The 106490-nt window shown below is 38.6% G+C and overlaps 1 protein-coding gene across 3 annotated transcripts; it reads left to right on the forward strand.

The window, feature by feature from the left end:
• Nucleotides 1-2796: 2796 nt before the first annotated feature.
• On the forward strand, nt 2797-80348 carry ADGRL4 (adhesion G protein-coupled receptor L4). 3 transcript variants are annotated; one of them, XM_082766399.1, is made up of 16 exons: nt 2798-3506; nt 5066-5215; nt 40957-41109; nt 47476-47631; nt 48157-48227; nt 50080-50253; nt 50343-50526; nt 52844-52960; nt 54122-54315; nt 55626-55796; nt 57346-57549; nt 59081-59301; nt 59401-59467; nt 76196-76287; nt 77915-78083; nt 78616-80348. In XM_082766399.1, the coding sequence occupies exons 1-16, from the start codon at nt 3485-3487 to the stop codon at nt 78676-78678; spliced, it is 2208 nt and encodes a 735-aa protein (XP_082622525.1). In that variant the 5' UTR covers nt 2798-3484; the 3' UTR covers nt 78679-80348. The 3 variants fall into 3 exon arrangements, with proteins under 3 accessions (XP_082622526.1, XP_082622525.1, XP_082622527.1); XM_082766400.1 differs by lacking the exon at nt 47476-47631 and having other exon boundaries at nt 2797-3506; XM_082766401.1 differs by lacking the exons at nt 2798-3506; nt 47476-47631; nt 48157-48227 and having other exon boundaries at nt 5076-5215.
• The last annotated feature ends 26142 nt before the right edge of the window (nt 80349-106490 follow it).

Consider the following 106490-nt stretch of genomic DNA (forward strand, 5'->3'; position numbering starts at 1 on the left):
TTCAGTAATGAAAGGAGTTGCTCTATCTTTATCTTTTGTGACTAGGTTCTTGGAAGTGTTAACTTCCCTTCCTCATTAGCTGTGGGTGTTAGTTCCATAGCATTGTCTGCATAATCAGCATCCCAATTACCTTTAAAATCATTGAGAATACATTTCTACAGGATACAAAGCTAGCAAAATATCCAGTAATTTCTATGAGTGGGCTGATGTCTTCCTACCAGTTCACCAGTAAAAACCCAAATTGAGAAATCTACAGACAGACATAAGATATTGCAATCACAATGATCAGTAATCAAAAACGTGTGATTTGAAGTCAAGCATGTTAACGTGTGCATATTCACTTATTTATGCCCTCCTAACTCAGCCTTACAAAGACAAATTAGCCCATTTATAAAACGAATTGCACATTTAAGTATAGGATCAGGTCTCTGTTTCCACTGTGTAATAATGGAAAGGCGTTTTTTGGAGTGTTTCCACAAACCATTTATTTTTAATGCTTCTTTATTTTAAAGCAAACCGGGATGGATTCTTCTGTACTGATATTCAACATTCCTGTATACATTTTATTTAGTTTTGACATATTCTTCAGTTTTCCAGGAATATGCATGTTTGTGCATGTTTCTTCTCTCTGCCTGTAAAGACAGACACCCATCAATACTTCACTTCTGTCACATCTCAATATTTTTTTCTGAGCATATTTTGAAAAGTTTGACAGCACAAATTTGAAAGTGTCTGCTTTCTCATGTGTTCACCTGCTTGTTTAACTCCTTATCCCTATATGCCAGTAGATAGTATCAGTAAATCCTCCTGGTTTAATCTCCAAAATGTCTCAGAAATCTTCCCTTTCCTCTTCTTCTCCTCATAAAATCTTTGTCAAGTCCATCCTTCTCCACATCCATGCCTATTGCGACCTTGCTGTCTTCAGACTCTAACTGACACTCACATTAGCCAGTTTTTAAAGTAGTCTCATGCAAAAGTAATCCATTGCTCTCAGTGTTGAGATCTCATTAAGATATTCCTAAATCCCCCTTCTTTACTGTCTCCCTATTGCCTTCCAAATCTGATCAAAGCTCCTTTTATCACCCAAAGTTCCTCTTGACCTAACCTTCTTTGTTGTGTCCTTCTTGTGCTGTTCTTCCTCATCTTTCTTCTTTACTTGCTTCCTCCTCACCCATTGCCAGTTATAATGTAAACTGTTTGACAATTAGACCTGTGCACCTTCTTTCACTTTGTCCACTGTACCTGACAGTAGAGTTATTCAGCAATGCTGTTGCAGGTGGAAAGGGTCCTGACAAAAGGTTTGTACCTTGGACTATGAAAAAAGCAAGTTAGCATATACTTTTCTTGTAAAAATTAAAGATGTTTGCCTTCTTATACAGAGGTTTTGGTTTTATCTGTCATCTACAATTTCTCCTATATGCCTAAGCCTTGAATCATAATATGAATTAAAATTCTTACTATAAATTTACTAACGCTATGATTCAAGAAACTGCTTTCCAACCTGTCTCTCTGAATACCCCTTGCAGAAAGGAGAAACTGAAACATTTGTCTCCGACTTTCCAAAAATGTGTTTTCAATGCTTAAGGTCTGAATTTTAGGTTGTAACGTATTGCTGTCTGTCTTACTCTTAAACATCTTGATTAGCTTGATTTGAGGGAATAAAAAGACACAGGACAAATAGATGTAATTGCAGTATTATAGGCTTTCCACACCAGACCTTTATGAGTCAACTGCAATTTGGCACCAGGATCTGCAAGTTAGTGCAGACAAGCCAAGCTCTCGATACAGCATGAAGGACAGGACAAGCAGATCAAAGCTTCTGTTGATTCATCTGACTTTCTGTTCCTCTGTGTCTTTGCACATTAGATTATGGGAAAGCTTAACAAGCTTCTTCCTTTCTTCCCCTTTAAGTCCTCCCCCCTACACACAAAGTCAAACAAGAGAAAAACAGCCTTCCTACACCCTGGACCCTTTGTTCATTATTCTGTGGTTCATCGAAAATTAACATCCGGTTACTGGAGCTTCCTCTCTCTTTGCCAAGGTGCTACATAAGTACTTTGTGCCAGCTAGACACCTACGTGCTGTTTCTACATGCCTCACTCCTCCCTGGCCTGAGCAGATGTTAACCCATTCAACTCTAGCCAGCAAAAATAATGACGCAGGAAAATAATAGTGAGCAAACAATTCATAACAGAGCTAGAAAAAAATGTTGCCAGATCCACATCCATGAATATTTTTTATAAGCAAGCTGATGCCTCCCCATCTGCTGCCTACCAAAATCTCAACTTGAAAAATTCATAGTCAGACGTGAGATATTTTAACCACAATTATGTTCTACAGCTTCATCCATTTTGTTTACTTAGAGAGATTCTCCAGTCTTCCAGGAGCATGTCTGTTCGTTCGTTTCCCTTTGCTTTGAATCTATGAAGACTGACATACATCAATTCTAAAGCTTTACAGCGTTTCAGTGCATAAGTTGTCATCCCCAGGAAGCTGGGAAATGATGGCATGCACATCATCCAAAACTACATTAGTATCGTTGTATCAAGTATCATTGATTAGGATGCTATAATTGCTTTCATGTTTAACAAAAAGACATGCCAAATGCTTTACCAAATTTGCTATATTTTTATACAACACCCCACTCCAGTTCCATGAATCTGCAGAAACTTTTTCTTCCTCCGCTCCTGAGATTCCCGGCCATACAATTGCTTTCCTGCCTCTTTCCTCCCTGCCAATATCTCTTTGTTTTCCTCACAAAGCAGAGTTCAGTGGATTTCCTGTACCTCCTTACAGGCCATTACCCTTAAAGCAACATTTCTTGGCTGCAGAAAGGATCTATCTCAAAACTGAAGAAAGCTCTAGGAAAATCACAGTCAGGCAGGATTGCCTAAAAAAAAAGGGTCTTGGGGCTTACCAGGAAAAGGTGGAAGGAAGCATGTAGCCCCTTACCTCTGAGTTTGTAAACCCTAGCTAGTTACTAATCTCTTCCACATCTTCCTCACCCTCCCTGATTTGTTTCACCATCCTTCTATTGCTCCTTCACTCGTTCTGCCAGGAGGCTACCGTTCATCCCTTCCATTCTCTTCCTCCCTCTATCCTGAGAACTCTCCCAAAAACTTCCTCTAATCCATGCTCCTCTAACTCATTCACTCCTGCATCTTTTCTGACACCTCCTGTGAGACCCAGACTGCTGCTTCTTTTACTTTCTCATTTACTCCTTTCTCATTTATTCCCTACTGGTCAGAACACCAGGTTCTCAGCCCCTCCCAGCCCTCCATGTCCTGCTTGTGAGTCTCAGTATCTTTTGGGAACGCGAAGCTCAGGATAAAGGGCAGTGTCAGGGCAGCACTTGCACAAAGACATCATTTTCCTAATAGGCATGTGTGCATATTTTGCACATGGTGGTACATTTTAAGGCAGAGAGTTTTTTTCTGTGACACGGGGGCTCTGCACCAGGCGCCACGCAGCAACGGCAACACCAATGAAACTGCTTCCATTCCTAGGTAGGTGAAATCTCCTTCCCAAGGGACTGAGTGGCAAGTGGGAAGGGAGTGGGGTCTTGCAGGACAATCTATGGGGACAGCTGTGCTGGGGCTGGAGAGAAATGAGTGTGTTGGAGGTAATGGAAGGCTGCTTGTACAAGGACTCAAGGTCCACAGAGCTGTGACTTGTGCTGGTTGCTACAGGCTTCCGTAATCCCACTGTTATGGTTGTCCGAAAACCAAATCCCACAAATGCCAGTCTTTGTCTCATTGTTGGTTTTATTCTGTAAAAACAGAAATATTGTGGGTTTCAGTGTTTTTTGTTTGGCTGGTTTGTTGGTTTTGGTTTTATCTTAAATCCCTCTCTCACTCTCTGCTTGGGAGATTTTTAGATTTCACTTGTTATGAACACTAAAATGGCAACAGAATCCTACAGGTTTCTGTTTTAATCTTTGAGAGATTGTCTCCTCTTTCAAAAACAGAGAAGATGAAACTTAGTGATACATAAATTGATTTGGATTATATATAGTTGTTAAAAAAATGTGTGTGACTTTTAATCTTTTGAAATTTTCATGAAATTTTAATTTGTTCAAGAAAACAACACCTCAATGAGATTTCCTGAAGCAATGAAACCTATAACTGTAACACTAGGCTAGCAAATATCCAAAATAATATTTGGGTAGGGAAAAGCAGAACTGCAGGGGAAGACAGCATCTAAAATGGGCTTCATGTTCTGCAACTTTCATTATGTCTAGCTAACCATTTATAAAGAGCAAATTCAGAAACTTACTTTCCCTTCTGAGTTAACTGCCTCATTTCTAACCCATTATGGGGTGTGTATAATTATTCAGTGAGCTGTTAGTTTTCTCACAGGGAGAGGTTCCTTTCTTTTCTTTGTGTTGGAAACTATATGCATTCATACAATGAGAAAGTAGTTATATCATGTGGGAATTGTTCAGCGGATAGAAAAAAGAAGGCAGTACCTTTATAACATAGAAATGGTATTTTAAGAGACTACTTTTAAATAATTTGGAGACATTTTTAAACCCTAATGCCACAATGTTGTAAACACTGTGACATGTCAATTTAATCTCTCAGACCATGCATGTGTGTAAGCAACATATGTATGGAAATGCTTATAAAAGTTAAATGATCTTGGGAACCCTCTGTGATATTTTCACTTGATATGTGTAGGGCAGTTTGTATTACACTCCATATATAATTCAGAGTACAAATAAATGTCCGTGCTTTAGTGGAAAGTAATAAAAATATTTGAAAGCCTTTCAAACATTTTCCTCAGATCACTGAGTAACTTCTACATTGTTTACCAATTTAATACTAGCTGAACATATACGCAAGTTCTTATTCTCCCATGTCTGCTGTTGCTAGCCCGAGTAGTTTCACTAGAGACCACTGCTGTTGATGGCCATATCCCCATCCTGCAATACAGCTGACTCTGTGATGACATTACGTTTATAGAAATATCCCAATTTCATGGAAACCTTTTGCACAGATTTGATTTTAGAGGTCAGTATGAAGCTTTCAAATAAAGAAACAAATATGGTTTTCCTTTGTTCCAGTTCTGGTTTCCAGTCTGCTGGACTATGGCTACACTACTGCAAGCTGCAACATGACATGCCACAAAGATGCACGTTGTGAAGTTCAGGGTGGGACACAAGGTTGCTTTTGCGCCCAAGGATATACAGGAAATGGCATAACCTTCTGTTACGGTAAATAGATTTTGCCTATATGTATTTCTGTGATGTGCTTGCTTGAAAAGAATACTCAAGAGCCCATTAACTCAAGGATTAAACTTCATGGTACAACACCTTATGATAGCATGCTGTCAATGCCAAAAATTAAGGTTTTTGCAGTTTCTGAGAAATTCTACAGAAATTCTACAGCCTCAAGCTACTATTTTAACATGGCATAACATGCATCTCAGTTGTATACGACCTGTTTTCCAGCTTCAGTCTTGGTGCATTATGGTTCCATAGAGATGCTGATGTATCTTCTCTGATTTAGTTTCAGCAATTGCCCTTGTGACTTCAGACTTCTAAGGCTTGGGGTTGACACAACTGCTATTTTATAACCTGCACATCTCATCCATATACACACAGTAGTAGCTCACTCTTCCCAGCTGCTAATCATGATTAAAAAACTACTGTTCCTGAGCTATGATAGAAGACTGAGGAGGTGTGTGCACCATGGGGAAATGCCCACATGTGAAGCTAATATTCATTTTTCCACTTCGGCTGCTAGCAAGGGAAAAATGCCAGAAATCCTCCAGAGGGGTCTGCTTCTGGATGTGTTTGTCTTCCATCCAAATAAAATTATATTTTCCCCTTCTTCATTTTTGAGTTGTCCTCTATTATGTGTAGCTCTAATACTTATTTCCACTGCTAAATGAATATTGTCAGTTTTTAGTGTCCTGAGAAATAGTTATGAATATTAACCAGCCATTTAGTTAGTTTTTGTGTTTCATGCATCTTGGGAGATTAAGCAGTAATGGGCACTTCAGTTTAGTATGAGCAGAGACAAGCTCCCCACCTTTAGTTTTTTGTTTGTTTGTTTGTTTGTTGTATGGATCATTCACTATGGTATATTTGGAAGCCTGTTTATTGGAAAATTTAGAATGCAAAGACATCCTCATAAGAAAGCTGACTAGCTTTTTATAAACTTGGAATATTTAGACAGAAGTTTTGCAGTCTAAAATAAAAAACAATAAGGAATCACAAAATTGTAGAATAATTTAGTTTGAAAGAGACCTCTAGAAGTCATCTGGTCCACTTCTCATTCAAAACAGAACCAACTTGGGGTTTCTTGGGGCTTCAGCCAAGTTTTGAGCATCTCCAAGGATGAAGATTGCACACATCTCTGGACTGGCTGTTCTACTGGCTGACTACCATAACTTTGAAAACATTTAACCGATCCTAGCTGGAGTCTTTCTTGTTGTAACTTCTGCTCTCAAATGCATTCATCCCTTACTAAATTTCCAAGAATAGCTTAGCTTCATCTTCTCTATGAACTCCGTGACCGCCCCCCTTTAGGTACCTGTAGATGGCAATAAGATTTCTCCTTTTCCTGTTCTTAAGTCTGAACAAACCCTGTTTTCCTAGCTGCTTCTTTGCATCACATGCCATGTAGTCAATAAACATATTTCTTTAATACAATGCTAAACTTGCCATAAATATAGGTCAGTCTTGTATACACCACATTGTCAGTAATTTTCTAGAAAGTTGTGATTATGCGTCATCAACTTAAGTTACAAAAAACGTAACTGTTGTCCCTCATTGATATTATTAAACTCATAAATTATGTATGTCAAGTATGGCATTCTTAAATCTACACATGTAAGGATGTATTTATCTTGCCTTCCATGTTATTTGTCCTCATCCAGTATCTTTTTTTTACTTTCATTTTCTCTTTTATTTTCTTGGGGAAATATACATTAAAAATCAGAAGGACACTTATTGGTCATTTAAACAAAATTCAGTATGGTGAAATAGAAGTGTCAGTCACTCACAAAACTTGTAAATCGTCTAATTGTTTATTAAAAATAGTACTAAATGTTTGGAAACTTAATCTTTTTATCAAATTTTCCAATATCTGTCCAAGCAAACCAGTTACTAGATTTGTATGTGCTGCTTTGCAGTTAAGAGTCAATGGTTTGAAGCAAGCCTCAGGTCAGGAGACCAACATTTTCTCTGGTAAAATAGCTCAACAACCACGAAAGTCACTTACCCTCAAGCTAAGTAGCAAAGCTTGTATCAGAAAAGTATGGCTGTTGTCCCTGAAAGAGAGCCTACATTTCTCTAGGGCAGCATATTATAGAGTGCGTTATTAATATTGTGCAGTAGTCCTATAATAGCATAAACAAGTAACCTGAATTTTAATTGGATAGGCTCTAAAAAGGATTAGAAATATAGGCTAAACCCTATCATAAACAGTTTAAAGCTATGAAAATGTAAAGCAAAGCCTCAGTCATTTAATGATGTATTAGATCTTGCTGTTCTGTATAGGGAATGCTGCAGGTGTATCTGCTCTTCTACAGATAGCTACCCATTTTTCTTCAGTTAATAATCTTAGGCTTTTACAATGATAGTCGAGTCACCTTCAAAGGAGATCATCAATTATGTGCTAATACAGGCATTTTCTAAAGAGTATATATGTTGTGTTATATTTGCGTGTTTGCCCTTTTTGTTATTTAGATGAGTTGTGAGAGTCATAATTACTGTCATCAACATTAATAATTCTGCATAGTGCAGAACCATCTTCAGTGCATTTACCTGGTAGGCAGTTAAACTGCAGCACTGGTTGTTCTGAGGTTTTCTTCTGAAACCAGTAACTCAAATTCCTTCTACTTGTAAAAACGTTGAACAAGAAAAACATACTAGTTTTCAGTTTAGTTCTATTAAGCTTATATAGCTGGAAAAGTGTCCCTTTTTATTTACAGAGACATTCTCAATGTATTTAGAGGATTCACTATTTTTTCTCTACTTTCACTTGCTTGTAACACCTCTTAAATACTTGTAAAAGTTATTTGTTTGCTAGCTCTGTCTTTTCAATGTGATACACTTAGACATTTTCCCTTGTGTTTACTGTGCTGCAAAAGGCAATAATGCCCTGTTACATTTATTTTCTAGCACCATTATTGATGAATCATGAATCACTGATGTCAGCATACCTTAGGAATGGGGTTTGTTAGTTTTTACTTTGCTCCCTTTGCCAGCTGGATAAGTGACTGTAGAGAGCTCAAGATTATTGGATTTGCTGTGTATAGATAAAGACATATAGATATGAATTTAATTTCCTGGTGTCAAAGTCATGGCTTTTAAAATAATTATCCTCTTACAATCTTTCCCATAAGATTTCAACCACTTTAAATTAGGTCATGTTTTGGACTTTGGCATACTTTGGCCAATCTAACAAAAAGCTAATTCTCTTCATAATCTCATTGTCCTCACTAAGAATATGTGCAGGAATGCACATAGTCAGGAGAATAACTGATTGTAGGATCTGGCCTCTTTTATATATTGGAATTATAACTTGCATCGCCATAAATTCCTTCTGTAGAATATCTTCTAGAAAAAGATAAATGAGTCACCTTGTCAAGCCTTACACCTCTGAGGTATGAAATAATATCCCATTCTTCTTTTGTATTTATATTTCTTGTTTTATATAATATAAAATGAGAGAGAATGGCCTCTGAAAACTGTTTTATTTTTAGGACTCTTTTTGGGCAGATGTGTACTCTGAATGTAATGTATGAGGCTTTAGCTTTACATTATCATATATGTAAATGAAGTTTCATAGCTAAAGCTCTTGGGGGGAAAAAAAAAAAGTATATATGTGTATATATAAAAATAAGACTGATTTATAGATAAATTAACTTCTTTTTGTCAAAAAAAAAAAAAAGGCCGTGGGTTTTGTACAGACAAATAGCATATATTTTCCACTTTTGTAATCTATTTCTTTATGTGAAAAATCAGCCATATAAACTATGTGCTGCTTATAATCCCAGTTTTCTTCTCAAAAAAAAAAAAAAAAATCAGATCCTTTAGAGAAGATTGGGGTGGAAGTAGTGGAAGTAAGACTTCAAAGAAGCTAATATTTTATTTTTAAAACAGAGGGAAAAATGAGTTGGCATCATTGATGCTTTCCCAAGCAGCTCTGCTGTTTCAATACTGGCTGCTTCTTGATTGCTGACTGCCAATTTGCTGCTTTGCTGGCACACTGTAGGAAATTAAAGTAAACAGTGTGATCACAGTGTTTACTTTAACTTTGTAAAATACAGAAGGAAAATGAAGCAGTGTTGTTTGTTCCAGGAGGGTAGGCAGGCAAGCAGGAAAAACCTTAACAAAATATCCCTTCCAGATATCCCTGCACATATTCCCTTATAAAAGTCACTTGCAAATTATACTGCAAAAATTAATCAGTCTTGCTTGTAAAATAGTTACAGCTCTTCCTGAAATAGTGAGCAGGGACTTAGGCTATCAGGGCGACTTTGCACTGTAACAGGACGCTGACGTTCTTTCTGAAGTCCAGTACAGTAGGATTTATCATTTTCCAGAGGCAAAAAATACATCAGTGAAAAGTGGTATTTTATATCAAAATATGGAATCCCTCTGAGAACACAGAGCAATTTATGTAAACTCAGCTGAATCAAAATGAAAGCCTACTCAAAATCTGAACATAAATATATTTTCTTATTTTACTGACGGTCATACTACCAACTCTCTGGCTTTTGCCAGCTCTTAGAAGGAGCTTTCCTGTGAGATTCCAACTTCTTGCTATAAGGTGATGTTGATGTGTCCCACAGTCAACTTCTATTGTATTCACTGAATTTGTTTTGATAAACCAGTGTCACCATTGTCATTCTATAGTACTCAATATAGCACAAAATATCAAGTAGTCTATAGTTTTATGGAAACTATATAGAGTTTGGAAATTTTACCTTTCAAATTAATTAGACCCTGTAAAAAACACTGTGTACAATCATTTCATTATATTCAGAAGTGTCTTTCGGTAGCAGATGATCTGATACAAATGCTGGTTCACCAGAGGAGAGTTTTCTGTTGTTACCAGCAGGCATACATCACTGGATGTCACTTCTTTGTTTACCAAATAGTCTGAAATCACTGATACGGAAGATCCAACCCACATACCTCCTAAATTCATTTCAGTGCTATCAGTTACCACAAGCTATAAAAAGGCAAATTGCAGCTGCTCTAGCATAACACAGCAGGAGAGAAATATGCCTTAGCCAAACACAAATGATGGCGCTCAACACAGTGGGTGACAGCTTGGAAAACTTGGGATATGCTACACAGCAAAGCAAAGCAGACCCCTGATTTTTTATACATTCCTCATAGCTTCTGGGCTTGTCTCACTTTTCATTACCCCTTCTCCTTTTTGCCCCTCTGTCTTCTAGACTGCTGTTCTACAGCCAAATTCTGCCATATCTTTTCCAGTTTCAGGGTGGTGCATGGTAAAACCAGAATTTGGGCTGTATGAAAGGGCAGAGGTCATCTTCATATTCAGAATTCATACTCTGTGTTTAGGTGTCTGACTTTTTTGGTGGTCCCAAGAACTGTTACAAGGCCCCATCGTGTTTGTTGTATATGTAGTTATTATATTTTTAATTAAGTCCATACATTCAGTGTTTCTCTTTGGGAAACAATAAATTTACTTCTTATCTACATCTGCATTGGTCATAACACAGGCGAACGTTTTTCACCTTTTCCTGAAACACAGGGACTGACTGCTGAGCTGTACATTGTTACCCAGCTGAGGTATCTTGCTCAACATTCATTATTAACCCTGTAGGCAGATTATGAAATAGGAAAACCTGGGCAAATTAGCCTGGAGGATTTTTTTATTCTCTATCCTGTGCATAATGGTCTACTTGCCTGGGAACAGCTGGACTTGCTAGGTTAATGTTTGGACTTGATGATCTTGGAGGTCTTTTCCAACCTAAGTGATTCTGTGACTCTAAGTTAGCATAGCAGGTTCTTGGCCATTTGGGGACCTACAGTTTTGGTGGCACTTCTTGTTTTGTGGATACTTTCTTTGTGTATGACTTTTGGCTGTTCATGCATAAGTTACACTTTTGTGTAATTTTTGGTAAGGGTTTGATAGCTGTGGTGTGTGTAGGTTGCTGGGGACTAACCAGCAGTTGCATGATTGCCTTCCAGTTGCAAAGGACTGACATATGTTTATCTTCCTTAAAATAGACATACTCTTTGCTAAAAGTGTTAATCAAAACAGTATTTGTACAGTTGACTTTACTTTTTATAACTAACTGAAATTGCTTATTGTAACAAGCTACTATTGAAAGTATATTTTACATGAAGCTTTTAAGAGTAGATCAGGAGTTTGAAAGGGAAGAGGGCATTACAGCAGTGCCTGGCTATGCATAAGAACATCAGTCAGATGGAAAGCGATGCAGGATATTTGAAGTACCAAAATGTTCATGCTGAATAAGACACAGTGGAGGCTATCCTACTCCAATTGTCTTACCTCCTAAAATGGCTGAGTCCATAAAAAGTCCATAAACATTTTATGCATTCAAAGTGCCAAATTCAGTTAGCTCACTTGTATGAAAAAATATCTTACAGTTTCTCACTTGAATGAGATAGAGAGAAATCTTCAGAGGGATAGCCCTGCTTCCTACTGGCAGAAAATACTGTATTCCTGGGCCAGAGATAGAGCTCACTATAATCATTTGTAAAATTGACCCTGACTTTAATAAGGCTTGGATCAAGCCCGTATTAGACTTGTAACATTCACAGATCAAAACAAAACAAAACAAAATGTTCCATGTTTTCTGTTTACTTTTTTTTTTTTTTTTTTTTGAAATGCTACTTTGAGCATGGCTAAAACATAGTAACGGATTACTAAACTAAACTTCCTCTTGTTATATCTTTAATCGTATCCAGTCTCTTTTTTAAATTAGTCCTGTTTGCAACTAAAAGGTTTTTTTTTGAATGTGTGTAGATGATGTGGTAGTAGAAAAATAGTTCTCTCTCAAAAATGTACCCAAACTTTTAAGCTGATCAGCTGCACATGGATAGTTTCTTATTTGTTTAATTCAAAATGTGCTTTAACCCTTGCCAAATAATGCTGACTTCCTTTCTTGAGAAAATAGTCTTTTCATCCTGATTTATAGTCCAAGGAATCAATCAATATGGTCCACGTTTAAAGGATGTAGGAAAAATTCATTTAAAGAACTTAAAACTTATAATCTCAAAGTCTGCTCACTTTGTGCCTACCAGAGACATAACTGACTTTCTATATCTCTAGCATCTACAATGCTACAATCCAAAAACATCCAGCAATAACAATACATTCTTCTTACTCACTGGTCCAAAGTAAAGGGATGGAAGATATTTCCAGAACTTCTGGATATACTTACATGTATATGACATGTACACAAATGTATACACACTGATCTATGTATATGTGAATAAAAAGCATATAGTAGAGTTCACTACACCTATCAGATTCTGCATCTGCCTTTGGGGCTATGAATTTAGTGTAAGTCACCTAACAAAGTATCATAAAGAATTACACACCTAAGAGAGAATGATGTCATCTTTATGTAGCTACACTGATACCCATATAATATCCCACCAGTCTGGCATACTCTTTTGTCTCTGTTGAATAAATCATAGTTTAATAATGGAAAAGTGTTCTCCATAGGATTGTTGTTGCTTTTCCCCCCCACCCCCTCCCCACCCCTTCCAACATAAACTGGCCAGGAGTGGTGAAGTTGTCTGTAACCTCATTTGAAATGTGTAATTTATCTAGGATGATATGCTGGTGCACAATTTTTCTGTGTATGACTGTGAAAAATTGCCGGCTGAGCTGTTGGCAGACAGAATATCACACCCTGCTCAACCCTGTACGTATAAAAGAGTTTAAGAAGGTAATTGACACTTTGGGCCTCTATTTGCCAAAGAAAGAGATAATGACGTTCTCCAAGAAGATTAGAATCTAACCAAACATTGTGTTCTAAATATAGAGCACAAAGCCAGGTGATGTTTGTGAAAATGCTGCTTGGCTGCAGGAGGAGGAGGGTGCTGAAGGACTACAATTTTGCACTGTATATATTTTAGGTACACAGATTTAATTTAGAGATTATGGCTTGAAAATGAAATTTACAGTATGTGTGTTTTGGGGTGATAAGAAATTGATTTTGTGACCTTGGTACACACTAATTGAAATATCTGGCACTGTGTTTTGCTGAGGTTAAAGGAAACCATATATGCCTGGAACTGTATTCTTCTTTCACCTTGAACTGTGCAGTTAATCACAACCATAATCACTGGCAGGAAGGAAGCTGCTGTTTAGCTGTTCTACAAGGAAGCTGAACAATCTCTGTTCTTTGTCTAATGGATAGGTTGTTGTGTGATTACTTCAGGCTAGGTTTAAGAGATTCAGATAACTTCAAAATGGAGACTTCTGGTGACATTAACCATTCAGTGAGCACCCGGGGCCACAGCTTCACCCAGTGCGGGGTAGAGGATGGCACGAGCAGGCAGGTCTTCACAGCTCTGTGGAGCTGCCAACCACCACTCTTATGGCTGTTTGCTGGGGCTAAGACAGCTCTGTCCTGTGCTCTCTGCCAGTGTGCACCAGGTGGTCCAGGGAAAAGCTTCCCCAAGCTGTATCAGAGAACAGTACATGAACTGTTCTGGCCTTGGACTGGTATTCCTGGGCATCCTAATGCCAGTTCTAGCATTAATAGGTCTTCTTTATTCAGCTGGGTTTCTGTCTTAGTTTAGATTTATACAACTGTGACAGTCTAGAGTTTTCTATAAAGTAGTGTGGCAGGGTGCCCCATTATTTTGCTTATTATTTAATGTTACACATTTGTTAGGTTGGCACAAGATCATGTTTTTCGAAAAGGAAAATGAAAGCTTCTGAAAAGCCTTGACAATAAATGGTTATTTGTTCAAAAACAGCCAAGTCCAATCTTTGTTTATGTTAGTTGGCTTCATGTAATGGTGTTGCAATAAAGAAAAATAGCTCTTCAGGATATGCATTGGCTTTTATGTTTTATTTGTAATGAAAGCTATGCACATAGGCAGCAATCTACATAAGTTACATTGAGGGAGAACATAAGCATAGATGGTGACTTGCGTGTTTATATATTTAGTATTTATTTGTGGCAGAGCATCTGGATCTCAGTTTTAAAGAATGTGAAATCAGGCTGAGGTACTGCAGTTTTCATTCCCAGAAAGTTACCAAAAGAAGACTAAGAGAAAAGGTGAATTTATCACCCACCCGGAGACTGCTGCTGCTCCTTCTCTCCTGCCCTATCACTGCAGAGGATCTGCAGGTCCATTCCCCTGACCTTATATTCTCCTATTCGATCCCAGCTTAGGAGAAAGTCCATGGTCTCCAAAGCTTATTATACTGTAATCCTCACTGCCCTCTTAACATAATGACAATTTTTGTGTATACCTAAAGTTCAAATGGGCTGAGGGTAGCACAGTTCCATTTCACTGATTGCATCAGGATGTCATGGGAGCCAGGAGCTAGTGCCACAGTGATATCTACACTGCATGAAGATCTTCATCACTGTCTCTGTAACTTCAGAGGTCCTAAAAAAATGCCAGAGAAATTTTCCACTACAGTTCAGCTACCAGGTATATTGGTGTGAACTGAAAATTCAGTTAAGCTCTGTGGACCTAAATAGGAGCTCTGAGCTGCTCAAGCCTTGTATTAGTTCTTTGTGGTTATGGAACAAGAGTAGGTGGAAAGTCATATTACAGTGGAGGCTTTGCCTCACTTTTTGTCTTGAATAAATCATTTTGGTGGATAGCATTGATCCTGAGGAACCTCTGCCTTTTTAAAATCAGCTTGGAAAAAGTTCAGAAGGGAGATCAGTGGAAGCTGGAGGTACTCAGGCAAACAGTTCAGCCCTTTGTACCTATCCAAAATGTTTCATTATTCAGAGATATGATGAAGCATGCATCAATTCATAAATATGACCCACTGTGCAAAGTAAAAATGTCGATATTTCTGTCCCATTGTGCAAGGGATACCTGGTGCATACAGAAAGAATTTCATCTCTTTAACAACCACAGAGAAAATAGGAAAGGCAAATAACCTTCAAAAGAGTATTGACTTGAAAGCAGGGGTAGGTAGAAGTTTCTAAAACTTAACACAGCTTTTGAGCTGGGGTAATCAAAATAGAAATGACATTGGGTAACAGATTTAAATGGCGCAGAGCTGCAGTTTGGCTGCTTTTTTAGAGTAGTGATGCAAGTTGTGGTACATTGATTCCACCATACTCAGCTCTGTGGCTAAAATCTAGGAGCTTCTACATGAAACTGTTGTTAGAAGATAAGGTCACTTTAGGCATGCATCACACAGTACCACAGCTGTCACAGGAGAAGCTAGATATCATGGCCTAGGTGTGCTGGGACAGAGTAGTGGGCTACCCACTGTTGAGCTCAGTTTATATCATTTTGCACATGAGGTCTGAGAATTAGATGAATGTCAAAGGGGAGGCTGAGATAATATTTACACAGCTGTGGGCTGCAAAGAAAAGAACTGTTAACTGAACTTTTTGTACATCATCTTGAATAAACAGGTAGTATGTTAATACCACCAAATGCTGGGGAGGGATGTGCTAAAAGGTCTCTGGGCTGTGTTCTCTGTTCTCAGAGAAAGTTATTGCAGCTTTTATCAGCTGTAAAGTGCTCTTGAATTATTGCTTAAGATTTGGCCTTAGAATTATCTAAATTCTAAAAACTTTTAAACTAACAATGGCACATTACCCCCAGGCAATGCCATGCAGACAGCAGCATTCACATTGGAGCTCAATATTCAAACTAGTGATGGGGCTGTGCTGTAATACGGATATCTGGTTTTGCATACCGCAGCAGAAACCCAAGTGCTGGACTACTGCTGCTTCTGCTGGCATCGTAGTAAAAATAGTCTCTTGAAATACCTGCTGCCTCTGTTCTCATTGCAACAAGCAATGTCAAGAGCACAGATGAGTATAATGATATGCTTTATTATAGTTTTCTGTAGAAAGGGTGATGTTGATGACTTTCCTCTGATAGAGAGGGGACTTGCAATTGACTTTTGCAAGCCACAAAAGTTGTAGGACACAAAGCCACAGTTAGGGGTGGATTTTCCAAGAAATATTTGTTGAGCACTTTTGAGCTGTCAGGCTCTATCCTAGGTGCCTAAAGGAGGACTGAGTTGTTTCAATCTTGTTATAATCTCAGTTGTGGGTGATGAACAATTGAAAATCTGTCTGTGAAATGCCTTTTTTTTTTTTTTTACTATCATCTGTTGGCAGTTTGGCCTTTTGATTAGCTTTATTTTTAACTGTAAAGACCCTTTACTTAGGTGGGGAAACCCTTTACTTAGGTGGGGAACTCTGAATGAGCTGGCACTGCTGGTGGTAGTAGCTCCTTGCCATTGGAGATTCAGTAATTAAAGAAGTAGATAATATCCTCCTCACTGAGGAGATTTAGAAAATCATAAGGACTTTGCGTTATTACAGTGTTTAACATCAGCAAATGGAGGAAAAAAAAAATAAAAACATGATGGCAATTTTCATTAACTGCAATGCATGTGGAGGGCTCTTTTTCTTTCTTTGAACAGCCAAACACTAAACAATTCCTAAATCCCTCCTTGTTACTTATGTTTTCTTTTTGGTGGTTAAAAACTCCATAAAGCAGAAATTGAAGACTTGTTATTAAAATACTTGCTGACAGCTCCATTCAAAACATTCTTTCAAATAGTGCTATCACATCATGAGTCATCCACTATTCTGATATAGTTGCTTTAACAAGTACCTTCCTTCGTGGTTAAGGCCCATCTCTTTTCATTGGAAAATTCTTCCTTTAGACACGTATTGAATTACAGCTGTAAATATGTCTTTCTCTGGTATTGCACCGTTTGGGCTACAGAACACATGTAACCCACCCCCCACTGAAGGAAGGAAGGAAGGAAGGAAGGAAGGAAGGAAGGAAGGAAGGAAGGAAGGAAGGAAGGAAGGAAGGAAGGAAGGAAGGAAGGAAGGAAGGAAGGAAGGAAGGGAGGGAGGGAGGGAGGGAGGAAGGGAGGGAGGGAGGGAGGGAGGGAGGGAGGGAGGGAGGGAGGGAGGGAAGGAGGGAGGGAGGGAGGGAGGGAGGGAGGGAGGGAGGGAAAGAGATGGCCATTGGTCATGGCACAAGAAAACAAGAAAGAAACACTAACCTTTTTACCTTCTTACCAGGAGGATCTGGGTACAAATGCCTTGTGCCATTAGCATAAGTCAGAGTTCCTGGCTCAGTGCAATGACCTTGCATCCCTCTGCAAATAACACGTTTCTGCCGCTGAGCTGGCGTGCAGCCCCAGTACTTGTAGGCACTTCTGTGCACGGGCTCTCCTAGGGCCAGGTCTTCACCTGGCGTACAGCAGCACAGCTCTGCTGATGACAGCAGAGTTAAGCAGCTCCCACCACCTGAAGACTGAACCCAGGAACATCCCAGGGATTAAGTGGTCCCTGGTGAAACAGGGTGAGTTTCACTCTCTGAGCTTGAAGTTGGAATTATTTACAGTCACTTTAACGGGACAACAGCTGCTCTTTACCTAGAGATGTGCCAACAGCACTGAAAGAATTTGGATCTAAATTGCAGATGGATGGATTTCAATTTGATTCAAGTAGCTGGACTGCACGATGCTGTACTGTAAGCTCTCAAAGTCAGAGCTTGAGAGAAAAATCATTAAGTTGGAAGCTGATACTCTGAAAGACTTTTATAAAGCAATATATTTTCATAGCAGACACAGATCAATTTAAAAGTAGTAATCAAGGGCCATGTGCTACGTGTTCATGGACAGAAAATGTGGAGAATTCAGCCAGAGCCAGACACTTAAAATTCAGAGCATTCAGACTAGCATTGAGGATATTGCCTCTACGGAAAATAGTATGGTACAGAATTTAAGTATTGTGAATTTTTTAGATAATCACAATGCTGTACAGAGATAAAGAAGCTGCCAGATCACTGCCAGAAACAACCTCAACACAAGTTTTCTAGGCAAATTTGGGTTTATCTTCTGTACAAATTTTGGTGGAAGGAAAAGTCTCTACAAATATCCCACAAATAACATGTGCTGAAGTCGTGAGACAAAAGGGAAAAATATAATTCAATAGAATTTAGTATAATTCAGTATCTTTGATAGGCATTCTTTAAATTCAATGTAACTATACCTGTTATCATCAAATAAGATTCAGGCACGGGGATTATTCCCTTGCCAATCATAAGAATTTTATGAGATGTAACAATCCCTTCAAAAATAGCGCATCCACACAGTACTGTTTTATGTCATGCAAATGATAGCATTGTATAAACTCAAAATTTATATTTACTTGGATACTGCTACAACTAAAATCCTCCTGGATATTTTTAACCTTGCTCCCTTAGTAGTCTCTTTGGAAATACTTTTATGAAAGCATAGTGGCCACTGGCAGTGATAGATGATCCAAAAGGCTGAATCATTTCATCTTTCGCAGCAGTCATTGAGAGACTCTGCACAGTACCATGCTAAGTGCCTGAAATCAGATCTTCAAGCATTCAGGATTCATACTTGGATCCAGCCTTGGTTTTCAGTGCCTAGCTGAAGTCATCCTATGTCATAACTTGGAACAACTTGAAGACATCCATGTGTGAATCACTAACACTCTCACAGGTTGCTGGTTCTCCAGTTTTCCATATCAGTCCTTACCAGCCAGGGGGGAAGGTAGAGAGTAATAAAATCTTTAATGGGAGGCTTTATTTTAGCTGATATGATGAGGTTTTCTGCAGGAGTGACATTGAAATGTGGTCCTCCTCAGTACCCTTTAACTTTGTTGTCTTCCACTGAATCAGACAAGCAAATAAACAAACCAACCAAAAATAAATAAATAAATAATAAAAAGTTGAAAGTTTTCTTTAAATAACCTCATTTGGAAAGTTACACTGTGTACACTTTGAATTCACATTTACTAATGAATCTACATGGTAGCATAATTTTTCTTTGGATTGAATAATGAGAAAATGTGACCTTGAGCTTGCATTTCACTAGCCATCACAGTCAATACATTAAGATGTAAAATGGTAGGAAGCTATGTCTCAACATTTTCAGGTCCTTTGGAAAATTTTGTGTGCTAATAATTATATGTTTGCTGTTTTTATTGTTACTTCTCTGGTCCAGCCTTTGATAGACCAGATGCAAATTAATTTTGTCTGGTTTGTCTGTGGGCTCCTGCTAATATCAGTTGCAACAGAAAGCCCTTCATCACATATTTGTATAAGTAAATCTGGTCACTGACTCTTCCCATTTCCATCCTCTCTGCCTTCCCTCTATATAATATCTCTGTACTGATTATTGTTAACAACATCTAGTAATTTAGCATCATCTGTGAATTTAATTCTCAGGCTGTTCATCTCTTTTTCCAGAGCATTAATAAATATGTAAAATAAAACTGGGCTTAACACCAATTCCTGTGGCAACCCAACTGGATACCTCTTCACAGCTCACTGCAGGGCTGTTTGTCATGACTCATTATCCTTTGTTTACATTCCTTCAGCCAGTTTTCAATCCACATGACAGCACTCTTATCCAAGACATTATAAATTATTTTTCTAATAAGATTTTGTGAGTCACTATATCAAATGCTACAGCCCAGATATATTGCAGCCACCCTGTTCCTTCCATATACTAACCCAGAAAATGGTGGAGAAGCAATTACATTTGTCTGGCATGATCTGTCTTTGAAAATACAAACAATTTATTGGTCATGGTTCCCCTGTTGTTCTAGACGATTCTTATGCTCATAATATTTATTCCATTATTTTAAAGGAGAGTGATAACAATTGTACCAGGAGATAGTGGCAGGTTCACTCTGCCTCCCTTTCTCCTTTTCTTTAAAATCTTTCAGGAACTGCTGAGATTCACAGCTAGGAGTTTAAGGCAAAAGGGGAAATATATCCCAAATGCAATGGGGAGTCACACATGAGGAGTATTGCCAGACAGGTGTCTGAGAGCAGATTACAGCTGCTCCCATCTCTGTAGATGAGACATTAGTGAGGAAGGACAGAAAGACTGCAAGGAGGGAGGAGAGGATTGCCATAAATATCTGAAGAGAAGAAAGAAGCAGGGGAAGTCAGAGGGACTCTCAGAACTGGGAGTTGAGTTGATGGGGGAATCCTGGAGCTATCAGCTCTAGCGGAGGATCCCTAATCTGTCATAAATTCAGTAATTTTGTCTGTTCCTCTTCATCTGAGAGCTATGCCTTGCTCTGTTCCCTAGTAATCCTTGTGATTCTGTTTGCTTGATTGCATGCTACTTGGGCTTTTGGAAAATAATTAAAAAAATAACCCAGTTCTTCCATATGAATTCAGATAAAAGCATTTTATTTGTGCACTGTGTATTTTGTATTGCAGCCTATCTCTTCTCATTACATCTAGGCTATGTGGAATATTAGGGACAGGAACTTTGCTTTTGTAACCCCCGTGTTTGGGGTCTGAAATACATGGGCAGACTGCACTGGCTTTACCAAGAGCTGTTCTTGCCTGCAGTGTGGGATCACACCGAGGATCAAATCCTTTGTGGAAGGATTACATTTTCTGCCAAATATGTGACATGGTTCAGTTTCAAGCACATACAGAATAAATCTATGACAAGACAGACATTTAACAGTGGCTTAGTATCTAGGACTTTCATGGGAGACAGCTCTCAGTATCTGATCTAGTAAGATCTAGTAAGGTCAATGTGGGATCCACCCACATTTAAAAAAAAAAAAAAAAAAAAGTGGGGATGGTGTCTAATGAAGTTTTAGGACAAATTTATATATACTGCACTAGTATGGATTAGTACAGCTAAATTATATGGGGAGATAACACCTGGGAAGCCACTTTTAAGGAAACTGGTTTTCTTTTCTACCAGATCTTGTCACTCCTCTGCAAATCTTCCCTATCTTCTTTGTGTCTCACCCACGCTTATCCTTGGACTTTAAAATGCATTCATCAGAGATAACAGGCTTCATTTTATATATAGATAAGGATTATCCCATGAAAACAATGCTACTGAAAACATGTGATGGCTGACTTGTAAGGAGTGTGTGGACACTTTGTACATATTTTGAAATTTTTGGTCCAGCTCCTGGAAACAAACAACATGAACTCACTCAGGAGATTCCTGTTTCTTGCTGTGCTGAATGCCATATGCTCCGATAGCTCCAGAAAGCCAAACTTCCTGTGCTGGGGACAATCAGAGAGACAAATGCTGTCACTTCCACCCTGGAAACTAACTGCCAATGAAGTTAGTTCATTAGGAGTGAATGAAGTTAGTTCTCAGACTGCTCACTTAGGAAAGTATGGGTAATAATGTAATTGGATTTCTCCTTATACAACTTTGTAAAAACAGAAGAAATGTGGGGAAAATTAAAAAAAATAATAATAATAAATAAAAAATAAAAATAAAAAAAAAAAGAACATGATAAGTAAGTTTTAAAACAGATAAGACAGCCTAAAGACTTTGTAACCACCTTCCTCCTCTGTAATTAAAGAATGTTTAAAATAGAATAACTTGGGCTACATCATCATGACTATATGATCCCAGGATCCAACCCATACTTCAGGATTGAACCAACTGGAATAACGCTCTCATGAATAAAATAATGCAGGATAAAGTGTTGTTTATGATTTCTTTTCTCAGCAGATTAGCTACGTACCTCTTGTAATACAGGCTGGCTCTGTGGAATATCAAGCACGGCAAGAGACCTGTTAGAAGAAGAATTATATTATCCAGCCAAAGCAATATCAGAAATGTCTCAGAGTCTACACTATTTTAATGTTGATTTAAAATCATATATTCATATTACCTTTTTATGTCTAGTATAGCACTGTGATGGAGCCTTTCTTTTGCCAAAGTTGCATTATCCCATTTCTCTGAGTTAGGTAAACTGTAATGTGTCTGCTTTACAGATGGGTAAACTTAGCATAAAGAGTGGGAAGCCATCGTTTTCGGTCAAGAACACCTAAACGTAAGCATTTTCATCTATATTGGCCATCCATAGTGGTACTGACTCTGGAAATGAGCCTCTTTCCATTCATTTCTATGACAGATTATTTTACTTTAAACAATTCTTGGATAAAATACATTAGGCTTCCCTAGGGCAGGAACCTGAAATCAAGACTCCCACATGAAGATCCTTCCTGCCCAGCTGGAGAAATGTGCTCGTGGGCTCAGGATGATTGAATTGCCTTTTTCCAAGTGGCATAACTTCATCAGGAGAGATGGGTTGCATTTCTGCTTAGGTACTGCCTGTAGATAGGCAACTGGGGTGCTTTTCATGACAAGGGGAGAGCAGAATTATTTAGAACTACCTCAAACTCCAACATGCTAAAACTGCTTATGAAGAAGACATTGCCACTGCCTCCTTCTCTTTCTCTTTCTCCTTTTCTTCTTCCTGTCTTTGAATAAAAGTAGCTGCAGCTGTGCTGAGTGCAGAGCAGATCTCTCAGTGTGTTAGGTATATTATGTTTATAGGACCCTGTGCCAGTTTATAGCTGGCAGAGCCACAGGCTCTGACACAGGCTTTTACAAAAATCCTTTTGTCAAGTTGGGACTAAGGAAGAGTCTGTATAGCAAGGTATTAAATGAGTATCCCTGTCAGCAGCCAGTCCTTTCTAGCCTGCATTTTGATCAATGTTGTATAAATCATAGTATAGTCTAAATTACAGGTATATAAATTATAACTTGTAGCATGGAATATTGGACCTGCTGTTGTTTTTAGCCTGCATACTGTGGCATAGCCAACATACTGTTTCTATCATTTTAATAACCTTTACGGAGCAGGTGGCTGTTGCAGTTAATGCTGCTATCATTTTTCTTTTTTCATGTGATTTGCTGTGATGACAGTTCCATCATTTCATTTTGAGTATTTAAAGCTATTAGGAAGCATTTTTAGACAATCATCTTGTATAGGCATTTTCAAGCATGCCTAAAGCATATAGGGAGTCACTCCCTTTTACACTGCATATTTCTAAATAAGCATATAATATGTTTCATGTTAATCTGTGGAAAAATTATGGAAAAGATCACCAGCTGGGATAAACTGCCTAATTTATAGTTATGTCCTTATATTCCAGATGGGGATCAAGTCCAACATCTTACAATTGCAAAGATTTCAAAGATGTGAAACATTTCGAAGAACATTGCTATATATATTTTGCATTTCAAAGATAAAATACAGAAACCAGTATGTCATCAAACCATTTAATTTTCTTCCAAGTTTGAGAGTAAATTGACAGGAGATCAGCAATTGGCAGGAGAACAGATGAAACATATTGAAAGAGCCAATTTGCTAGTATCAAGGGAGGCAGATGTGTCAGTTTTACATCTGCTGAAGCAGAGTCCTTGTTGCTGTTTTTTCCCCTCCTCTTTTTAAAACATATTTCATTACCTAAAGGTTTAATTATTAGATAATTGAATAATCCTTTAGAAGCGACCAAGGAGCACTCTGTTCATTGAAGAGCCCCTTACATCACTGTGCTCTGATTTTGGCAGTCACAGTTTGTTTGTGGAAGTTTCTGCTTTTTCACCAAAACTTGTCACACCAGACACACACCAGATTTCAATTGCAGCTGAATAGTTTCCTGGGACCCAATACTCCAAATGCCAATTTACTACCTCTTTCTTGAACTAGCTATTAAAAGAGAAGGAAAGTGGAAACAGAGCTGAGTTTTCCATTGATAGCCTACTTTGGGATGTAGGCAGAATTAACAGTGGAAGACTTAAGGAAGGAGGAGAAAAAAAATAAAAATAAAAAACACAGACTAGGGTAACTGCTTCTATGGTTTTCAACTCAGCCAGCAAGCTGGACCCATATGTAGTTACCTTCTTCCTGTGAAGCAGGTAGGCAGAAATGAGCTCATCATGCCAATGGGTGTTAGTCAGAACTGTAAGTCTGAGGTATTATAGCAGCTGTAGTTTGAGGGAACATACACAGATAATGAAATGAGTAATTCTGTGCCCTCGACTTTCATGGTTAGTAGTTGCCAGTGTCTATTCTCCTTTTCATTAGTTCAATGTGTTAGATTCTTATGAGAAGGATTTAAAAATACATCAACAAAATGAGGTAGCAGAGCTCTGTAATTCTTGATATTTTATTAACTTCCAAGAGTCTGATATGTGATGCATCCAGGATGTGTAAGTAAATTAGAAAACCAAAGAACTTTATGTGAGAAGTTGTAGTACCTCTGGATTTTCAGAGTCTTTGTTGACAAATGTTGTCTCTGTGAATCAATTCTCTCATATGCATGTACCCTGAAAACTAAGGAACTGGAAACAAACAAACAAAAATAACACTTTTTTTTTTTTTTTCTTTTTTGGTAAGGAAAACAGACTTTCTCTGTTGCTAGGAGTTTAATAGATGTTTTCTCTTTTGCTTTTTTTCTTCTTGTATGAGGTTTGAGTATTAATATAGTTAATGTGACTTCAGGAGTTAAAGCCTTAAGAAAAAAACAGAAGCATTGTAGAAGTGTTCACTTCATATACTGAAGGCTTATTTGAAGCACTGAGCACTGTAGCCTTGAGGTACTCATTTATGCTTACAAATAACAACTATGCTCAAAATGTACTATTACAGCCTTTGAATGGCCACAATTTTTACCTTAAGTTCCACATTAGACAGTTTTTTCCAAAGCAGAAAAATAAATATATACTTAGGGAAGGTCTTGGTGGTCTTAGGAGAAGTGCACTACTCACTCACTGCAAGGAGGGCTGTTGACTGTGGGCTGGGGTACCACCGGGTGATCACCAGTTCTTAGCAATGGGAACAGCAGCACAGGTTTTAGAAATGAGTGCATGCAATGTGTCATTTTTCCAGGGTATTAAATGCTTGAGAGGTGGGCCCATGTGAGCTTTGTGAAGTTCAACAAGGCCAAGCACAAGGTCCTGTATCTGGGCCAGGGCAATCCCAAGCAGAAATACACACTGTGTGAAGACTGGATTCAAAGCTTCCCTGAGGAGAAGGACCTGGAGTGTTGGTTGATGAGAAGTTTGACATGAGCCAGCAATGTGTGCTTGCAGCCCTGAAAGTCAACCATGTCCTCGGCTGCATCTAAAGAAGTATGGCCAGCAGATTGTGGGAGGTGATTCTCCATGTCTGCTCTGCTCTCATGGGACTCCACCTGGAGTACTGCATTCTTTGGGGCCCCCAGCACAACAAGGACATGGACATGTTAGAATGAGTCCAGGGGAGGGCTGCAAAGATAATCAAAGGTCTGAAGCATCTCACATGTGAAGACAGGCTGAAGGAGTTGGGGTTGTTCATTTTCCAGAGCTACTGGACTTGTCACCCATCAAAATGCCTTGTGGTTTTTCAAAGGTGTATAGAATGTGTACAATTACAAAGCTCAACAATCAAAGAAGCCTGTACTTGGCAGCACAATGTATACTTGCCTATTTTGCCCTTTATCATCGGGGCAACCTCTTGCTGACCAGCCACCAAAGATGAGACGTCCTGCTAGGCTGATGACCTCTAATTGTTCCCCATTACCATCTCAACATTGTCTCTCAGAAGAAATCAGTGTACTAGAGCACGGCTGAGATAAAAGGCGTGGACAGTATTCATCATGCAGTTCACTGGAGTCCACAGCCTCTCCCTGTGCTTAGTATAGATGGGAAGTGTTCAGTAGCAGCTGGCAAATGTTGAATTATTAAATTGTGTCTACAACACTTTATATAATTATTGCCCAAATGATAGAACAGTGAGATAAGCTTGATGTCGACAAGCAGACTTATCCACCTTCAGAGTTTGGTTAACAGACTTGCTGTTTTGGAATTCAAGAAAAGTCTACTCTGTCAGGAAGGATTTAAATAGAAAGGTAAATGGGTTTGCATATTGCTCTGCATGACAGGGTTTTTGTTAGCCTTCAAGGTCTGTATGATCTAACCAAGCATGTGGAAGTAAGATACATATTTCTGAGTGCTGTAATAGTTGTAGTTATTGTAGGGAATTGTTAAATATAAGCAGTTATGCTAAAATGTTATTTTAATCCACAGAATATTTAGTAGATTAAAATAATAATACTGTGTGTAGAGGCAGGAAACCTGGAATGGCTGTAATCATTTTGGGGTGGCTTCTCAATTGGTTGTCCAATCAGGGAATTCACTGTCTGATCTTCTTATCCTTGAGGAAGCAAATGTAGACAAGAGAGATGGCTTCACAATTATGTCTTGACAAGAAATAACTGCATCAGAAAGTCTGTTTGCTTTCCCCAATCTCTTTCTGAGAAAATGCAATTAGTACATTGCTTGCTTCTTTCCACAAGATGTTTGTAGGCAGTGTTATTGTGAAGGAACACAAGCTGCCACTGCAGCCGTTTTTAAACATGCAGTTGAAACAGACAGCTCTGCTATGGTGACAGAAAACATCAAAGCAACAAAACACAGTATTTTATCTGATGGGGGTAACAATATCTCAGCTAATAAAATGGCTGTCATCCCTGTCCATTGTATAGATAAGGAAGCTGAGGATGTTTGGTTGCTCTTTGTTGGCACGCCAAGTCACAATTATCTTATGACAGCGCTTTTATGGGATATGATTGATGAAGCATTTTGAGGGGGAAAGAGCTTCAATAAGCGAATTTCACTAGATTTCATTATGACATTGCTTGCACAATGGTTGGCAAAAACAAAAATGTTTTAAGCAAAACTAAGAAAACATGGCCTTGTTTAATCTGCCAGGGATGTCCTTGCCACGTTCACTTATTTGTATTGTATATTGGATGTAAACAGCTCTAATTCTGAATTTCTTGTGTTGACCTTTTCTGGCATTAAGATCAAAGTACTTTCTGCAATAAGGATAAGTCTTTAAAGGCTTCAGTGGCCTGTCAGAGGAGGGTATGTTTAAACAGAAAATAACACAACAGTGCACTCTTTGGCTAAAACAGGCACCAAATGAAGTTCTAAAGTTCATTGCTCCTCAAGAAAACCATCATTATCTTGCAGTTTAGCCTAAAAGTGGGCCAGCTTTAAAAATGTTTTCTTCTTCTCTGGACCTTAACTCACAGGGTGATTTTGCCACTTGCCTCTAACAGATGTAACACAGATGTCCAGTTGAGAGGAAAGGGTTGCCCTCTCCTTATTTTAATCCCTGGGTGGATATGAAGACAGCTAAAGCATTCCTCTGAGCAATAGCCTGTAAAATAGTTTTTCCAAACCATGATATTATCCTTTCCTTGATGCTGTATGCTGCTGTCTTATACCCAACATGCCTTTTTTCCCTGGCTCCAGCTGTCCCCTATCCCAGATCTTTCAGCGGGTCTCCAGAGGAGGTCCTGGAGGTTGACTTTACAGTGCCTGATTTGGAGCCAAGGCAGCTGGAGTAAGAATTTAACTCTAATCCAGTATTTTGATATTTCACAGCTTGACCATATGAAAATAAATCATTTAAACACTACTTTTCTCTGTGTATAGTATGCATTTACATTTGGAATGTAAACCTACCCCACTTTACAGAATAAATTATAGTAAGCATTAAACATTTCTCTAATATGAAGTTCACAACAAATCTGAGCACAGAAAAATCTTTCCCATCAAACTGTTGTGGAATCTCCAGTATCCTGACTGAACTGGGACTTTTGGAGCAAAACTAAGGATATCCTATAGAACTTTCTGTGCTGGTACATACAGAGACAGGAGCAGAGGACAAAAGGACATGACATTTTTAATGAACAAAACATTTGATACGTGATGTAATTGTTTATTTTTAATTCAGGGAAACTATCTTTGCTACCGTTTTTGCTGAACCAACCAGTTTCTTATTCAATGTTTCTTGGAAGAGAAACTTACAGTGCTTTTCTGAATATTTAATAAATGGCCCAGTTATCAGGATGTACCGAACATGCTACGTACATCTAACCCAATGTTTCTGGAAGTTTAGTGTATTTGATAATTAAGATGTTTATCAGTGTTTTAACTTAAATATAGGTGCTTACTTTTCAAGCTTTATTTTAATAAATGAAGGATAAATACTTTATTCTTGAGTGATTTGCAGGGGAAACAAGTCACTGCCATTTCCAGCTGAGAACTTTGCTCATGAGTAGCAATTTAATATACTGGTAGTGAGGCTTTCTGTGGTGCCTCCCTCTCTGACAGGTCCCCAGTGTGGTAGTCTGTAGAGATCTGTGTGTTTTACACTGCTTTATTCACTATGTTATAGTAATCCTCTTTTCCTGTGGCTTCTGTCTTCTTAGTATGTAAATTATACCCCTCATTTTAATTAGTGGCAGCACTGTTTTCTCTGTATTTTGTAACTGGGACTTTGTCTCCCAGAGTCTGCTGAAATGACACAATGCAGAACTGGTTAAGCCAGGTCACGTAGCAGCAAGCTGTGTTGCTGTGCAGCATGGTGCTACATGCAGGCTAAAAAAAAAAAAAAAAAAAAAAATCGTTTAAATAGAGAGCAGCACTAATGTAGCACCTATGCTTGCAGTCCGGCCTAATTCTGAGCTCCATGCAGCTTTCCTGTGTGGTGCACAGGCCACAAGTTCACCAGTATGGTACACAGGATCCAGTTAACCAAAGATACACAGCTTTTATACAATACATATATACCCTCCCAGCTGTCAGTACTCCCAGGCAAATGCACTCAATACAACCTGCCATGTGAAGTGTTATTATGGTAGGTAAACTTGAACTGTTTTCACTTCTGTCTTGTGCCTCATTTCAGTGTTATTGCCTGTTAAAAGTACCACTTCTGTCCAACCTGAGGACTTTTTTCTTTACTTTTTATTTTAATAGAAGGAACTCCTATATTTTTTGCCTGCTAAATGTTTCACATCTTTGGTCTAAGAATGTCCTTATTTGCTGTGTGTACATATATTCAAGAGAAAATAAAGTTATGTAGACGATGTCAATCATAAACAAAATATTTCAAACTAGTACATAATAACTGTTGAAAAACAGAGCTGTTGGTGTAACCACCAAGGGAAAGTCACCTTAGTTTGAGTCAGGATCCTATAGTCCTCTCACAGTCAAAATTCATTAAGGGATCTCAGTGCATTAGCTTGTTATGCCATTTGAATTTTCTGGATTGTGAGCATTAGAAAGAAAGCTCTAAAAAGAACTATTAAGACTATGTGTCATGAGGAGACCACAGGCTCCATCACTCTAAAGCTGTAAGGTTCAGTAAGAAGGTCTGTAAGAAGAAATTCAAGCTTTGTGACATTAAGTTTAGGAAGATGTTGCTCCACAAAGGAAGCATCATACTTTTCAAATAAATTTCAGTTAGATATTTGATTATTATATGGGAATTTTTTTGTGACTATACAAAAATTTCCAACCCTTGAGACTGAGCAGTACAATAGACCTGGTTGTTGTATTTTCTAACCTATAATTCCACTTGCATTATTATATTTAGCCCTATTTGACAATAGAAGACAAGAAATGAAAGCTATATATTTTTATAGTGAATTTTGTTATCCACAATGAACTGCTGGGGTCAGTCTGTCAGAATATGACTGCCAGTAGTTAAGACATTCTCACTATGGAGTTAAACGCTTAAAGCATTGACAGTAGCAGGAAATACTTCAGTGGTTATTGTTGAAACTATTAGTCGAACTGAAGTAATGCTGGCATGTTTTCCCTTTGGGTAGAATTCCTCAGTCTAATTGTCTCCTCCTTGCCAGACCATATTTGATATCTTCAAGTTTGGAGACTGGATGTTTTCCAGTAATTAATGTTTTTTTTTCTCAGTTATAGTTTAAAATTATTTCTTTTTGTGGATTAGTCTATTATCCAGTAGTGAAGCTATTGAATTGCAGAGCATTTAAATGGGATAAATTATGGAGATAATATTAAAAATTAAAAAATGAAAAGAAAAAAAAAAAACAGCTTCACCAGATCATGTGAAAGGTATGTGAGGCATTTTAGAGGATGCTTAGTTCACGTATAAATTTTGACAAGAATTAACAGGATATTAAAATACAGGGGGAGGGGAAGGAAGAGGGAGGCCATTGTCTGCTGTAGGGGTTATTTTCTTTTAATTACACAACACTGGTATTAACTTAAAGCAATATAGGTCTGTGCATCTCATAGACTAACGTTAGGTCACCTCCTGAATAGTACCAGCAATCAAATTTCATCAAGCTACTCTTGTCTTGAGCACTGTAACTTAGGTTTGACAAAAGTACATCATGAACTCAATGTCTCTGATGCCCAGACTAGACTCTATGTAAAGTACTTTGTCCACTCAGAGCATAATTAGCCTGTGGTTTCAGAAATCAATGAACACTGTTCCACAATGGGAGTGTTGGGGGGGGGGGAACTTGTAGTCACTGTTCTATGGCCTTCCTTACCATTTGAGCTATTACTTCTTTCTTTCAAAGCAATTTTACCACATCTTTTATTATATTTTGTTTTTTAAATCCGAAGTGGACAGTGATACAGATCTAAAAGCAAGAAGCATTTTTAATACTGTTTCCAATATGTTACAGCAAAATAATTTTCAAAGAACAAAATTTGTTGAAGATAATGGGGTAGAATCGCACCTGTACTTTATCACACATCACCTTATTTGTGAGTGAACAGAACATCACACTCATGTTTTGCTGAGGTGTGAGAGCTCTTTCCATAACCAGGCTTGACCTCAAGCTCCCTGATGTCAGAGGAGTGGCTCCCATTAACCTACATCTTTGCTTTTATAGAAGCAGAGTCTTGGGGGGAAAACCTGTAAAGAGCAGAAGTAAAGAATGAAAACCACATTGCTCTTCCCATCATCATAATTTTTTTAAGTAGCAGAATCAAAATCATGTGGGATTTCCAGATAAACACCTATGAACCCAGTTTTCCTTTCTACATATGGATCTGTTCTTGTTGCCCAAATAGACTTCCTACTAAAGCTCTTAAATCATGCTACTCCATGACTTAGCAAAACCATTTTGGTAGAGTTCACATTTCCTTTGCCATTCCAAAAATACTACTAAAGTGGTGAATGTAAGCTAACAGAGTTTATCTCCCCAAGACCAAGAAAAAAGTGTGGCCATGTGAGTCATGAAAACTTGCGTTCATCCTGACTTCCAGCCTTATGTTTCACTTGTTGTTAGATGGGGTGCTGTTGAAGAAGCCAGAGATCAAGACCTCTGAGTGATGGCCTGTGTGTAACTGGCAACATCCATCACAGAGTCATTGGGGATTAGATACGGAAAGAGTAATGCTAACATGGTTATACTGCCTGTTTAGATGCATTTAGCATCTGTTAGATACAGTTCAATGGATACCAAGATTTGGTGTGTGATGGTGTTCAACTGCTTTGCAGCTACTGGGGAACTATTTCTTCCAAAAGATGCCAGTTCAAAGTTTCTGTTGTGAAATGGAAAAGAAAGTTTGGATTTAGACCAATACCAAAATGTGTCATAGTGAGCTTATGTATTTTGGTCCAAAAAGTTCTGCACTTGGAGTTTTATGAAGTGAGTGTAAAAAATATCAAGAGCCAGGTACGCTACAAAGTGAACAACAAATTTGAGCCTTATTTCCCTGAGTGTAATTAGGCAGTGGCTACTGCAGTAGAGTGGTATAGGTGAGGATATGAGTATGCAGCAGTACTCAGCATTTATTTATATAAACTATGGAAAGTGTTAAGCAATGTAATCAAGATTTCAGCCTAACGTTCTGATGCATGTATTTTCATAATACTGGTACTGAATCAACACCATGGAAAATGTAATGGAAAGTCTGCAAGAAATTACAATGCATGTAATATCTAGCTATATGTTTGATATTATTATTTTTAATAAAATCTGATTCCATTTTCAGTGCTGAAACAGAACTTTTTCTTGGGCTGCATATTCAGTTCTACAGGGGCATGGTTATCTACCGATGAATCCCTGTCAATAGGGAACTGCTGTTCTGCTCAATCTGTTTTAAGCAAAACTATTCTCTGATTGTACATACGCTGTTTTACTTTCCAGTTAAAAGATGAGTTTTAGTGAAAACAAGTGAGTTAGGAAAAAAAAAAAAAAAAAAGAGAGAGAGAGAGAATGACATAATATAGTAACTGGGAAGTTTCTAAAATCCTTCTGTTGGTAGCACCAAGGAAAAACACTGACGCCTGCACACTGTTGGCAATTCTAATCCAGCATATTTGCATTTAGCTGCACTTCACCTTTTTTTTAATTCAGTGTTTCTGATGGAGGCAAATCAAGAAACTGATCATGTGTCTCAGTTACATTCTGTGTAATCCTGAAGAAGTAGGTTTGACACAGGGTGCCTGCCAGGGTGTTGAGGTTGGGTTCTGGTAATTAGATCTGTGTAGGGTGAGGATAGGAAGAGCAATGTGGTTTTCATTCTTTACTTCTGCTCTTTACAGGTTTTCCCCCCAAGACTCTGCTTCTATAAAAGCAAAGATGTAGGTTAATGGGAGCCACTCCTCTGACATCAGGGAGCTTGAGGTCAAGCCTGGTTATGGAAAGAGCTCTCACACCTCAGCAAAACATGAGTGTGATGTTCTGTTCACTCACAAATAAGCACAGAAACAACCCTGCAGTTTCAAAGTCCACTACAAGGAGGAGTGATGGAGCAGGTGAGCTGACAAACAGCTTTCTTCAGAATTGGGTGGAGATGAACCTGAACTCACCCTTTAATTCAAATAGCCATCTCTCCACAACTGGATTTTAATTTCTGGCTCCCAAGTCTATAATATAAACCACCCCCATATGAAATTACCATCAGTGATTTGCATAATTTCCAATTAAAAGTACCCTTAAGCACATATCTATCTGGATATTTCCTCTATAAATCTTTACAGAGCTCCATATACTTTCCCTTCCATGTCTACCACCACATCCTGTCTGGGTAGTGGACTTGCATGCTTCACTGTATCACTGGTATTAAGTATTTGAAACTACTCTTCGTGCTCGGTGGAGGGCTCCCTGAGCAGAGTGGTGACAGTCCTCTGTGGACATCTGGGCACAGCTGGAACCCAGTGTTGCTGCCGCAATGTGGTGTTTTGGAAGACCCCGGAAATATTCCAGTTTTGTCTGACAAAAAACAGTATTATTTCTGATCAAAGCCTGTACTGCTAGCTTGTAGGGTGTTTGATAAAGCTCATTAGATAGTGCTTAATGTTCCTCTGCCTCATTCAAGCTGCATTATCACTAACTTACCCCCTTTTTCACATGTTGCTTTACACGTACCATAATGGCACAACAGTGGTTTGCATATGTAAGCTGTAATGTGGTGATGCATTTCCTGGCTGTGTTGTTCAGAATCTGGATAATTATCTTCCCTTTTTGCTCTGGAATTTGGAAAAGTGCTGCCTGGAAACATTTCCCCTTTATCAAATTGTTTGCTAAGCTGTTTTTCCTCATGCTTATCTTTCGCTTGAGACCAAAATGTTTAGATTTGAGTGGTGACATCTCACTTGTACACATCCTGTTGGATAGAAGCCTTGGGTTGTTTGAGTTCACAGTATAGCTAACCAGGACTTGCATATGACTGGTACTGAAGATGGGATTATTGTTTTATCCTACTTGGTGTCTATAACCCTGTTTTTCAGTGAATTAATCTGGTTGTCACTCCTTATATCCCAAACTAGGCTGAGAACTCCAGCACTTCATCCCTATTGTGGACACTGTCCCATTTACCTGTGACTCCTTGCTGTCTCTGACATTCCCTCACCACCGTCTCTTCTCGTCTTTAGCTGTGCATTTTATCATCTCATCAGCCCCAGTGCTGAGCTGGTGAATTGATGTCAAGGGGAAGGCAGGAGGGGAACCGGAGTGCTGCATGTGCAAGGAGTTTGTGGTGTGCTTCCTTGAAGAGTGAGTGGCCACTCCTTGTACCTCGTGCCTGTACTGGGATGTTGTGGGTTGTACTCTGCACCCATACCCCTGACAGGTGCCCTAGCACCCTGCCCACCCCGTTAGCAGGGTGAACCAGACCAGCTCCAAATTTTAGCTGTAATAGAAAGTGTGCATCTTCATAGGACTCACAGCCCTTCCCTTCTTGATCTTGTCAGGAAAGGGGTGCCATCCAGACACCAAATAACAAATCTGGGGTTTGTACACCCAACCTGAAGCTAACCACTTGCAGCAGTACAACTCTGAATCTTCATTAGTCGCTGCGGCTCTGAGGTCTCCTATGGGAAGAGTGGTGGGTCACGTTGCTGCTGTCCGCAAGGCACATGCCTGAAGACTCCTGCTCTCCAAAGGAGGAGGGGAGACAGTGCTGGGAAAAGGGTTTGACAGGGCCTCTCAAGAGCTATTTATCCCCATTTTCCCTTTGTTTCACTGATTTGAGCACCCTGTTCCTTTTTGTTCTCAAAATCCTACAGATGCTTGTATGGATATGTTTTTTTTTCCAGTCAATGACTAGCATTTCTAAAGACTTTTTTTTTCCTCCTCTTGTTCTTTACATATGAGTGATCACAAATTATAGATTTTTTTTTTTTCTCCTCTTTTTTGATAGTTCACAAGCATTGAAAAAGCAGGTTGTTCTGTGTGGCTAAACAAGTGACAATCTCATCACTGGCACTTACCCAATAATAGTTTTTCATGTTTAATTTGTAATGTCTGAAAATACTAGCAAGAGATGAAGGAAGCAGCTTAAATAATATATTTACCTTGTCCCTTCTTTAAAACTCAACACAAGTGTATTTTGGTATGTAGGAACATGTCTTTGCTCCTTTTAGACTGTTTTGACCCATTCCTTAAAATGGGGCCATAAGATTTTATTTTTATTATTTATTTTTTTTTTTTACTTTTTTTGTGAGGACTTGTAGTTCATCCAGACACACAAAAACTCTTTATCTGAAATCACCTCTATATATACACATAGTCTGTGAAGAGTGTGAAAGAAAGTGTGTTTGCTGATCCAAGGACTTCTAGGAGTACCAGCTAGCTGCAGAGCCATCAAGTTCAAACCAGTCAAAAACTCCTATCAAGCTATTCAAATGTCCCAAGAAGGCATTGTGAAGGGCTCTTACAAGGAGGTAGAGAGCTATGAAATTCAAGCAAGATGGAGTTTTCTGTGGCAAGATTTCCTGTTCAGCAACTGCATGGTCCCCTGCCCCGGGGTAGGACAAAGATGAATCGGGCCCATTATGAAAGCAATTCATATTTAAATGAGATTTTCAGCCCAGTTCTGCAGTCTCAAGTGGTTTTTCTAAGCATCTGCTCTTTCATGCTGATTTAGACCAAACTTGAATGCTGAATCTTTGGAGAATCATAAACAAATTGTGTTAAATTACCATTAATGGAAACACATCACAAGGAAGGCAAGGCAAGGCTGTTAATGGTATTGCTGTTCTTAACTCAGGCTGTGATGGCTGTAGACACACAGTCCTGCAGCACAGAAGTAATGTATGTAAGATCACCCACTGTTCTGAGACCTCCAGACAAGCTAAGCACAGCAGGGTGAGTAGCACTGGAATTTGTTTTACAGGAAGCCTTTCATTTCCTTGCTTTTGAGGGGTTAAGTGAGGCACTTCAAGTACTGTTTTCCCATGAGGGTTACACTAGGGAAGGGTAGTTTTAGTTTCCCCCAGGGGCTCCATAGCAGCTTTGGCAGCAGAGGCTGCTGTCGAAAGAGAACAGCCGAATGCAATGAATCAATGTATTCCCCAGCTGCTCCAGCTACATTTTCTTCCTACCCAGGGCTGTCCACTTTTCAGACTACTATATGCAGTACTGGTCCCCAGCCCTGTGCTGCCACTCCCAAGCTTGATGGACAGGTATCCCTGAAAGGCCTCTCACCCTGTTTTTAAAAGGTCTGGATTGGAGCAAAATTAGATGTTTTAATTGCTTATTTTTACATCACCTGGGGAATGCAAAGAATAGAGCAGCTTGTGAATGTATTATAGTATACTGTAATGGCCTTGGTATGAGCTGTTTATGGTCCTTAGTAACATCAAGTGTTCATTAAACTTTTGAAAATCACTCCTATGCTTGTTCAGGCATGGCTTTAGGAAACTCAGGATGCCAAACAAACTCAAGCTCTGGTCAGGAGTCTTTAATTCATTTAAATATTTCTTCAAAATGTCAAGAGTTCACCTGGAACAGCCAAGCTTCTGCTGCCTCAGGAAACACGTTCACTTTCTGGCCTTGCTATTGTAGTGGGTATACGTGGCAAGGTTTTGGTAGCAGAGGGCCATAGGGGTGGTTTCTGTGAGAAGGATCTAGAAGCTGCCCCATGTTTGGTAAGGGCCCCACTGCTGACCAGAGCTGAGCCAATAAACGATGTTGTTTTGTGCCTCTGTGAGAGCATATTTAAGACAGGGAAAAATATGCTGCACCACACAGCAGCTGGGAGAGTGAGAAGAGTGAGGAACAGCCTTGCAGGCACCAAGGTCAGTGAAGAAGGAGGGGGAGAGGCGCTCCAGGCGTCAGAGCAGAAGTCCCCTGTGGCCTATGGTGAGGACCATGGTGAAGCAGGATGTCCCCCTGCAGCCCATGGAGTACCACGGTGGAGCAGGTTTCCATGATGCAGCCCGTGGAGGAGACCACGGTGGAGCAGGTGGCCCTGCACCGACGGAGGCTGCCACCTGTGGAAGACCACTGCTGGGGCAGATTCCGGGCCGGACCTGTAGCCCGTGGAGAGGAGACCACACAGGAGCAGGTGACCTGGCAGGAGCTGCTGCCCGTGGGGGAGCCAGGTTGGAGCAGTTTTCTCCTGAGGGATGGACCCCGTGGTACGGACCCATATCTGGAGCAGTTCTGGAAGAGCTGCTGCCTGTGGGAAGCCCACGCTGGATCAGTTCAGCAGGGACTGCATCCCGTGGGAGGGACCCCACAGCACAGGGGATGAGAGTGACCAAGAAGGAGTGGCAGAGAAGAAGTGCTGTAGACTGACCATAACCCCCATTCCCCCGTTCCCCTGTGCCGCTCAGGGGGAGGAGGTGGAAGAGGGTGGATGGGGGGGAAGGTGCTTTTGGTCTCTTTCCTTTGTTTCTCACTTCTCTAGCTTGTTAGTAATAAGCAATTAATCTTACTATCTTCTTATGCTGAGTCTGTTTTGCCCGTTACAATAATTACTGCGTGATCTTCTTGTCTTTATCTATTTGAGCCCTTTTCATTGTATTTTTTCCCCATTCCTCTTTGAGGAGGGGGAGTGAGAGAGTGGCTGTGGTGGAGCTCGGCTGCTCACTCGAGCGGAACCACCACGGCTATCCACGTTACAGCCTGCAAATCACCTTGTCACCAGCACTGATTACCCTGCATTGGGAACCAGGAATATGGCCTCTGCCAGAGAAGTAGTGCAGGACAGAGAGCCCTGAGAGCTCAACCTGTAGCCTAGCCAAGGCCCTAGTAGAATGCTTTGGGAGATGTAGGTCTAACTTTGATCTAAGATTTCTGAGAATTCCAGCTCCTGCAGAAGAGCCAGGAGCATTGATGTCAAGGGTTGTGCAGCTGCAGAGCTGGCTTTTCAATGTGATGGACTCCAAAGCTGCCTGCCATGAATGCTGGCACAAATACTACGTAGATATTATCTATTTGTCTATATAGAGAACTGGAAGATATTTGGTCATCATTGCCATTGTAAAATATTTTGTGTAAAGTCAGGTGGATTATTTAAAAACATCTGGTCAAACTGCATATGAAACTTGTTTCTTTTGGAAACCTTTCCCTTACTTGCCTTTCTCATTAGCCCAGTACTTTTCCACAGTGAGCACCACTTTGGGCCAAGTTACATCAGTGACTTTTATACCATTAATTTTGATGGAAGCAGGATGTGGTCCAGTAAATTATCCCCCAGCACAGTCTGCTCAGTATAACATTAGACCATTGGAATAGTGAAAAGAAAGTTCCTTCTGAATTTAACTCCTTAAAATATCCATTCTTGTGCTTGAAGTTTAAGTTAGTATTCTTCTCAGATGTTTTTGAGGTTTCTTAAATTGTCTGATAATAAACAAGAACACACGTCTTTAACAGTATGTACAGCTGGCTTCTGGGAATCATACCGTAGTAAAGATGTGCTGGACTTCATTTTCTATTATTTAAACATCTTATTTTCCACTTCTGAAAATGGAATAAAATTGCTGCTGTTTCTAAATGTGCCCAAATTTTCAGTCATTTTATACATCCCCATATTTCTTAATTATACCTTATTGCATTTGTCTACATATTCTAAATGTGACAGTTCATGGTATGATTTCTAATTGTTGTTCCTCCACAATGAGTATATTTAGTATGAAAAGGGGATAAATCCCTTAGCATGACAAGAAACTGTGATCCATGGTCATTAATAAGAGTACTACAGAATAAACTATCAAGCTCCTCCTCAAGTCTAAATCCTGCCAATTCTATGGTTTAAAGCCACTGAAGCAGGTAAAGAGGTGCTGAAATTTTACCTTGTGCAGACTCCATCCATCCTGTTTTATCTGGTACATGTGTATGACTGGTATTTCCTTTGCTATTCCACCTCTTATATAAACTATTTAGGATTAAAAGATCATTTATAAAATACCCCAAATTATTGTTTTGTGGAACAGACTAATCAAGTATCCTGCTATTTGGTACTGATAACATGCATGTAGACAAGCTGGTCTTCTAAGTTAGCTGTAGAAGATACTTGTCTTCTCCTAGGAAAATAAGAAAAACCTTTTCCTTAAGGTTCTCTCAATAAGCCTTGTAAGACAATTTAGTCACCAATAAAATTCTTACAGGTATTCTTAATTTTAGAGAAAAAAATACCAATAATCCAGTAATTAATTAGGCAGAATTGTGAAGATTTTATTGATGATGACTGCATGAGTCATTTGATATTGTCTGTAAGTTCTTTGGGACACCTGGAAAGGTAATAGTGATGGGCTGAGGACCTTCATTCTTATATTTGAGCTCCTAGGAAACAAATCCAAAAGAAGAGTTCTTGAATGTATCCTGTAGCTTTTATCTCCTCAGCTCTATAGTTTTCCTGCTTTGAATGAAGCCACTGATCACTGTCCTTCCACTACTTGTCTTCCATGACTCCTATCGCAAGAGCTTTGCAAAGCCAGCAGGTATTGCTCTCTATGAACTTCCCAACATCATATGCCAGACTGGACTTATCGTATTCCCATGCTCAGTTTCTGAACTTAGATTAGTACCACTTTTTTCTTCCCTGTCTTACTTTCATTTAAAGAAATTTGGATTTACCTTGGCATTCTCTAAAATCCAAATTATATACCTTCTCTGCTGCATTCTTAGGAATATCAAAGCTGTAAAATAAATATTGATGGTATGTGTTGGCAGAGTGTTTTTTATACTTAGTGGATTTCTCATTAAATTACATGTATATTCAATTTTAGTTATAATGAGTATAATCTATTTAATATTGTTGACCCAAATTCTCCTGAGGAATGCTAACATTGTGAATTGATATTTGAGTCAACAGTATAACATTCAAAATCATGTCAGACTTCAGTTCAGAAAAATGTCCTGTCCCAGGGTTACTCTGTGGGTTGAGACTAAGTTACATTGCAGGAATGTATTCCTGTAATGCTTTACAGTGTTTGATGTACTTTAATCTTACACCTTCCCTAACTTACAGGACACTATACTTATCTGTATCCTATCTCTGCAAACACCTTATAAGAACACTGGCCATCAGGAAGCAGAAGGCACCTTCCTGAAACTCATCCTTGGGTGTCTTTTCTGAAGTCATATTTCTCCCTGTCATGCTCCTTAATCGTTCTTCTTCTGCAATAAATTGTTATTTCTCTCCCTGTTAGAATTCTTTCCTGTCCTTCATCATGTTACAAGTACCTTTTGCTTGAGAACAGGAACAAAATCCCAGCAGAGTTCAGCAAACCTTTAACTCTTCCCTTTTCAGGATGCAGAAAATAGAGAACTCAGTGTCTTCTTGTTTGGGAGAGTTTGGTTTGTTTGCTTGCCTCAGAGTTTTGGGGGTGCTTTGGGAGAAACAGGCGATTTGAATGATGACATTATTGGTATTGAGTGTTATTCCTAGTTTGATAGCGTTTCTGGAGAAAGAAGCTTTTGAAATTTTCTCAAGTTTAGTCTGAAAATTATTTAATAGACAACAGGGACCTTGGAAAATTCTGGAGAGGAAACAGTTTTTATTGAGTCATTGCAGAAGATCAACTGTATGGTATAAAATATGTTTTTATGATTTCATTTGACCTTTGATCAAGCTAGTGGATCCCCATGTTCACAAAGATTGCATATGCAGAGACTCTGCAGAGGGGAAGTAGCCTTAAAACTCATGCATATGGCTCCTTTTTTCATGTATCATTACAGACCTGGGACTAGCCCTGTAAAATAGATCACGTAATTCTGTATGTACAAAATTGATGATTTACACAGTACTCACTAAGATGTAAAGACCAAGCCATGAATCGTGCTCATCCATTTAAGATCTTTGGGATACCTAAATATATATATATATATATGAAGACTCAAGTCAGTAAGACAAATTTTAAGTAAGACAAATAATAAGTTTATTGTCTGGGATTGCTGAGAAATACCACAGAAAGTCTTCATGAAGTAACTGTCAAGTAAGCTACATTGATCCTGCTTTACTGTTAGGGAGTGAAGTGGGTTACTTCTTGATGTCCTTTTGATATCTGTTTTCTATGACTCTGAATTCCCAGATGCATCCTTAGTGTGATTTCCTACCTCTACATTTGTGAAGGCCATGCAGGTACCAAAAATGTTATCAAAATCAACCATGGCAGAATATGCATTTGCAATAATCCTTCATTCCAACTGAATATCCAATTAAGACATTCATTTCAGTATCCCGTCAGTTTTCTCATTTGTTGGCTCATGCAGGATGAAGGCAGAGAAGAGCTGCTGAACACCTGCTTACTTCCTTGGCAACGGGAAACCTGTACAGACAAACACCAAGAGTGCCAGCTCAGCATTCAAAACTTATATAAATAAAATTCTGGAGGCCAAATTAAGCGTTTACTTGGCTGTTTTCTTCAATCAGTAAATGCAAATATATTTCTCTGTAATTTATGTCTTGACAGATGATAATGAATGTGAAAATGCTACTCAGCCTTGTGGAGAACATGCCAATTGCACAAACACTGTGGGAAGTTATTTCTGCATGTGTGCACCTGGTTTCAGATCTAGCAATGGTCAACAAACTTTTGTACCTAATGATGGAACCTCCTGTGTGGGTAAGTTATTAATGTCTACCAGCTAGCTTTACATTGTCACTCTTCTCTTATTGCTTCTGTTAATTATAGAAAACTAGCAAAATACATTCAGATTTATGAAGTTTGGAGTCTGAATGTAAAATTCCCACAATTTAGACTGGTACAAATTTAAAATTCCAATTTTCAGGCACACTGATAACACAACAGCTGTGACTGTTTTCAGTAACACTTCAGACTTGACTCCACGTGAAATATTTTTAATACACTTGTCATAGTTTTAGAGAATGGATATATAATTAAGTTAACATAGAAATCCCCCATCCCCACCCATTTAAGCCATAGTTTCACTGATAGGTGGTCATATTCTTTAAAAAAAAAAAAAAAAAAAAAAGCAGAGTGACAAAGTATTCTTCATTCAAGTCACTCTCACTCTGGACCAACAAAACTCCCTATACATGTGACCTGCTTGCTCCCAATATTTTTTTGTTTGGGTCTTTTTTGGATATTTTCAGTAATTTTTCCAGTCTGACCAAAAGCAGTAAATAAATAAATAAATAAATCAGTAGTACTCCTTCCTCTTGTCCCATCCATCCATCAGCTTTTGTTTCTATAACAGTTGGATGGATCATGTTCAAGATTAAAGAGGAAGAAAAGTTCTCTGGAAAAATGTTATTTGTGAACATCTATGCAATCCTTTAGGATTTCCTTTGAATGGAAGAACTGTAACTATTTCTCTTTTTTTTCAAACTCCTGGTAATTTTCTCTATATGTTGCAACAGTCCTCAGGGAATGGGAAAATGGGAAATAAATCTATTGCCCTTTACACCTTTATGCTGACTGTCTCTCATTCGAGATATGTCTCCTGTGAGCCTGTGAGCGCTGACAACCTCTCTTCTTCTTACTGTTTTTAATATCAGCAGAATGGCTGCATATTAAGCCAGAAAGTGATCTAATCAACATTTCTGGCCCATTGCTCACATCCGTCTAAAAGAGCTCTGCTTTACCCAGTCGCTATGAATCGTTCATAAATTAGCTGAGATTGAGACTGTTAGCACATCGAGCTGTAAATATTCTCATGGTTTCTGGCCCACGCTTTGATTTTTACCAGTTATGACATTTCCTCAGCCTCAGAAGTTTTCAAAGTTATTTCTCTGACTGTTCTTGTGTTACATTAGCTTTTTACCATTAACTTGATTTTTCCTTTTTTTCTCCCCCTCTTTCCTTTACCAGACAGACTGATATTTTTAGACTGAGGGTTAATTTACCACATTTCTTCTGTGTTTTTTTGTTTTGTTTTTTTTTTTTTTTGCAAATTTATATGGGAGGAGCTGAGAGCTTCCAAAATTCACACTGAAATAAAAAATTACCTGTGGGTACCTTTTCTTATTAAAAGAGTGTACCAATTACTTTACCAAGCAGTAAGTCCTAAAGACAACCTTTTGATCCACAATTAAGTTTCCACTTTATCAGTCAGGAAAACCGTAATAAGATATTTAGTACCCAATGGATCTGCTGCTACAGGTAGTAGATATGACTTGCAGCTGCAAGAAGTGTATTCAGGCTGTTCTGAACACAGCTGAAGCAGATACCAAGGTTATAATTCTGACCACAGTACAAGTAACGCAGTACAAAGAAAACAACAAAGGTACCAGGTATCCATCCCACTCAAGTATTTTTAGATTCTTCAAAGTTTTAAGTTTTCTTTTTAATATTTGTGTGTGTGTGTGTGTGTACATACAGAGATATAGAATGTATATAGCAGTAACTTTAAAAATACAGTGATTCAATTTTGGAGAAAGCACCATTACGCAATCTATTTGTTTATAAACAAATGACATCAAGCCTGTCTGGAATTCCTAGTGGTACAAATGTGGTATATCATTTTGTGAGTCCATTTCAAAATCTGTGTGCATACGCATGTTCATTCCTCTACTCTTTGGTCATTATTACTAATCTTCCAACTACAAAGTGACAATAATCTCAAGGTAGCGGTTCAAAAGAGAATTTTGGGAAGTGTCAGTTCACCAGAACGTTAGGTTTTGCATTGAGCATCAGCCAGTATTTCAATATGTTATCAGGCAGAACTGGTAAAGAGATGACAATGAAAGACGTAGATAGAGGAGGAACTGGAGAGTAGGAAGGGAGTGAGAGGGGAAAAAAAGGAGAAAGGAAATGAAGGGCTGGGGAGGTGGGGAGAAATGCAGATATATGATATTGCTGAAGATGACATTTTTCTGCTGTCTTAAATATGAGCTATTAAAATCTATTTGCTGTGTAAAATCCATGTTTTTTCTTAGACTTCACATTTTATTGAATGTTCAGCTGCAGTTAAAAAAAAGTGAAATATAAACCTACTTTTTTCACCTCAGTCATCAGAATAAAAATATGAAAATTGCCATCTTTAAAATGAACATTACATCCATGCCACTCTGCCTTTTCCAGGAACGTGCTATTAGTTTTCTTCAGCTTTTTATCAGCTTCTTCTGAGAGTACTGGGAAGGCAGCCATTCTCTATCACATCTTTTTCTGTGACAAGAGAGTTGTACAGTGGATAGGATATAGCATTACGCCACACTGCCAAGTTTTCTTTTACTTGTGCTGTTCTTAGGCTTTTTCATTTCTACTTTGTGTATGCTGCTACCGTCCACAGTATGGAGACATGGGGAGGGACATTTAGTGCTTTGCAACCAGACTTTTCAGTCGCTTGCAAGCTACTAATAAGCAGAAGGTATAATGTAGACATCAAGCTGTCTTGACTGACTGGTGAAGAATCAAAGCGATGTAGGTACAGTCCAGTAATTGGCAAGACTGAACATAATAACTGTTCTCAGTACTTTTAATTTAATTGGAATTTCCTTGCCTGCTGCAGTAAATGAGGAGTGACAAAGCCCAGAAATAAAATAAAAGGCTATAAATCTATTTTCACACTAGCCTAAGTGGTGTTGGTGATATCATTTTCTGATCAGAGCTATTATAAAAGCTTCAAAGTTCAGTTCCAGGATTTGTTTTGAATATTTACTAAAAGGCCAGGGCTTTGTGCAGAGCTATGGAAAATGCTCTTCTGTTTCAAAAGCTGCTATTCTTCAACCTTTGCTCAGGAATGTTGTCTGTGAAGACTGCTCGCACAAGCCTTGGCAGCCCAGTCCTGCTCCCATAGTAAATCAAGGAGGATGGTTTAAGATCCTAGCCTGAAAGCTCCAGTGAAATTGAATTGCTGAAAGCACTGACAAGCTGTTGTCCATGTGTGGTCCAACAATTGCATATTTCTTTAAAAAGGCATAGCTACAAAATATAAAGAAACAAAAAACTACAGCTACTGCACGGAATATTTCAAAGCAGGGACTTAAAAGCAGCATTCTTGCAACTGTCACAAATCATTGGCTGCCCCTGAAAATCTTATTGATTTAGAACGAATATGAAGCTGATTAGTGCCTTGCAAGATCAGGCATATTGCCTTTTAATTTTGTCATCCAGAAGATTTTTTCTCTGGGAAATAGTAATTTAGATAGGCAGGATATGGACTCATTCCATATGGACAACTCAACTGCAGAAAGTCTATTTGCATATACTCGACAGGGTGTCTCTATCTGACTTTAAATAGCCATCCTGTTGCTAGAGATGTGCCTTGGTGCTTGAGTTTCTCCTGTTATTTTGGATAATCCTGCTTTCTCATTAAAATCTCCATTACGCTTAATATGTGAAATAATTACAAAAATAAGGGTAATTTGTATGAATGCCCAATAATGACAAATAAATGATTTATCAAACTAAGCTCATGAAAAGCAAATTATCATTATAATTTTGAAATACTTGGAACATTAAATCACACAGAAACCTGATACCTAGCAATGGCAATCTGGAAAGTATCCAAATATTTGTATATTTGGAAGTCATTTTAAGTTTCAGCAAAGCTTGTTTTCATTTGCTGATGTTTTAGAACTGCGTTACATATGTACTGAATATTCTGTTCAGACCTATTGGTCTTCCTTCACGTAGCTGACAAGGCCAGAGAAATCTTAACATAAAGCTGATGTATTTCCTTGTTATGCAAACTGGTATCGTCATGTTTTTCACCCTTGGCACTTCAATTCACTCAAAGTTTGTCTGCTTCACACTGAGTCATGCAACAGGGCACTGAGAGGCAATTGTTTCAAAAGGAGCTTTATAATTTATTGATGTGAGAGGTTATTTAAATGCCAGGAGCAAGAACTGTAGCCTTTATCTTTAAATGGCAGCATTTAATTATGAGGTAGCCTGTGTCATAATTTTTTCCCCCTTTTCTTCACTTTTGCCAGATTCATTGAGGTATAACATGGTTAGCCCTGTGACTATGAGTACTGAGGCCACAGGAACCGTCCAGATATGTATAATAAAAAACTCAGCTCCTTGAAGTGAAACATAAGCAGCTGGGGTCATGGAAACAACTTATTATCCTAGTGCAGATAGTAATAATGTAGACTCATTCTGTAAGCTTCGTTCTTATGCCCACCCACTCAAGTACGCATTCCTTCGTGACTCTCCCAGAAGAGCAGAGGTGGTTTGCTGGGGAGGGAAATGTTCTTCCAGCCCTACCATGTTTCAATCTTCATTGCCCTTCCAGCTGCATCATGCTGGCATCTCAACAGCTTTTCAAGGGAAGCTTCTGAACCCCTGGTTGAAAATGCAGCATTTCAGGTGCAAAGGGGAGCTACCGTTTAGTGAGGAAAATAGAGATGTGAAAGTGAGGTGGGACCTCAGGCCATCTCCTTGAACCCCAGGGAGACATATATGGTTAAAAGCAGAAGACAGGGAGCTGGAAAAGTAAGCACAAAACAACAGGTTGTTGGGATATTCCACTAAAAGTTCAAACATAGTTTGCAGTTACCTCATATTAGGGGGGGGGAAATTAATCTGATTGTTTCTGGAGGCTCTCTTGCCATTAGTAAGAAATGTTATACAAACTTACCAAAAATGTTGTCCAAAAAAGCAGATGGCCCCCAGGTACCCTTCAGACATCTTTCTTCATTCCCTGGATACATCCATGGGCATGCAGTACATTTTTCTAGTCTCCCACAATTTCTGTTTCTCTAGCAACCTTATTTCACGTACATTATTGCTCTTTTTGTTTTGAAACATTTTGAACATTCATTTTGAAAACCACCGGCAATCTTGTACCAAGAGTATGAAAATAGTTCCTGTATGCAAATGGTGCGTTTCCAGCCCCCTGTATCTTCTGTTTTTTTGATCTTAAAAGCCATCTGGCTGCATAAAGGCCTCCTGTCAATTCATGTAGCTATTATCCTCCAATAATCAGCTTATCAGTTCTCCTTTTTTTTCCACCAATTTCTTACCCAAGATCATTGTCAATCCAGATCTTAATGTGGTTTGTCTTCCTCTCCAGTTCATCTGTTTGCCTCTCTACTTCTACCTTGTCTTGGTTCAGTTCTCAGCCTATTTTCCTCCCGGTCTGCTCCTTAAAATGTGTTCATCTGTCACTTCATTTTTCCACTCTTTTTGTCAGATATACCTGTCCCAACACTGTTCACTTTTTTCTCCTTTCCAGCACAGCATTTCACAGCCCATTACTTCACTCATCAGAATTATATGGTGCTGTTCCCAGTTTACTTTCTCCAGTGAATCCATTGAGTTATTTGATCTCTGTCATCAGCCAACCAAATAATGCAAAATAATCCCTACTGCAGCCAGTTAGTGCCCAGCCCTTCTAAACTGTTTGTGGATTCCCTTACCAGAATTCATGAGGTTTGCTCTTGGATGGTGCCTCACACAGTTAGTGAACATGTCTAGCAGCAAATTATTTAGAAGGGCAAAAGCCATTTTAGGCATATGCAATTAAATTAAATTAAAATTAAATGAAATTAAAAAAAAAAAAAGACATGGCAAGTGCTTTAAAGGGCACAGAGCTTAAATCTTAGATTAACGAGATGTATAGAGTGATCTTTTGTAGCATCTTTTTAAAGCTGTGACTTAAAAGAAAAGAGAACTGTTTTCTTTCTCTTCACTAGCTGAATAGTAAGGCTGAGAAAATCTATTTAGTCTAATCTCTGGAAAATGGATTTCAGATGATTTGCATCATGCCGAGCATTTTGTTATGATAGAATTAACATTTAAACTTACAGTTTTAAAATATGAACAATACAGTATTTTATAGTAATAAATGTGGTAGTATAAAAATATGATCAATTATGATTTATCCTTCTAATCTGTAAGTATTATAATTGGCAGGTGTTTTGCCATTAAGTTTTCCTTTTTAGTTTTTGCTTTTTTTTTTTCTTCCATGAAATTTTATTATGAAACCACTTGCAGTATGTAGGGCTATTATCAACAAAGCAGCAAGGTGTTAGTCTGTAAATACTTAATAAAAAAATCAATTTCTTATGATATTTGCAGATATAGATGAGTGCAGCAATGAAGGAACTGTTGCCTGTGGAGCTCATGCAAAATGTGAAAATGTGGATGGAGGGTTTAACTGCTCCTGTAAGGAAGGTTATCAACCATCCACAGGAAAATTGCAGTTTAAGCCAAGTGATGGCACTTCCTGCCAAGGTACATGATATTATAAAGGTTTATGTGTTATTATAGAGCTACATCTTCTGAGAAACCCACCAGTGTCTCTTTATCTTCTGTTAGATTAATCAGTGAGACACAAAAAAGAGGCAAGGCAGTCACATCTACATTTCCTGAGAATAGAATCATTTTATAAATGTATTTTTGTTAAACAGAGTGGTGAAATCCATTTGGAATAATGGATATCTCCTCACAGTCATCAAACCTGTATTCCTCTGTAAACCTGAGCTCTCTCTCATTTGTGGAAGTCCCAAAGAAAGGGGCCAAACTCTCCACCAGAGCAAAACAAAAGCTCAGGTTCCATCCCCATGTTCCTTTCTGTTGAACAAGTAGCACATGTGGCCAAGGCCAAGTCTTAGTGGTTAAATTTGAGAAAGGAGAGTATGTGCATGGATTCAGAATGCTGGTGGTTTGGGGAGTTGCTGAGACAACAGTTCTTACGATGAGTATATATTGAATATTAATTAAACTGCAATATATAATTAGTTTCTTTTTAACTTACAGAAAACCCGAAGGCCAAGTGTGAGTTATACAAAGATTGTATATCTGAACATATTAATAGAACCTTAGCTGGAGTAAGTAACATTGGTTTATAGATTAATTTGCAAATCCTTTAATTGTTTCTGTTTGAAACTGTTATTTCAATTATAGTAGTTCTTAAGGAGCATTTAACGAATGCTTGAAGCATACAATTGAACTTAAGCATGTTTACAGAAGTATTTTTAATAATTTCAAATTATTTGAACTGGGTTCCATGTTCAAATCATGGTAGTAACTTGCTCAGAATCTGTGTGTTCAGTTTCAAACAGAGTCATGATGCATGAAAAATTCAGAAGTGTGGTAATCACTCGACTCTTTCTGTAGTTTCTGAAGTTACACATTGCTGCATGTACTGATGTGCAATTATTTGCTTGTTCAGAGTGAAAGGCAGCAAGATAGCTTACAAAAGCAATGTCAACAAGTGACAAAATAGAATAACATTCTGGTATGCTACTATATTTCCTTCTCAAAGCATAGTATGTAAAGTGGCACAGACTTTATAGACTCAAAGACTCAGGATTCTAGATTCTTTCAACAGAAACTGAGATTTCCTGATGCAAATAAAATAAATAAATAAATAAATAAATAAAATAGTATTTATTAGTCTACAACTACAACTAAAGTAATGTCTAATTTAAAATGATAAATGAAACATAAGCATAAATAAATTAAAACCAATTGCATAGGTTTGCATTTTATATTAGGCTGTTTGCCCAAGTTACCAGATTCAGAAAGATATTAAATTAAAAGCTTTTATTCGCCTATGTTTTCTTAAAATGTGTGTTAACCAACGATATAGTACATCATATTAATATGCATACTATATTTACTTGAAAAGACATGGTGAATGCCAACATCAGGATCATTAGAGTAAGACTTTTTTTAATGTGTGGTCAAACTGAAGTCAAATCAATGCAATAACTCAAAATACCTCAGTTTTATGTAAATAACTCTTCCAGATTTTACCCTGTTTTTTAGCCTGTGTTCTAGTTCTACTCAGATGCAACCGAAGACAAAGCAAAACCCACAAAAGCTACTCAGTAGCAGAGACTAGGTCTTAGCAAATCCTATGTTGAGAGTGTTTTTGGATCAATAACATCTCATTAGATTTCAGTATCAGGAAGTATGAATTCTTTTCTTGTTCATCTATGACACTGGAAACTGGAGTCTCAATCTACATCTCACCCTCTTTAGCCTATTACTTTTTAAACTAATCGTTTTATGTAAGTACATTTAGTAGCTCATAAATTTTAAATGGTGAGGGTGAAACAGGCAGTAGGGTTCTACTGAACTCAATGCTTTATGATCTGCATTTGAAAAAAAAAATGAAAAACAAAAAAAAATACAAACACTGCCCATCTGCTCCCAGCTCTTCAACTAAATTTTAATAGAAAAGAGTCAACTGAGTTATCATATCATTGACATTTAATTATTTTTGCATAACAGTTACTAGTCCGTTTTGGAGCATTATGCTAAATAAAACTGAGCTGCTGTAGTGATAAAAAGAAAAAAAAAAAAAAAAAGTGTAACGATAGCACACAAGTTCTTTTTTTTTTTTTTTTTACCATAGTTGCTTGTTAGGGTTATACTAGACATGTCTCTCTTTTTTCTTCTTCTTTTCCTTTTCCTTTTTTTTTTTCTTTTCCTTTTTCTTTTTCTTCCTTTTTCCTTTTCTTTTTCTTTTTTTTTCTTTTTTTTTCTTTTTCTTTTTCATTTTCTTTTTCTTTTTCAAATTTGTTAAACTCTTTTTTTAAATAGTGTTGGTTTTTTATGCACAATGCCTTCTGTTATTTTTAATTTTCAGAAATCAGTTATTTGTACAGGGCTTACTTTCACACACAGAGGCTTTACCTGTTTTATTAACATGTACGTTCCTGTATTTTTCAGATTAGTCATTTAAAAACACCCCTGGAAATGCTTCAAGAAATTAATAAGAATACTTTGGGACCACTGTTACCTGTAGATGTGATTTCATATGTTGAAGCATTATTTTATTCATCGCTGAATACCATGCATTACTCAGTTCCTGACAATGAAGTACTTCGTAATACAACCATTACTGTGAGTGGATCAAGCCTTAAAGATGTGCTTTTCTTTCCTTTACAAGTAGTGTATGACTCTTACACTTAAAAATATTATTTTATTTACAGGTTTTGGTTAACACTGTGAATAATTTTTTACAAAAAGACAAAATCACAGTCTGGGAAGCCCTTCCTGTAGATAACCAAAGACAGAGCCTGACTAAGCTTCTGCATACTGCAGAACAAGCAGCACTTCTCATGTCACAGAACTTCAAAAAGACAACACAGCTAGATGCTAATACAAGTGACATAGGTAAGATAAAGAAAATTAATCTAAGGTATACTTTAGATGTGAATTACACTGAGGAGTTTTTCAGCACAATTATAAGATTAGAAATGGTGTTATGTGAAACACACAGGTGTTAATTTGTATAAATTTCATAACTAACACCTGACTTTCAGTTATAGGTATCATAATTTTCAAAGATTGAACATTTAAGCCCAGAAAAAAAAAAAAAAAAACCTTGAGAGGCTGTGGGAAGTTGTCCTTTCAGATCGTCTTTCAATCTCTCATTATAGTCACACTGTTGTAAGTATGGATTCATCTTACATGCACAAAAGTATCCTGAACATAATATTCAGAGAAACTGCAGCAGAAGCTGGAATTGCTCTTTTAAAGCTTTTTGTCTCTTTTTGGTTCATTGAAAGAATTTTAAATAAACTTGGAATAAGAATGTGAGTCAGATCTTTTGTGGCCTTGTTTTCAAAGAAATTTCTAATTGTAAGAGAAATTTCAGAGGACAAGAATTGGGTATATTATACCTTAATATAATATATATATCTTGGGTTTATTTTATCTAACGGGTATATTATATCTACAATATCTTATCTGCACCATTTTGCTCTCTCCCTGTATGCTAATTTCTTCACACCAAATCTTACCAGTTTTCCTAGGATCCAGAATAAGGGTAATACCAGTCACTTTTGAAAACCATACTCTAAAAAAATGTTGTCAATTTCTTTGCCTATGATTACTCATTCAATTTTGTTTTTCTGAATGTGCCCAAACTGGATCTGACCTGATTTCATATTTTAGAATCAGTATAGTCCTTCACTGTCTCTTACTGGCTTGCCATATCATAAAATCATTTGAAGGGAAAGATCTGTCCTTTGTTCTAAGGCAGATCAAGACAACTGTTCTTCTCTCACCTTTCTGAAATTAAATTAGCGAAAATGATCCAGAAAAAAAAAAAATAGGGAGTGATTTGTTCTGTGGAATAAACTCTGTAGAAACAGAATTGTTTAAGTTCAGAATAGTTCTGGGTTTGCACTGCTGCAGATCCAGAACGGTGCCAGGAGCTCTTCTCGTCCTCTTCCACCCTGGCTGGAGGCACAGGCTCTCATGACCATGAGAGGTTCATGAAGGTGGAGAGGAGAGAGAAGTCAGGTTCCACTTCTAGTGGTAGCATAGATGGCACTTAGACCAAGGTGACAAAAATAAATAAATACATAAAGAAGAAGAAAATAAAAAAATAATAATGAGAACGGGAAAGAATCTCCAAGTCAAATTCTTGATCATTTTCTGGCTTATCTTGTTCCAAGAAATTCTATGAGCTCTTTTCCAAATTAGTCCCAAACACTAAAATTTTTTGCTATTGATTCTCAGCATTAATATGTTTTCTGTGGGGCTCATATATGTCCCACACATCTCTTTTGGGACAAGACTACAATGTTACCTCTCTCTCTCTCTCTGTCTCTCTCTCTCTCCATTACTTTTTATGGTGCAAGCACTTGAACTACAAGCTTTTCAAAACTCTAGCTGCAAAAAAAAATATTTCTTATGTCCTCGCAAACATTTTCTGACAGCTGGTCTATCGAATAGTTCATATTACTTTTGTGTGCTGTGCTATAAGCAATGCAGATGGTCTAGCTTAGTGATAGTCCTCCATCAGTCAAGTTTTAGATTTGTTTATTGTTATTTAATTTTGTTTTTTTAAAAAGACCTGATTGCCTTTTTTTTTTTGTTCCTGTCCTGGGTGATTGAAACTCAGCACTATAATGAACCAAGTAAAGAGCTAGATGTCTTCTAATGTAGTTTTTGTCCTGAGGGGTGATGCTTGTTTGTTTGCTTTTTGACAAGACATATCATTATTTCATGGTGCAATGTGCATTTGGTATCATGGATAGATAACTATAAAATATATACATTTCAAAAATTGGCTTTTATCAAAAGTTACTATTCAGTAGAGAATTTTATGCTTTGCTTTTTATAATTGTGATTTGTGGTCCCTTTCAGAAATGCATTTTTAATAAAGCAATAGTTCTTCCTAAAGTAACTTACATTATTCTTTCCAGTGCCTAATTTAATGCAAGGTAAATAAAAGACTATATTTATCATGGAAAGAGTAAAAAGTATGAGACCAAAATGTATGCATGGAAATCACAAAATCTAGAGGTTTAAGCAAACATGCTATATTAATAGCATTTTTCTTGAAAAGTTTGGCACCATGATATATTCTTAAAATTCACAGTAATTATACAATGCAATAGCACATTTATTAACCCAACTGTAAATTATCTTAGACCATAATGTAGCTGTGATTTGTACAGGTTTTTTTTTTCTTTTGCAGCACTCAAGGTTTTCACTTTTGACTCACACCACATGAAACACATTCACCCTCATGTATACACGGGGGGAGATTATGTAAAAATCTCCCCAAAAAAGAGAGAGGAATCTCATCCTAATGGTAAGAAACAAAGATTAGAGAGCTGTGAGGGGGGAGAGGGGGGGTAATAAATGTCTTGGATAGATTGTACCTACTACCCAAATGTGCAGTTTACCAAGACTGAGAAGCAGCCCTGTTGATTACAGTCAAGGCATTTTTATCACCATCTCACCTACCCCTTGTTTATCTCAACATTGCTATTTCTACTGTTATTTCCAGTGACACAATGAGTATCTCACAGGGATGACCCATTAGTTTTATAACTGGATATTGGTACCAGGGTTCTGAATTTTATCCTTTTCTTACCCAGGGATCTACTGTCTAACTTTGGACCAGCCCCTTCAACTCCCTGTGTCACGCCAAAAATTGGACCATCTTCTTTATTTAGAGAGTAGCTCATTAATGCAAGAATGTGTTCCCCAGTATTAAAACCAAGAGGCTCAGATCTTGGCTTGGACCTCCAAGTACTGCAGAAATGGCTTATAGCTCATGATAGCCTATCACTAAAATAAAATGAATGTGTTTAAAAAGCTTCAGAATGAATGCACCTAAACCAATAAACACATAAACACCATATATATATATATATATATATATACACACACTTATATACACATATATATATTTTAACTCTTAATCTTCCAGATAATCCAAGCTTCTCTACCTATCAGCACCTAAAATTAAGGTTTATCTTGGTACAGGGAAGAGAAGCATGACATTTTCTCTGATCAGTATTGCACCCTAAAATAATTTTGCTTTCTGTTTCCTTGTGTCATCTTCTAGCTTGACTGTAATGGAAGTCAAAGCAAGCCATGTGCTTCAGAGGAGTCCAGGTCTGAGCCATTTTGGTTCATGAGACCTGATACCACGTGCGCATCGAATTGTTGTACAGCAGCAAGCATATATATTACTCGAGAAAAAAAAAAATGCATATATATCTAATTAGAATTTCCAGCATGAACACACATTTTTAATTCTAATGGTAGTTGCATTGTTTTAAATAAAGCTATATTTCATTCTCTAAAACATTTTTATAAGTATTCTACAAAGATTCCATCTGTTTTGCATATTTTATGCAATAGCAGTAATAATGTCTATTGTTTATTGTTTCCTTAATGTCTTCAATTTTGTTCTTCTATAAAAAACCCACAAACTACTAAACATGGTCTGTTTGATTTATAGGCACTGTTGCAGTTGTCTTTCTGCGGTATAGCAATATTGGTTCTTTGCTTTCATCGCCTAAAAACCGCTCCTTGAAAGATAGTTCAGAACAGAGGCAGACAGTAAGCTCATCAGTTATAGCTGTTGCAATTAGCTCAAATCCACCTACACTCTATGAGCTCGAGAAAATAACATTTACCTTAAAGTATGCCAAGGTAAGTTTTTGTTTGGTTGGTTGTTTTTTATCAACTTCAAAACAAAACAACAGATAATTGTTGTGTGTTATGTAACCATACCTGCAGTGTATGATATATTGAGACATAATTCTGTCATTTGCTCTTGTGAGTTTAATCATATTAGAGAAATAATGATAATCTCAAATGCAGCATCCTAAGTGCAATATACTAAATACTATACTGCTGGAAGGTTCTATTAGACTAAAGCAAGGAGAACAATACCATCTTTGCTGGACTGCAGTATGAATAAAATGGAGTTGCCTGAAGCAGAGAATATTACAGGTTCCTCATTATTTAGGTCTTTTTTTTTTTTTTTTCCCCCTGAAAGTTTATCAGATAATTAAACATAATTGGGGAAAAAAAAAAAAAAAAAAAAAAGGAAAGAAGGAATGTTTCAAAACTAATTCAAAAAGCTATCTTGCACCTAGGAGGTAATAGCAAAACCAATAGTATAGCACCGTTGCAACTTCTGAAATCTGAATACATTATTCTAAAACTGGAAGTTTTACTTCCAGTATACAAAGATTTTGCAGGCTTTACTTGTATGTGAAGAACATTCTTACATGGAATGAAGATCTATCTCATACATAACAAGAAAGTGACTCTATGCGGGGAGGTGGACAGAAGGACAAAGTGTTAACCTTGATTGCCCAGCTTTTAGAGTTACTTGCCTTGTAATATTTGAGATAGTGATCACATTTCTATAAATGTGCATATATTTATATAGCATCTGTTACAGTGGGGACCTGATCTTTTATTAGTGTTAGTATGCACTATCAGTAATAAATAATATTAATGATCTTATTCATCCCTGTCATCACACCTGATACACCAGGTGTGATGTGAGCCTGGCTTTCTCCCAGATTCCTTTGTAAAATGCACAGAATAAGTCTCAATTTTTGAACTGCTCATTTGGAAGGGGCTACAAACAGGACAAGCATTGTGGCTGTAACCTTGCAGTTTAGTCCATGTTCAGCAGGTGCAGGAGTATACATGTATATAGTTTTCAGTAGGTAAAAATTCCAGCACCTTGGTAAGTGCCAGAATGGTTCAGTAATCTGATTAGCCTGCATGTTTGGTGGGATGTTAGCTGTGTGAATAAAATGCTTCCTTTCTGAGCCATATTTTAATTGCTTGGAATAGGCCGTCCTGAATGTGCTTTTTGTTTCCCAACCTTCCAATAGCAACATGCAATTTTTAATGAATTGTGCTGGGTAATGTAAGAAAGGTCTCTTGATGGGAAATATCCTGCCTTTTGCCATCAGTAAAACATCTTGTTTCTGTTCCAGACTGCAGATAAAGATATTAAATGTGCGTTTTGGAACTACTCAGCAGACACAATGAATGGCAACTGGGCTACAGAAGGCTGTGAGCTGACACATTCCAACTCCACTCATATCTCATGCAAATGTAATCATCTGACTCATTTTGCTGTTTTGATGTCCTCAGGTGGCTCTGTTGTAAGTGCTATTTTAATTTAGTGTTTTACCCGAAACTTTCTTCCATCTTCATTCATTATTTTTTATTGCAGTGCAATTTATGTACTCTTTCCCCTTTAGATTGTTTTTGTTTGTTTGTTTCTTTGTTTTTTGTTCAACAAACACACAATTTATTGTGCACAGGGCAAACAAAATTCCTCCCACATGTGTTTGAATTTCCGTACGTCCTCTCTGCAGGATTATAGAGCAGTGATGCAGAAATGGATCTTGTTCCAAATACACAGTCTGTTGTGCTTATTTTTGGTGCATTGCTTTTAATTTTAAATCCCACTTTAAGACTATCTTGGGATTTAACTGGCATTCATTGGTGGTCAGTAACCATATGGTCCACAATTTCTCTCGCACAAAACTTTGCCACCCATTTGTCTAACCTTGGCATCTATAAACTCCTTTAAATGCTCTCCGGAGAGTTTGCAATAGCATTATCAGAAGAGCATAATCAACAGTAAAAAGAATGAATTTTATGACCATTAAACATGGGCACTCATGACTAACAATTTGTGAGAATGAGTACTCAGTTTCTGACCATTGTACTTTAAGAGGCCCCATAGATTTCCAAGGTGTATGTGGGGATCTGCAGGAGCTTAGGTCCTGCCTCAGGAGGCAGCTTTATAAGTTATCAGAACTGACTGCAAGCAGAATATTAGCATGAATGCACTGTATTGAGACAGTTCTCTCATGCTGTGAATTTCATGCTGATAGAGGCTGTTTCCTGCTTTCTAAATAGCATCCTAAGTCTTCAGTTCAAATTTAAGACCTTTTCAGGTACTTATATAGTTATTTGGAAAAGGAAGGATGGGAGGAGGATAATCTCTGGTCCTTTATTTAGGAAAAAAAATACTTAGATATATTTTGGGATGGCTGAATGCTATCCTTATGCTGATGAACAGTCATGTATTTCAGAGATTCTTTGTGCAAATACCAAGCAGCAAATGTAACTGTGTTTCTATACAGAAAATACATCCAATATTAAAATAGCCTGTGTTTGTTTATAGAACATTCATGTTACATATCTTCAAACAAGCATTTGTTTGAAGTGATTGTTATTTCGGAGTCTTGTTTTGATCATGTTGTAAATTCAGTAAGACGATTATTCAATTTTGTTTATCTAAGTCACTGCTGTGATAAGTCTTTTTATATTAGAAAATGTTCATGTCATATTAATATATGTCCTACTGCCAGCATGTTTGTCATTCACTAAAATGATCTGATTTTAAAATCATATTAGGAGATACTGATGTTAATAAGGTTTTGGTAGAAAATATCAGAAAATGCAAGAACAGTAACGTCTATAGTTCATTACTAATTTGCCCTACAGTAATATCTACCTCACAAAAAAAAAATAAAAAAATTAGATTATCCAAAATGTGCATTTACGATGAAGCTCTACAAACATTTTTGATTAATATTTTGTGCAAAAAGAAGAAAAAAATCTGTATTATAGAATATGGTCTTTCTTGAGAATGTACAAAGCTATTCTTTTAAATATTATATTATAATTTTCCCCCAGGGTGTTACAAATTATAACATTCTTACAAGAATCACTCAGCTAGGAATAATTATTTCATTGATTTGCCTCTCCATGTGCATTTTTACATTCTGGTTCTTCAGTGAAATTCAAAGCACTAGAACAACAATTCACAAAAACCTCTGCTGCAGCCTCTTCCTGGCGGAACTTATTTTTCTGATTGGAATTAATATGAACAATAATAAGGTGGGTATTTTTCACTCATTGTGGCTTGACTTAATGCTGGAAAGTAAATATACTGTATGAGATACCATCTTCCACCTATTTCCAGTTCCTTCTAGTATCAATATGAATATTCTAGTGACACTGGCTTCTTAAGTCTAGTAACAGGAAATATAAAACAGTCACCTGAGCATGCTGTTATCTGGAGTAGAGCTGTCATCTGAGCTGATGTAAATTGACTTTGCTCCATGGGTTTCATTTAAACTTTGTCACTTTAACCGAGACTGTGGACTCAATGTGTTTGGCATTTTCCCATCTGTTTAAGTGCTGTATAAACCAATGATAGTGGCTGTCTGGATGATAGTTTTCCCTAAAAGCCAGGCCAGAGCTGCAGTCTCAAGGTAGACTTTGAAACATTGCACTGTTGGATGAGGAACTTTTGCTTTCTAAATGTAAGGTTGAATCGTTGTCACTTTACATACAAGTAGAATTTTTAATTCTTCCATCTCAGATTAGTTTTAGGAAATTTAATTATACATAAGTTATCAAAAAATAATAAAAATGAATAAAAATGAAAATAAAAAACTTGTGAAGCCTATTTGTGTTACTGTCAAAATCATCAAAATAAGCTTTGTCTAGATCAGCAAAGCATGTAGACTACTAAGGTGTAACTGTGGAATCAACCTTGTGTGGTGGTTTTACTCAGGTGGGCAGCTGAGCTCCACCACAACTGCTCTCTCACTCCCCCTCTCCTCAAAAAGGGGGAGAAAATACAACACAGAGAACTCGAGGTTTGAGATGAGAAAGGTTTAATTAAAGGGAAAGGGAATGGGGAGAAGAAAAGAAACAAAAGAAACAATAAGTCCGCGCGGAAGCACAGAGAGAGGGAAAAAAAAATTATTCTCTACTTCCCATCAACGAGCGATGTTGGGCCACATCCTGGGAAGCAGGGCCTCAAACCGTGTAGTGGTTGTTCAGGAGGAACAGCCCCCTCCCCCACGAGAGCCCCCCTTTTTATTGCTGAGTGTGACATCAGGTGTTACGGAATATCCCTTTGGTTGGTTTAGGTCAGCTGCCCCGGCAATGTCCCCTCCCCATCACTTGCCCACCCCCAGCCTGCTGGCTCTTGGGGGCTTGGAAGGAGTCCTGATGCTGTGCCAGCACTGTGCAGCAATAGACAACACTGGAGTGATATCAGTGCTGTTCCAGCTATGAGTGCAGAGCACAGCACCGTGTGGGCTGCTGCAGGGAAAAGGTGACTCCAGCTCAGACAGACCCAACACACCTTGTCAGTTTATTTACACAGTTTTTCTGGGGAGGCATTCTTCCATTTTAAAAGTTGAATGTTATCCTCTTATTTTAGTATTTACTACAGTAAAAACACTAACGAACAAGTGTTCTTGAGGGTACAGGTCAAGATTCTTGTCAATCAGCTTTACATCTGTGTTGTTGGGCCACCACTTGAGCATTGCTACGTTGCTGTGCTTATGCTGTAATATTAAGAGAGACATACTAATAGAATTATGACTCTTGCTTTCTCTGGTTGAATTTCTAGCTCTTCTGTTCAATTACTGCTGGATTACTCCATTATTTCCTTCTAGCTGCTTTTGCATGGATGTGCATTGAAGGCATTCACCTCTACCTTATAGTTGTGGGAGTCATCTACAACAAGGGTTTCTTGCACAAGAATTTTTATGTTTTTGGCTATGTCAGTCCAGCTGTGGTTGTTGGGATCTCTGCTGCACTGGGATACAAGTACTATGGCACCACAGAAGTGTAAGTTGCTGTTTTTGATTTCAAATCAGCGTACGTGAGAAGGCAATAGTCACAACAGCCTTGCACATTTCAAGATGCTTTGTGCTGTTTATTTTTCAGATGTTGGCTCAGCACAAAGAATAACTTTATATGGAGTTTTATAGGACCAGCATGTCTAATAATTCTTGTAAGTATAATTTTCATTTTTTATTGTAGTACATAAAACCAATAATAAAAGGTGTTTAATAATCACCCACCCATTGCCAGCATAGCTGTGAGTGCTAATTATAGGGCAGAATTGGCTAATTTAGACCCTTTTATAGTGTCTCTAAATTGTTTATATGCTGTACATCTTAAATACTTCACTAGCCTGAAAAAATGAATGTTTGACAAAAAAAAAAAAAAAAAAAAAAAAGCTTAATATAAGATCAGAGCTTTTTTTCCTCACTTGCTTTCTCTTTTTTTCAGTCTAGTGGTTTGAGAAAAGCATTTCTAGTTTTTAAGTAGTATCTTTGTATGTCATTGGCATCTCAGCGTGGCTCGGCAGGAGGTGTACACAGACACTGTACTAGCAGACAGATAATCTGGTTTTTCAAATGTTGTATGACTTAATCTCTTATCAGTGATCGGTCATCTTTGTAAGATTAGACTGTCATCTTTATGGTTTTATCACTCGCATGTACCCTGTCATCATCAAAGCTATTTTAAACTAAATTGCGACGTCAGAGAAAAGAACCCACTATTTCACATGGGCAGACAAGTCAAGTATTGATAGCCCTATTTCAGCTGTGAAGAAGGTCTTTTTAATTCTTATTGGAAGTGGTTTCAAACCTGCAAATTTGGCAGGTATTATATGTTCCATTCTGAATCAAGACATTTTTGGTGCCTCAAGAGCATTTCTAAGTGCTATAAAGTTTAACAAACCATTCGAACTGTAATGGGGCATTATTTTGTATGACTAGGTTGACAGTGATTGGGCAATAGCTGGAGCTAACAGAAGGAGAAGGTACAATGGTGAAGCCTTATAAAATCTATGGTCAAGTCAATAATAACCCTTCCTTTTTAAGCTGATGGTGATAAATGTGAGGATTTGTATAAGGAAGAAGTGACAGGGCCCAAAACACACAAGATGATAGTAAAACAGTTTTATTTCGGTGCATTAGATGTTTCAAAGATAAATAAAGTATCAGGTATAACTCTGGTCCAATTTCATCCCAAGCTTCTACTGTAGGCTGGGGGTAGGCTGGGAGCAACCTGCCAGATGCAACCAGAAGGTGATGATTCCCCACTTCACCCTGCTGGTGAGCACAGCAGAATTACAGAGAGGCAAGGTGCTGCAACCTCCCTCCGCTTTGTGCTTCTGGGGTCAGATGGCACTGACAGGTTAATATGGGGAAAGACCAGCATTTTCTGAAAATTCTTACAGTTCTTAAGTTTAAGTTGGCAATTTCCTTTTACATCTTTGGACCTTATCTCTTTCTTCCATGAAGTCAGCTTGCAGGGTTGAGATGTTTTCTTGTTGCTTTCCTTCCTATACCTCATCTGGCTTCAGGTGAAGATTTATGATCACTGACACATAACTGCACTGCTAGTGCAAGAAAGCTATGCTATCAAATCATTAAAAATGGCCAAAATGTATGCATCTGCAACCTTGTTTTCAGCTCCAGATGAGCTGTGTGTGCTATGGGACCCTAGGTACACAGTACAGAGGCAGAGCAGGTCTGTGTTGGCTCTGAGATAAGTCTAGCTGGCTGCAGAGGCACATCCTGCAAGCTGGGCTTTGAGGTCCATAGCCTTTCTCTGAGGCTACAGACAACTTAACTTCTGTTATGAAGTAACAGAAGTAGGTACAGGTCCTATGTACAGATGAACTCTTCCTATGGAAGAGAATAGCAGACAACTGGTGTCTTTTTCTTTTTCTGGTTTCCTTGCCTAAGTTAAGCCACATAAAGGGGCTGTAGCTGGACTGGGAACAGCCCTTCAGTTGTTTTTCTATGTTTGGCTTTGTTATGGAAGCATTTTGTGAATACTTGTTTTCATAGTATTACTTCTCTTCATAACCATATACATGTGCATTACTACACTGGGGAGGAAACACACCACATTTTCAGTGAGCTGCTTAGCCTGCTGTGTGGTTGTTTTTTTCTGAGGGAGATTTGAGTACTTGTTTTTAAGGGGCAATAGCAACTGGAAGCTTGATCTGCAAGAGGGAAGTTTTCAAAGAGGGCAGAGAGCTACCTCAGTCCTATCCAAGTTATTCTCTGTGGAAAATACAGAAAACCTTATGAAAATAGATATTAACTTTAGAAGATGAAGTTGGTGTTAAATGTCTGCTCTATGGAATGCGCGCTGGTGACACTATTTCTGTTTCCATTGTCCAGCCTTCCTGTTGAGTGCACTGCATGTGCGCTGTGACAAAGACTAAACTCTTTCCAAGGTAGTGTCAGTCAGGAAGGCCTTTTAATTACAGACGCCTATCTTTCTAAGATTCCCAACTTGTCCATAGCTAATTAAAGAGAAAGAAGGGAAAAAAAAAATAGAAAAAAAAATAGAAAAAAAAGACTAATTAAGACTAATTCCTTTGGAAAGGAATGTTATTTTTATTCTGTGATAACCAGATAGAGGACCTCAAGTAGAAAACCATGAACTCCAGCAGCTTCAAGTTCACCTTTATTTCTGAGATTCATCTGCTAATGGCATTGATTCTACAGGTTTTCCAAGACAGCCTGGAGAGTTTGGATAGAAAAACTGGAGAGCCACTCACGGCAAAGCTGATTCTTGCACAAAAAAACATTAAAATCATTGTCAGCACAAAAGCCCACATACTCAAATGGTGCTTTCAGTTTCTGTGATTGGGGCCCCAGGAGATTTGTGGTTTGGATTGTACTGGAATATGCTGTTGAAACAGCATGTAAATGATGAAGAACAGAACTGGTTCTGAACCAGTGGATTCTCTGTCTCCAGGCACGTTGTTTCAAATACATGCTTGGGCTTTAAATCTGCAGTAATAATAGCAAAGCATAAGGAGCTCAAGTGTTTATCAGGAGTACAAACTAAGTTCTCCTCTGATTGCTAAGCAGTAAGACTACTTTTGAAGGTGTTTGCTTATTAATATTATGGTCCTATTAGAATTCTTAAGTGTAAAGCAATGGCCTTATTGGTCCCATCTAAAAATTATTATTAGGTTGGTGACTGTACATGAAAAAGAGTGGGTCAGAAACTCTTTAGCAAAGAAAGGGCATTTTAAACCTTTGTAAAGCAAGCTGCAAGCTGAAGATAATTTCCACAACTTATTTATTTCTCCTAATACTTGTAATCTTTAGAACCACATCCATTTTAGCTAAAACTATGCAATAGATTAGATCAAAGCATACAAGTGTGGTGAAATTATTTATAACAAGTATTTAAAATTTTAATAGAAAAGTGAATTTATCACAAGCTTTAAGGGACAAACACACACCAAAACCTATGCCTGATTGAGGCAAATATAAATATAAGCTCCAGAGATAAAAGGTAGGAAAGAGAAAAAAAAATCCCTAGAACATTTTCTTTTCTTTTGCAGTACACTCTTAAAATAATAATCTCCCTGCAATAGGAAATGTCTAGAATGGAAATAACCATTTTTTTTGCAGGGTAATGCAGCTGCAGTTTTGATGAGCATGTAATGTAAGCCAAAAAGAGACTCCTTCCCATTGTACAGGCCTTCTGCAAGGCTTTTCCCACCTCTCATGACTGCATACACTGCATTGAGTGCAAGCAGACACATGTAAGGGCTTTCATCCACATCACTGACATTTGTAGGAACTTTGTCTTTCAAACACCTTGGATATGTACCTCCATTCATAACTACTGTGAGGAACAGCTATATGGTAGATGTCCAACCAGTGGCAGAAATTATGCTGTTTGGAAAGGCTGGACAAAGACTATTAAGCTGTACTTACCCAAAGTCTATGAGTGTTGTGGTTCTGCTCAAGTGGGCAGCTGAGCTCCACCACAGCCGCTCTCTCACTCCCCCTCCTCAAAGAGGAACGGGGAGAAAATACGATGAAAAAGGCTCAAAGGTTGAGACAAGAAGATCATGCAGTAATTATTGTAACGGGCAGAAAACAGACTCTGCATAGGGAGATAGTAAGATTAATTGCTTATTACTAACAAGCAAGAGAAGTGAGAAAAAAAGGAAGAAACCAAAAGCACCTTCCCCCCATTCACCCTCTTCCACTTCCTCCCCCTGAGCGGCACAGAGGAATGAGGGTTACGGTCAGTCTACAGCGCTTCTTCTCTGCCGCTCCTTCTTGGTCGCTCTCGTCCCTCCCACGGGATGCAGTCCTTGATGAACTGATCCGGCGTGGGCTTCCCACAGGCAGCAGCTCTTCCAGAACTGCTCCAGATATGGGTCCGTACCACGGGGTCCATCCCTCAGGAGAAAACTGCTCCAACCTGGCTCCCCCACAGGCAGCAGCTCCTGCCAGGTCACCTGCTCCTGCGTGGTCTCCTCTCCACAGGCTACAGGTCCGGCCCGGAATCTGCCCCAGCAGGGGTCTTCCACAGGCAGCAGCCTCCATCAGTGCAGGGCCACCTGCTCCACCGTGGTCTCCTCCACGGGCTGCATCATGGAAACCTGCTCCACCGTGGTACTCCATGGGCTGCAGGGGGACATCCTGCTTCACCATGGTCCTCACCACAGGCCACAGGGGACTTCTGCTCTGGCGCCTGGAGCGCCTCTCCCCCTCCTTCTTCACTGACCTTGGTGCCTGCAAGGCTGTTCCTCACTCTTCTCACTCTCCCAGCTGCTGTGTGGTGCAGCATATTTTTCCCTGTCTTAAATATGCTCTCACAGAGGCACAAAACAACATCGCTTATTGGCTCAGCTCTGGTCAGCAGTGGGGCCCTTCCCAAACATGGGGCAGCTTCTAGATCCTTCTCACAGAAACCACCCCTATGGCCCCCTGCTACCAAAACCTTGCCATGTAAACCCACTACAATGAGCCATTAACAGGAAAATTTGGAAGAGAATCACTGCTACTCTATCTGTAATGATAGAGGACCCTTTTAATATGCCTCTTTCTGACAACATTATCTCAAAAACTGTTTTGTTGAGCTTTGTGCAAAAATTTCAAAGGGACACATGATAACTTGATATTCACTTTTGCAGTATTGACAGAGATGTGCAGGCTTGACTGTTCCACCCACTATCACTGCCACAATAAATTGTCATACCCCTGTGAGGAACCATGACTCAGAAGTTTGACATGTAACATTAACAGGTGTAATTTGCCATTTAACAGTATAAATCTATCAGTATAGATTTTTTTTTTTGTTGAGACCACCTCTGTAATGACAAAATACAGACTTGTTCTTTGAGGTTGGAACATCCAAAATTGCACACCATCCAAATAATCCTGTATGTAGCTTTTATCCAAACATCCTAGCACTGTGCAGGATGGCTTATAAATGGACTCTGCAATTCGCAGAGCATTCTTGTAAACTTGACTTGGAACATACAAGCCAAGAGTATTTGTTGGGAGAGGTGTCCTCAGAAAAGCCAGGTTCTTTTTATTAAGCATTCCTATATGCAATAAATGTAATGAATAATCAACTTTCAAGCAAAAATATTCTAAGAATTGCAGTGATTGATTAACCAGACTGTTCTGAACTTCCCACCTATAAATGAATGGGTAAATGAATAAAATATACAGATTGCAGTTGCAAAATATAAAAAAGAAGTGACATATGAGTGATGAAAGCAGGTTAACAGTAGAGTAATGCTTTTCATTAAGGAACTGCCTGCATATTCATTAGAGCTAGTCAATTACTTAAAAAATACATTCATCAGATAATTTATTTGATTAATTTTACCATTATTTGTAAAATAATTTATTCAACACCAACAAAAAAAAAAAGGTAAAATTAATGGAATAGTGCATTCATCAAATCTTATTGGGCAGCTCTAATACTTATTCAGTTCTGTACATTTAGGTTGATTCAGGATTAGCAATACTGCTGCAATCAATGCAGAAAAATTTCCTGGCAAATCCATTAGTCTGCTGTTTTCCCATATAATCACAATTTTCATGTACTTAATACTCTAATCTAGGCCATTCAAAATGAACATCTTTCTTGTAGAGAAGTAAATATTCAAAGAGTTTGTTTTGTTTTCTCACACTTCAATATTTAGCATGATCTGACAGTCCATTGCTCCCTTTTAAATTAATTAATTAATTTAAAAAAAAAAAAAAAAAAAACAGCCCCCCAAAGCCAATAATCCCACATGAATGCAATCAGGTACTGTCTCCTTAGGCTTCTTCACATTATTCATAGAATCATAGAATCATAGAATATCCTGAGTTGGAAGGGACCCTTAAGGATCATCAAGTCCAACTCTCGACACCGCACTGGTCTACCCAAAAGTTCAGACCATGTGCCTAAGTTCACAGTCCAATCTCTTCTTAAATTCAGACAGGCTCGGTGCAGTGACCACTTCCCTGGGGAGCCTGTTCCAGTGTGCAACCACCCTCTCTGTGAAGAACCCCCTCCTGACGTCCAGCCTAAATTTCCCCTGCCTCAGCTTAACCCCGTTCCCGCTGGTCCTGTCACTAGTGTTAATGGAGAAAAGGTCTCCTGCCTCTTGACAACCCCTTACGAGGAAGTTGTAGACTGCGATGAGGTCTCCCCTCAGCCTCCTCTTCTCCAGGCTGAACAGGCCCAGTGACCTCAGCCGTTCCTCGTACGTCTTCCCCTCAAGGCCTTTCACCATCTTCGTAGCCCTCCTCTGGACACTTTCCAACAGTTTCATGTCCTTTTTATACTGTGGTGCCCAGAACTGCACACAGTACTCGAGGTGAGGCCGCACCAGCGCAGAGTAGAGCGGGACAATCACCTCCCTTGACCTACTAGCGATGCCGTTCTTGATGCACCCCAGGATACGATTGGCCCTCCTGGCTGCCAGGGCACACTGCTGGCTCATATTCAACTTGCTGTCTATCACGACCCCCAGATCCCTCTCTTCTAGGCTGCTCTCCAGCGTCTCATCGCCCAGTCTGTACATGCAGCCAGGGTTTCCCCGTCCCAGGTGCAGGACCCGGCACTTGCTCTTATTGAACTTCATGCGGTTGGTGATCGCCCAGCTCTCCAACCTGTCCAGATCCCTCTGCAAGGCCTTTACGCCCTCATTTGAGTCCACAACTCCTCCAAGTTTGGTGTCATCAGCAAACTTGCTCAAAATACCCTCTATTCCTACATCCAGATCATTTATAAAAATATTGAAAAGTACCGGTCCTAAAATGGAGCCTTGAGGGACCCCACTGGTGACCGCCCGCCAGCCTGACGCAGCTCCATTTACCATAACCCTTTGGGCCCTGCCCGTTAGCCAATTGCTCACCCATTATTCCTGTTCTCAGTGAAGCAGGTCATGTTCATTACTCTTGATATGTCTTGATATTCTAAGGACTACTATGGAAAAAGTTGTTTGACCTCTGGCCTCTGTTATAATAAATCATACCACCATCTCATACTTTTTACTGAATATTTATTATTTGGGAAATTCTGTATAGCCTGTTTTTTTTGTTGTTGTTGTTGTTTTCTTTTCTGTTTTATTTTTATTAATACTAATATTAATATTTGTTTGTTTTGTTTTGTTTTTCCTAAGGGTTACTTGTAACAAATGCCTCATTATGTTTCTGAGCTAGATGAGGAAAATATATTCTGTACTGTTTAGTGTATGAGTTTTAGAAAATAGCTATTTTAAACACTTTTTATATCTACTCTTGTTCCTCAGTCTGCCTTTTTAGTGAAAATAAATTTCCTACTGGGACTAGCAATGGCTTTATTATTCTTTATGAAAAAATAATAGTCCTTTTTCATTAGCCCCTCTGTGGCTTCAGTTAAAGGTGTCTCCATGGCATTTCTTATGACATTGTGGATAAAGTGGAAATAATTAATTACACAGTGGCATTAGAGACTGAGTCTGCAACTTTGCTTGAAACAAATTATTTCAAACCGCAATGTTGTTCAGCAAACAGCAATACCTGCTAAACAGTCACTGAGTCTGAAAGTACTGGTCCTGTTCTGTTGACAGGATCAGCTTTAGTCTCTAAACCACAGTCTCCACACTGCCATACCAATGGATGCAGTTTGTCAGCAAGGCCAGGACCTTCAGAGGAAAGAGGTTTTTCCTTCTTTCCCTTTGACCTTCAAAACCATCATTAAAGTCCCTGATCTAAGGTCCCTGGAAATACCTGAAAAAAGTCTGTGAGCATTAGTCCACAAAATGAAAATTGCTTTCTCTTATGTCATTACGTAGGAACAAACTCATCCCACTATTTTAATGTATCCATGTATCTTCAGCCTCAGTGGATTTTTGCAAGAATGCCACAATTTTCTGAACTGTCATATGTTGTTGTTGTTGTTGTTGTTGTTGTTATTATTATTATTATTATTATTATTATTATTATTATTATTATGTTCCTTAATATGCTTTCAGTGATTCTTTGTTGCCTTGATATAAATACAATTACCATAAATCATACACTTACCCTAAATTTTTCATTGAGAGGACTCAAAATTTGCTATAGATAATTAACAGACTGATGTTTTCTGTACTTACTTAATAATTACATACTGACTATATCCACACTGCATATTTTCTCACTCAAATCACATTTTCTTTCACTCTTCTACTGCCCCTTTGGTTCATCATTTGCAGGCATTTAGAAAAGTAAATTCATATTCACAGTAGTAATTTCATCTGAATATTCATTTTGGAAGAAAGTGGTCATTGAAAGAGCTTTTTGTGACTTTGAGTACAACCATAAGCCACAGCAGGCAATTTTGTGACCATATCCACAACAGAATCATAAATACTTCTAAAAGGCAAAGGGCCAACTCCTTCTCAGGATCTGGTTGGCTGTGGAAGGCATGGACAGCTTTCTGCCCACTATTCATAGCTCAAAAATGGCAAAAGTAGCCTGTTGTCAGACCCAATATCTCAGTCACACTCCTCTTGCTGTATACATTCTGGTAGCTCTTCCATTCACTGGAGCTGCTTGTGCTAAAAGATAAAATACAACTATTTCAGTCCTTTTCAACTCTAAAAAACGCTTCTGCAGTGCTCCTGCATAAGGCTTCAGATAGAGTGTAAGACAGGTTTACATTTGTACATGGGAGAGGTCTAAGATGTAGTCTGAATCTTTGATGCACCTGGAATGAGTGCATCAAACAGCCTGATTTATTTAATTACCAACTCCCAAGTAAGTACACCTTCTCAGTGTTTCTTGGAAAAGGAGAAAAGCATATCTAATTATAATTATACTGAGAGCAAGACAGATCCCTGTCCTACCACTGTATCTACTTGGGCTAACATTTATGGCCAAGGTCAGACACAGTTCTCTGTTGGCTCATCTCTCCTGCTCTTGGCTGCAGAACTGAGGTTAAATTAAAATATTTAGGTCGGTATGTGTTTAGCTTTGCAATCCAATAAGAAAAAGTACAGAATCCAGAAGACTGGGAGAAGCTGTTTACTCTGATGAAAAATATAAACTCCCATCTACTTATTTATTTATTTAGAGCTTTCTATAAGTGTTCTAAAAATATAAAGAAAACTACTTAGTTATTAAATTGAGTCTAAATCTACAGCTTGAGGTATGTAAAAGAACAACTTTGAAATATTCATGTATTCATATATAAAGAGTAAGTCTATGTGAAAACTATGTATTTTCTGAGACAGGGTCTGAAATAAACGAATTTAGCTGTGTTTTCACTTTTAAACAAGTGAAAGTATTAAAATCTTAGAATCATAAAAATCTAATCCTGCATTGCTGAAAATATTTCCCCAAAATACAGCCTGGAGGGGTTTTGTTAATGTTTTTGTTACATTTTCTATTCCCAAATAAGGCTGCTGTTGTATACCTAAAGCATTCGAGAAGGTATATTCACTGGGGACATGATAATGAGATAAATCAGTGAGGAGACAAACCCAGACTGTTTGACTGCCAGCTTGTGTCCAATTTTATGCAATTAATATGGCATACATTTTCATTTTGAAGCTTAAGCTGTTGTATTGTTAATAGCTTAATTCTGTTCTCCCCTGACTGAAATAACGATGACCCACTGAATGTTGTCATTTTATCCAGCCATTAGCCAGACAGACAGAGAGACAGAAATGTATTGCTCTCTGTGGCAGAATTCAGAGCATCACAAGCTCATTAATTCAAACACTCATAATGAGGGTCATTGTAAAGACTGATACAGATACAGCTGCTCTGAACTTCAGACATTTTTTGAAAGAGACAAATTCAATATGATATATGTAAAAAATTCAAGTATATGCCTAAGAGAGCAGCAGGAGAAATTTTCTCATTCTTTTTTTGTGAGATCTGACATCAGCATATAGATGGTTTCATCAATTATTGAGACAGGGACTAAGAAAGGAAAAGGGAATGATTTGGGGGCTTCATTTTTTGAAGTTTGAATGTAAAGTGCTCAGACTGAATCAGAACTAGTATATCTGAATCTTTAGAATTAGCTGCCTCTTTCTTATACTGGCCTTTCTTTGTAACACTGGAGAGCCTTAAAAGGCTGCTGTTTAAAGTGTTTTAATAACTTTTGAAAGGCTGGAGTGCATCTTTTACACAAGAATATTGTACATGAAATTACATGAAATTCCTTGGTCTCGTATTAAACAATTACTCCATTGTTAAAACAAGAATTGTCTTTAGATAGTCCTGGCTGGGAAACTGCAGGCTGAGGGAGATCCAGGTCTCCCTGCTCCAGCAAATATTTAATTATTTATATGGCATGGAATGGATCCAGCAGGGCTAATGGAGTGATAGTGGTGAATAGCTGGTACAGAGGCTATAGGAATGAAGGATCATATTGTAGTCTGAATATTAAGTACAACAGAAAATTGTGCCCATGTCTCCTACATCCTGGATAAATGTCCTATCCACAGGAATTTTTCGTTGTTCAGAAGTGACTGTCCTTTCTGGTTTAAATCAGAAAAGCTATGCTGGTCAGAAAGCCTATTCTGGTGAAAATGTAATCTAAACCAATAAATATCTTACTGCTGATGAACTGACATTTTTCAACAAAAAACTGTTGGACAAAATTTTCTTGAATACCTCATCCTGATCTATTTCAGTTTGCAAGATGTCCAGGTGCTAAGTGAGCTACCTCCATTAAAGATGCACCATTTCCCTCTGAGCACTCAAGTGCTCTTTAGTTCTTTAGTCTTGCTGAAAAAAAAAAAAAAAAAAAAAAAAAAAAGAGAGAGAGAGAGAGAAGAAGGAAGGAAGGGAAAAAAAAATTCTCTGTTGCAAAACTTGACAGCTGTCAGCTACCTTGATGGGGCAAAATGATGATATATCACTTCACTCAGTATCTTACAATTTAATTGTAATTAATTATGAAAGAAACTACAACTCTTCAACATGAGTGCAAATATTTTTATTTGCAGGCAGATGTTTTGCATGCTTTATTAAATTTTGTGTATCTCATACCATTCAGTGCTCAACTAAAAATAGCTATCATTCCGTACCTACACAGAAAGTGTTTCATGCAGTGTGAAACACTAACATCATATTTATTTGAGGATAGAACATTATGCTACTCTTCCAGTATGTAAAATATGTACATTTAACAGTGGAATTAAGGATCTATTTTAAATATAGCAGTTGCTAAGCAATGTGCTATTAGCAGAACTCCAACAGCTTGGAACATTTAACATTTTAGGACCTATGTGCTCATTTTTATATTATGACTTAGTTTGCAAAATACAGTTTGTAATCAACGGGGAAGTTTGTAATTTGCTCAGACAATAGACAAGATTGTTTCTCAGTGCTTTTCTGGATCCTCATCTTTGGAAAGAGACCCTAATAAATATTATGTTTTGGTATCTATAAAACTCTAGTATTTCCTTCTGCAAATTGTAGATGGGTGAAATTCTAGTGTGGTGGTCCCAGAACTGTAGAAGCCAAAGCAGCAGCATCTTTCTCTACCTGTGCCCACTGTTGAGCAGTTTTCCTTCATTACAGAAGCTTAGGCAGAAGTTCTCTGTCCAATTAGCTGTGGTAATATCCAGACAGAGGCAGGAAGGCATCAGCAAAGAAATGTACAGAGCTATCCTATCTCTGGGTAGAGGTAGCTAACATCACACAGATTTTTTCATCCTATCCTAAAATATATGTGGCTGATTGATTGAACAGAGCTGCCCAGACTAATTCCTTTGGCAAAACCTCCTTGCTGTTGACAAGGTTATTAGGAAAGCACTGGGAAATTTCTTTGAATTTGCAATTGCTTTTTCTGTCCTGTGAATTTCTTTACAAAAGGAAATTATCCAGACTGATGCTGTCTGACTTGTGGCTGTGAGTCAGATCAGATCTTAGGACCTGTACCACTTCAGACAGCTGTGCACTCTTCCTTACATGCCTGCTTTGTGGTACCCACCACCACCACAGTACTGAATATGCAAACAGAACCATGCAGAACCCCAAAACACTACTGCACGAAAATTTAACTGTTTTGATCTACACCAGTGTGCATCCATGGTAAATGCAAATGCTAGTGAAACCCATGACAGTGCTTGCTGTTGCCTACAGATCCCTTGGGACTACCACTCTCTGTGAACTGTAGAGGAAAAGGCTTGACAACATGGGAGGCAATGAGAGTTTTGCCATTAAACAGTTTCATCATTTGTGAAATGGGGCCAGAAGTCCCTCCAAAGTCTTAAATCTTCACGATCCCTCACAAAGATTATCTGAAAAGAGGTGTACTGAGTACTTACCATCCTCCATTTAAACATGGTCACAGGCATACAAGAAACCCTAGCTTGTCCAGATGTGTGGGGCTCTGGAAATTATTCTGGGTGAAATAGATACATAAATGTTGTTGCCCATATGTACAAAATCCTGATTCCATGGGATCCTAAGAATTGCCCCATTCAATGTCTATTTCACATAAACATATTTTAAGTTTCCTACCATTTGCTCATAAATGTACCACAACATTTCTAGAATTTAAGAAAGCTAAAAACGCTTTACAAATATCTTTAAGGAGAAATGATTCCCTCAAGATGTTTAGAATGGAGGTTGCTCCTATATCAACCCTTGTCTTTGATTAACCACTTAGAAAAAAAGGAATAGATTAATTATTGAAATTAGTCTTGTAGTGCACCTGAGCACTGAGTGAAATCTGATTTCCATCGATATCTCAGGGAGAAGAGGAGCAAGGGGAGGGCTGAGGATGCTCAGCACCCCACAGGACTGGGCTTGCAATGACCAAGTCTGAGATTTGTGAAATAATAAGGACTGGATGCAGTGTTTACTCATTAGCAGTTTGAGGTGGTTTGTTAAAAAAAAAAAAAAAAAAAAAAAAAAAAAGAATTCAGTTCTGGGCTTGGAGTCACTGCAATCCCCTTTTAGTCTATTACACTTGCCCAGGAGTCCCTCTCAGGACATGCAGCAGTCTCTCTGACTGCTCAGCCATGTAATAACTCTGAAAACAAAGGCACGAGAATTTGCCCTGTCATGCTGTAACATCGTTATTCACTTGATACAACTGTGGCCATGCTGCAACACTTCACACTTTGGGTTTGCCCAAAGCTGCAGAGTGGCTCTGCTCATTATGCAGGTAACTTCTCCCCAAAGTCAGCCTGTGGCAGCAGCAGTCCCCAGGCTGGCCCTTGCCAGGCCCGTGCAATGCTTGCCCTAGTTCGGTGTCACAGCTGCCTGCACACGTTGCGACATTCCAGCCTGCTGCTTCTGGGCCTGCCATTTTATTCCCAGTCACCGTGCCTGTCACCTCAAGGCAGCCTTAATTATAATGTCATCAAAGTCTTAGGCAACAGCACCTGAAGATTGTGCTTTAACTGCAAAAAGTGAACATGCACAATTGCAACCGAAGTAAGCAAAAAGCATGATATTTGGCTAAAAGTAGCAGCTGGAGGCTTTTTTAGATGCATCAGTGTCTCTCATCCTCACTTTATTCCAGACAGAAAATTTGGAGATCCAGGATTTCTTGGGCCTATTTGTATTTCGGATGCCCTTTGTAGCCATCTACTTCCATTTATTTTCACTTGAAGGTCACTTTTCAATATAAATGCAATATGTCTTAAGCGGTCATATCTTGGGTCAGACATTTGGGGTGTTTCAACTTCCTGGCCCAGCTGTTGAATGGGTCTTTGAGGATATCAGTTATATGAAGGCCATTTCCCTTTTAGCACTATTCAGTCCAACCATCCAATTTTTGAGGTTACTGGTTTGCTCATGGTAAAGAGCATGCAGGGTCTCAGGCTGAAGCAGAGCATGTTGAACTTCTTGACTTCTTGGCTTCTAGTCTTCTCCAAAGACTAGACCTAACACATTATTAACATTTTTTTTTTTTTCTGATAGCTTTACCCATGATTTCATGTTATTCTTTCCCCTAAGTGTTGCTGGATTTTTTGCACTTCAGGACTGTTACAACAACTTTATTGTTACCTAACCGAGGTCCTCCAAAGGACAAAATGCAGTGCCAGAGGGCTCTAATTTAGGTTGAAAATAAAAGGGGAAAAAAAAAAAAAAAAAAAAAAAAGTTGTCTAAAAGCTACCGTTTTGAGACACTGATCATTGTATAAAACAGTCTATGCACTTTGCTATAGATATTTTTTATTAATGGAGTGCTTCTAAATGGGGCAAAAACCTACTTAAGGCTTTAATAAATCTTGGAAATGAGTGGGTATTTCAGAAGTTAAGCTCACCTTCATTACCCTGTAACACTACCTCCTGTGAGGCTACCTGAGACTTATTGCACCATGACTGCGTTCTGGCAGCTGACTCCGAGAACCGGTGTTAACCTCTTTCGTTCCCCTGAAATGTACAGATTATTCCCATCAGAATGAATTGATGAATGAAAAGATCATAGTTAATGGGTATTACTTCAATGCAGAGGGCAAAATCCTATTATCCTGTGCAACAGACAGTGTAAATAGTATTTGTGTAAAGGAGCCCCACTGGGATAAAGAGAAATGGAGTCCTCTACTGCAAGGCCCTACATCTGCCCCTTGCCAGCCCAGTCCTCACTCAGAAAAATCTCTCCGGTTCTGCAGCTGTTTTCTGTGGCCAAAGGATAATGGACTTTGGCCCACAGAGCTTCATAAAGAGCCTATTAACAGCAATAGGAAGGCTCTCATTGACATTAGTGATCTCGGTGACGGGCCGGCAGGGAGGAAGGTTGGCTATGTGGTTCATGCTGCGGTCTTGCTGACAGCTTCTGAAGAAGTAGCAGGGTGTATTCTCTGTGCCCATGGTGCTTTGATCACATTTCACCCTACCTTTTCCAGATTATTTTAATATGTACATTAGCTGGGTTACACAGATTATAATGTGCGCACCATGTTATTTAATATATTGTTCACCAACAAATATAAGATAAAAAGTAAGTCTGTATGTAATTACCCACAACTGCTGACTGACTTATAATTAACTTTGAAAACTTGCTGGTTTAGGAGATATTATAGATTACAATTTTAAATACAAGGAGCTTCAGAATAGCTCTCACGATCAGTGCAAGTACAAGGTATTCAGTGAAGGATTAATTCCCTAAACTGCTAATCAGCTCTATCTCCTGTCTTATCAAATTGTAAATACATTATGCCATATTAAAGTATGAGCATGCAGCTAATTAAAGCAGAGCCTGAATTGAATATCAGATACTCCCCCTCAACACAACAAAAGCGTTCTAAGGACATACATAACAAGTGTTAACAAAAGAAAGTGATTCTTTTTAAAGAGATGCTGTGCTCCTATAGCAGGCTTTTGTTTTCATTTTGGTGGTGCTTTTTTTTTTTTTTCTTTTTTTTTTTTTAATAATAAAAAAGAAGGAGGGAGGAAAACCACACAGTCTTTCTGAAGAAACAAGTTGGGGAAGGTATTAATTCTATTCATTCTATGGATGTAAACCCACAGGAACCAACCAAGGAATTACAACCAAGGATCTACAAATAGTATCTGGATGACATCCAGATAAAATTTGGTTCAATTATTAACATTGTAAATAGGTTTTAATGTTAAATGCTGTGAACCAAAATAAGTTTGTTTTTGTTTTTGTTTTTTTAAGCAAGAGAGCAAACCCATTCACATTGTTAAAGGAATGCAGTAGAAATTTAAGTGAATGACCAATGAATCCTATCCAAGCAAAGGTTCAGAACCATAATTGAGCATCATTTACGAAACTGCTTTCTTAGTTGCTTTTTTGCGTTTCAAACTCAAATAAAACAATGCCATTATAAAGGAGGCAGAAAACAAGCACACATACACACATCAATATTATTCATGAAGGAAACAAACATAAAATGGAGGAGAGAATACTGAGCAAAGAATATTTAACCAAAATTAGTTTCTTTTTTTTTTTTTGGTGTAACCTCAAAGTTTTTTGTGTCACTTAAAAATTTTCAGACCCAAAAAATCTCCAAACTTATGATGTTATTAATGTGATTCAGAAACAAAAGATATGCATTTTGTCAAATCTAAACAGTACAATGGAAAGGGGGCGGGGGGCTCTTTTATTTTTTTCTCATTTTTTCTCATTATTTCTTCTCATTTCTTCTCTTTGCTTAAACATCTCTACTTACAAAAAAAAAAATCTCAGCAGGAAATCAAAGAACTTTACCAATAAAATCAATAAACATTTGCAGACTGCTGGTAGTGATACTGTTGAGATAAGGTAGAGTTACAGCCCTGTTTGATCAATCTTTATTAAAGGGCTCATATTTTTTTAATAGACGTGGATCAGAAAAGGATTTTTTTCCCTTCTGGCACTGAATTCTCTAGGTTTCATGTATACAGAAACTATATCTGACTTGTTTCATTTAAATGTGTAACAGTTACTGAAATTCAAAAGCACCCTGGTTTGAACTAAAAAAAGTTCTTTTCTTTCCTCCCCCCAGGTTAATTTGCTGGCTTTCGGAGTGATTATTTATAAAGTATTTCGACACACTGCAATGTTAAAGCCAGAAGTTAGTTGTTATGAAAATATAAGGTAAGTTTACCATTTAATACAAATTCTACCTTCTGTAAGTTTAAATATAGATGGAGACAAAAGTAAGGATTCAAAAATTACAATTTAATTTTCTGGAAGACTTGTGGGGAAAAAAAAAAAAAAAGACACCTTTTTTTTTCTTTCTGTTATTCCCTCATAGATTTAAAGGTAGATTTTGCAATCTTTATTCCTTCTGAGCAGTGCTTCATGCTGTAACACTGGGCTTGTGGGAGATGTTTGAGGAACACAATGAGTGGCCTGTGTCAACTGAAGGGTAAAGGCTGATGGAAAGGTTAAAGTAATAATTTCCTTTTTTTTTTTTTTTTTTCTTAAATACTTCCTACAGCCTCTGTAAAAGTCAAAACAGATTTCAAAATTTATGCTTGAATTGGGACCAAAATATTTGCCTTGAAGTAAGAAGGCATGTAAAAATCCAGTGATAACAGAATCAGGGCGTTCATATTTTTTGTAAAAAAAAAAAAAAAAATCTACAATAGGACATTATGCTTCTACGGTGTTGGGGTGTGTGTGGGTGTTTCTCTCCAGGATTTTTACTTTGCATGCTGCTATGATTTTTCCATCAACTCACTCTCTTTAAAACTGATTTATAGGGACCTTGAAAACCATTTGTGCAGGAAAAGCTGAAGTGTACTACAGGGAACATTGAAAACAACTTACTGTTTGTGTTGCTTAGGAACGCTTCTGCAGTCTCAATGCATTGCACTAGATTTATAGTTAGGATTTAGCAATTGTTTGATTGATTACTTTCTCTTATTCCTCACCCTTCGTAGCTTCATGTTGTGAGCTGGTTTTAATGAAGTTGAAAATTATTCATTTTCAGAGGAACGGGGGTAAAAATGTCTGTTGTTCAAAGGAAGTCCTGCGATGACTGAGCTGAGAAAGAATAAGAAAGTAATCAGTGGTTTCATTTCCAAGACAACATGCTGCAATTTGCACAAGTCTGTGAGCTGGGCTCTACAGCATGTTGGAAAAAAACAAACAAACAAACAAAAAAAACATAGCCAATCAGCTCCTATAATTTTAAAGTATCAATACACTGACCCAGGAAACATTTGAGAGTATTTGTGTTCTAAAAACAAAAAATATATTTTTAAAAAGAGAAAAATGGAAAGAAAGTCTAGTTTTACAACTTGCACTGTCTTCTGCAGTGAACCTGAGAGGCAGCCTGGGAACCCTTTGATGTCACGCAATTGTACTGACCTAAGAGCATTCTGTACATTTTTCTGGGTTATTTTTTGAGGACGATGAGAGGGGGGAGGAAAAGTGGGGTAATGCTTCATAACAGACATATGTTTTTCCTTGGGGAATTACACTAACAGTAGATTTAAATAAAATCATATGGTGCTGCAGTACACCAGAGAAAACATATTGGAAGATTAAAGAAGCCAGTGTGTTAAGGGCCTCCAGTTTTACTCTTTTACTCTTCTGCAGTGATTGTGTGAGCTTATTCATGGCACAGTTCTACAGCACACCCTAAAGAGCAGCCCATGCATTTGCACTTAGGCCGTGGCAGCTGAAACCAATTGTCTAGGCATTATTCCCCTTTTCAAGCAGGGAAGTGGGGGAAACAGCATGTGCCTGCATGTTGTCTGCAATGTTTCCCCAGGTCCTGTGCCCGAGGTGCTCTTGCTCTCCTGTTCCTTCTTGGGGCTACCTGGATCTTTGGCGTCCTTCATGTCGTACAGGGATCTGTGGTGACTGCGTATCTGTTTACAATCTTCAATGCATTTCAGGGGATGTTCATCTTCATATTTCTTTGTGTGTTGTCTAGAAAGGTAAGTGTCCCCTTCCTTGGGGGAAGTCACGTATAACCATGCAGGCACATATTCAGCCTTGAAGCCAAGTTGTGGTGCAAACACTTTATTAGAGCAAGGCAGGAATTCCTTGTGCCCTTAATGAGGGTGGGAAAGGAAGAGGGAAATATACTGCTGTTGCCTTTGGTAGAGGCAGAACCACTGTCCAAATCTTGCCTTCACACAAATTTTCTCCCTTTTTTTTTAAAATATGAAACATGGAAAAATGCTTTTTAAAAATGTAGAACTCATCATTAACCAGATGAAGTAATATAATGGGTTCAGCAAAGCTCAATTCCAGTCTTTGCAGCTAGTAGCAGGATTCATATTACCCACGCAATTTTGAGATTATCCTTTTTCAGTGTCCTGCCCTAAAGTTAAAAAAAATAAAAATAAAAATAAAACAGCTCCACCTTGAAACATCTAACAAAGGGATCAGTGCACAATTAGTTAAAACACATATAGACCTATTAATATATCTGTTTCATGTTCCAATTCTTTATTTTCATTTCAGATTCAGGAAGAGTATTATAGGTTATTCAAAAATGTCCCTTGCTGTTTTGGCTGCTTAAGGTAAACAGAAGAAAAACCTGCATGAGCATCATGGTGTTAAAAGGGAGCTACCTAGATGACGTCATTGTGGATATTACAGGAAAAAACGGTATTGTTAAAGTATGAAATGACCCAGTGAACACTTAACTAAATTACTGACTGGTTTTGTACATACCTGTGCATTCATGCAAAGCATTTATTTTGTGCTGTATACAAAGAGTATACAAAACAAACTGGATTATTGCAGAACATGTATTAATGAAGACCAGGGAAAGAAGCAAGTTTCTAAAGGAGCTCAGGACTTTTCATGACTTATATTTTCTTTCTGATATTAAAAAATATCTGAGGTTCTTGAACAAGAGATACCAGAAAGCAACTGGCACAGCAGATTTTTTGAATAACTTGCTAGTAGAAACTTGCTCACTGTCTTTTCATAGTAATTAGTTTCTTACATTAAGTTCTGTATGGCCATCTGCAGGGAATGAGTTCCATTCAGGAGTCAATAGATAAAGATCTGCTGCAGTCCAGACTTTTGAAAACTTTTCCTTTAATTTAAAGTAGAATTAAAATAAATAAATAAATAGATATTATTCTCTTATCACTCTGAAATATATATTTGTATATTAATCTTTTTTATTATTATTTTTGTAACTGTTAAAGAACTGTTTAGATCTAAAGAACTGGGATCAGATCTGATAGAAGAATGGTGGAACAGCCATTCTGTAAGTGAAAGATTATTTTGTGAATACTTTGAAAAATATCTGGTTCTTGTTTTAATTTAATTTAATTGCCAAAAAGACTGAGATCTGCTAAACTGGCACTATGATTTGGGAGGCTGTGGGAAAGAGATGTTTTCACAAGTTTGACATGATAGAGATAGTTAGAATTCAGACCTTGTAGGATCAAATGAAAAGTAAAGAGTAGAAATCACCCATGGAGAAGAATACAGATTTAAATTTGTATGTCCATATTGTGCAAAATTTGTACAGCAGTTTTCTCTATTTGTAGCATCTTTGTTTCAAGCAGTTGTCTTCCTCCAAGGCTCCTGAGTTTGGAACACTTATCCTGTGTTTAACTTTAGGAGCATACACAAATCTGCTGATATCAAAGAGAGAATTTGTTGTGATGCAAGTTTTGCTGCATCAGGACATGAACGTGTTACATCAGCAGTTCTGATTTTGCCATTGTGTTCATTTTTAAAAGTATGCTTTAATTTCATCATTTTAGCACATAACTTATGTGAAGTGCTGAGCAATCCTTAGCCCATGTGGCCTTCTCAGGAAGTGTCTAGGATCTCAAATGGAGCCCAGTATATTTACCAGTCAAACACTGTAAATACGTAGTTGTTAATAAATCCCACTGTTGTTTTGTCTGTTAAAATAAAGGATTATTCTGAATTTTATTTATATTAAATGGAACCATATTTTACTAATGGTCAGTTTGTTTGGATTTTACCTGTATACACAAGGTTTTCACTGTACGTACTGCAATGACATATTTCATTAAGTATATTCCATGTCTCTGTCAAAATTTTGGAAACCACAAGAGGATTTTTTTTTTCTGAAAAAAAAAAAAGACATATTTTGGTTGGTCCTTTGAATGTAAAATATGTGAATAAACTGAAGTGCTTAACTTTCACATCTCAACATACTTCCTTTGATTTAAATAAATACAATGGAAAAGTTCTCATGGTTATATATTATTCATCCTGAATTATTTGTTATATTTCCTTTGATGTTCTATATGTTCTTCCAGGTTTGCAAAAATGTAGTTATATGTTACTTAAAGGAGTATTTTTAGATTGATATCTACCAATGCATCATTTTTAATCTCCTGCAGAAAAGTAACCTATAGTAAAGCTGTCTGGACAAAGAATCATCCCTATATAATGAGTTCAGCGTGCTCAGTGAGATTGACAAAGTTCTTTGGAAAGAAAATACATCATGAAGTGTTTAGGTGACAATAGTCTTTTTAATAAAAGAACATCTTTTATAGGAAGACTTTGCTCTCCAGTCTGTGGGTCAGATCTTCATTGAAACTGTTTTCCTTACATGCAAAGATTAGTTTTTCATGTTTTAATACAGTACATAAGGAGCAAATAAAGCTTGCTTAGATTCATCACCTTAGAGTCTAAAGGATAGTGTAACTGTCCTTCCTAATGCACAGAGAAATACTGGTGAGAAATAAAAAGGTTTATTTGTCACAGTCCTTAGTAACACAAGCCCCTAGCAGAAAGGAGACACAATGGACATAAACTAAAGGGGAAAAAAAAAAAAAAAAAAAAAAGAGGTTTCAACAAGATATCAGGAAAATCTTTTTCACTGTGAGGATAGTCAAACATTGGAAACAGTTGTCTAGAGAGCTTGAACAGTTGTATTGAAGCCTTTGGAGATTTTTAGGACTGGAGGACTGGATAAAACATCAAGTTTTACCTGATCTCTGCTTTGAGCTGGAAGGTGGATGAGATGACCTTCTGAGGTCCCTTCCATCCTGAATTATTCTATGAGACTAGGATATGAAATATCGAATTGGTAAAATAACAGCTGGGCATTAGTAATGAACAAGTTAAGGAAACATGTTCAAGTGCCATGCGTCAGCTGATGGAAAAACAGTTTATTTTTCTGTGACCTGTTTGTCATATTGACTGTTAAGTAGTTGTCTGGTTTAAAAAATAAAAACTGCTCAGCATCTTTTCAGATTGCATTCTTTTGAGAGGTATATGACACCTCCAGGTGGCGACAGCAAGAAAAAATATACCAGTGATTGACAAGACAGATAAAAGTAAAATGTTAAGGTTTCACCGTGAAAGCAAGTGCTTGCTGAAGAGAGAAATTGTTTCCATTAAACCAATCAAAGAGAAATTTGTGCTCAGTGTTGCATTTCAAGGTGTGCTTCAGAATATAATAAATAATGTCTGGATTAAAAATGACTACTTTATTCTGAAATAATTATTTCCTCAAAGAATTAAAAGTGTATTTCAAAGAAATTGCAACATTTAAGAGTTAATTATCATCACAGACTGGGAGCACTCTTTACTGGCTGGGATGAAATACATAGGCATCAACACCAACACTGTCCAAATTGGTTTCAGACTTTTGTTTCACAGTACTTCAGCTCAGAAAATGGTGGTGCCTTGAAGCTGGGAATTTGCAAGCTCATGCATCTTTCTGAGTAGCCTTAAGAGGCCATGTTGCACATGGTGACATTAGGCAAAATGAGCAAATATTCACAGGGCTGGTTCCACCAGTTGCTGCACCTCCACACTTTTCATTTTTCTCACCAATAATGCCACTTTTACATCTTTGTCATGATAGTCCCATACAGCCCCGTTCAGAACCATACCCTCGGCAGATGCCTGTTAGACACGGAAGTCCTGCCTTGTTCTTTGAGAACTTCAGATATAAGATAAAAAAGCCAAAACTTAACTCATGATGAAAGTTAAAACTTTGTTTCCATTAGTAAAAGAGCTAGCAGGAGGAGGAGGAGGAAGGACTCCTTGCCAACATGTGTCTCCAGCCTGTATTACTCTTTTCCCTCTGTTCTCTTATATTCAGGACACGCAACATATAAGAGAATATATAGAATGCTGTGAGATTACAGAAGTGAAGATGTTACCTCACCAAAGTCATCCCCCAAAGCTATTTTTATATTAAATTAAGCCTTTAAGATGGATGCAGACTTGAAAACAGCTGGTCATCAATGCAGTGATACTCCATTTAACCACAACCAAAATGTCAAGTACAAACGTGCTAAAGCATTTTCACAGGTTGCCTGGCTCACTGCCAGCTCAGCTTTCATGGCCATTGCTGTGGGCAGCCTGTCCACATAGACTGCAGCAGAGCAAAAGACCGTGCTGCCTTTTTCAGACTCTCAATCTCCATGACAACCCTCTGAACAAAACCATACAGAGAACCAAGAGCCCTTGCACTATCCATACTTTGCCAGGAGTCAGATACGTGGCTACAAGTGGTACCCGAGGTCCTGGAACTGCTGCCTCAGAACAAGCCACAAGATGTGACTAACTAAAGGCACCATAATTCTGTCAACTTTACTCTTACACAGCAAAAGTAACAGCAGCAATTTTACTGGCTGAAAGAAAAAAAAAAAAAAAAAAAAAAAAAAAAAAAGGAAAATAAATAAAGTATCAATCAAAAATACTGCTGAGAATATACTAATATTTTGCAATCTAAAACCAAATGAAAAGCTAAAAAAATGCACAGAAATTATCATGAAACATAAATGTGATTTATGAATAATTCTATTTATGATAATAAGACCTTAATTTTTTTTGTGGAGGCTTTATTTTTACATCTCCACAATGTAGGGTTGCACTTTTCCCAGCATTCCTTCTCTAGAGCTATCCCTTTAAACCTGGCAGAAGCTTTGCTTTTATAGAAGTTGGTTTTACAGTTCTCTGTTTTTTCTCATCCAGCTGGTAAGTACTCAAATTTTATTGTGTTTATTCTTTTGGATTTCCAGGGAAACAGCATATTTTCATCAGGTTCCATAACATAAGAGAGTTCTTATGTTTTCTGAAGCATCGCTGGATGTTCTAATTAAAACTAGGTCTAAGATTAGCCATTAGTCTTCATTGCAGTGCAATAGGCAGTTCCCTCCAACGTAAGCCTTTGTATTTATCATAACTATTTATATAAATGCTGCAGTCAGCTCTGAATCCATGTAAACCTAACGCTATTTAAATTAATTTCAGAACACTTTTGTGAGACACTGCTGAATAACTTAGTCAAATCCAAGTTGATTATAACCAGTTCTTCTTTACAATAACTAAGTTAGAAATCTCATACAAAAGGGTTTTTGTTGTTTTCAGGAGGCAATTCAGTTTATCTTGTAAAACATTGTGGGAAATACTTTATGCTGATACCTATAAAGCAGTTATATTTTAAACAGGGTAGGGATGTATTCCTTTCGAGTTCGACCTCCCCCTATTATTGGGACTAATGGATTGAGTTAAAGGTAGCAAACTTAAATCCCTCTCCTCTCTCTTTAACTGTTTCTGCACTAAGTAGGCTTCTGGTACCACCTTGGCTTCTGTTGGGTTTCAGAAATAATTGTTGATGATACAGTAAATTTGTTTTCCCTCCCTTGTGTTTAAATCCCAGCCTTACAAACACTCATGCATTTGCTCGGTTTTATGCACGACTAAATCTCTAGCGTTAATGAGACTGCTCATGTGCATAAAGTTAAGCATATGTGCAAGTGTTGCATGATCAGGGTCTTAGGATGCCAATTTGCAGTAATAACAAATTTGCATAAACTCATGATCCCAGGCACTGGGCTCCCTGCTCATTATCAATAGTGATATTTGTTTATCTGTTTCTCATTCACAGATGTTATGAGCTTCTTTTTTTTGTTGTTTTGTTTTGTTTTGTTTTGTTTTTAAGATGGTTAAACCAACTTAAAGTTAGTTTTATTGCTACTGAGCCATTACTGATTTCATCTTTATTTTCCTTAATATATATGGGGGGAGCTCTCCATCATCACATTTATAAGTTCTTCCTGTGGGCTTGTAAATGCCCACCTTCCCCATGTTGTTATCAGCTCACTTATGCTAGTGATGAAATATCAGGTCATACTTCTTAAGCTGAAAATATGTTCTTTGCTGTATATGAGTGCTGCAGAAATACCATGTGCAAATACCCAGCTAGGACTCATCAGACTCCTGTGCACAAGTCATGGCTTCTGTCATTGAGGGGCTAGGCCCTAAATGAAATTAGTAGCAACTGTAACCTATTGTGCCAGCTAAGGGAGGCAGCTTGTATAGCTTTTAAGCAAGTGTCTTACATGGAATCAGAGAAAAGCAAAGTATATCCTTAGTGAAATTATAGTGCATGTCCTACTGGATAGATAACCTTCCTTCTTATGTTCAGTTCTGGTTCGTCTTTGTTATGATCAGCACTTAATTCTTATATTGTAACTCCAAAACATCTCAGTGTGCAACTCCTTTTTCTCAGAAGTAGTGGTGCCTACAGACTCTCTCTAAATGGTTGGGTCAGGTACCACAGAGAATCTACATAGTTTTCCACAGCCCCTCAACTCCCCAGGGAATCCAGGATGCACAATTCATGTGCAGTTGGTTTCCAGCCCCCAGCTGAACCTGAGCAGACTGGAGTAGAACATTTGACTTTGCAGTGAGGAAGTAATCTCAGTGATGCTTAATAGAAAATAAACATTCCTTTGTTTTGTCACCTAACTCAAGTATGTAAATTTTCCAAGGTGTGGGGAAGAGTAATTCTGGAACAAAATAACCACCAGAGAGTAATCATCTAGAGGACTACACAATTCCCTGTCTGAACAACCAAACTTGATAAAAGGCAAATAGTAACGGGGAAGAGAAGGCAGTGTCAATTTAAAGGAGGGAGAAAAATATGTGGATTATTGAGAAAATAAGAGAAGTATCACATGGTAACAGTTTGCAAGGATGTCTCCCCTGAAGCTAAACAAAATTCAAAAGTCATCAACTGAATCTTAGAGAAAACCTCAATGATATTCTATATGCTACTTTTCTAATTAATGATTTGTATGCAACACTTCCAGGCTACAAATGTTACAGGCTAGTGAATCAGATGGCATTATCTTGCAGAAACTGCAGGAAAAAGTTCACAATAAGAGAGGAAGAGGAAAAGATCCAGTGGTTCTGCTCAGCTTCCATGAAACCAAGGAAGCCTATGGGATTTACTTATCTTATCACACGGCCTGAATGTGATATTCTTGTGATATCCTTCTCTTTTAAAACTATTATTTTCTTCATACAGAAGTTGTGTATGTGGAATACATATTCTGTAAGCCATAAATTAATAGCTTCCATCTGGATCTGACAACTTAAGGGTGCATCCATCTCAGCACATGCAGAGAATGTATCTATGTGCACTGAGAAGGATGATCAGAAATATACTTTGTGGTAATTCATAAATTCATAGTCTACAATAATAACATAACACTTTTTTTTTTTTTTTTTTTTTTTTTTTTAAGCCATCCTTTCAAGTGGTCAGTGTCATCCTAACTACTCAAATGACCAAAGAGTTATATCTCTCAGCTATGTACTGCCTACTTCAAGCCCATTCAGAAATGATTACAAGCTGCATGGTTATTTTAGGCCTTCTTTCTCAGATGAAAGTTCAAGCAATACTAATGGAGGACGTAACAAGTGACAGTTGTACTGCATCTCATTCTGCACACAGGAGGTGCTGGTGAAGGGCTTCATCTAATGACAGTGAAGCAATAGTATCTTCTCCACAGCTCCTATAGTGCCAACACAAGATGACCTTAGAGGCTTTACCTGTCTGGTGCTGCAGATGAGTGTTACTGGCTGGTTGCCAAAGCAAACATCCTCTCCAGGACAGTGGCCAAATTTCAGAGCTCCTCTTTCTATAGCAGGAAGACTGGGAAGGAGTTAGTAACGGAAGCACGCTCAGGCTGTGGTTCCCAAATGTGCTGCATGGAGGTAATGAAAAAATCTGCCCACTGTAGTGACAAAAGCAATGGCTGGAGTTATTTCAGGTACTTGTTGAAGTAAATTTACTGCAACTGGCTGATAGCAGTACAGAATTAGTGTTTGGCTCCAGCTGTGCAAGGAAGTGAGCACCTCTGGAGGCAGGAGGCTGCTGCTGTGCTGATGGAAGGTGTGCAGGGCTCGGCCCTGGCAGAGAACCCTGCAGGCTGGCTACCAGCATGCCCACCACAGCAAGCCACCAGCTGTGAGGACCTGGGGCTGCTGCTGTTGGAGAACAGCAAAAAACAAAGCAGGAGGCTCTCAGGAAGACTGCACAGGAAGTCCGAGATAAAGTGGAGGGGGAAAGAAAAGTAATGTTGTTGGTAATAAAGTCTCTTGTTCAGCACTACATGAAAACATGTTTTCTCTGATCTGTACCACTGGCGCATTTAAGAGTGCTTCTGTGGGTTCCTGGGATTTCACAATGCTTTACTTTAGTGAACCTAAATTTCAAATTATAACTCCCACATCTGTCACTAATGAGGGCAGCAAAACTTTAGAGATTTCTGAAAGCCATCTGGAGCCACAGAGAGCAAAATCTCTGGAGGCCAGCCAGAGGAAGGTATTAACCCTCTCAGTGTTGGTGCAAAAGCAGGAATGCCAGCTACTATTACTAGATAAATGAGTCTGTGTATACCTCGAGGTCTTACTGCAATTATTTTTAGTATAACACAGTTTCCTTACCAGCACAGGGCCCTTCAAAGTATAATCATTAGGGAAGCACACAAAGAGGCTGCATTGTCCCTTAGCATGCAGCAGAGACCCATCGTGTCCTCCTTTTGAACAGCAGGGTCTCCTGTTTCTCTGACAGCTGTTCCCTGCATCTGGTTGTTGTAGCACCCATGCCCTGGCTTGACTCCTGCAAAGTAGGCGCTTGTGACAGAGGAGCCTGCTCTGTTACCACTTATTTGTTTAAATGGGTTCAAAAGTTCTCAGCTTCCTGACAACATTTTTCCCCCTTTTGCTTTATACCAATCAGTTAATTTGCTAACATCACCCTCCCTGTCTCCTGATCTTAGGCAAGCTGGGTTTACTGATGTCTTCATTGAGCACTCCAGCTATGAGGAATGCAGGTCGGAGGGAAACCAGGAGGGACAGCTTTTCTGAAATGGGGAGGAACAAGGTCAGGGCAGTGGGGCAGACAGCAAGGGTGGAAGTGAAGAGATGGGATGTACTTTAAAAAAAAACTCATGCTGCACTAATCCTACTGCTGCTCAGCTTTATCTTGCTCCACTTATACATTATTAGAAATCTCTTTTTGTCTTCCTTTTTTTTTTTTTTTTTTTTTTTTCCTTTGTCTTGTTCTGCCTGTTATAAACTTCAGGGCAGAACCCTATTATTCTTACATGCTTTATAAAGTGCTCTGTGTATTTCACGTGACATGGTTTCATTAACTTCCGATCAAGGAGTCTGTTTCAGAAGAAAATATTAGAACTGCCTGGAATTGGGAACATTTTTCAGAAAAGGTGATAGTTTTTTGGTTTGAGGCTGCTTTACTTTTTATGCAGAATTTCTGTCCTAACCAACTACAGAGCTTTTTGAGCTCTCTTCCAGTACGCTTATAGTAAATCCAGATTTACAGAATTGTAATGAAAACTGAATGCAACTTCTGTCTTTATTAAAAAAAGGACAGAGACTTCAAAGAGACTTCAATATTTATTGAGCAGGTCTATTAGAATTTGATGTTTTGTTTTGTTTTGTTTTGTTTTGTTTTTCCACTGCTCTGCATGTCCTAGGTGAGCAGGATAGGCCTGCTTTATCTCTCATAATGTTCTTCCATATCATGGTTGAGCACAGAGGCATGACCATAAGGAAACTTACCTTTACTTCTGCCAGCCATATACCAGTCGATAAAGAGAAATCCATTTTCTTTCTTTCTATCAAGCACTGAAAAAAGAAAAAAGGGGCTGTCGCATGTGTGTGTCAAAGCAAACAAAAGTTTAAAGTAAACTCTTTCAACTAACTCTTTTTCCTAGCAGAACTTTCTCTGCCTTCTGCTGGCTGAAGGGCATTGTAATTCACGCAATAAAAGGGGAAAAGATCTGCTGGTAGAGACTGTTTACTTCAAACTTCTGTATGTTTTGCCTCCCCTCTAGGAGAGAATGCCATATTTCTATGAAGCCCTGTAATTTTTTATTTTTTTTCTTTCCCTTTGACTGACTTGAGCACTGGCAAAAGCACCTGATTGACAAACAGGAAGCTGAAGGGCTTCCAGTCCCTGCAGGACAAGTGGCATGAACTGCTGCACTGCAAGCTGCTCTCAGACGATCCTCTCTGAGTGAACGGCTGGTACCTGCTAATAAGCCATGTACTTAGGCCAAAAATTTTCAAACCACAGACACCTAAGCTCAAACACTGGCACTGAAATGAATGACATTCACGAGTTACTAAGCCACTTCAGCCACTAATTTTAGAAAAGAGTAAGGTACATAAATGCCAAGGTTTAGTCCACTTGTAACAACTCTTGAAAATACTGGAACTAAGCAGCTCCTACACTGAAGGGCCATGTTTCGGGTCCAGTTTGCATACCACTGGAGCCGCACTGACAGCCTAGGCAAGTGCTGTGACCAGCGCCCAGATCTGCACACAAGTCAGGGCCCAAGGAGGTGACAGCCCTGTGGCTGCTGCAGGCCAGGAACATCAGTTTGTGGCACCTTGCTGATTTGCAGGCTGCTGCTCATGAACTGCCCACCCTAAAGCAGCTGGAAACTGAGTTTTCAATTGTTCCTTTGTCACCTGCTGTGGACTCTGTGTGTGTCTGAGTGTGTGTGTGTGTGTGCTTTTGCCCTTACTGAAGGAGAATGAAAATGAGAACTTGCAAAGGGTCATTTGGATGGAATGCTTGGTGCAGAGCAATGCTTTTCAGGGTGACGTGGTATCTGATGTTTTATACTCATTTCCCATATATAAGAGCAAGGTCAAAAACCAAGGATAGTCTGTCCTTTCAGCACAGAGGTGATTGCCAGGAAGGCAATTGCCATCGTAATTCTGGATCCAGTGTTTCTAGGAGATGTGCCTCACATCCATTTTTTTATTATCAGAGCAAGGGCTGTTTTCCCCTTTTGCTTCTTTTTTGTTGTTGATTGAGTTCTGTTGTTGTTGTTTGCATTTATATTGTCCAGCCACTAGGGATGAGTAGGAAGAGTAAGAGAACAGAAATAACACTGAAATGAAAGACAAGAAGTTGGAAATCTTCCCTTCCCCTATCCCAGCTGCACAGCTCTGCAGCCAGAGTCAAGTGCCCTGGCTTTCTTCTTTGCAACTCTTTTCTTCTCCCCTCTATCCCCCTCTAGTTATTTCAGGAGAGTAAGGTTAACACAATGGCATTTGAGGCAATCTGACCTGATGGCCGTAGGTTTTTGCTGGCCTCCCTCTTTGCAGAGGCCTTGAACATCACTTGGGCTCTGCATCCCTGCAGACCCTGACATAACGGCTGCACTCTGCACAGGGGCACCAGCAGAGCTCTGGGTCAGGCAGGGAGATAGATATCTAGTCTTGTGACAAAGATGTTGAGAAGGTTTTGGAGTCCAGATTTTTGTCGTGGGCATTTAAAGAGCTCTTTGTGCCTCAGGCTCCTGTAAGAGCTGACCCTAAATACTGATCTGGAAAATGGTAGATTTACTTCAGCAATATGAGCTCCATTTCCCAGGATGTTCGGGAACATAGATCTTTGGAGCCAGAAGGGATTAAAAACCTCACCTACTGTGTAGTGAAAAACTAAGAACCATGTCCAAAAACATCTGTCTTGAGCTCCTAGCTAGTAATGAGATATAGAAAGTCTCTTAAAATTCCAGGGACAAGAGAACTCTTGTCCATTCAGTCCCTTTTCCTTTCTCATGTCTGCTGCAGCTCTTGAATAAAAACCTCCCAAAAATATATATGTAAATGTGGGGCATTTTACAACATTCTTGCGAGGCAGGCAAATGGGTTAGGCCTTTGAGGAAGCATGAATAGGTTAGGATTATAATTCATTGTAATTTCATGGCAAGCTGCAATTTCAAAGGCATAAGTCCTCCATTTTGTAGCCAATAAAAAATTTAAAGGGACAAAAAAAACAATTTGCTTTATAATCAATAAAATGTACAACTTTTTTATCTTATTAGAAGAAGTTGTCGGTTGCAGACAACCATTGTCAACAGGCCGTTTGATCTATCAGTGAAACAAATCATTACCAAGAACACAGAGCTGCTGCTGTGGCTTTTGTGGTGTTTTTAATGAGGACTGGAAATACTTCTGTTCCATTACAGGACTCGAAAGTGAATTTGTTGGAGTCACACCCAGGCTCAGAGTAGGAGATAGGGATTTAAAATAATTAACTGCATGATTCCAAGGAACTCAATAGATTAAGGACTCATTCAGAATAAAACAGTTCACCGTCTCTGTGAATGGTATTTGAAGATAGGCTGGTGGTGCTGCTTCAGCCTAACCTTGGGACTGCGCAGGATTAAGGGGCACACATGGCTGCTCTAAGGGTCTAGACAAGGAGAACAGAGAGCCTGAGCACTGGTATGAAAAGAGACAGAAAGGTAAAGAAAATGTGATGCTGTGGGAGGGGGTGAGGGGCTGTTTGGCATGTGTTTCCCACCATCACTGTGGCAGTCCCTGTACTCAGTGGCCCTGAAACTCTTGCTGCTGCATCAGTAGCACTGGTTCTCCACGTCTTCTATGCTTGCATGTTCCTTAAGGTATAGCACATATAATAATGTGCTGAAGGTGACATAGGACGGACTGAGGCTAGAGATGTGGTTTCTTTGGGCATGTTTCCCCATTAGGAGCCCCCAGGCCTGAGGGCATCCCCCCTGCAGCACCATGACTGCTTGCCCTGTGGAGCTGCTGGCACCCAGGGGCAGGGCAGGGCTTGCCCTTCTCCCAGCCCCATGGCAATGGGGTGTCCTGAGATTGAATGTGAGCTGAGATGGGAAACCCAGGACAACAGCTTCTGTGAAAAGCATCATCCTAATTGAAAAGTGATGTTAATGGAAGACATACCCTTAGGTCACATAACTCCTGAAATAAACCACAAAGTAGCCTAGTAAGTCAAGGAGAACAGATTTGTGGCAGCTCCTCCACCTCAGACTTTGTCTTTGGCGCATAGTTCATAACAAAAAAAAAAATCCCCTCCACTTGGCGAACAGCAGCACCTCCCTGGAGCACCTTCCCCCCCTCCCCCCCCCCCCCCCCCCCCCCCCCCCATGCTGGCAGGGGGCTGCGTGGCAGAACACGTAACACTGCCCTAGGAAATCGTTGGGCTGCCCCGGGAGGTGTCTGCAGGCAAGCAGCCCTGCCCCGGCTTCCCACGGTGCTGGCTTTGGGAGCCTGCTCTGTGGCCTTTGGAGCCGCTTCAGAAGCTGCTTGAAGCTGGATGGGACCCAGAATTGTCAACAATCTGAGTAGTCTCTTGCAGTCCTGCTGTGAACTGATTATCACATCTAACAAAATAATTTGCTGGAACAAATAACACTTCAGGCTCTGTTGTTTCAGGTGAAACTTAGTCCTAGTAAGTATAAATTTATAATACCAGCCACAGCATTATGAGTTTCCCAACAGTCAGGCTTAATTCAAATGTATATTTCAGGCCCTTACGGGGACACTCTCCTCTTTGTACACTGGGATCTGGGGATTTACACGCATAATTCCCTTTAACACTAATAGGAGTTACAGTATGCACATATATTCCCCTCTTGTTGTAGAGATTCCCCCGTGAGGATAATAAAGACGTTTTAAATTCTGGTTCCATGACGGTTTGCTGTTATATTACACGTGCTCAGTCATTGGCCCCGGTTCTTTCCGGGGGGGTGGGGATACGGACGGGCTGCACCTCGCAGCCCCCGCCGTCCCTGCTGCGCACCCGGCAGAAGTGATTTCGGGACAGTACGGCTGCGCTCACACCGGCTGCTGCCTGTGATTTAAGCACGAAAAGCCCCGTCCGCCTCTATCCCAGGGAAGGAATCTGTGCTTGCAAGCAAACGCCCGTCCTTTGCTTGCCAGCCCGGTGCCCCGCAGCCTGCGGGGGCCGGCGGCAGAGCCTGAGTGCCACCTGCCGGGGACGCGACTCCAGCCGTGGGCTCGCTGCCGAAGCGGCACTGTGGAGGGGGAACAGCTGGGCACAGCTGGACGCGGCAGCGGCTGGCTGGAGACCCGAGCCCGAGGTGCACGAGGAGGCGGAGTGGGCAGCGTGAGGCTGGAGCATGGTGCCGCCGTATAAATAAACGGTAGTGGTGGTGTGACACTGGGGGCTGCGCTGCTTGGTGGGGGAAGGAAATAAATATTTCCTTCTGAGTCCACATAGAATTCATCTAAGCAGCTGACAGAGGAAAAAAAAAAAAAAATGTGAGAGCAGTGTTTCTTAGGATGGTTAGCTGAAAAAGAGAAAGAAAATGAGAACTGACTTCGTTCCGTTTCCTGACATTTTTTTTGCAGCCATTAAGAGCACTGCTGAAAAACTTCTATAAGGCACTTCACTTAAACAGGATTTAACCTGATGTTTAAATGAGCTGCCCAATCAAGACCTGGAGGGTACTAGAATATCCTCACTGGAAGTGTACTCATTATACTCTGCTGCATTTGCAATGTTTTGCAAATGCCTGCTTGTCTAACAAGATATACTCACATAAAATGCATTTGTAGCATAACTGTAGTGGGGAAAAAATGCCATCAATTTTGTACCATGCCTAACCAAAACCTACTCGTTGTGTCCAGTTCCTTTTTTTTGTGAGAGTGAAGTTGACCCTGTTGAAACTAATGGCTTGATACATAACAAAACATGTGACAGATAAAGAGATTATGTAGACTGAAAAAGCAGTTGCTTTTGAGATGGATTTGGGGGGTTGCTTGGTTGTTGTTTATTTTGTGGTTTTGTTTTTGTTTTTCATCCAGGTATCTTTGATGATATGTGATTTACTGGTAGATGTGGTAGTCTTCTGACAGACCCACTGTGTTAGACAGATTTGGAGCTGGCTTGTCCCCAGCTTGCATGGTATAGAAAAGCCAAGGCCAGAGTCTCTCTGACCAGGACAGCCCTGTGCTGCATGTAAAGCTGAGCTGCTAAGGTACCCCCCACACATCTCTGGCTGCTAAACTAGTCCTAGCCACACTTCTTCCACAACCTCAGAACTGCAGTTTGGTCATGTGGATGGATTGCTAGTAAGAATTTGCCATCACGCTGTATGTAAAAGGCAGGACCTAAACTTATTTACAGGCACCAGACTATGGAATGCCCAAATCACTTTTTCTCGGAGTTGTGTTTCAGTCTAATCTGGACTGTAAAGCCACAACCACTTTGTCAGGCTTTTCAGCACCTCCCAAGATTTATCTTGAAAGAATGAAAGTGGTAATGGAAGCAGTGTGTCCTCATGCATGCTCACACATCAGAGGTTCATCTCCTCTCTGTACATTGGGCTTCAATGCTTCATGCAAGCTAAGAATTTGGCCTTCTGTGTATTTCTCTATCTGCAAACAGAAAATCTGTGTTAATAAATCTCTTCTATGTGCTGTGAGTTGTTGGAGGATCTGCCAGCTTATTGCAATTATGTGTATTTTAGATCAGAGAGGTGATGGCTTATACTTGGAGGCTCTGCACAGAGTGTTGCATGTTATGCTAGTGACACAGCTTTGGCTTCAAGCCCTGATCCAAAGCCAGTTGCAATCAAACAGTCAAAGGGCATGTCAGCACAGCATAAAGAAAGCGTAATTGTAGCTTGTCCTAGAATTACCCTTGTTAGTTTAATCCAGCTAGCATGAGAAATAATAACACAAGCAAATGTATAGTCAAGTGCTACCAGTACACAGGGTTCTCTGAAGTGGGTTGGTGATGCCTCCTGGAACCCCTCTCCATGCACAGGCAGAAACAGACCTTGTCCATGTCACTTCTGTGGCCAGCATTGGGCCACAAGTATGCCCTGACATCTCAGTTCGTTCTTGGCAGTCCTAGCTGGGGGAGCAGCAGAACCTCTGGCCACCACCTCACCCCACGAAACACTGTGGCCACGGCTCCCACAGCAGTCCCCCATGAATGACACAAGACCGTGAGTGCCAGAACAAGCATCCCAGCTGCCCCTTGTCCCCAGAGCAGGATAAGGCAGATCACATACCAGCTAAAAAAGGCTGGCTGCTGGAAAGCAGGGATTTTAGCATGATGCCAGGTGCCATGAGAGGGGAGAAAAGCCTAATCTTCATAGCTGGGGGAGGAGGGAAAAGATTAAGAACATGAATGGAGTTTCAGAAAAAGAGGTCTGAGGTACTTGAGAAGAATAAGAATATATATATTATTAATAATATATATATATATATAAACCTCTTTTATATAAATTAGTATGTATACATATCTGTATACATGTGTGGTTAAAAACACATGTATAAATTAATATTTTTATACATATCTGTATACAGATATGCATAAAGATGTACATGCAATATATTTAGTAGTATATAAAAATATTTTGCAATATTTTCATGATTTTTTTTAAGCTACCCTCCCTGTTGTAGGACTCTGGATTATTTCAAAGCATGGGTCTTGTTTCAAAAGCTGTGGAGCTCTCCATGAAATAATGAAATAATAAGAAGCATAAATTAATAGCCGGTGAACTGGGCTTCTCCCACTCAAGTGTCCAAACTTTCTGTCTTGGAGAAAGGTACTTAGTGCCATCGCTCTAAGTTACAGTTAAGAGCATATTTATGGTCTTATATATATAATACATAATGACAATGGCCTTTTATATCATTATGCAATATCAGGAGGATCTTATGTTTAAAAAAAATACTGCAAAGATAATACATTTCTGCAATACCTGTCTTAGAAAGGAAATGGCTTTGCTATGAACAAATCCACTGATTATTTAGCTCAATATCTGCAAAAGCTGTTGGGTCACCCTGAAATCTGGGGGGAAACTAAAGGAAAGAAAACAAAGAGGAATAAAAGAAAAGAGAAAAAAGCTTTACATTGCTGACCTTTCTTGAAGGCAGACTTTGAGCAGATCACTTTGACCTGTCTCCTGTCTAACTGTCAAAATGATTATTTGTTCTTTTACAGTGTCTAGAACAATTGCAGGGCAAGGGTTTGTTTATTCTTTTTGCATCATATTGAAATCATTTACTTTTATAATTGTGGAAAGCTCGAAAAGGACAGTTAATGAAAAAGATAGAAGCAACAATGAAGAAAACAGTAAAGATGAAGGACTTTAAGACAGGGTACCAACCAGTTTTAAGGCTTCAGATCACATAACAAGTTCTTATTGAACACTAAAGTCTACCACATAATTCTGTTGCTGGAAAGTAAATTACTGTTTTAATTAAATGTCTGTTCCTCCCTAAAACAGTAATAACCATGAGCAGATATGTTAATCTTTTATCCACACTTGTGTCAAAATCAAAAGCTGGGAGAATGGAAATGGTTAATAACAACTGTTAGACAAGTTTACGTTTAGTAAACATCTGCATATGTCATTTAAAATGCTCTAGTCTCTGCTTTTAGTTGTTTCATCTGTTTGGTCCTATGTACACCATGGCAAAGCAAAACATAATGCTGATATTTAAAGTGAACAAGAGCTCTTTTGCAAAATCTCCTCTCCCCTTCCCAGGTTTTTCTTCAAGCCACTGTTTTGTCTTCTAAGTACACCACTGTTGTTTTTCATCTTGTTGCATTGTTTTTTTAGCAGAAGAATGTTTCAAGAACACTAACAAAATCTTTAAGAATAATAACTCCTCTGCCTAATGTAGGCACTATGATTATTACTCACAAAGCCACATGTCCTTTCTGTGAATATAAATAATAGAGAATACCTAAGAATGAGCTTAAGAAAATAAGCAGCTTATATGATATTTTCTCATTGCTGCCACCAGAGGCATTGGGTCTTCTGTGATTCAGGTGTGGTAGCTCTGTATTAGCCTTAATGGCCATTTGTTTCAGAAATTTTCCAATTGCTTTTTGTTGTGATGTAAATTTTCAATAGCCACCCACACCCTGTGAAAAGGATCACCAGAGCTTAATGACATGTTCAGTAAAGTGTCCTTTTCTTTTGAAACTGCTACTTACACCTTCATTTGATTTCCCCATTTTCTTATTAGAAGAGACAGCGAACAATTGTTTCTATAAATTGTTTCTATTTTCGATCTAATCTTTCCATAATTAAAAAGCAATCAGTTTGGTTTATCATTGTTCTGTTTATAGGAAAAATAGAATTCCCCCATAATATAGTTACAAGTATTTTGTTCAAAGAATTTTTTTCACAAATTCCTATGCAAATATGGGTATAGCTGGGATACACTTATACTTGAACACCTGTCTTTAATGCTCTTTTAATTTAATCAGAAATGCATGTTCACTAGGAGTCCAGCATCAAAGCACAATATTAACATATGCCAAATGAATCTCTAAAGATTATTATTTTTTTTTAGCATTCTTTTAATTTTTGATTGATTTTCAGATTGCTCTAACAATACACAGAAGGGAGGATTTTGCAGTTCATGCACATGCAATGCTGCTCGTCAGTAGCCCCCTCCTTCAAGCTCCTGACATTCCAATTTCTGGTCAGGCCCTTCAAAACGAATTACAAAAGTCTGCGCAAATATTTCATTTACCTTATTCACAGAGCAGGTATATGAGAACACTAAAGCTCTGTGCCCTTATTGATTGGGTTTTAGTGAAATCAGAGTAAAAATTCATGTACCAGATGATTTTCAGGCAGCTGCTACCACAGAACATTTCACTGATGGATGTCAAAAAGCAGGAGGTCACACCACAGCATATGCACTCGCTTGTGCTGTGGAGTGACTTCATTTGTATGCAGCAAGGATGGTGAAGCATGGGGCTGCCTCTGGAGGGAACAGTCAATCCTGCAAACATTTATGACACCGCAGACTAGTCTGGGGAAGTTTACCTTGCCCTTGTCCATGTAAAATGTTTTGTCAATCAAGGTTATCTGGTCAGAGCTTTCCTGGAGTCTCAGCACTACCAGTTTATGGAATAAAGGGGTAGAAGGACAGGGGAGAGAGTTTTATAGTGTCTTGTGGAATATTTGTCAGAAAAGCAACTGAACCTGGACTTGGGATTTCTGACCTCAGTTTCCAGGGATTGCTTTGGACAAATGAGAAACCTTTAGCCTTTCTATATCTTTGCTACAGCTTATAAACAGGATGCAGATCTCTCTCCTTCATGTGGAGCAAGGTCATATCTTTAATGCTGTCTAGCATACATAAGACCCTGATCTCAGCTGGGATCTATAGACATTATTTTGTAACACGTTAAATAATGAACATGTAATCAAAATCTTGTTTAGTGTTTGTCTGAATAAATGACATGAGAATAAGAAAGGAGAGCTAAATTAATATCTGTGCTACAGCCTCAGTAGAGGTGAAATTGGTTTTCCAAATGTCAGGCTTTGGTCCTGCTCCATTTTGTGAAAGGCACCATAATTACTTGTTCTTCTTGTTCCTCAATTTTGTAAGTGACTTCCTAAGTCACTGTGAATCAAGCCTTTTGTTTTCAAGTTCTTATTTTATTTTTCAAAGTCTCAGAGAATGCCTCAAATCAAAGTTAAAAAACAGCTCATATAAAAATGAAATGTTTTTATTTAACCCTAAGCAATTTTTGTTTCAGTTTGGATAATTCTGAGAAAAAAATAAAATAATAATAATAAATAAATAAAAGATCGGATTCAGGTGAATGTCAAATTACTTGGGGATTTTTAAGAAATGTCAGTGGTAAATCAGAAAAAAAAAATCAATTATTTCCATGGGTCTTTTCTTAGCTCTTTAGTCATATAACCTGCACGTCCGTCACTCCTTTCTCTGCCGCTTTCATTTTTGTTCTTCTCTTGTACCTTCCCCTCTTCTCCCAAGATCATTTGTAAGAAGAGTCATCTCAGGTTTATATTTTCAGCTGTACTGCTTGTTATCTTACAGTCTGCAAACAAATAAGCATCTTTTATATCTCCTCTATCCCAAGGAGGTCAAATGCTTCAGAACTGAAGCCACGGCAGCTTCTCTTAAATATAGTTTCAATGGTTGGGGGGGGGGGGGGGGAAGAGATACTTGTTTGCTTCTTCATTTGTCGTTTTCATGAGAAAATAAAGTAACAGTTCATTGAGTTGTATTGGGTATCAGACGCACAAAAAATGTTATTTCTAATGAAAGTAATTAAGTTTTTTTGGTTGTTGTTATAAACCAGTGGATTTTTTGGGGGGGGAAGGAGTGTTCTTGTTGCTGTACAGTGATATAATCAGCCATATCAAGTGGCATGATGAAACTGAACTAGAAAAATTGTGCGAAGAGTTAGCAGCGTATACAGGGAAATAGAACAGTCTGAACAAGTATAGGTAGTGTGCGTATGTTTGTGTTTCTCTTTTTTAAGACCTGCAGTAAATCACAGTTCTAGTACAAATCTGATACAAATGAGTGGAAAATCAGCCCCAGATCTTAGGAGTGACCTCTTGTGTGGTAACACTAGTAATGTTTTTCTGGGGTTACTGCCTGTTCTAGCACAGCCTGGGGTGTGCAAACCAGCCAAGTTCCAGGGCAGAATCAGGACATGGGTGTGTGGGTATGGGCTGAAACATACAGAGACTACAAACTTGGATGAAGGGAAGAAAAAGGCACATGTCCAGACATGTTTGTGTGGAGACGGAGCCAGAAAAGTTGGTAAAAGAGGAAAATGTGCCTGAGGACAGGTCACCTTCAAAAAAGGAGGTGGCAGCAATGAGGAGAGGGACATGCTAGACATGAGATTTAACACCATTTTGATTAGTTTATCTCCACAACAGCTCTTACTTCACAAGGTGTGCTGAAGACTGCAAACATGGATTCCATTTTCTACATATGTGTTTTATAGGAACACAGCTACACTAAGTCTGGGCATTTGGATGTCTGCCTGCCCAGTGTTGTGTACTTATTTCTCATTTGGGAACAGAAGCACTGATTTTACTCACGGAAAGAACTGAATGAACTCATTTGCAGGTGCAATCATAATGTATTCTTAAACTGCTGGCTTTTTTGCCTTTTCCAGTTCCGTTTTATAGTGTTCAGTGGTTTCTTGGTGTTGTTGTTTTGTTTTGTTTTAAGCAGTCCAAAATGTCCTTTAACTAAGATCTCTTTCATGCAGAATCTTTTCGAGCTTAAGTGGACTCCACCAACATTTAACAAAGGCAGGGAGAAAGGAAATGCAGAGACCAAAGGTGTACAAGGATCATTTGACCATTGGCATTTGATTCTGAACCACAGAGTAAATATCTATATTCTTTGTTCTTTCTAGTAATGTAACTTTCCAATCATGTAAATCAACAATCATGTGTAAAGCACAGCATGCCAGGAAAAAGAAAAAAAAAAAAAAAAAAAAACCAACACTTTATAACAGTTAATTCATTTTTGTGCAGTTCCCAGATGCCAGAAGTCAAGGGAGCAAACGAGAACATAGTGTAAGCCACAGTTCATATGGCTACTCTGCAGACCACAAAGACTGCTGATTGATGCAGTGTGAGTTTACCCTCCAAGACACAGCTGAGGTTATTGGTGGGACAAGGAACTGAAGACTGTGTTGCAGATATTGGCTTCATTCATGAATTGTTAATGTAGAAGAATAAAAGAATTCACTCAAGGCAATCAATTCCTCTTTAAAAATACAACAATTTACCCCCAAAAAAGTGAAAGAAGGCTTAAGTGATAAATTGCAGGAATATTGCTTTCACATTTGACACCCATTAGCCCTGTTTTATATTGGGAAAATAGTATCATTAGCAAAGTAGACAGTGCTTTGCAACTATTAGCTTATGAAAAGATTCAGCTACTACATAAAGATAACTGTTATTAAATAAGAATGCTTTGCAAAGCATTTAAAGGATAAGAAGCAAGAAAAGTTGTCTTTGGTGGTACAGGTCTTTTTCTACATGCTTTCACAAAAAAAAAAAAAAAAAAAAAAAAAAAAAAGTATCACATCTTTAAGACAGAACAATCAGAGCTATTTGAGTTGAGAGGCACTTAATGGGAAGCTAGAGTCCCTTAGCAATAAATGCATATGTCTGTATCAACTGAAGGAAGTTGCTGTCCTCCTCCAAAAGCAGGGGGGTGCAGTGATTACTGTGTGCTGAATTCCCATGTTGAGATGGTAGCACCTATTGTTCTGTCCTGCACAGAGCCACCAAAGCAGGGTGGTCAGCATGCTCCAAGGTTAAAGGCAAGGCTAAATAGTGACTCCTTCATCCTTGCCAGCCTTTTCAGCCATAATCTGAAACTGCTTTTGCCAGCAACCTTCATCCCATAGTCTTTTTCCAGTACAGATCATAAACACTTACTCAGTCTTAACATACACTATCTTGTAAGCTGTTAAACAAAAAGTATGTGACCAAGTTTCGAAACCTCTGCCAAACAAACCTTCCTAATGCCCAGAAACTGCTCTCTCTATCTCCATGTCTAATTACAGGCAGATAAAAACAACTTCTCACCATACTTTATCCATCTGTTACATGTCTTCCCTCCATATTATGCCCCAAAGTCACTTAGAGAAGGGAGAGAACAGGGCTGCTAGAGAGGGGTCAGTTCTTTCTGTAACCTATGCCCTCTCCATTCTGAACAAAAAGCATCTACATCTGTTGAAACCATTAGCCCCCATCCTGTGTGACAGAGACACTGTAAAGAACAGCAGTGTTGCAGATACAGGGATTTGTGAAAGGAAAAGATGAGAAAGGTAGGATGGTGAGGGCTGCATGAAGCATCAAGTACAGGCCACAAGAAGAGAACTCAGAGCAGGGATTAGTTTTAGCATGGAGTACTGGCTAGGAAAAAAAAAAAAAAAAATCTCATCTTTGCTGATTCTTATGCTTTGTACCCTGTTTATGAATTGTGGATATTTGTCTCCATAATATTTTTTTTTCCCTTAACCATTACACCCCATATTTGGTATATTTTTGAGGTGAAAACAACATGTTTCACCTGACAAAATTGTGTTCTAGGTAGTGCTAGACTATGAGGTGGAAGTTGTTTGGGATAAGCACTGATTCTTACTGACACTAAGCAAAAAAGACCTGAAAAGTCTTTGTTCCTGGCTTGCAAATGCAGACAAGGAAATGCCTTTCAGACAGCACATGTGAATCACATGAGCCTCTGCCTCTATTTTGCCAGCACTTTGTCTTCTGCTTCAGTAGAACTTTTCCAACCGTCACTTGCCCAAATATCTTCCCTTGTCTCACTGGAGATCTTCAGGAGCAACTGCTCTTCATCAGCAGACCAGTAGAATATCTTCACCAGATCATTTGCTTCCATCAGTTTCTCCTTTTTCTTGTGTTTTCTTACCTCTCTGCTTCATTTTATTATTTTTTTTCCAGACTTTCTCTTCTTCAGCAAGCAAGAGTTGTCTGCCCCAAACCTTACAAAAAAAAAGTTATGTGTAGATCTGTGTTCCCAATTACATCTGAGTTAAGAACCAGCAACCAGGGGAGGTTGGAGAGTATTTGTTTTTGTTGTTGATCAATATTTCTAATATAGGAATACCTCAGCCTCTCAGTCAAAATAGATATTTCTTTGAAGTAGATTCTGAGTCTTCACCTAGTGAGAGATTTTCCCTGCCTTAAAACTTTTATAGTCCAATAGGCATGACATACTATCTACATTTTGTATTGAGTGATTTGCTCCAAGAACAACATGGAACCATAAATTGAAACCGGTTCTTCTCAGGGTATATCCATTGCCTCAACCACAGAACCAAGTTTTCTGACTCCTTCAAGCTATTTAGCAATTGGAACTCTGAAATATTTCAGTTTCTTCTTCTTAGTACCTATAAATCACGTCTTACTGAAGCTGAAAGGTTTGTTCCATTCTATTGATATTTGTAACTTTGTTGTGTTTTGTCATGTTTGAATTCAAGCTTACACACCTCTAAGCAGCTTTTCTGTTAAATAAGAATGCACTTTTTCCTCTATATCATCCCATTTAAAATGTTCAGAAATTCAAATCCAGAAGTCAGTTCACTCCTCCTTAAACTGTACTATACCAGGTAACTCCAAAACACATTGCTTGTCTCCTTTTCATATCTACATCAGAAAAATTACTGTTCTGTATATTATGACTGCTAACAGATATTGTTCAAGCATGTCACTGTTTTGTATGAAGCTTTGTATTAGACCTTCTTAGTAATCAGGAAAGGTGCTACTTGGACTTTCAGATGCCTATCATATGCATATCTTAGTGAGTCAAATTGTATCTCTGTATGTTACAATTATGCTCCATATCACCATTCCACCCCAAATACTTCAGTCTGGACACTTATCAAGTGAATGAGCAGCACATTTTCCCCAGCCAAGCCTTCATGCAGCTATACTGTAAAATCAACCTTTTACCCATCTCATTTTCTCCTATACCTTTCCCAAGTATTATTCAAGTTATCCATAGATCTGTTCTTCCCAGATCAAGGGCATATATTATATTTGCAGTTTCCATTTGATTGGCAGCAGGGATACTATTAGGTGCTAAACAATCTGAAAAGTAGGTCACATACATTTGCAGAGTTTAGTTTGCTGAATAACTGCACAGATTTACATATAGCACAACGTATGAATCTCTTTGGAGCATCCTTTGACCATGTTGTGCTTTAGAATGATGCAGTGGATGGGAATGTTCTTCTAGCAAAACACCTTTCATACTTTCAAGAGGACTATCTTGATGCCCAATCTAAACCACCTTGAAATTTGAACATGAGCTGGGAAGTGAGCATAAATGGGAGAAAATTACTTCAATGCCATGAATATATATATATATATTCATGGAAATATATATATATTCATGGAAAATATATATATTCGTGGAAATATATATCAGAGGTGTAGAGAGAAAGAAGTGATTTCAGATCTGGTGTTAAGGACTTCCATAGTCCTCACAGTGCATCAGTGTGAGCAACACACAAGACCAAATTAAGGTCTAGCCTTACACTGCTGATATAACTCCAATATCAGGTTTGATTGAAGCAACATTTTGCAATAATCTATAGCCTGTGTTACTGAGGCCCCTGGTTCAGAAACCATAATGGTCTCTTTTGGCCTGTGAACCTTTGAAACGATCATTCTGCTTTTTAAAGAAGACTCTTAAGCATCTTGAGGTCTTTGCATTGGGTTACAATTGCAGCTATAAAAATGACCAATAACAAACCAAACACATTTCTTTTCTCTTTTCTGAAACTTGCTTCTTATGTTGCAGACACTGCTTCTCTCACTCATTATAGTGAGATCCCTTATTGCCCAGTATTGTACTAACTCTGTCTGGTCTATTGTATTGTGATAACACTCCTTTGCCCATTGTATTAGGTTAGCACCTCCTTGGCTATAATAAGTATGAAAAAAAATTCAAGGTTTAACTTGTCAAATGGAACTTTTCAGTCACTTATTAAAAGAACCCCTGCGGTATTACAAAATGCAGGTTTTCTGTCATCTAGCTAAAAGATCCCTTTAGAAACCTTCATTTTTTATGTGTGTAAAGACAATTTCTTCTACTGAAACTCTTTGATTCTTCCCTGAATGAAATCAAGTGTTTTAAAACTTTTTGAGGTGCCCCAAAGGCTCACTTCTACACTATGGAATGTGAAAGACTATGAACCTCTCACATAATCGTCACATAGACACTTTGCAGTGTGCTCCTGGCAGCAATCGTTCATTACATACTGCAGGCTTTCATAAGGGGAAAAAAAAATCAAGGAAGAGAAAACTGTGAACTGTGTCTTTCTTGATCATGAACATTTGGGGGAAGTGAAGCTGGAGAGAAAGCAGTTGTCAGAGACTGTTAATGAGGTTAAGGTAAACTGTTGCTGGAGAGTTCTTACCTAATGAAATAGAGAATGAAACAGAAATGTGGAGAGAGATAGCTTCCCTGTTAACCTCCTTCAAGCAGATATACCTTAAGTGTTGCTGTCTCTTGTACTTCACAAACAAACAGCAACATTTATTTGTAAGACTGAAGCACTTGGAGCACAGAAGTCAGCATTCTTTCCTCTTCCTTTGCATCCCTGTTTGGAGCTCCTTCCTCCCAACACAGCATATGAATTACTGCCAGCAACATTGCTGCAAGGGAATCAGGTGCTTGGACTGCTGTCTCATGTGTTTGCGGTTTCTCCCTCTCTCTCAATCCCTTGTTTTGTAGTGATGAGGTGAAGCTAGGCTTTTTCCCTTTCAGAGTCCCTGTGGGACAATACAGCATATTTCTAGTGATGAACATTTACATTTTGCAATGGAGCCATTAACATACATGGTAATCAGCATACCATACACGCAAAGAAGGAATAGAATATTTTATACAAATGACTGCAACCTATGTTGTGCTTTTTTTTTTCTTGTTTGTTTATTACCAATGCCCACCATAAACACAATAACAGTTTTGGGAGAGGTTTGGGAAGACAGTGCCTCCCACACCTTTATGTATGTAAAGCAGGGGTGGGAATGGACAAGGTTGCAGTCTGATTTTGTGACAGTGGCATAGTCAGGGCACCACAGGAAGATGCAGTACACCTAAAGGATGGCTTAAATGCAGCTCCCTTTCCACTCTCTGGACTGCTAAGCAGAGTACTCAGTTTTATTCAGTCTTCTTCGTTGTTAGTAGAGTCTAAGTCCCCATGAAGCAATGTAAATTACTGAGAGGTTTAGAGAACTACAGCATGGGCTGTTTGAGAGATCAAGGAACCATCTGAGGGGTATTGTTGTAGTGGGCTTCTCATTCAGCTTTGAGTTTGGGATACAGAGTAACTGTGTCTGTAATGCCACAAAGCAAGAGAGAGGCTGAAAACGGTAAGAGACATTAGAATAACTTTTCCAGATAAGAGAGAAAACCCAACTGGGAAAAGCAGAATATACGAAATTCAGGCGTCTTCCAGAAGTGCAAGATTAAGAAGAAGAAAATACCTGAAGCTCTCTTATATTGTTCTGAAGGACCCAGGGAAGGATCAAATGGAGAAAAGTTTATTCTTGGTTCCTTTTTTTCTGCATTGTACACTTGCTCCTGGCTTCAGATAAGAGACTAGAGTAGACACCTTTTCCAGCCTGCTCATCTGAAGAATTTTAAATGTTTTTTTTAAATGGGTTTCAAAAGGGAAAAATAGCATTTTCTATATATATCTTTTCTTTTTATTGTGTAGCTTCAAATTATTCTCATTTGTTTCCAGAGTAGTGTATTTATTAAAATTGTCTAAAATATCTCCCTATTCTTTTGTTTACAAAGGTAAATTCAAAACATTTTTCCCCTAAGACAGAGAGCCAAAAATAAACTACTTAATATTGAAGTAATAAAACAGACAAAATAACACCTGTGTGTTTCATTTGAAATCCCCTTTTTCCTCATATTTTTTTCCATCTGCCTATTCAGAACACCAAAGAGTCTCTCTAAAAACCATAGGTTTCCAATTAAGCATAATTAGTGGGACAGAAGCACTTGTCTTGGGTCAAAGATCTTATAAAGCTCCAGGGCAAAATGAGTGTCAGTGTGTGCAAAGTGCTATGATGAGAAATCGAATGCATCCCTCCCTGGGAAGGCTGGCATCTATTCCCTCCCTCTGTCCAGATCAATCTGAAACTGTTGTCAGCTTCCTGTGTCTCCTGCTCTTCAGTGATGTGTGCTCCCATTATCTCCCAGGGTAGGGTATGGGAGTACTCTTGGAAAAAAATGGCTGCTTCACAGAACTTGTCCTTTCATACCATTGCTGAATGTCTTCTCCTTGCCCCTTGTGCAACCATGCCATTGTAGGCAGCTCAGGCCAACTTCAGTGACTGTCCTTCCTATGCTGCCCTGATTTGCCTTTGTTGGTTGTCTTTGGCACCTTATTTCTCACAGCTAGATGTCCATGGGCTTAATCCAGGTGCATTTTGAAAATCTGTCCACAGGGTTCACCCTTCCTGCAAGGAAGAGGCAATTTACTCATTAATTGACAAAAAAACTCCCATTTGCTGCAACTTCAGGATGAAAAGGCAGATTATTTCAAACCCATCACATGCTCCTTGCAGTTGGAAAAATATCTCTAGAAATACATTTAATGTTCTTTTTATATACTTTGAGCGTGATGTTTCAGTAATTATCGTCTTTGATGTTAAGGTTGGCTTATGTACCTGTTGTAGTATGCCTACATTTAGCATAGACAGTTCTATAATTTTGGAGACTATTAGCCACTAACTTGCAAGTATGTGGTAGATTTATTTCGTGAATGTTTTGTGAGGCTTGAGACTACTTGCTTGTTTTGCCTTTTTTCTTGTTTCCCAGGTGACTGGTCTGGCTTTTCAACTGTACTCCAAGATCAGTTTCTATTCCATGCTTCATTAAGACAGAGCATTTGTTACTTTCTCTTCAGACATTGCCTAAGTCTTGGTACATGCACT

Source organism: Aythya marila, assembly GCF_965140915.1.
Source record: "Aythya marila genome assembly, chromosome: 8".
Taxonomy (NCBI): Eukaryota; Metazoa; Chordata; class Aves; order Anseriformes; family Anatidae; genus Aythya; species Aythya marila.

Excerpts from the sequence above, each read along its gene's own strand:
- ADGRL4 (XM_082766399.1), top strand. The coding sequence starts at position 3,485 with ATGAAACTGCTTCCATTCCTAG. Across the intron at positions 48,228-50,079 it reads TTAATAGAACCTTAGCTGGA|ATTAGTCATTTAAAAACACC; the intron begins GTAAGTAACATT and ends TGTATTTTTCAG. Across the intron at positions 59,468-76,195 it reads CAGCATGTCTAATAATTCTT|GTTAATTTGCTGGCTTTCGG; the intron begins GTAAGTATAATT and ends TCCTCCCCCCAG.